General features: G+C 41.9%; 2 protein-coding genes across 2 annotated transcripts; one reads left to right on the top strand and one right to left on the bottom strand.

Moving 5' to 3' along the window:
* Window positions 1-11,013: 11,013 nt before the first annotated feature.
* On the bottom strand, window positions 11,014-76,689 carry ALS2 (alsin Rho guanine nucleotide exchange factor ALS2). The gene is made up of 34 exons (XM_087707088.1): window positions 76,586-76,689; window positions 70,902-70,976; window positions 68,943-69,097; window positions 67,300-68,219; window positions 62,503-62,863; window positions 59,702-59,870; window positions 58,657-58,753; window positions 55,356-55,433; window positions 54,011-54,190; window positions 49,045-49,216; window positions 44,067-44,247; window positions 42,223-42,288; window positions 40,516-40,675; window positions 36,969-37,100; window positions 36,583-36,711; window positions 33,474-33,544; window positions 31,103-31,169; window positions 29,828-30,030; window positions 29,482-29,547; window positions 28,344-28,442; window positions 27,766-27,930; window positions 26,893-27,004; window positions 25,742-25,819; window positions 25,516-25,649; window positions 23,798-23,965; window positions 22,437-22,554; window positions 21,345-21,502; window positions 21,074-21,196; window positions 19,215-19,391; window positions 18,532-18,577; window positions 17,622-17,683; window positions 16,303-16,452; window positions 14,443-14,539; window positions 11,014-12,141 (listed from the first exon to the last, which is right to left on the bottom strand). The coding sequence occupies exons 2-34, from the start codon at window positions 70,919-70,921 to the stop codon at window positions 12,103-12,105; spliced, it is 4,953 nt and encodes a 1,650-aa protein (XP_087563214.1). The 5' UTR covers window positions 70,922-70,976; window positions 76,586-76,689; the 3' UTR covers window positions 11,014-12,102.
* Window positions 76,690-80,748: 4,059 nt separating this feature from the next.
* On the top strand, window positions 80,749-107,164 carry CDK15 (cyclin dependent kinase 15). Its single transcript, XM_087707076.1, has 12 exons — window positions 80,749-80,859; window positions 83,738-83,835; window positions 84,480-84,559; window positions 85,833-85,927; window positions 88,128-88,190; window positions 90,779-90,902; window positions 92,088-92,208; window positions 94,355-94,448; window positions 96,472-96,535; window positions 101,140-101,188; window positions 105,279-105,418; window positions 106,872-107,164. The coding sequence occupies exons 1-12, from the start codon at window positions 80,749-80,751 to the stop codon at window positions 106,979-106,981; spliced, it is 1,149 nt and encodes a 382-aa protein (XP_087563202.1). The 3' UTR covers window positions 106,982-107,164.
* Window positions 107,165-117,247: the final 10,083 nt, after the last annotated feature.

Here is a 117,247-nt window from a genome sequence, read left to right as displayed (position 1 = left end):
AAGTCCTACATGGCCTGGGACCAGGTTATTTGTGGAACTGCCTCTTCCCGATTACAACTAAAAGAGCCGAGGTGGCGCAGTGGTTAGGGTGCAGTACTGCAGGCCACTTTAGCTGACTGCTATCTGCAGTTCAGCGGTTCAAATCTCACCGGCTCAGGGTCGACTCAGCCTTCCATCCTTCCGAGGTGGGTAAAATGAGGACCCGGACTGTGGGGGCAAGTTGCTGACTCAATTTTCTAAAAAATAATTTGTAAACCGCTTAGAGAGGGCTGAAAGCCCTATGAAGCGGTATATAAGTCTAATAAATAAATAAATAAATAAATAAATAAATAAATAAATAAATAAATAAATCAATCAATCAATCAATCAATCAATCAATCAATCAATCAATCTACCCATCCCATCAAATCTGGCAGGTGTGAAGAATGTTATGGGTCACGATTCCTAAGGGTTCCATCTGATGAGTCCCCAGAGACTTTTCTGCTGTGGCTCCTGCCCTCTGGACTATCATCCCAAACTCCCTGAGGAGAGATTAATCCCATCCCTACCACCCTTCTGGAAAGCCATTAAAACATGTTTTTCCAGCTGCAGGCCTGATATTCTTTGGAGACAGGGAGATCGCAAGATGCCCTTTAAACATTCTTCCATGGTCTTGTGACAAGCATGGTTTTTAATGTTTTTTTTTTTTTACTATACCTCACCCAGAGTCACATTCTTGAAATAGATAGCTATATGAATTTGATAGCTGGCTAGCTAGATAAATCTAAATAAGGAAAAGAATAACTGCTGTTATTCAGAAATCTGAATGATTTCTCTCTCTCTCTCTCTCTCTCTCCCTCCCTCTCTCTCTCTCTCTCTCTCTCTCTCTCTTTAAAAAGAGGCATTTTTTTTTAAGGAAATAAATGGGTGGACTGTACCTTTTTCCTTGTGCAAGACTGCAACGTTGTGCCTCTCATTCATTTTTGGAAATTCTGCTAGTTTCTCTGGATGGATCATCTGCTATGTAATTATTAGAAGCCTAATTAGAAAGGAGAGGAAAGATCACTTGGGGGACTTCAAATAATTATGAAAATAAATATTCTATGTGAATGCATATATGTATAAATGGAATGGAATGGAATGGAATGGAATAGAATGGAATAGAATAGAATAGAATAGAATAGAATAGAATAGAATAGAATAGAATGGGCTGGAGGCAATAACAGGGGTTAAAATAGAATGGAAACCTGAAGTTTTTTTTATTAGGAATTATGTCTGCGAAATACAAAAAAGAAATCCAGTATTTAATACTACATATAATTACGGCGGCAAGGATCGCCTTTGCCCAGAAATGGAAAAACAAATTAACCCCAAATGAAGATGAAATAATAAGAAAGATTATGGACTGTGCCGAAATGGATAAACTAACTAAAGAAATCCAGGGAAAGGAAGAATCAGAATTCTACCAGATATGGGATAAATGGTATAGGTGGATGGAGGAAAGAAACAAAAATCAATGAAAGACTATAGCAACACTCAAAAATAATAGTTATGAGTAAAATAAGAGGGTTAAGAATGGTGAAATCTAAATGAAATACGATAGAAGGGGAAATAATATAAGGTGAGCGATATCGATTGATGATTGCTAATATAAAAAACAGGAAGTTCCTGTTCGCACTGTATTGTACAAATGTGGTGTAGGTCTAATTTTTGTGTGTGTGTGTATTTTACATGTTTGTTAATAAAAATCTTTTTTTTAAAAAAGAATAGAATAGTTCTCTATTGGCCAAGTGTGATTCGACACACAAGCAATTTGCATCCTGTGCATAAGCTCTCAGTGTACATTCAAATAACAAAGTAATATAACCATAAGATACGAATAGCAGAAGGTAGTCGGAAAGATGAGAAGGATAATAGTAATACAGCCCTACTACATGGGTAAATATCCTTAGACTTAAAACAGTGCTGTGGGAATTAGGTGTTCAGCAGCGTGACCCGACAAAAGCGCGAACGTCATAAGCGTGCCGACAACACCGTGGCGCTAAAACCGCGATGTCAAAAGCGCACCGACAACAGCGCGCCGACAGAAGCACGATTTAATTTAAGGTAAGATTTACATTTAGGTTTAGGGTTAGGTTTAGGGTTAGGTTTAGGGCAGGGGTGGGTTTCTCGCCCCGTTCCAACCGGATCGGTTGGAACGAGGCCGGCGGTGTCCTCACGCACGCACGCGGCGCGCGCGTGCGTATTAGCGTCTGCGCGATGCTCCAGCTGCTCCTGGAGGATCGCGCAGGCGTTCTGCGCATGCGTGGAAAGCGCGAAATTCAAAAAAAACGGGTAAGGAGCGGGCGCGGGTGTGCGGGCGCGCGCGGGCGCGCGGGGGGGGGGCTTCGCCGTTCCCGGAAGTTACTTACTTCCGGGTTCGGCGACCAACCGGATCGCAGGGACCGGTGCGAACCGGTTGAAACCCAGCCCTGGTTTAGGGTTAGGTTTAGGGTTAGGTTTAGGGTTAGGTTTAGGGTTAGGTTTAGGGTTAGGTTTAGGGTTCGGTTTAGGGTTACGTTACAGCGCGCTTCTGTCGGCGCGCTTTTGTCGGCGCGCTTTAGGGCTAATTAGTCGCTCATTCGTCGCGCGGTTTTGTTACCGCACTTTAGACACCGCGGTTTAGTCAGGCACGCTTTTGTTGTGCACGCATTTGTGGTGGAACCGTTCAGCAGAATGATGGCACAAGAGAAAATTTGTCTTTGTGTCTAGTTGTTTTGGCTTGCAATGTTCTGTAGTGGAATAGAATAGAAAATAATAAATAAAATAAATAAAACAAAACGAAATAAAACAATAGAAAAAGAAGCAGAACAATAGTTCTGGAAATTAATTTAATGCATAAATGCGTACAACTTTATCCAAGGTATAACTATTCAAATGAATAATGCCTAACGGGGTTTAAATGGCAGACAATATTAATAAATAATAAGATGGCATTCTTTCCCTGAGTGAAGCCTGCTGGGAATGTGAAATGCTTTTCTTTCACATGTACCTCATTTCTTCCCCTAATCTCACTACAACGGTTTGGAACATCATTTCACAGATGACTGAGATAATCCAGCAATCCGACAGCAGCTTTAATCAGATCATTGTTTCTCAACCAATGCTATACTATTTGCACCAAGGGCAGCTCCCCTCTTCTGATTGAGAAAGAGCCAACAAGAGAAAGCAAGACAAAGGGGGGCAGTTTATAAAAGTATCCACGGAGGATCCCCAAAAGTTAAAATGACTGCCATGAGTATGTGATCCAAAGTTTTTTTACGCATACCTAGACCAGGGACGTGCAGTCAGGGGAGGCAGAGCCTTACCACTGTCATCATGAAAAGAAAAAAAATGTAAAAGGAAAAAGGCTGAGCTAGTTGCTGCCAGAGTCACAGTGGATGACTCTACTTATTGCTTAACTGTGTAAAAAAGCCTCTAAAAAGTGCCCTCTGCAGGGGGCGGCAGGAGAACGAGGTGCCACATTTAGTCTGACTTTATGATCACTCGAGCAGAGCTAAGCAGAGCTCGTCCAGAATGCAGCCACGCGAGTGATTGTGGGTGCACCTCGGTACACCCACGTTACACCTATCCTCCGCGAGCTGCACTGGCTACCGATCGGTCTCCGGATACGCTTCAAAGTGCTAGTCGCAACTTATAAAGCCCTTCATGGTATTGGACCTGGGTACTTGAGAGACCGCCTGCTGCCAATTACCTCCCACAGACCCGTTAGATCGCACAGGGTCGGCCTCCTCCGGGTTCCGTCTACCAGCCAATGCCATCTGGCTACCACCCGGGGGAGGGCCTTCTCTGTTGCAGCTCCGGCCCTTTGGAATGAACTCCCCGCGGAGATTCGGACCCTCACCCCTCTCCAGGCCTTCCGGAAAGCCGTCAAAACCTGGCTGTATGGCTGTATGACTCTTGTGTATTTTAATTACGTGTATTGTGTTTGTATCCCCTTTCCCCTTTTGAGTTGTTCGCCGCCCTGAGTCCCTCCCGGAGAAGGGCGGCATACAAATAAATTAAATCTTAAATCTTAAATATTAAGCAAGGGTTAAAAGCCGAAAAATTCCTGAGGCACATGGTCCTCCTGCCTCCTGTAGAGGGCGTTTTTAAGAGGCTTTTTAGAGGCTCTTGGATCAACTAGCTCAGTCTGACCTCAGAGCTCATGCCTTTTTCCTTTTACATTTTTTTTCTTTTCATGATGGCAGGCAAGAGCAGAGTTGAAATCCTCTCTGAAACAGCTGGAAAAGGTCCGTGTGTGGGGAGGGGGGAGGAATTCAAAAAGTTTGATTGCATGCAGAGCCACGTTGCCTTTTCAAACTCACACAAACACAGACACACACACAGCTGGATAAAAGTATATAAGCCCAGCTTCACTGATTACAAGTTTGAAAAGGCAACGTGGCTCCACCTGCAATCAAAGGCTCAGATCGGAAGGCAGCAGGGGAATTGGGGGAGGGGTGTATGGCAGAGGAGCTGTTTTCAAGCCATTGGAAAATATATCCAATCCAACTTCTGTGTTTGTGTTTGTTTGAGAGTGAGTGAGTGAGAGAGGGTCCAACTTCTCTTTGTGCGTGTGTCTGTTTGAGAGGGGGGGGAGGGAGGGAGGGAGGGAGGGAGGAAGGAGGTGGAGGGAGAAGAAAAAGAATGAAGGAAAACTTATTTTGCAAAGGAGAAAAACAAATGCTGTCACTTTTAAATCGGAACTGAGCATGCCTGGCTGTGGAATTCTGGGAGTTGAAGTCCACAAGTCTAAAAAAATTTGAAACCCCTGTGTCAGTGCCTCACCAGCCATAAACCTCACCACACGTCACTGACCTAGACATACATAAAAAGGGGAGATGCCATCTGCCTTTTTTGGCTTCTCTCTGTTGACTTTCCTGGCTGAACAATTCAGTCAAATACGCAAAGGGAACTAAGTATCTCAGCAGTATTTCCTAGATCTCAGAATCAGAGCAGCTTTTTGGGCCATTCAGCTCAAGAAAGATAAAATTAAATGCATTTTTTTTCTTGGCAAGATGAAGGCTCTTTTCGATAGGAGTTGCTAATATTTAAGCTATAAAAGAGGGAGAAATATTTTAGATTATTAGGTAGCATTTAGTTCTCTTCTGGTTATAATTAGTGAACATTTAGTTTAATGTTCACAAACGATAATCAGAAGAGAACTAAAAGCTCTCTAATAACCTAAAATAATTCTTAATATTTTATATCTTAAGTGCTTAATCATTTAATTTAAAGTTTTAACTGAAGTTCAATATAGCTAAGCAGGTGCAACTTTTCATAGATATCTCTTTATATTTAATAACCTTGATTTTAAAAGGTTGATGTTATGCCTTTCTACATTAAACAAGTTTGCATTCATGAAGCCAGTTTTTAAAAATCTTGAAGTGAGTTCAAATGAAACCTTATTATACTTGCATTAACCTTAATCCTGCGTGTCTTTGCCATAAGAAGAAAGCTTTCTCTTTTTAATTATGCCAGGAAATGGCAGATGTACCACACAAATGGACAATTGTTTCAATTTACAATAGTGAAGTTTGATGTGTTATGCAATAGAAGCCTGATTTTCAAGGTAAAATTCCAACTGATATATCAAAAATTACGACAGGTATATCAAAAGAAGGGATTGCATTTTCAAAAGGAAAAATAGCTGGTGTTTTCAACTCTGGAAAATGTAAATATGTCTTGAACACAACCACTGCCTTCTGGAGTTGCAATCATAGAAGCCAACAGCTGAGCAATTGCATTAAAAAAGAAAGCAAGAGGATTTGCTGTTGTAGCCACACAGAGCTTACATTGTCTAGATATTTAGAAAAATAATAATAATTTCTGTTCCTCTACATTTCTGAATAAAATGTATACGCACAAGTCCATGTTTGTGTGTATATTATTTGGAAATGAAGAGCAGCGAACAAAAGGCTACATCAATATTATCTCGGAAAGGTATAACACAACATTTTATGGCACAAAGAAAATCTCAGCCACGTAGTTTTTCTTTTTCTTTTCTTTTTCTTTACAAATTCCAGATATTTCGTTCAAATATCTCTGTGCTCTAATATATGTAAAATCTCCCTACTTAAATATTAAATATGGAAAGTTGTAAAAGAACATTTGAGATTTTTTTTTATACATCCTACAAATCAAAACTGATACAGAACCAAGTAAAAAAATCCTGATGGGATTCTTTCATTCATCATATGATAGTTCCAAAATTAATATTTGGGAGAGAGGGAAATCACAGTCTCTGGAGAAATGTTTAACTAATTTCTTGGTACTCAATTTGCTAAAATGGGTTTGTTTCTAGTTAGAAGCTGCAAACAATTAAATAAGCCTTTGGTCTAAAATCCTTTCATCCAATAAAACACAAAATAATTTCTGTTCCTCTACATTTCTGAATAATATGTATACGCACAAGTCCATGTTTGTGTGTATATTATTTGGAAATGAAGAGCAGCGAACAAAAGGCTACATCAATATTATCTCAAAAGGTATAACACAACATTTTATGGCACAAAGAAAATTTTAGCCATGTAGTTTTTCTTTTTCTTTTCTTTTTCTTTACAAATTCCAGATATTTCGTTCAAATATCTCTGTGCTATATATGTAAAATCTCCCTACTTAAATATTAAATATGGAAAGTTGTAAAAGAACATTTGAGATTTTCTTTTATACATCCTACAAATCAAAACTCATACAGAACCAAGTAAAAAAATCCTGATGGGATTCTTTCATTCATCATATGATAGTTCCAAAATTAATATTTGGGGGAGGGGAGTCTCTGGATAAAAGTTTAACTAATTTCTTGGTACTCAATTTGCTAAAATGGGTTTTTTTCCTAGTTAGAAACTGCCTGCAATTAAATGAGCCTTTGGTCTAAAATCCTTTCATCCAATAAAACACAAGATATCATTCTAACTAAGCAGTCAACAGTAGGGAAAGCTATCCAACTGTGTTAGAAAATTCCAGAAAACAGTACCCAAGGAGCAAAAATAATGCCAACCTGGAATAAAATATGCGGTCCCTTGTCTTCAGATTTTCCAAATCAAAGTAGCTGCCTCTTTCCCTTCAATTGTTCTGCTGATGAAAAACTTCAGGAGTAGAGCAGGATATATATGAATCTTCTTACAAGGAAGGAAGGAAGGAAGCACGATCATTTTGACTGTCCCTTTTTCGAACCTTTATTTAAAACATTCTTCCTTTCTTTTCTTTTCGAATTGGAGGGTACCATGGAAGAGGTAGCTGAGGAAAATAGAGCGGAGGAAATATGCTAGGTGTGCCTGATTAAGACTAGCTGTCCAGAGCTAATACTATAAGATGACAGATCACAACTGAAAGAAGATCAGTGAAGGGGACCATCTGACAGAGACAGAGGAGCGATTTGAGTGCCTGAAGCTGAAAGGAAGTACAAGGGATTTACGTATAGAAATTATGTAACTCAGATTACTCAGCCCCTAACCTTGCTTCTCTAAAGAATATAGGAAGGGAGAGGAGCCTTTCAAGTGGAAATATTTTTTTCCCAACAAGGGAGAAAGACATATATTTTTAGATGTACCGTATATACTCGAGTATAGGCCGACCCGAATATAAGCCGAGGCACCTAATTTTACCACAAAAAACTGGAAAAGTATAAGCCTAGGGTGGGAAATGCAGCAGCTACCGGTAAATTTCAAAAATAAAAATAGATACCAATAATGTTTTTGAATATTTATTTCAAAGAAAAACAGTAAACTAGCAGTGTATTCAATGAAATACTTCACTCACCTCATGATACTGATGTCCCGCTGTGATGATGATGTCCCGCCTCCTATGACACACGGCACAGTGATTCCTATCATTGGATCACTGTACCAGAGGAGGTGGGACATCGTTATGTGGCTGCTTGCCATAACAAGGAGGAGGTGGGACATCGTTGCAGAGCGGCAGGAGGGGGAGGAAGGGGAATCGTAAGACAGCCCTGCATTACATTAGAACGTGAGGAGGGGGGATGGTGCGGTGCGCGCTGCGCGGCAAACTGACACAGAGGGAGGGGAAACTCACAGGGGCACTGGGCCATTCACGAGTGTCACCCAGCGGCATGGCCCCACCCCTTTTTCTCCTCCATTTCGGGCAAATTTTTCACTGACTCGAGTATAAGCCGAGGCGGCTTTTTTCAGCCCAAAAAGTGGGCTGAAAAACTAGGCTTATACTCGAGTATATACAGTAACTCAGATTACTCAGCCCCTAACCTTGCTTCTCTAAAGAATACAGGAAGGGAGAGGAGCCTTTCAAGTGGAAATATTTTTTTCCCAACAAGGGAGAAAGACATATATTTTTAGGTGTATCAGTTAGATATAGTGTCAAGTTCAAACTTTAGTAGGAAAGGTGGCACTTCTGATGTTAGACAAACTCCCTTCAGTCCCTAGAAGCATGATGTCCAGAGGAGATTTGCTATTTAAGATGCTTCTTTCCTGTAAGATTATATCAGCAAAATTGGCTGGTAGCGGAATTCAGTTTAACAATATTACATGCTATACATCATAGTGAGATCAATATAGTAAACTGTTCTGCCCCCCCCCCCCTCGTCCCACACCAACACACACTCCGAGCCAAAGATAAGTTACGGCATTTAACAGACAGACAGGTCCTTGACAGCAAAGCGGCACAGACAAGCTTGGGCAGCAATCCAGCACAGATAAGCCCTGGCAGCAATCCAGCCTGCCAAGCTCACAATAATGTTCTCCGACATTAGTTCCTGCGTTGACTTCTGCAAGAGGGGCGTCTGCACAAGCAGTCCTTTTATACTCTGGAGAGGAGCCTAATGACCACCAGCTGAGTGCAATTACCTCCTGTACTTGCGCAACTGTTCCTGACGCCTATTAGCTCTTCGATGGCGTGCATCCAGGAACAACTCACTGCTGACCTCAGGCTCACACTCCCTTGTCTCCTCCCCACTGGTCCAAGGCTCAGGCGCCTCCTGGTGGCCAACCAGCCTCTCTGCGCCCTGCTCGGAGTCGGAACCCTGCCCAGGGTCCTCCACATCCTCCAGAGCCGACTCATAGGGGCCCTCGCTGTCGGAGTCTGGTGGCAGCTCCAACGGCTCCTGCTGGGCCACAACAGTCAACTATGTAATTACTAGTGTATATGTTGTTCAATGTAAACAAGGCTCAATGTAGCTAAAGTAGCTGCAACCATTAGAAGAAACACAGCCCTGAACTTGCTAGTAAAGCTCCCCTCCTTGATTCCTTCCTTGGCTCATACATTGTTATCAATTCCTAAGATTCCTTGTTTGCTTAAAATGATAAGAGTGGATAGTATTGCACGCAATAAATCTCAGATGTACTGAAATGAAACAGCTTTCCAGGATCATTTCCTTCTAGTTTCATACCTAGCTTCATCACCAAAACTACCCTGGTTCCCCTGAGAAATGATCTGTACTAGAAACGGGGATTCCTGTTAATTTCTCGGGGTTTCCATCAACCCAGTAGGGTGGTCCTTGTGCTCTAGAGAGCAGCACTAGGAACATCTGCTTTGTCCACCTGATATTTAGTGGTGGAAAATTCTAGGTTTCTCTTGGGCTCTCTGCAGCAGAGGAGATTTCAGAAATTAGAACAATGAATAACCAGGGTGCAAAAGATATCCAGTTCTCCCTTTCCATTGTGTCTGTATTTGATTAAACAGTGACGGCATTTGATCTACGTTTGGAAGCAGGACAACAATCAAAAAATGAAATTGACCAAACAGAGGTGCCATCAAAACATGCTACAAATAATAGGTAGGTTAATTACATGTGATTCTTTTTCGCAGCTTTGTAAATTTTGGTGAGTCCATGTCCTTAAATGGCTCAAATCTTTTGTGGTCAGTGGCTACATATGTTGATTCTTAAAGTTCACAGTACATCTGATAGTGCTATAATGCAACAGGCAGCTGGTAGACACCTTTTGGAGGCTTTAGGAGATCCTATCATGGGGATGAACCAAAATAGGTTGTGTTCTGACCCCGTCCCCTTCTCTGTCCAGGAACGAAAGCCACAAGCAAACGTAAATAAGAATACTTTTAATCAGTCCAGACTCTCATTGGCTGCAAGTCCAAAATAAACAAAGAGATAAGCACTCTGGCAGCAAGTCCTACAAACTTAGGCCAATGCAAAACAAGCTCTCACAGCAAACCAATTCTCCAAGTTGGCTTCTCCTAATCGTGAACGTTGACTTCTGCAAAAGGGCGTGGCACAAGCAGTCTCTTTTATAATCAGGAGAGGATCTTAATAAGCATTAGCTGAGCATAATCATCTCATATAATTACGCAGTTGTTCTTGCCGCCGAGTAGCCCTTTGACGGCGTGCATCCCGAAACAACTCACAAGTGTTTCCCGGATCACTCCCTCTGATCCAAGGCTCCGGCGCCACCTGGTGGCCAACCAGTCTCTCCTCGCCCTGCTTGGAGTCGGCACCCTGTCCAGAGTCCTCCACCTCCTCCAGGGCCGACTCATAAGACCCCTCGCTGTCGGAGTCTGGCGGCAGCACCAATGGCTCTTGCCGGGCCACAACAGGTTGTGTTCCTTTGTGGGCATCCCACTGCTCCTGAAAAAAGAAGCTTTACACCCCAAAGAGTCTCAAAACAGAAAACAATCCTTTAGGATTGATTTTATTTACTTTAATGATTGGATAGCAAACTATGCTGTTAAAGTGTTCCAATATCTCAGGGGTTGCCACAAAGAAGAGCTATTTTCCAAAGCACCTGAGGGCAGGACAATCAAAGGGAGAAGCAACTTAAAACTGAGGAGACATTTCCTGACAGTTAGAACAATTGATCAGTGGGACAACTTGCCTCCAGAAGTTGTGGATGCTCCAACATAGGAAGTTTCTAACAAGATAATTGGGTAACCATTTGTCTGAAGTTGTGTAGGGTTTCCTGCCTAAGCAGGGGGTTGAAGACCTCCAAAGTCCCTTCCAACTCTGTTATTCTTAATGCGGCAAACTAATACTGAAATGATTGTAAAACATTTCCAAAAAGGGATTTATATATTACAACAAAAGAATGACAGAATTAGTAGTATTTTTATTATGAAAATTGCTTCATTTATAATTATAGTTCAACAAAAAATCCATTTTTAATAAAAGAAGTTAACACACAAGCATGATTCTGATGTCCAGAGGTTATTTGCATTGAATCTTATTCACTGAATTTAACCAGGGGAGCATTTCTGATATAATAAAGAACAGCACCTGTTTTATCCAGAATGAGAGCTACTCATACAAGGCAAAGAAAAAAATTAACAAGAACAATGACAGAGAGTTGCTGGTAATGTGGTTTCCTTCTGTCAAATGGCATTGCAGATGTAGCAGTTCCAAATCGCATAATGATAATACTTCAATGCTGAGAGCATATCTTTAGTAAGATTGCAGTTTTATCATTCTGTAACATGAAGTCCATTCTGTAATGTTGTTAGGTAAACCATTCCAAATGTAGCTTATAAAGTGTGTTCATCAAGGCTTAGAAGAACTAAGAGTTCTGTAAACATTTTTAATATTAAATTCAGTGCTGACATTTACAATGTTCCTTGATGTTAAATAATAAATTCCCCTTAACACCTCCCCCTCCCTCCCCCCCAAAAAGTAAAGAAATATCAGCTCCCACATATTTAACACTTTGGAATTAATAAATCCAACAGCTCTCGATTTCACGCAAGCACTTGTACTTTATAACTTTATAGAGAGGATTTTTTTTTCACAAACTGTTTTTTTTTTTAGTAAGAAGGTTATTTGTGTCAACTATTTTTCTCCCCGTGACACACAAACCTAGGCAGCTTCATTTAAAAATAATACAGTAGTTCCGTAGTGCATTTCAGTCCTTCAAAATCACAACATTTTCAACTTCTTCTGTGTCAAAAGCAGCATGTGTCCTGGATGGTATTTTTCTTTCTTGAGATCTACGTAACATTTTCTTCAAAAAATAATTGCTTTCCAAATCTGATCTCTTTTTCTTTGATCTGACATCTTTGCTTTTTTTTTTCTGACTTGAAAGCTTTAGAAATTGCATCCACAGATTGACGTCTCTGTTTTCATTTTAAGTATTTCAGGGAGGATGAATAAAAATTCAGGCGAGTCTTCTACATAAGGCAAATATGTTAGGTGAGCTTTTCATGCTGAATCTGGTAATAGCATGCCTAAAAATAAAGTTTTGAAAAATAATAAGCGAATACATCTGATTCATTAAACATACTTAAGTTGCCAACAGTAAAAGGAGTATAAAATTATAAAACAATGAAAATAATACAAATAAAATAAAACACTAAACATGACTAATAGAAAACAAAACGAGAACAGATTCCCCCAAACATGGGGAATTAATTCCCTTCTAAAGACTATGCAAAGTACTCGGAAAAAGTCATCTAGCAAAATACATTTGTTCTTTTAAATTAAAAAAAAAATAGGTCCCTAAAATGCAGATATTCAAATCTTATGCTGTCCAGGACTTTAAAAATAGTATCACGTGAGAACCAACATGGTTGATAAAACACTAATATTATTTAATTGTCCTATTAATAACAACTTCCAAATAAGAGCCAAGGTGGCGCAGTGATTAAATGCAGTACTGCAGGCTACTTCAGCTGACTGCAGTTCTGCAGTTCGGCTGTTCAAATCTCACCGGCTCAGGGTTCCATCCTTCCGAGGTGGGTAAAATGAGGACCCGAATTGTTGTTGGGGGCAATATGCTGACTCTGTAAACCGCTTAGAGAGGGCTGAAAGCCCTATGAAGCGGTATATAAGTCTAACTGCTATTGCTAACTGCTATTGCTAATATATTCTATTTTGAATTAACTGACATTTCAAAGTCAGTCTTCGAAGACATCCTCATATCCAATAAACTGCAGTAATCTAACTATCACCAAGGTATCATGTGTACACGTGTGTATATGCATGTGTGTGTTTATCTGCAGAACTATTCCTGTACACTGTCTCACTACATCAGTGAGACGGACCACTGGTGACTCCAGTGACAATAATGAGTTCAGGAACACCATTCAATTATGATCTTTAACAAACTAAACCTCTCCAAAAGAGATTGAACATCATAACCTAGATAGATGACCTTTCCATGAACCAGTAGATGCCTAACCTGCACTAAATCCTTTCCTGGCCTTCATCCAATTCATTATAATGCTCAAGTACTTATTCAGGATATGTACTTCCCACAAATGAGCTAAGTAAAAAAGAGAAGGGAAGATGAGTGATAGCAGTTCAGCTCTCACCTTTGATGTGGTTTCAGATAGATATTAACAAAAGAGGATAAAACTGACACCCCTCTCCCCAAGGAATCCCTTGATAAAGGCTCTGCTTAAGGCTTAATCTACAATTTAGCCAGTCTATTGTGAGACTGCCAAATGATTTAAGTCAGTGTTTCTCAACCTTGGCCACTTGAAGATGTCCGGACTTCAACTCCCAGAATTCCCCAGCCAGCGAATGCTGGCTGGGGAATTCTGGGAGTTGAAGTCCGGACATCTTCAAGTGGCCAAGGTTGAGAAATACTGTGTCAGCCTCTGCTTTGCTGCTGCTTCGGCTGCCATTGAAACGGGGAGGGAGGGCATGGTATTTGGGAGGGGTTTACTAATTGTGCTGGAGGAAGATTCTGGAGTTCTGCTGCCTGTCGGACTGCGCATGCGGAGGAGGTTCCCGCCAAGGCCAACGGCACCGACATTCCATCTTGGTGATGCCTTTCGAAGTTATCTCACACCTGACACTTGGGAGAATTATGCAACTGGGATGCCAAGGGGTGGGGAATGGGTTATTTTATATATCACTTGCTTTCGCGCCTAAATAATCAGTCTTCGCTTTGCTACACTTCTAATCATTTATAATTAGTAAAAGTACACTTGATTTCTATCAATGGACTCTCGTGGTTTTCTTTCCTAATTATTCAATGAAGAGGTGCTGACATACTGATTTAAGTGAATAATCTGAGTGCACTTTCTGCTATATTCTTAGGCAAAGCTTATTGCTATGGCTATTTCTTTTAAAAAAAAAGAAAAGAAATAAAACTAGACCAAAGTAGATTTAGAGAATAAACTTCATCCAGATGCATCCAAGAGTTTGTCAGGAAATACTTTCAGATCCATCTTTATCAGGAAGTAAATATTACTAGCTAGTAACGTTTCTTCATCAAAGTCATTGTCCAGGTTACATTCAGATAGGATTAGCCTAAGTACTGCTGTTTCAAAGAGGCCTCTCTTTAAAAAAAAAAAGTATAACAATAATAATTATAACCAGCTATTCTTTCCTTGTTAGTAGCAATGAGCCAAGATAGGCAAAGAATAATTGGACATGCAAAAATATTATTTTCTTTACCTCTGATCCAGGTCAAATTAGGTGAATTTAATACTAACTCAATCAAGTCTACGATTCAAAAGAAAATGATTACAGAGGACATTACAAGATGACTTTGAATAATCAACAGAACGAAGGCTTGCCTTCAGGGTAGTGAACATAATGCCTTGCTCCCCGTGTTGGAGATAGGGATCCATGAGGTCCTCGATCAAGTGAACTTCAGATCCCAGATTTCTTATTCTGCCACAAAAAGGAAACATGGTTACACTAATGGGCATTTGTCAATCAGCAAGTGCATTACAGTTTATAGTTGTTAGTTTTATTGATTTGTATGCCGCCCACTCCCGAAGGACTCCGGGCGGCTTACAATAAAACAAGGGAGGGGAATAATACACAAACAACATTAAAATATACAACAGTCACAATCTCCGGGGGGGCTGGATATTCCGAGAGCCCCCCGGCCTGCTGGAGCAGCCAGGACTTAACAGCTTTGCGGAAGGCCGGGAGGGTAGTAAGGGTCCGGATCTCCACGGGGAGATCGTTCCAGAGGGCTGGCGCTGCGACAGAGAAGGCTCTCCCCCGGGGAGTCGCCAGCCGACATTGGCTGGCAGATGGAATCCGGAGGAGACCTAACCTGTGTGATCAAATCGGTCTATGGGAGGTGATCGGCAGGAGGCGGTCTCTCAGGTACCCAGGTGAGCTGAGGTGGCGCAGTGGTTAAATGCAGCACTGCAGGCTACTTCAGCTGACTGCAGTTCTGAGGTTCGGCTGTTCAAATCTCACCGGCTCAGGGTTGACTCAGCCTTCCATCCTTCCGAGGTGGGTGAAATGAGGACCCGGATTGTTGTTGGGGGCGATATGCTGAATCTGTAAACCGCTTAGAGAGGGCTGAAAGCCCTACGAAGCGGTATATAAGTCTAACTGCTATTGCTATTGCTATTGCTATACTATGAATGTGACAAAAAAATAAAAAGCCGAAAAGGGATGTTTTGAGTTTGAAATGTGTTATATTGATTTTGTAGGCAATTTTCCATTTTGCCTATTCCAGAATGTTTTTATTTTTTGAGCCTCCAGTAAATTTGCAACAATTCTCAGCTCAAAATGGGATACCTGGGATGTGAAACGGGCATTTTTGTTTTAACCCAAACATTTTAACCCATAATGTTTCAAATTCAAAATATTGCACCTTATTGCACTGCATGTTATTCCTTTTTTTAATGCAAATATATTATTGAACATTTCTTGTGGAATCAACCACAAAGCAAATTTTCAGGAATAACTCCCAAACTATGAATACCTAAACATCAATATTATAATCACATAAAGTTATTTATTTCGATGGTATTTCTTCCTAATCAATTTTACAATAATTGCATTTTGTTCTAGCCTAAGAGTCTTTTCACTGAAACTTTTTCTGCTGGAAGATTATCACAGGTGTTCAATAACAACTATGTCTTATTCTATGTGTAGGAAGAGCATCACATATCTTCTCAAAGGAAAAGATGCAGCTTTCAGTTTCATTGTATAGTTTCAGTGCCAGAGATTCCTATGACTTCTTTTTAGAAAATACAATTTCCATATTAAAATAAGAGCGATCTTTTCAAACTAGCCCATTCAGAAGAGGATGAATTAAAATGTTACGCTAGAATTCCAAAACCCAGCCTATGGGAAACCATAGCTGGTCACAAGCCCGGATAAATGGGGAGTGTTGGTTCCCGTGGCGACGGAACCGTGAAACAAGCTGAGAACCCAATGGCAGGACAACACACGGATAAACAACTCTGTAATCCGTGACGTTCTGCCCTTGGCCTTCACAATGCAACGGTCACTGCCTTGTGGACGTTGACATTTACAAAGATTAAGTCCAAGTCCAAGTCCTAGAATTCCAACAGCATCAGAGTTACTTAATAAAACACAATTGGGTCCCATGGCTTATAACAGTTAGACCAATGATGGAATAATTATAGCTATAATTAAAGGATTAAGTGCAGAATTTTACTTACCGGGCTCGTAGCACCACATACAGAAAAACGGGAAACAAATCATCCATGGACCACAGGAAATCTTCATGAAGAGACTCAAGAACGCTCTGTGAGATCTCCTCAAATGTCTGCTGGATCACCTTCAACTTGTCAGTAGGTGTAAACGTTGTGCTATTAGGATAGATTATTTTGAGTCTTGAGTGCAAAAATGAGAATTCTGTTCAATCTCTTAATATTAAATTGAACCTCTCCTCTGATTATTTCAGACACATGAGGGACTACAATATCAATGAAATTCAAGAACAGATACGAAGTTCTAGACATATTGAGAAGCGTGACCCGACAAAAGCGCGCACGACAAAAGCGCGGCGACAAAACCGCATCGCTAAAACCACGACGTCATCACCGCGCCGACAACAGCGCGGCGACAGAAGGGCGCTTTACAACAGCGCGGCGACAGAAAGTCGATTTAAGTTAAGGTAAGGGTTAGCGTTATGTTTAGGGTTAGGTTTAGGGTTAGCGTTAGGGTTAGCTTTTGAATGCTAGTAAAAGTTTATTTTGTTGCATCAAATGGAATAAATATATCAATTACAGACAGTAAAATGTAGTACTGATGTCGGCACGCTAGGGTCGCATTTTGCTTAGCGCTTCGGACGGTGCGGATTTGCCCTCCGCGGTTATGTCGGCGCGGAAAAGGGCTTCGCGGTTTTGTCGGTGAACCATTGAGAAGAGAGAGGCCTTCAGGATGAGTTTCCTTCTTCTTGAAAGAAGTTTTAAGACTGGAACGTTCTTATTTAGGAATAAATAGCAAAAGAATGGTTAGAACACAGAGTTCTGGAAAGTTATAAAAGGACTAAGGGGCCAGATGGATTTGAAGTAAGATTTTAGTTGCAAGAATCAGCCCAAGGGTTTTAAATTTTTTATAAAGACCATATATCTTTTTGATTTTAAAACGACGTCAGAAATCTTTTTTGTGGAAAAATGTTGATTAGAAAAAGAAACATGACGACAGGGAACATTGAAAGTTGGACACTACAGGGAAGCAGAAATAACTATAGTAATACAAAAGAATGCAAATGACCACTGTCTGCAATGAGTGTAAGTCCTTCCATTCCTCACCATCCAGTGAGAACTGAAGAAGCTACTTGGATGAGAAGTGAAATGTCTTCAAAGAAAAACAAGGAAGTCCAGTTGCCTCTTGTAAAAGCACCTTTGCCCTGAACATTAAAACTGTGAATGAGGCAGCTTGCGTATATGACACAAAATCATTAATCACAAGGTAAGTCAACCTATTTCCCATTGAAAGGTGGGAAGGTTAAGTATGCTAATTTTGGAATTACCTGATCTGTTGTAGGCATTCCACAGCAGAAGCAAAACAGGCATCTTTTGAATTTGGCAATACCTAGGCATAAGAATAGAAATTATAATTATGGATAGCTTTAGCCATAAGAATTAAAACTGGACTGGAATAAATTATTTAGCATATTGATTTTCTCCCAAAAGCTTTTATTAAATAAGAAAAATATTACAGGCAAAGAAAAAAAAGTTAAAAAAAGAGGATGAGGGGAGAAAAAAAAAGCAAAATTAAGAAATGCACTAAAATATAAACTGAGAGCAAGTCCCATTGCTTACTACCACTAACAATGTTACCTACTGGTAATGAAACCTCTACAAGAAGACAACCAATCTCAGAAACCACCTAGGATCCCACACCTACACTTTTAATATGTTCATTTCATAAAAAGCATATGGTTGACCTAAATATTATTTAGCTGCTGGTTTAAAATAACTGTTACAAGGCATAATGATGCAAAAGTGATGCCTCACTGTCACACCATTCATAGGATATTTTGTACTTTATAAAAAATCACAAAATGCAGTTTCTAAAAGAAAGCATCCTTCAACCAACAGAGAATCTGAACATCTTGGGAATGGTTAAGTTTTCTGCCAAAATAATGAAATATTCTAAGAAACCAAAAAATCTAAAAAGAATGATAGGAAATATGTGTGAGAAACGTTTCCTGTAAATATCACAATGTTATTGCTGCAGGAAATATGAATTGTTCCTGGAACAATTGTAGAAGAACTACTAAGTGTAAAAAAAAGATACACGATTTGATACTTTAAACATTAACTGAAAGATACTGACAGTATATTCTCCAATTCTCTTTCAATCAGGATAAAAATTCAGACAAAAAATTGATAACAAACATGAATTGTGCAAGTAAAATTCCTGTAAATAAAACATACCTTTTTATTCTCACCAAAGGCAGATGCTGTTGTTGGCCAAAACTTCCTGTAAGTAGTACCATAAAACAACTATGTCAATAGAAGATACATTCTTAAATATGAAAAGAGTCATTTAGAAAATGAGTCCAAAAAACTAGTGTGAAAGCTGCAGGCCTAGAATTTTAGAGACATCAGAGGCATCTGCAGTTATTTACAGATACAAAGATCTCCCAGATCAATAAAGCCCTAATTAGCACCGAGGTCCAATTTCTGGGTACTTAAAAGTTCTTCTCAATGCAAAGATTATCTAATGAAAGAGAATATATAGGGGATTTACCTATACAAATTTAAGCACCTTTAGACTAGACCACATTATATTATCTAGATATTTTTGGCAAGAGAAGTTCATGAGGTGATCTTTCAAAGTTTCTTTTGGTGTTCAAAGTCAGCCTATTTGAACGCCAAGAAATTCAAATAATTAATATGACATACAGGAACTTCTTAAGATCATAGTAATTATTTGTTTCCCACTACAAATCCTTTGAGGATTGAAAGTGCTTAGTCAAGGAAAACTTTATCTATATTGGAAGGTACAAAAAAGGAATTAAATCTTTTTTTCTCCTGCTTAAAGCAATAATTAAAACATACATCTCACAAGAAAATCTAGCTCTCAATATTTTTTCAACATGTGGAAGCATGCTTACGTTTGCACTCCTAAAAAGCTCAATAGTGCTTTATCTGGTTGTTTGTTCAAACGTAGAACGCATTCCCAGTAAACATCTTCCTCTCTTTCATTGTCCAAGGCATACAGCATAAACAGAGGAGGGTAAAGTCGTGGGAGCAGCACAGGAAGTAATAAGCCAGAGCTTGTCACCACATAGCTTAAACACGTAAAAAGCAGGAGACAAAACATTTGAGATGTTATTTTGAGGAACTAGTGTTCTATGAACATTGGCATAATTGATTTGATTCAGACCAACTAATCTTTTCTTAATCAAGAAAACATGTTGAAGAAGCAAAAGGGAATGAATTTCACTTTCTCCTCCCTACTGTATTTTCCCATTTATAATAGCAATAGCAGTTAGACTTATATACCGCTTCATAGGGCTTTCAGCCCTCTCTAAGCGGTTTACAGAGTCAGCCTATCGCCCCCACAGTCTGGATCCTCATTTCACCCACCTCGGAAGGATGGAAGGCTGAGTCAACCTTGAGCCGATGAGATTAGAACCGCTGAACTGCAGATAACAGTCAGCTGAAGTGGCCTCCAGTACTGCACCCTAACCAGTGTGCCACCTTGGCTCTAAGACATCCCAATGTATAGGACGCCTCCCCCCTTTTCTTACCCAAAATTTAGAAATCAGATGGGGGTGGGGGGTGGTGCAAAGTGCCAGCAGAGCATCTGAGGGTTGGGGAGGGTGCTGAAGCGAGTGGGCATCCTGCCTGCAGGTGCCCATGCTGGCTGCCCCTTCCCGGCCAGAACTGGAATGCCACTGCGTTGGCATGGGCACTGCCGTCAGGACACGATGAGAAATGTGACAGAGAAACGCGACGGAGATGGAAATCAGGTAGGCAAAGAAATGCTTGGGGGAAACAAGGGTATCTGGGCAGTGGTGGGTGGGGCAAGCTCTGTGGCGCTTTCCCTGTTCCTCCTTCCCTCGTGCCGACTGCTCCATTTCCCATTTCTCTATTGCAGAGCAGTGCCCAGGATCCACATTGATAGTGTGTGTGTGTATGTGTGTGGTGGTATTTAACAACTGGTTCGTTCAGCATGTGCGGTGGAGCTGGAGGACGGGGGTAGGCCACACCTTCCCCTTTTGGCCCTCGTGTCTAAGACGCCCCTCCATTTTTAGGGATTTTTTTTTAAAGTATCATCTTATACACGGAAAAATACGGTACTTTGGTTGAAATTCTCTTTCAACCAAAGAACAATTACTCCTTAAGTCCTTTTTCTCAGTTATTCCTGAAAAGTTTGAATATTAGCATACACTGCAAGACATTCCAGCACAGAAATTCTTTATCATTTAAACTATACAGAACAAGTCAGAAATATAATTTTTTCTATGCATAGAGGGCATGATGTGTGCTATTAACCAGTGGCGTTAGCAAAGAGCTTCTCTGGCAGAAATGAAGCTTATACTTCTGTGGTTAATACTCCTGCCTTAAAGCAGTGTAAGAAAGAGTAACAGAGGCAAATCAATCTCAGTCTATTCATTAGTTAGGTAGCTTGGCATGTCATCGGAAAGGGTAAAATATTGGAAAAAATCTACTGAATCAGAACTTTTTGAAATTGAACCCACTCAAACATAAACATTAAATAGCTGAAATTCACAACATCAAATCTATAACAATGTTTTGTCTTTATGCATTTTCATTTAGCTTTTTGTTTAATTAAATGGAGGATTAAATGGAGGATTTAAAAAAAGTATAGTATGCTAAATGACATCACCTATATTCCAATAAAAAAGAAAAGAAAATGAAGCTTGAAGCCTCTTTTGATCGGATTTAATGCTAGCTCTAGATTTATTTCCTTAAAGACCTTAGTGCTTTCTTCTGATCAAATTACCCTGGCTCTGGAGAGTCTGGTTCCGAGTCCTTTTTCCCAGTACAGAAAGACCTGGCTTCTTTCATCTCAGTCATCAGGGAGGGAATTACACTGCCTTCTCCAGGAAGATCAGGGAACAGGAATCTTGGAAACCAACATAAAGGCGTTACCGTCAAAATGCGTAGTCTAATAATTGAAAAGCATCGATACATTTTGAAACAAGATTTTCTTCATCTACTCTTTCTGCAAAAGGAATCCACAATTCCAAAGTTGCCTAATAGCAGCTTCTTACCTGATCAACTGGAAGATGCGCTTCAAATAGGATTTAATCTCCTTCACCGCCTCCTTCAAAAGCCGCCGATTGGCTCCTACTCCCACATACGTCATGCGGTATACAGCTACCAGAGTTTCCACAAGTTTTCCCAAAGGGTGCAGAGGAGTATCACATGCCTAAAAAGATGGAGATGAAAAAACCAGAAAGCTACACAAAAGAAGCAGAACTGAAGGGCTCAAATATAAGATATTGTAAACAACACATGTATAAATAAATTAAACTCTAAAAAGTATCACTTGTGTATCTCACCCAAATAGGTCCTAAGTTCAGGATTCATATTTGTGCAGTGTTACCCAAAATTCGTATGAAATGCTTGCAGACAGAGTTAAGGAAGAAACAGTTTTCTTAGAAAATTATTTAACCCAAATTCACGTTTTTACTAAGCATATGGTTCTCAAACTTGCTGTTTTGTATGTAGCCTGTCTAAGAGATGGGACATTAATACCTTTTTTTTGTGGTCAGTAGAATTCTTCTGGCTGGAATTGCTGATAAATGGTGCCCTTAACGTGGATGCTGATGATGATGTACAAACTCAAAACTCTAAAATCCCAAGAAAATTCCAAATCCCATCCACTTTATATTGTCATCTACCAAGAGCCGAGGTGGCACAGTGGTTAGGGTGCAGCACTGCGGGCCACTTCAGCTGACTGTTATCTGCAGTTCAGCGGTTCTAATCTCACCGGCTCAAGGTGGACTCAGCCTTCCATCCTTCCGAGGTGGGTGAAACGAGGACCCAGACGGTGGGGGCAATATGCTGACTCTGTAAACCGCTTAGAGAGGGCTGAAAGCCCTATGAAGCGGTATATAAGTCTAACTGCTATTGCTATTGCTACTGAATTGCCACCTACCCCATATCCGTCCCTGTGCAACCAAGCTTCTTTTCCAAGGAAGCCCAAATAATCATGGGAACTTTTTCTATGTATTTGTTCATTAGAAAAGTATATTATAAACAGCATTATAGATAGCAGCCATTATTTTACTCTGCTCAAGGAATCAGTGAACAGCAGCAAGCTGTAAATGCAGATTATATAGATACTGGCTTCCATATACCTTTATGAGGTATTTCTTAATGTTGTCATATTTTTCCAACGAGAAGGCACCGACATGTTGTGGAATGAACTCCAAGCTCTCCAGGGTTTGTGCGTGTGATCTGCTCAAGAGTTCTGGACTGCAAGAATAGATGGCTATAGTTAAAACCTATACAGAAAAGGGTTTGGGAACCAATAAACACAACAATTTTTCAACTGGTAAAATCTATTAAAAACTGTTTTTCACAACAGATGATTTTTTTCCTCTCCAGAAATTAACTATGAACTTTAAAGCTAAAAATATAGGGGGGGGGGGGGGAACGGACCAGAAACACATCAGCATAATCAACTATTAATGTTAAATATTTTCGTTCTACTATCTTGCAATTTCGCAGCATGATCGAGATTTGTCACGTTCAATCCAGTTTCACATCTTCAAATGGATGATTATTTTTAAAATTCTATAATTACTGGTTTTAAGTGCACAAATATTTCTTTATTTTATCAGTGGCAAGATTTTTTTTAAAATCCAAAACTCTTTAATAGGTAAGTAATTATGAATAGAAAACAACAAATACCGTATTTTTTGGAGTGTAAGACGCATCTTTTTCCCCTCAAAAAAGAGGCTGAAAATCTGGGTGCGTCTTATGCACCGAATACAGCATTTTTGGCCTCCCGAAACCCTGCCCTCTTCACCAAAATGGCCGTGCATAGCCTCTAGGAACCTTTTGGAGAGCTCCTAGGGGCTGGGGAAGGCAGAAATGAGCAAAAAATGGCCCGTTTTGCTCAATTTTACCCACCTGAAGCCCCCAGGAGCACTCTATAAGCTTCCTAAAGGCTATCTATGCCCTTTTTTCTTACAAAAAACAGGCCCGTTTTTGTGAAAAACAGACCATTTTTTGCTCGTTTTTGCCCCCCCCCATGCCCCCAGGAGCACTCTGCGAGCTATTTATGCCTTTTTTGAGGGGGGGGAAATGGGCCCATTTTTGCGAAAAACGGGCCGTTTTTGTGAGGTTTGCAGAGTGCAAAAACTTTTTTTTAAAGTTTTCCTCTCCAAACCCTTGCTGTGTCTTATATTCCGGTGGGTCTTATACTCCGAAAAATACGGTGTGTGAAAAATAGCTCCACTATAGAGCATCTCACTAATGTATTTACTCTGTCAATACCAAAATAATTTAGAATGAGCCAGACTGAAGAATTTTGTATTAAGGATTAAAAAAGGGATTAAGAAACACTTTTCATGTTACCTATCCATAAATACAAATTGCTTATATTCCGGGTATTTACAGATTAACTTCCCTTTTAACAAGAAAATAAATGGCAACTGAACTTTACATTAGAACTGTCCGATTGAACAAAAATGCATCTACCCCACCTACTAACCTTTCTTTGTGTTGCCTCCGATTGGTTGTCAGGGCAACAGCAATGTTATCCCACGCTTTCCACCTGTCCCCTTGACCTGGCTGGTCACAGCCGAGATGGTGCCAGCAGTCCTCGAACACCGCCCTCCACTTCTCGTCTGCTGGGACCGCAAGGTTTCCTAACTTTCGCCTACATTTGACAACATTTAACGAACAGTAACTACAGGTTCAACCAAATAAAATGAGAGCCCCCTTCTGAAAAGTTCCTCCACAAAGCAGACTTTTTTGATATCGTGAACAAAAGTAACTCTCAATCTACACTAAAAAAACCTTTAAAGAGCCGAGGCGGCGCAGTGGTTAAATGCAGCACTGCAGGCTACTTCAGCTGACTGCAGTTCTGCAGTTCGGCTGTTCAAATCTCACTGGCTCAAGGTTGACTCAGCCTTCCATCCTTCCGAGGTGGGTAAAATGAGGACCCGGATTGTTGGGGGCAATATGCTGACTCTGTAAACCGCTTAGAGAGGGCTGAAAGCTCTATGAAGCGGTATATAAGTCTAACTGCTATTGCTATTGCTATTGCTATTGCTATTAAACGCATTTGCACAGAAAGAATGAATGAATCGACATATCCTTTTTTGCACCAGTCAAAACAGTCTTCCTTGTTCCAATCCCTTCTTCCCCAATCCCAGCTTTTGAGGCCTGACTAGTTCTATGGTACTAATGAAAGTGTTTAAGCTCTTTCTATATGCAACTTGTATTAAGAACCATAATAATTTAATTCCCCATTTCAAGATGAGTATTCTTATTGCAAAAAAAATCCAAGAAGAGGTTTTCATGAATCAATTTCAACAGTTTCTATTATTACTGAAAATCTGCCAACTATAATGTAAGTGGGCTTCTTAAATATTTCAAATAATCATCTGATTCAAAAGTACCACGGATAGCTGCATATATTTTTTTAATTTAATCGAATTAACCTTCGTGCAAATTCATTTCCCCCCTGAATCCTGCACAAAGAAAAGACAGCAGCCTTGATTCTGCTGGTGTTGCAACCCAAACTGAGGCTGTAGGAGTAGAAGCCTCTGCAGAATCACTGGATAGGCAGCCTGACATCCACAAAGGGATTCTCTAAATAAAGAAAGATCCCAGGCTGGTAAATTGCAATAACTACCAAGTACCATATCAGATGCTAATCAGTGCAATTTCTCCAGCATTGGGCTCCATTTGATATCATCATGGCACAGTTACGGGAGATTTTCTATTGGAATTTAAAGCTTTCAAATGCCTTTAAGGAGACATTTCAGTTAGGGGCCTTTCAGGAAACAATCTTGGAAATTTTAAGCACATTGGAAATTTGAGTAATAGATCATATACAGCAGGGCTGTCAAACTCACAGCTTGTGGGTCGGATGGGTCACATGCTGCCGCCCCCCCCCCCCCGGTTTAGCGAAGGGGGGGAAAGTCCCGATACGTAATGTGATGCCGCCATGGCACCGCACGTTTGACACCCCTGATATAGGGCTAATAAAAGTCTCCTTCAGTCCTATTCATGACCTGTTTTCAATAGTCATATTAGATGCAGATACTTGTCCCAAATTGTCCACCTCATTCTCTGGTCCAATCATCTAAACTAGCTTGATGGGGAACACCACTTGGCTTCCTAGTTAATGCCAGTGTTACAACAGTTAATTACCTACAATGATAGAACCATCTGATGAGAAGCTAGCTCCCATCCACTCACAGTGTTTTAGGCCGATCTTTCTCATGATCATATAAAGTGGGCTTGAAGTAGGTCCCTGTAATCTTTATTCCAGATCCCCATTCACCACTGAAAGTGCCTTCAATAGTGTCTCCATTTGGCAAAGTCAGCGTTCCCTGAGAAGAAAAAGGGGAAAGAGGAAAAAATATGTAACACACTTCTTTTTAATAAGCTGTTCTGCTGAAGGAAAGCAGGTGTTTCAAATTACCTTTCCATTGAGGGTCCAATTATCTGAAAATTCTCCTTCGTATACCGTGTCATCTTCAGACAGCAAAACCCCAGTCCCCTGCGAAGAATATAGTACGGCAATCAGTGCAAGACATGTTTGGAATCATTCTCATATTATCTTTTTTTATTTTATTTTATTTTATTTTAAATAAATTTTTATTTCTCATATATACATTCACAATTATATGATCTCATAACATACAAATAATAATATGTATTTGTAACAATTTTTCTCCCCTACAATTGACAATATAATTGAAATTACTTTCTTACCATCCCATAAACCCATCTTATTTTACAACAATCCTACTTCTTCTTCCTTCTCTCCTTCCTTCCCTCCTTTCTTTTCTCCTTCTCTCCTTCCTTCCCTCCTTCCTTCCCTCCCTCCTTCCCCCTTCCCTCCCTCCTTCCTTCTCTCCTTCTCTCCTTCCCTCCTTCCTTCCCTCCTTCCTTCCCTCCTTTCTTCTCTCCTTCCTTTCCTCCTTCCTTCCCTCCTTCCTTCCCCCCTTTCTTCTCTCCTTCATTCCCTCCTTCCTTCCCTCCTTTCTTCGATTCCCATATTATCATTGTTCATTATTTAAAATTTACATCTTATTTTTTCAGATATTTTAGATAACAGCATTTTTTTTAAAAAAATGTTAAATGGACATGTTAGTACTTTATTATCACTAGATTCCATTTAATATAAATTTTTTGTCTTAATACACTTCACTTAAAATTCTCTAAATGACAAAAATGGCTATTGTTTTTACAGATGGCATTTTATAATGCTCCAAAAATAAATCAATGTATTCAATTAACTTTCTGCAGAGAAAAGAGCCTGAAAACTCCAGCAAAACCACTGGGATGGGGAAAGAATAAAATTTCTCCTATTTTTCTTTCCATCTGGTAGATCTTATAAATTCAAATAAACAGATAAAATCTTTCACCTGTACATAACCTGAGCCATTTGAAAGACAAAAGTTTCACTAGAACACTGTTGATTAGAAATACGATTCCAAACTAAAATACTACCTTTAAAAAATAAGTGCAATAATATTGTCATATATTGTCTTTTAAAGGGCAAAGCAAAATTGGGCAAAGGTAAAAATGTTTCCCCATTATACAACATTTATTTATATGAAAACTCACCATCATTTTATTGTTGTTAAAGGATCCTTCATAATATAATCCAAACTGTGTGACCACAACACCATTGCCTTGGCAAAAATCATCTTGCCACATCCCCATGTATTTTTCTCCCCTAAAGATACAGAAACACATTATTGTCTCTAAAATCTGAAAAACTGAGAAATGAGGATTAGATGACATTCTAATTTAAGTAACAGTTTATTATAGTTGAGCAACTGTTTCAACAACTACTAAGATCGTATCAAAAATCTATTACCATCCTTTCAGATTTAAAAATTTGTACTAAGAGGCGCAGACTTTTGTGTGAATTTCTCACTCTTAAATTCAAGACGGGTGATTAGGTGTCTAATGGACACTAAAAGTAATCATTAAGATTAAGATTTAGTTTATTTATATGCCGCCCTTCTCCGGGAGGGACTCAGGGCGGCGAACAACTCAAAAGGGGAAAAGGGGATACAAACACAATACACGTAATTAAAATACACAAGAGTCATACAGCCATACAAGTCGAGAGGGGAGGGGAACTCATCAACCCCAGGCCTGCCGGCACAGCCAGGTTTTGACGGCTTTCCGGAAGGCCTGGAGAGAGGTGAGGGTCCGAATCTCCGCGGGGAGTTCATTCCAAAAGGCCGGAGCTGCCACAGAGAAGGCCCTCCCCCGGGTGGTAGCCAGATGGCATTGCCTGGTAGACGGAACCCGGAGGAGGCCGACCCTGTGCGATCTAACGGGTCTATGGGAGGTAATTGGCAGCAGGCGGTCTCTCATGCCGTTCTCTGCTTAAGAATAAACATTTCCTAGCAATTCCTTTTTCTTGTTACAATAGAGTAGTACTATATTATTAATATAGTAATTCAGATGTTCGGATCTATTTACCTTGTAATATCATCAAATACTCCATATCCAGCCTTCTTATCCATCACCCATTGGCCAATGAACATGCTAGGTGAGGAAGAAGTCAGTTTCCCACTGCGTAGAAGGCCATGGCCGTGGCGCATATTATCTTGAAAGCTTCCTTCGTAGACCTCCCCAGTTGCATACCTAGAAGGAAAAATAAGTCTGCCTTACTTCAAAGAAGCTGAGGATTTTGCTCCAAGATATTTCTCCATCATGTTTTTTTTCTCTCTCTCTCTAACCAAGAGAGATGAATGATTATTATGTGGGCAATACCATAGGAATGTGGAAACTTAGATTATAAGGTTAAGGAAAATATTTCTGGCAATGGATGTTCCCACCATCGTGGCACTTATCAGAAATCTGCTCCGTTTTGTTACCGGTAGTAATTCTATATCAGAACAGTGTAAAAGTCTGGGTATTCCTTGCTCCCCTTTCTAAAACAATGTGGAACTGGTAGGTAGATTATAAAGAGGTGGTTTAAAACCGGGATCTTCCTATTCTTAGTCCAAAACATACACTACACTACACTATATATGCACTCTGTCTTTCTCTATTACCTGTAGATACCGTGTCCACACATTTTGCCTTCTTTCCAAAATCCAATATAATTGTCAGTCTTCTTCATTGTTTTATTTGGTAGTTTATATTCACCATATCTGCCAATATTAAAAAAAAAAATCACAGCATTTTACAATACTAATTTGCAAAACCATGTATGCTTCAAGAAAGGTTTGGAAGACATACTTTGGATTTTATGTAAGCATAGTATTATCTTCTATTCAACAGGCAAGGGGTCAGCCATCTGCAGCTCTGGAGCCCCATGTGGTTCTTTCCTCCCTCTGCTGTGGCTCCGTCACCGGTTGGCGCCACAATTTTGAGAGGAGCTTCCGGTGGGAGGTGGGGGGGAGAGAAGCACAGTGCACCAGGAGAAGACTCTATGGCAAGGGGAGGGTTTTCCAGTTGTCTCCACAATTGTTAGGGCTTTCAATAGCAATAGCAATAGCAGTAGACTTATATACCGCTTCATAGGGCTTTCAGCCCTAAGCGGTTTACAGAGAGTCAGCATATTGCCCCCAACAATCTGGGTCCTCATTTTACCCACCTCGGAAGGATGGAAGGCTGAGTCAACCCTGAGCCGGTGAGATTTGAACCGCTGAACTGCTGATCTAGCAGTAGCCTGCAGTGCTGCATTTAACCACTGCGCCACCTTGGCTCTTTCAGTTATGACAGGTAGAGGAAAAAGCATGCCACGCTAGGAGGAGACTCTATTGCGCGTGAACTGAACTTCCGGTCAGCCCCAGAATTGAACAGGGGGCTTCCGGTTAGGACCTTTGTGGCTCCTGGTGTTTTCTTTTCTGTAGGAAACGGGTCCAAATGGCTCTTTTGAGTGTTTAAGTTTGCTGACCCCTGCCTTAGAGGCAATTGAAGTTTCTCACGAGCTTTAATCAAGAGTCCGCTGCTTTAAGGTATTCTCCTAAAACATTTCTGGCTTTTGTAAAAGTCTGAAAAATTGAGCTTCTCTACCAAGTAGAGAAGAATTGCTATGCTTACAGAGTCCAACCCCCTGCTTCCAAATAATGTTTACGCCTGCCCAGTCCTACTAATCCTAATTTGACGGTACTTTTTAAAAAAAATATTATTTGTGAACAGCAGGTTCCCACCCCACACTCCCCCGGCTTAGTCTATTATACCTACCCATCCTCCATGCCATTTCTGAACATGCCAGAATACATCTTTCCATCTGCCCACTTCAAGACTCCTCTGAAATATATGGAATATTAGAATTCTATTGGTTCTATATTGAAATTATCACAATACAGGTTATGCAGAATTTTCATAACTTCCAAAAGAACTGGGATATGCCGGATTAACTTTTAATTCTCAAGAATTATGACAATGTAGGCTAAGGGGCTTTCAATGCATATTACTGCGTCTATTCCAGCTCTATTTTCATATAGCTTTTTACATCAACCGCTTGTGATCTGCTGTAAACATTTAGGTAAATGACTTCTCATGCAATCTGGAAAAATTTCAGTTTCACCTTCCATGTGGCTTCCCAGAAAGCCATCGACCATTGTAAGTAGCATCCTTAAGCCGAGTATCTTTGTAGAAGGTATATCTTGCATTCCTTGAAATAGGGGGCTCCTGCCTCTGAAGGCTTCCACTAGCACCATAGGGAGGGAAATCAGATGTCCCTTTTAAGGCCTGATCTATAGCTTGGCTTATAGATTTCAGCCACTTAGTCTGAAACAGAGTGAAAAATGGTCAAAGGCTTTCTGATGCTTACGTTCCTCTTACTTCTCTCATTCTACATTTCTTACAGGAATTCCTTGGAACTGGTGTGACACATCTACTGACGTCATGGAATTCATACATTAATAACAATGGTGCATTGTAGAATACAGTATAAAACATTCCAGTACTTTTACTCCTTTTTAAAAAATCAGAATTGAATTTTAACATTACAATGTAAACATAGGCCCACTATACAGTGGTATCACAGACATTTCTTCCTGAATAAATTAGTTAAAAGTATAACAATTAACAAATTGTAATGTAATTTGTGAAGCTCTTGGCCTCAGTCCAGCTATGAGTTGTGGGTTATCATTTTAAAATAAATGCTGAAAGATATGCAAGATATGGTTATTTAACGTTAGCAGTTTTGAAAGTACATAGGTTCACACCACTAAAAATGTCAATCTTCAATAATATGCTTGTTGAAAAAAATTAAAGGTTAAAATAGTTATGTTTAATATGCAACAAGCTTAACACAGTAGTTTAGTCCAGTGTTTCTCAACCTTGGCAACTTGAAGATGTCTGGACTTCAACTCCCAGAATTCCCCAGCCAGCATTCGCTGGCTGGGGAATTCTGGGAGTTGAAGTCCAGACATCTTCAAGTTGCCAAGGTTGGGAAACACTGGACTTTAGTCTTTAACCTAAAAAATGTTATGAGGACCCTCTGAAGATGTAATTTCATCTCTACCAACTATTGGATATCCCATCTAAAAAAAATGTTGAAAAAGGTGAGATCTCTGTTTGTTAAGCAGTTGCTTCTCTTGATCTTATCAACTATTTTCCAAAAATAAGATATTTAAGACTGTACACCGATTCCAGGGGAAATTTACACAATATAATGATTTTATTAGGTTGATCTGAAATCAGCAGAGATCATAGAAACATGCTTCATACCAATTTCAAAGAATAGAACAGAAAAAAATATAGAATAGGCTCTAGAAAGCAAGTCATGCTAGAAAATGGACAAGTCATAAGTGCATCTGATGAACTGAATGGAGGGAAGGGGCAAAAAAAGTCCCACCTTTTCTTGTGGACTTGATGAAATGAGAATAAACTGTTCTTCAGGCGTAGTGATTCTCAAACCATTCCTAGAGCAAAGAAAGTAAACTGTGTTGTAAATGTTAATCCAGAGAAATGACTACATTACATTCTTTTCACAAATTGGGGGGCATGTAAGGATGTATAATTATAGAAAGATAATGATGAGAATAGTGGGGAATTGTAACCAGGTCTACATCTAATGAGCCGAGGTGGCGCAGTGGTTAGGGTGCAGTACTGCAGGCCACTTCAGCTGACTGTTATCTGCAGTTTGGCGGTTCAAATCTCACCGGCTCAGGGTCGACTCAGCCTTCCATCCTTCCGAGGTGGGTGAAATGAGGACCCAGACAGTGGGGGCGATATGCTGACTTTGTAAACCGTTTAGAGAGGGCTGAAAGCCCTATGAAGCGGTATATAAGTCTAACTGCTATTGCTACTGCTATTGCTATCTTTGCCAAAATTAGGCTGGGAGGAGGGAGGTTTTTAAAAGCACATTGACTATATATGTATAGTTTTCTGTTATACATTTTTTTTTTACTAAAAAGGAGGAGGAGACAGGTTAAAATGAAATATGTATATTGAAAAGGAATTATAAATACCATTAACATAAATGGAGCTCGCTCAGAAGCTGAAATACACCAAATAAATGAGATGAAGAGTGTGAAGTAGAGGAGAGAGGTAAGGGAAGAAGGGAGTGATAGGAGAGAGGGTAAGGGGGGGGGGAGAGGAGAGAAACGAGGAGTGGTAAGGGGAGGGAGGAGAAGGAGAGAAGAAGAGGAAGTTGAGAAGGGAAGGTTGACAGAGGGAAGAAAGGAGGGTAGGGAGGGGGAGGAGAGAGGGAGAAGAAAGTGATGGATAAAGCAGTGTTTCTCAACCTTGGCCACTTGAAGATGTCCGGACTTCAACTCCCAGAATTCCCCAGCCAGCATTCGCTGGCTGGGGAATTCTGGGACTTGAAGTCCAGACATCTTCAAGTGGCCAAGGTTGAGAAACACTGGGATAAAGTACAAACATGGTGTATGGAGAGCAGACGGGCCAATAATTGGTTTTTGGGAGTTGTTGGTAAGACGAATTGATGTAAACATCTAATAATACAATACGATGTTGGTTATGTAATAGTATACATGTGATTTATATGTTATGAAAATGGAAAAAAATAAAAGCTTTATTTAAAAAAAAATGTACTGTCTGCATGATTGCTTATTTTGATTGACAGGATTTGCATCCTGAAAAAGAAGATGCAGTAAATAAATATTTTTGCTTCTTAAACAATTCCATGAGCAATTGTTAATACAGCAAATATAGGTAGTCCTTGACTTACGACATCAATATAGCCAAACATTTCTGCTTCTAAGCAAGGCAATTGTTAAGTGAATTTTGCTCCATTTTACAACATTCCTTGCCACAGTTGTTAAGTGAATCCCTGTGATTGTTAGATTAATAACACAGGCGATAAGTGAATCTGTCCTTCCCATTGATTTTGGTTGTCAGAAGGTTGAAAAAAGAGATTACACAACTCCAGGACACTGCAACGATCATAAGGATGAGAGACCGCCTACTGCCAATCACCTCCACTCGACCAATTAGATCCCACAGATTAGGCCTCCTCCGAGTTCCATCAGCCAGTCAATGTCGACTGGCAACCACGCGGAGGAGAGCCTTCTCTGTGGCTGCTCCGACCCTGTGGAACGAACTCCCCGTGGAGATTCGTACCCTCACCACCCTCCAGACCTTCCGCACAGCCCTTAAAACCTGGCTGTCCCGACAGGCCTGGGGCTAAAGACCTTAACCCTGCCCGAATAGTATGAATGTTGTGCTTTTAATGATGTATTGTCTTATATGTAACTTGGTTTGTCCTCCCCTCCCCCTGAACTGTGAGCCGCCCTGAGTCCCCCCAGGGAAAAGGGCGGCATACAAATAAAGTATCTTATCTTATCTTAGTTATTAAGCATCTGAATTTTGATCACGGAACCATGGGGATGCTGCAATGCCGTTAAGAGTGAAAAAAGTTCGTAAGTCATTTTTTTCAGTGCTCTTGTAACTTTCAACCATCACTAAATGAACTGGTTAGTCAAGGACTACCTGTAGACTGTATAAATCTAAATAGTTTTACATCTGAAATGAAAAGTTAAGACTGCTTCATAGATTCAGCATGTTTATACTTAAAAGCCCATATTAACAGTTGTCGTCAGTTGACACAAGCGTAAAGAATTTATAAGAATTTAAATTCTACTATGAGCACTGAAAGCAGGTTCAAGAGTAAGTATGGGATAGGCTGCAAAGTAAGTTTTAAAAAGAGCCAATAATTTGTTAACTAATCCAAACTTAATACAAAGCAGCTGAAAAATACTTACATATTACCAGTCTCTTCCGAAACAGGTTCTATCCACAGGGTAGACAAGGAAAAAATATGGTGAGTTGAGAACTAGCAGAGAAAAAAGGAAAAGGTCAATCTTCATATTATGATTATGCCCATAATGTAAGTTTTAGTCCGTGGTCTTTGCTTGGGCCCTGGCTTTCAAAAAGCTTCTGGTTACAATTCAAGGCGCCGGTTGTTACTACCTATAAAAACCTTTTGTGGTATGGGATCAGGATGCTTCGCTCTACCAGCCCTCCCACATGTGTAGGAGGAGAGCATGCTCTGGGTCCCTTTGATTACGAAATACCATCTTATGGGACCCAAAACGTTGTGGCACCTGATCACTGGAACATCTTCCCCCCCTAAGATTCCCCACACTACAAGCCTTTTGGAAAGCATTCAAGAACTGGTTCGTTGCTCAGGCATTGAATGATTTAGTAACTGTTTTGAGGTTTTATTCTCAGCTGCCTTTTCCTGTTTTAAGATTATTTAGGGCAGTGGTAGTCAACCTGGTCCCTACCGCCCACTTGTGGGCGTTTCAGCTTTCATGGTGGGCGGTAGGGGTTTTGTCCAATACTGAAGCTATACTTTCCTTTTTTTAATTTAATTGACTTCCCTACTTTATAAATCACCATTACTGTGGAACCGGTGGGCGGTTAGAAAATTTTACTACTAACAGAGATACAAAAGTGGGTGGTAGGTATAAAAAGGTTGACTACCTCTGATTTAGGGATTGTTTCTGAAATATTTTTTAAATTATTGGTTTAATTTTAAATTCTGTTGGTTGCCCAGAATTCCTCAGGTGAGAGGGACAGCCATATTAAACAAACAAACTTTAGTCTCACTCCAAGCCCTTCATGGTATTGGACCTGGGTACTTGAGAGACCGCCTACTGCCAATTACCTCCACTAGACCAATAAGATCCCACAGACTAGGCCTCCTCCGAATTCCATCAGCCGGCCAGTGTCGACTGGCGACTACCCGGAGGAGGGCCTTCTCTGTGGCTGCTCCGACCCTCTGGAACGAACTCCCCGTGGAGATTCGTACCCTCACCACCCTCCAGGCCTTCCGCAAAGCCCTTAAAACCTGGCTGTTCCGACAGGCCTGGGGCTAAAGACTTGCAGCCCCACTTCGAATGGTATGATTGTTGTGCTTTTTTTAACTGTGTATGGTCTTTATGTTTTGTAACTTTGTCTGTTTTTCCCCTCCCTTGAGTTGTGAGCCGCCCTGAGTCCCTTTCAGGGAAAAGGGCGGCATACAAATAAAGTAAAATGAAATGAAATGAAATGCGTTGCAATCTGTGCCGTTACCATATCTGTACAAAGAAAAACTCTGATCCATAATTCAGTGATGTCCTCTATTCTTAACATGCCTAATTAGTAGCAATTGACAAAGACTGAGGGGGGGAAAGCAATAGCAGCATTTGGTTTCTCTTTTGTGATAAATTACTCACAATTTAGAAGATCCTAATAACTAGACTGGATGATAAGAAAAAGAATCCAGAGGGAAGAGAGGGAGGGAAGAGCCAAGGTGGCGCAGTGGTTAGAGTGCAGTACTGCAGGCCACTTCAGCTGACCGCTATCTGCAGTTCGGCGGTTCTAATCTCACCGGCTCAAGGTTGACTCATCCTTCCATCCTTCCGAGGTGGGTGAAATGAGGACCCAGACTGTGGGGGCGATATGCTGACTCTGTAAACCGCTTAGAGAGGGCTGAAAGCCCTATGAAGCGGTATATAAGTCGAACTGCTATTGCTATTGCTAGGGAAGGAAAACAAAATCTATTTCTGAACTGTGTTTGGAAACCTACAAACTAAAGAAGTAGCCTATATTCATTTTATATTATTTCAAAAAATAGAAAAATCTTACCATATGCCAGTCAGAATAATTTTAGTGAATACACAGAAGACTGCCCAATTAGTTTCCTATATGTTCTTCTACAAACATTGAATATTTCTCTATTGCGGATACAGATACATTTACAGATACATTAAGTTTACCAGGAGCAGGGGTGGGTTTCAACCGGTTCGCGGCGGTCCCCACGAACCAGTTGGTTGGCGAACCCGGAAGTAAGTAACTTCCGGGAACGGCGAAGGGCCCACCCGCCTGCCCGCGCTCCTTACCGGTCTTTGAAGGCTTCTGCGCTTCCACGCAGGCGCATGGCACATACAGCGCCTGCGTGATTCTCCACGAGCAGCTGGATGGCACATACAGCGCCTGCGCGAGTCTCTGCGAGCAGCTGGAGCATCGCGCAGGCGCTAAGACGCATGCGTGAACTGCACGCGTGCACGAGGACCACGCTGGCCCCGTTCCAACCGAACCGGTTGGAACGGGATTAGCAACCCACCCCTGACCAGGAGGAGCATGTTGTGGGTCCCATTTGCTAAGGACCTTCATCTTGCAGCTAAGAGAACCTTTCCTGCTATGCCCCCATCCTTTGGAACAAGATGAAATTGGCCCTGACCTTACTGATCTCCAGGAAGGCCCTTAAAACCTGGTTGTAACATCAGGCCTGTGGATGTGAAAGTTTTGAAATGCAGACTTCTGTGTTTTTGTTTTTATTATACTCTTAATTGTTTTAATTGGTTCACCGACAAATGCGCGCTCGACAAAAGCGCGCCGATGAAACTGCGGTGAGAAAACCGCGAAGTCGAAATCGTGCCGACGAATGAGCGCAGAAGCGCGCCGACAACAGCGCACCGACAAAAGGGCGCCTTCAACGAACAAGTAATAACAACCTAATAACCCTAACCCTAACCCTGAACCTAACCCTTACCTTAACTTAAATCGCGCTTTTGTGGGCGCGGTTTTGTCGGCCCGTTGTTGTGGGCGCGTTTATGACGTCGCGGTTTTCTCACCACGGTTTTGTCGGCGCGCTTTTGTCGTGCGCGCATTTGTCGGGTCACGGTTTTAATTGTGTTTTAATAGTTTTGTTAATTTTGATTGTTGAGTTTTTGTTATTATAACTATCTGCACTGCCCAGAGTCAGATAAGCAAGATGGGTAGCTATATAGTATAGATGAAATAACTATATAAATAAACATGCTTTCAATTTGAAGGCTGCCTTGTCCTAGGAAGGGATGAATGCCCCACCCTTCAAGTACAGACCTGAGCATGGACTAAGGCATCATTGAAGAGGATGAACCAATTCACCGAAAATCTCCCAGCATGTTGCAGCGACAATCCTCGATTGCTGCTTTCACAGATCAGCCGCCGTTCAGGTTTCCTCAAGGAATCCTGCAATTGAAAAGAAACACAAGGCAATTTAACAAGAGGTAAGGCAATTCACGCTAGGAATTTGCAATGCAGTGGGGCTTGAATTTATTTGCATTTAAACATTATAATGGAATGGAATGATAAATCATAATTAACAAGATACCATTTTCTAAAACTAGAAGAATTATCTTCATGTAAGTATAAACAGAAAGTATTACAATTTGTGGCAGTAAATAATACCAGCTCCTAATACACACACACAATCCCCATACACGTACTGTCATTTTCCCAGGAAATGTTTTCCAGAAACCTAGTGTATATTCAGCATCTTTTCTTTTCCTACTGAGATGGACAGCCAGAGATTCATAAGAAGAACTGGAATCCTGAAGGCTTTGATATTCTGGAGATGTCTACCGAGAAAGAGAAAGAATAGAGACTGATTAATGTTCCACAAGACCATCCCAATATTTTGATATAAATTACTGTATTTTTTTTGCTCCATAAGATGCTTCGGACCATAAGACGTACCTAGCTTTTGGGGAAGAAAACAAGAAAACAAAAAAATCTGACTCTGCCTCCCAGCCCCAGCACATGGCTCGTCTGGGCTCAGCTCCATTGCACCCACCACCAGTCAGCTGAGCGACAGCTGGTTTCCAGCCTCCCCGAATTAACGCCAATCAGCTGTTCCAGGCGGCGGGGATTGCTGCTGCCTATTGCCGCCACTACCTGTTGCCGCCTGTGGCATCCCTGCTGCCTGGTTGGCGGTATTCCGGAGGCCGCTTCAACTGCCAATAGGTGGCGCCGGCAAGCAACAGGCGGTGGTGGTGATAGGCAATATTTGCTCCATAAGATGCACAGACATTTTCACCCCCTTTTTTTGGGGGGGGGGGGGAAAGTGTGTCTTATAGTGTAAAAAAAACAAACCCTGGTACTTTATATTGTACCAGACTGGATTATTGTAATGCGCTCTACATGGGGCTGGCCTTGAAGAGTGTTCGAAGACTCCAATTAGTCCAGAATGCAGCCGCGCGAGCGATTGTGGGTGCACCAAGGTACACCCACGTTACACCTATCCTCCGCGAGCTGCACTGGCTTCCTATTGGTCTCTGAATCCGCTTCAAGGTGCTGGTCGCTACCTATAAAGCCCTACATGGCATCAGACCTGGGTACCTGAGAGACTGCCTCCTGCCGATTACCTCTCTCAGACCAATTAGATCACACAGGTTGGGTCTCCTCCGGATTCCATCTGCCAGCCAATGTCGGCTGGCGACTCCCCGGGGGAGAGCCTTCTCTGCTGCAGCTCCGGCCCTCTGGAACGAGCTCCCTGTTGAGATCCGGATCCTTACTACCCTCCCGGCCTTCCGCAAAGCCACCAAGTCCTGGCTGCTCCAGCAGGCTGGGGGGAGCTGAGAAGCATCTACCTCCACAGAAATTGTGAATGTTGGTTTTGTTTTTAATATGTTGTCTTTGTCTCGTTCCCCCCTTTTCCCTTGTCTTTTGTGAGCCGCCCGGAGTCCTCCGGGAGTGGGCGGCATACAAGACAAATAAATAAATAAATAAATAAATAAATAAATAAATAAATAAATAAATAAATAAATAAATAAATAAATATATTGCAATGTTAGGAAAAACCACATTTAATATATCAGTGAAGTTAGAATAGCTGGATAAATAAATTTACCTTCTATAGTACTGGAGCTATAGTGACATATTAAGATAAATTAATAAAAGGCTTTCAATCTACTAAAGCCGGGATGTTAGCAGTAAGTACACTTAAAAAGTTTATATACAATTTTTGCCCCAGCAGGCGGCAGCATTTAGCAGTCTTGTCTGGAATCAGAAGAAAACAGCAGAGCAGCCAGTTAGTACTCGGAAGGGAGATTTCTAGGAATCCTAGATCATGTAAACAAGACTGCAATTTGGGGGGGGCGGAGGGGTAGGCGGTGGCAAGCCATTTGTTTTAGAGCTGCCAAGAAAACCACATGTCTGTGAATTTACCGGGACTGACCTCAGCTTTACAGAATTTTATAATTACCATTTGCAATATTCTAGAAGCAGCCTTGGGGGCTCATAAAGCCTGCTGGTTTCAGCATGATTTATAGCAAAGTAATTTTTAAACTGCCACCTAAGAAGAGCCAAGGTGGCGCAGTGGTTAAATGCAGCACTGCAGGCTACTGCTAGATCAGCAGTTCAGCGGTTCAAATCCCACCGGCTCAGGGTTGACTCATCCTTCCGAGGTGGGTAAAATGAGGACCCAGATTGTTGGGGGCAATATGCTGACTCTCTGTAAACCGCTTAGAGAGGGCTGAAAGCCCTATGAAGCGGTATATAAGTCTACTGCTATTGCTCTATTTTCTAAAGAGGCTTAAGGGTAACCTAAACATTGCAGCCCTGGTTTCAAGTTCCAGGTAGCAAATTCACGTGCGACTTGTAGAGCGCTGGTGAAACCTGCAGTTCTGCTAAATTCCCAGTTTCCCCTCCTCCAGGAAATCCACTGAAAAGAGAAGCATTTCTTTTGGGAATCAAATGCACCGAGGAAGGCAGAGCTCTCAGGGATGTTATTATCACTATTAGGATGCTGAATTGTTCGGTCAACAGGAAAAGATTTGTTGGGGGGTTAGGAGTGGAAAGGAAAGGTGGCTTACAGCACCAGTGCATATTCCATTCTCTGATCAGTCTTTGCAACATCTTCCTTTCACCTTCATCTTCCCAGTGCCTTGTTTTCCTGTTCCTTCCTTTTATGAGAAACTCAAAGATGAAGAGTGCACATATACCAATGGCCATTCAATTGTCCCACTAACATATCTTCCCCCATCCAGAATTCAACACATGTGAAGAAACGTATCCCCTTTTTAGAGGAAATACAAGCACTGTTTGGATCCCTTTCCCAAATAACAGGTGAATTCATTCAGAATTTATCCATGTAAGAATTTAGCAATAGCAATAGCAGTTAGACTTATATACCGCTTCATAGGGCTTTCAGCCCGCTCTAAGCGGTTTACAGAGTCAGCATATCGCCCCCAACAACAATCCGGGTCCTCATTTTACCCACCTCGGAAGGATGGAAGGCTGAGTCAACCTTGAGCCGGTGAGATTTGAACAGCCGAACTGCAGAACTGCAGTCAGCTGAAGTAGCCTGCAGTGCTGCATTTAACCACTGTGCCACCTCGGCTCTAATTTGTCTACTTTATCGTAAGTCCACTAACTGCTAAACTTAATTTTTACTGATTTTGAGCCTAACCCTAAGTTTAATACATCTGTGACCTTCAATTATCAAAAATCCCCAGTCAGAATGCTGTCTAAGGAATTCTGGAAGTTGAAGTCCGTGCATTTTAAAGTTGCCATGGTTGGGAAAAACTGCTCTTATACTTTTGATAAGAGTCGTTCATTTTGATGATGGAAACATTTTTATAATACCAAAGAATATACAGTACATGTGACAACAGCTTTGCCATGCAATTGTCAATTTTATTAATAGCTTCCATCTTGAAATAAGCTTGCAAATCGGTTGTTGGAATGCAATCTTCCACTCCTTTAAGGGGATTATTTCATGAAAATAGTTACTAGACAGTATTCCATGATCTCATACTGAACTCTTACCAACATAAATAAACTCCAAGAATGTTTCAATAATAAGCCTTTTTTGAGTTTATTGGCAATTCCATAGCTAGGAATATGTTTAATGAAGATTAACTGTCCTTTTTAAATTAGAAAGGGTGTATTTAAATGCATGATTTAGCTATCATGAGACAGATTATAGAATTAAAAACAAATAGTAAATGGTAACCTACCATTTAAAAAAAACGTTCACACTGAACAACTTACCACTTCAAAACAGGTAGCAAGCTTTAATAAAACTCTAGCGTAATTATGAAGTCGTCTGATTGGCAAGAAAAACAGAGCATTTAGAATCTCCATTAAAGGATAAATTTCGTTTGTCTCTGACAGATCTTGAAGTAATGCTTGGTTTTTGCCTAAGAAATCCCTACAGATAAAGGTAAATATGTATTATGTCTGAACAGTACTCAGTATGTAAAGAAAAGAAAAGAAATTGATTATTTAGGGAAATAACTTTATAGGTATGTATGTATGTATGTATATGTGTGTGTGTGTGTGTGTATATATATATGTACATACATACATATACATATACACACACACACACACACACACACACAAACATGAACACATACGCGCGCACACACACACCATTGCAAACATGATTAATAGAAAAATATGATACATAAAAGTTTAATGTCCATGTAGCATTTCATTGAAATTTTTTAAAAAGATAGAAAGAAAAACAAAAACTTGCATTTACCAACAAAGAAATGATTCCCATACAATTCAAACCAAATTTAGGAGTAGCTCAATTATACTAGAAATAAAATGCAGAGCTTAACTGTTTTTTAATTTCAAATTACATTGTCAATTAATATAAATATGCATATCTTCTACTATTTTCACAGGAATCCATATGATCAAGCCTCCACATTCCCCATAAATGGAAGAAACCTATTAAATTCTGAATGGCATTTTAAAAATGAATTAATTCAAAGGAATGGGATATGGGTTGATACAGTATTTACCAAAAATATGGGAAAGACATCACAAGAATGACTGGAGCTGTATTTCTATAGATTATTATAGAATCTTGAAAGCCTGGCATATTTTCTCTCCCTCCCTCCCTTTTATACACCCCAAGAAAGTCAAGGTGAGACAATCCAATGTTTCTGCCTCAACACTTCCTGGATTAGGCTAATGTTCTCCTAAGGCAGGACCCTTCTTGAAGGATATACTGATTTTATCTATACTGGTAAATGAAGGTTGAATATGTAGTTATTAGTTTTCTTAACTTTTTAAAATTGTATTTTTATTTCTAAGTTGCTTTAGGAATATTTTAAGCAGAAAAGTAAAATATGTGCATTTTATTTAACCATAGTTTCCTTTTAGCACAAAATATACATAAGGCATCATCTGAGTAATCAAAGAAATACCCTACAGTGTACAACAGTGGTGGGATTCAGCCAGTTCGCACCTATTCGGGAGAACCGGTTGCTAACTTTCTAAGCAGTTCGGAGAACCGGTTGTTGGAAGAAATCTCCTTTTGTTTTTTTCCACTTTACAGGGCTAATCCTGTAAGGAAGGCAGGAAGGAAACATTCTGGTGTTGTTTCTAGCCTCATCTTTATTGACCTGCTTACAGAAACTGCCTCTCTGGTTAACCCTTATGACATTGTAACAGCTAAAGTGAAGCGCCTATCGACGTGAGTGACGTTGAGTTGGCCACGCCTACCCAGTCACATGACCATCGCGCCCCACCTACCCAGCTGGTCATTAATAGCAATAGCAATAGCAGTTAGACTTATATACCGCTTCATAGGGCTTTCAGCCCTCTCTTAAGACAGAGAACCGGTTGTTAAATTATTTGAATCCCACCACTGGTGTTCAAGCTTGATCTTTACAATGATTTTAATCATTCATTAGTGCAACAATAAATCAAACGGCTCTGTGCGTGAAACTGCGCACTTACACTGCTGGCTTGGAGAGTACTGAAAATCCTCCCATTACCAAAAAGTTTGTCAAGGAAGCACAGTACCTAAAACAAGAAATTGGAAGAAAAGTAAACATTCTTGCGGATATCATCATGAATCTGTCTAGTAGAAAATGTAAGAAATCAAACTCTTTCTGCCTAATCCCCGACCCTCCAACCTTTAGCATTTCAATACATTTGAATCACTAGACTTTGATAGGGGTTCCACCACAAAACCGCGGACGACAAAATCGCGCTCGACGAAAGCGCGCATTTGACGTCATCACAGCGCGACGAAAACATCGCGCTGTGATCGATAAATGTAAAAATAAAGCGAAAACCTTACCCTAACCCCCCCAAACCTAACCCTAAACCTAACCCTTAACCTAACCCTAAATCTAATCCTAAACCTAACCCTTAACCTAACGCTAACCCTAAACCTAACCCTTAACCTAACGCTAAACCTAACGCTAACCCTTAACCTAACGCTAAACGTAACCCTAACGCTCTAAACCTAACCCTAACCCTTAACCTAACCCTAACCCTAAACCTAACCCTTACCTTTATGTGAATCGGCTTGCTTTAATTTTATTTTTATTTCAATTTTTAATTTTTTTCGTCGCGCTGTGATGACGTCAAATGTACGCTTTTGTGGACCGCGGTTTTGACGGGTCACGTTGATAGGAGAATTTCGTCTCACTTTACTTAGGTAACAAGGAACTCCATGCCCGAATTCTGATACTTCTACGTGTTGTTCTCTCCCTCGCCCCAGTACAGCCGTGCAACATTACTATTCAAACTCACTCTCTCCCATCTGGCCTGGACTATCCCACATCATAAGCGCTGTGCAGATTAGGAAGCAAAGCAGCAATGTCTCCTGCCATACAAGATTTATATGAAAATACCCCAAGTAATGAGAAAGGTAATAAAGATGTATTTTTTCCTAGTAGCCTAGGCATATATCAATAGGATAGCATAGCAGACATTTCTATGTCCTATTAAAATGAAAGATATATCACAGCATGAATCTATGAGTTGTGTTCTTAAAGGTTACTGACTAACAGATTTAATATTCCCTTGTATTTACAGCATGGCATACCTTACATTTGATCATTGAGATTGAGATTTGTTTTATTTATATGCCGCCTTATTCCCAGAGGGACTCAGGGCGGCGAACAACTCAAGGGGGAAGGGAACACAAAAGTACAACACAAGCATATTAAAATAACCAACAGCCACACAGCCACACAGGTCGAGAGGGGAAGGGAACTCATCAGCCCCAGGCCTGCCGACACAGCCAGGTTTTAACGGCTTTTCGGAAGGCCTGGAGAGAGGTGAGGGTCCGAATCTCTGCGGGGAGTTCGTTCCAAAGGGCCGGAGCTGCCACAGAGAAGGCCCTCCCACGGGTGGTAGCCAGATGGCATTGGCTGGTGGACGGAACCCGGAGGAGGCCAACCCTGTGTGATCTAATGGGTCTTTGGGAGGTAATTGGCAGCAGGCGGTCTCTCAAGTACCCAGGTCCAATACCATGAAGGGCTTTATAATTGAAAATGCCCAATGCTTGTGTTTCGGTGCTAATACAGTCATGAAAGTAGCCAATTGAGGACAGTTTCAAAAATTCTGTTTCTTGCCTGCCAATCTAAAGGCGTGGCTGGTGATTTTTCCAATCATTCTCCAACTTAATCTTACAGGGCAAGTCAGCAGTTCAGAAAACAGTAAGCATAACGTTTGCAATCTCTTTCTGCATGTCAGTTTTTCTATTGAATTCATTGTTTTCAGATGCAGCTTTACCCAGTGCAATAAAAACCCACAAATTTAAACTAAATAATAATAATAATCCTCACTCAGTATAACTTTCCAAAAACAGATTTGAATGCTTCAGAATCACCAGATTCTTTGCCTCTTTTAATCCTTGAAGAAAGCTGGTCAAAGAGGCTCCATGCTGACCAATCAGGTAACACAGTTTGCTGAATGTGCTTGCCATTTCCTGCAGCAATTGGATGGTAGATGCCGTACCTAAATTATCTGTAACCCAACAAGTGCACATATAGTTGAAATGCATGGTGGAAACATTGCCAATTCAATATATCAGAAAGAAGAATTACTGTATTTTTTGGATTATAAGACGCACCTCCCCCCCCTCGAAACAGGGTGAAAATTTGGGTGCGTCTTTTACACTGAATGTAGCCCGATCCACCCGCCGGCCCCCACCCATTGGCTTCTGCCTCCCAGCAATTTACCTCCTTGCAGCAAACGGGGAAAATGGGGCTTGCGGAGGCTTCAATAGGCTATGGAAATCCCTGCAGCCTGAAACAGCTGATGATCGGGAGGCCCCTGCTGAAATTGAAAGTGAAACCTGCTGTTTGCTGCACTGAGGCAAATTGCTGGGAGGCAGAGTCAGATATTTTTTTTCTTGTGCTAATCAGGCTGTTTGCTGCAATGAGGTAGGTCAATAACTATAAACGCCTATAGAACGTTCAAATTATTAGCCTTATTTTTTAAAGACTGCTTTATTATTGTTCTAGTCAACTTAACAAAATGAAGAAGCTTTTTAAAATAAATGCTTGATCTGAAGAGGCCCAGTGCTATTGTTATCTTCTTTTAAATAGCAGAGAATAACGTATACTTCCAGAAAGCCACATCAATTTTAACAGCTTCGGTACAAGTATAGTCTGGAATGTAACAGTGTCCTGTTGTCTGACCCTGACTTAATCATGTTTGGAGTAGATCTATTTAAATAATTGGGAATAGTTAGTGTGACTTCATTTAAGAAAACTTTCTGGCATCAATATACTGCCATAATGTATATTTCTCCAATTCTTTGCTATTTCTATAGGTCAGGCACACATGCACAGAAATACACTACAAACATTGTATATTGTCTGTACTGTTTGTTGCAAGGAGGCAAATTACTGGGAGGCAGAGGCAAATTCCCCCCCCCCCCCTGTTTTCCTCCCCAAAAGCTATGTCGGAGCGTCTTATACTCTGAAAAAATACGGTAGTCTAAGCTCTCGAAACTATACATTTAAAACAGTTTTCAAAGATTCTCATGAACTAGTCATTAGTAAATCCATCTTTATTTAATTACAGTTATGCACTCTTAATCATCATTAGCTCCTCGTGCATACAAGTCAGGACACACATAATTCGCTGGGAATGAGGATAGGAGGCAAAATTTGGAAGGAGAGTTTTGAAAGAAGGTTGGCCATGAATGCGGCCGCAAGAATCTGAGGATTGAAGCTAGCTATGGAGCGAGGGGAAAACGAAGAATGTCAGCTGGGCAACAAAGCTCAGCTGAAAGAACTGAACATTTTAAATAATTCATAGAGTAGGACTTATTTACTGCAATGGGAAATTCAGGCTGTTTTCCTTTTCTATGGAGAGGAATGTACGGGTAACTTTGATGAAGGTAGACAGGAGTTGTTAAGGAAAGAGAAATGACAACTTTGGCCTATAAAGACTAAAAATCTCCTAACCCTATACATCTTCCTATGGAAAAGGAAGCATTGGTTCAGTTGTTTCATGCCAAAGTAAGCAACTATCCGTACTACAACACTTTTTCAAGGTATCTAAAAAGACCAGCTTAGCCACAAGAACATTTAGAAAGCCTAATTCATTATAATAAGGTGAGAAAAGATTATGATAAGTGAAGAGGGCTCTGGGAAGAAAAGAAGGAATTCCCCAGAAGGAAATTATGTTTCTGTAAATGTGTTTTTATTTTTCCATTTTCATTTCGTACAGTCACATATATACTGTGCATAACCGGGGCCATATAACATTAAACAATAAACACGGCCATTCCTCTTGTCAACAATACCCCCCAAAAATAGAAACCCAATGTACCTCTTCGACCCTCCATACACCCTTTCTTTCGCCCCCCTCCAACTTTCCTTCTTCCCTCCAACATTCCCCTCTACCCTACTTCCCCTCCCCCTCTATCACTCCTCTCTCCCAGTACACTCCCTCCCTTCCTTCTCACCCTCCCTCCCTTCCTCTCTCCCACCCTCTCTACCCCTCTTTCTTCTAACCCTCTACTCCTCCCTTCGTTGTATTTCTACTATCTATTAATATATTCAGCTTGTCCTATTTTTACAGTGAAATTAAAGAGCAACAGTATACAAGTGCAATCGCGTTACTATAAAATCTAACACATACTATATATCCCCCCTCCCCCCTCTAACACCCCACCTCCAGAAGGAAATTATGTTAATGGACATTGCACCTTTGGTTATTTCAAAACCCTATTGTCTTTGTAGTCCTGCCTCATTGTCATAGATATCCTAATAGCCTTACTGAACTCACTAGGCACATAATGTGCTATAGTCAATAACATTTCTGGCTGCTACATCCAATCAATTCATATTTTAATTTGCTTAAACTGTAACCCCACCTCTCTTTAGACTTATTTTGTTGAGACACTGAGAACTGGATGGTAAATAAATTTAATACATATAATTTGTTGCTAGTACTTTCAGTGTAACATGTTTTCATCTCTAGTACCAACGAAGGAAACATTGGCATCAAATGTTGCTATAAATTGGCAAAAGAACCAAGATACTCCAGATATATAGAAGCTAGATTTGGGGTTTTGCAGCAAAGACCTAAATACCTCACATTGAGGAACTTAACTGACAAGATTGTTACCCTTTTCTTTTGAGTCTGTGCAAATATTTTGGATGCTACTCCAGAAGACCCTAGTAGCAAGAATGATTATCCAAGGACATTCCTCCCATGTGAGTGTATGCAGGAGGTCAGAGGTGGGTTCCTACCAGTTCGCACCTATTCGGTAGAACCGGTTCGTCAAATCTACTGAACCGGTTAGAAGAGGTTCCACCAGTGGACCCGGAAAGCAGGCCACACCTACAGAAGGGGTTCCAAAAATTTTTTAAACCCACCACTGGTCCTTGGATATGATTATTCCGTGACCCGTCAAAACCGCGGTCCACAAAAGCGCGGTCGACGAAAGCGCGTATGTGACGTCATCACAGTGCGACGAAAAAGATTGAAAAATTGAAATAAAAATAAAATTACAGGAAGCCGATTCACATAAAGGTAAGGGTTAGGGTTAGGGTTAGGGTTAGGTTAAGGGTTAGGATTAGGTTTAGAGCGTTAGCGTTACGTTTAGCGTTAGGTTAAGGGTTAGCGTTAGATTTTTCATTAGGTTAAGGGTTAGGTTTAGGGTTAGGTTAAGGGTTAGGTTTAGGGTTAGGTTTGCGGGGGTTAGGGTAAGATTTTCGCTTTATTTTTACATTTTTCGATCTTTTTCGTCACGCTGTGATGACGTCACATACGCGCTTTCGTCGACCGCGCTTTTGTCTACTGCGGTTTTGTGGTGGAACCGACTATTCTACACTATCATGCTCATATTTATAAAGCTCAGTGCCTCTGTGAAAGGTAAGGATGACTACTGCGTTTGTGGTGCAATCAGAACATTGCGTGTGTTGAAGTTGTTTTAACGCAAACCAAAGATGCCTTTTAAAAAAACAAGTTGACATCATATTCTTATGCATGCCAGTGCTGTGTCTGAGGTAATTTAAGGTGGTTCTGACAAGTGTCGTCGGCATCTTCATATCCGGTCACATGGGCGGCAAGCCACTCCCATCCAGTCACATGGGCAGCAAGCCACTCCCACAAAGGAGGCCACACCCACAAAGTAGGTTCGAACAATTTTTGAAACCCACCACTGCAGGAGGTGCACAGAATACCCTGCAGCTTGACTGCGAACCTGGGCGGCTGAGAGATACCTCTGGAGGAGATTACCACCTCACAGTCCTTGAGAAGATGAGCGATCTCTGCAGGAGATAGCTGCCTTTCATATTTGAGTGTATCAGTGGTGGATATGCCACTCTTGAGTCCCACAAATGCAAGATGAGGGGATCCACCCTTGACCATCAGGGTAAAACTTGTATACTTTCCATAGCTTAGTATATTAATTTTGAAAATGGAAGGTTGTGTGATGGAAAATGAGGAAGGAGAGACTGTGAAGAATTATGGTGTCAGGCCCGCAATTATACCCCTTTTAGGATCTTTGGCCTGCCACACTTTCTCTTGTTTCAATATGCTGTTTCATTAGTGTAGTTGTTAGGAGGGGGGAATAGAAAGGAGTAGGATTGTGGAATGTATTGTTTTTCATTCTTTACTAGAAGACCAAGGTCATCTTTTGTCTCCGCACCTTTACACCTGACCGGAAGCAGCTGGGTGGAGATGCCAGCGTGGAAGAAGAAGACTGGACCATGTGATGGATTTGTGGGTGTGGGGACAAGATCATGAACTTTTAACTGGGTGGAATCCCAGGAAGTTCTTTAGAATTGGGATTCTATAGCACGATGCCAACATGTCTGTCTTATTAAATCGGAACTTTAAGGATAGCTCTGCCTTGGACTCTGATTTAATTCTGCATAGAACGCTGACATATGGGACTTTAAATTCAAAAATGATGTACATGGGACTCTATCATGAACCCTCCAAATTTTCCATCAGCTGGGAAAGAGAAACACGTGAGAAGGAAACTCAAAATAATCCTGTCTCACTTCTGCGTGGGGTAAGGGGAAGCTCAGCAAGCTTTCAAGTTTCAGTCGTTACACCCTGGAACAATAATGTAACATTCATGTACTCCTTGCACTGTTGGTTTCCTGCTCAAAGGCAGACAGTCTTTCATCTAGCACAATATACGATTGAGATGTGTAGCCCAAATACAGAGCAAAACAGAAGACAAAAACACAATGGTACTCCTGTCCAAGTAAAGAAACAAAAAACAAAAATATTTCTAGCGATTTTTAGAAGTCAGAAACTGAAGACAGTGAAATAAAAAACACCTCTTACCAAATCCCAAGAGTGGTCGGAGAACTTGAGATTTTACAGAGCTCAGCTTGGAGTAGAACTGTCTCTCTGTCGAAGCCAACTCATGAAGACTCGCGATGTATCCCATAATGTTCTTGTCCACTAAAGCCAAACACTTATTTCCACCTGTTGTCACATGGCTAATATACCCTAGCTGGAAGGAAATACATTATTTTGAGAAATCTCTCAAGACAAGGCTCAAAGTTAGCCCTCCTTGATGTTCTGGTAGACATTTGCCTCTTCTGTTTTGCCACTTGACTTAGTGCAGTGTTTCTCAACCTTGGCAACTTGAAGATGTCCGGACTTCAACTCCCAGAATTCCCCAGCCAGCATTCGCTGGCTGGGGAATTCTGGGAGTTGAAGTCCGGACATCTTCAAGTTGCCAAGGTTGAGAAACACTGACTTAGTGAAACAAACTCTTTGAAGTACACACAGAAACATTAACATGACTTACAGCCTTTAAAAAAAAATCCTGGTATGTGTACCATATGTAATATTAATTCTTGATGAATTTACTTGACCAGATTCAACAATAATAGTCTTAGGTCTGGTAAACTGTAACTATATTCTTTTTCTTTGACTATATTATATTAAGACTGGATTATTGTAATGCGCTCTACATGGGGCTGGCCTTGAAGAGTGTTCGAAGACTCCAATTAGTCCAGAATGCAGCCGCGCGAGCGATTGTGGGTGCACCAAGGTACACCCACGTTACACCTATCCTCCGCGAGTTGCACTGGCTACCTATTAGTCTCCGAATCCGCTTCAAGGTGCTGGTCGCTACCTATAAAGCCCTACACGGCATCGGACCTGGGTACCTGAGAGTCCGCCTCCTGCCGATTACCTCTCTCAGATCAATTACATCTCACAGGTTAGGTCTCCTCCGGATTCCATCTGCCAGCCAATGTCGGCTGGCGACTCCCCGGGGGAGAGCCTTCTCTGTTGCAGCTCCGGCCCTCTGGAACGAGCTCCCTGTTGAGATCCGGACCCTTACTACCCTCCCGGCCTTCCGCAAAGCCACCAAGTCCTGGCTGTTCCAGCAGGCTGGGGGGGCTGAGAAGCATCTACCTCCACGGAAATTGTGAATGTTGGTTTTGTTTTTAATATGTTGTCTTTGTCTCGTTCCCCCCTTTCCCTTGTCTTTTGTGAGCCGCCCGGAGTCCTCCGGGAGTGAGCGGCATACAAGACAAATAAATAATAATAATAATAATAAATAATATATCCTTAAATACCCAGGTTTGGCATAGATAGTATGGCTTGTGAAACCAGATTCCAGTGATAAATATGACTATGAATGTTGGCAGGAATAGCCAACACCCTAGATGATAGGCTCAAGGTCCAGATGGATCTTGACAAACTTGAACAGTGGGGCCTAACTAATAAAATGAAATTCAATGCAGAGAAAAGTAAAAGTCTTACACTTAGGCAAGAAAAACCAAAACTGCACATGTAGACTGGAAGACAGCAGGCTTAATACCAGGTAGCAATAACTATAAGAGGGATCTTAGTGGGAAACCAATTAAATATAAGCCAAGAGTGTGCAGTGGCAGCAAAAAAGGCCAATGCAATCCTAAATTGTACTAACGGAAGAATTAAATCAAGATCACATTAGGTACATAACACTCTATAAAGGCTTAGTAAGGCCACACATCTGGAATACTGCATCCAGTTTTAGTCACCACATTATAAAAAAGATGCTGAGACTCTAGAAAGAGTGCAGGGAAGAGCAACAAAGATGATTAGGCGTTTGGAGGCTAAAACATATGAAGAACGGTTACAGGAACTGAACATGGCTAATCTAGTGAAGAGAAGGACCAGGGGGAACATGGTAGCAGTGTTCTAATATTTGAGGGGCCTATTTTTCAAAACACCTGAAAGCCAGACAAAGAATAATGGATGGAAACTGATCAAGGAGAGATTCAACCTGGTAATAAGGAGAAATTTTCTGACAGTGAGAACAATCAACCGATGAAACAGAAGTTGCCTTCAGAAGTTGTGGGAGCTTCATCACTGGAAGCTTTTAAGAAGAGACTGGACTGCCATTTGTCAGAAATGGTGTAGGGTCTCTTGCTTGGACAGGGGGGTGGACTAGATGACTTCCAAGGTCCCTTCCAACTCTGTTATTCTGCTCTGTTCTTATTCTGTTCTGATATTATTAAGCCCTTTCAGAAGATTCTATTCCTGCTTTCTTACCATTGCTCTTGAACCTACTTTCCATTATTACCAATAACAGAGAATATTTGTAACTAAGGGTTGAAATGAGGGGTCCTTGGTCCTTTCACGATGTTACCTAGTTTAGATAATGAAACATCTGCAAGAAAACAAACAAGCTCAGAGAGCACCAAGGACCCTCACTTAACTTTCTACAGGAGATGACCAGGCTGAGCAGCGTCAAACACATAATCAATTTGGAGTTACTCTGCTCTCACAAGAGACCTAATTCCAGTTCTCCTTGAATTCTGTTCTTATCTAGCATCAATTCCCTTTGATTATTATTAGATCGGACTCTTGTTTATAGGTAGTATGTAATAAACTTGAAGTGCTTTGAACTAAACTCCTGTTCCTGGTTACTTTCGCCTCACACTTTCTCTACATTTCATTCCAAAACCACCCTTTTCCAGGAAGTTTTTGGTTCCACATCCTATTTTATGCGCCATGCTACAACTAAGCTTGTAGTAAAGCTCTTATCTATTTCTTATATCCAATTTAGTCAGTATGCTTTACAGTATGTACTCTATAAAGCAACGATGGGCACATTTCTCCTCATTGAATGTTATATGAAACACAACTTGTGAGTTGTTTCTGTCAGCCTCTGCTTTGCTGCTGCTTCGGCTGCCATTGAAACGGGGAGGGGGGCATGGTATTTGGGAGGGGTTTACTAATTGTGCTGGAGGAAGATTCTGGAGTTCTGCTGCCTGTCGGACTGCGCATGCGGAGGAGGTTCCCGCCAAGGCCAACGGCACCGACATTCCATCTTGGTGATGCCTTTCGAAGTTATCTCGCACCTGACACTTGGGAGAATTATGATTGGACTGCAACTGGGATGCCAAGGGGTGGGGAATGGGTTATTTTATATATCACTCGCTTTCGCGCCTAAATAATCAGTCTTCGCTTTGCCACGCTTCTGATCATTTATAATTAGTAAAAGTACACTTGATTTCTATCAATGGAGTCTTGTGGTTTTCTTTCCTAATTACTCAATGAAGGAGTGCTGACACTGTATCACAAACCACAACATTTAAACCAAATTCCAGGTGTAAGACGAAAAGAAAAATGTGGAAGAGGATGTTCACTAGTGTTTGATTTACAGGTAGCCCTTGGGTTACGATGGCAATTAAAGACTGGGATGATGATTGAAACCATGTGATGCAGTTTAAAGTGCAAATGCAGGTGACTGCATTGGTTAGTGATGGCAATCATGGTTGTAGCATAATTCCAAAATGTATTGGTTGTTAGTCAGGAGGTGACAGGAGCCACAGGTAAGGAACGCAACTGTGCTGCAGAGGGACTGGGGGAGGCTGGGGGAGGCCTGGTACATGATAAGAGGACAGGGAGGGTTTTGGATGCTCAGCACAGCCAAAGCACAGATCAAGGGAGGCTGGGAGAGGGTGGGGGACTTCGCCAAAGCACCTGGATTGCGATCACATTACAGCGGGGTGGCTATAATGACCAGAAATGCAGCGCAGTGGGAGCTGGTTATACACCAGAAGTGGGTTCCTACCAGTTCACACCTATTCGGTAGAACCGGTTCGTCAAATCTACCGAACCGGTTAGAAGAGGTTCCACTAGTGGACCCGGAAAGCAGGCCACACCTACAGAAGAGGTTCCAAAAATTTTTGAAACCCACCACTGGTCCTTGGATATGATTATTCTACACTATCCTGCTCCTATTTGTAAAAGTGCCTCTGTGAAAGGTAAGGATGACTACTGCGTTTGTGGTGCAATCAGAACATGGCGTGTGTTGAAGTTGTTTTAACGCAAACCAAAGATGCCTTTTAAAGAACAAGTTTACATCCTATTCTTATGCATGCCAGTGCTGTGTGGGAGGTAATTTAAGGTGGTTCTGACAAGTGTCGTCGGCATCTTCATATCCGGTCACATGGGCGGCAAGCCACTCCCACAAAGGAGGCCACACCCACAGAGTAGGTTCGAACAATTTTCGAAACCCACCACTGTTATACACCCATGTTTTCAGCACTTCCATAACTCTGAACAGTCACTAAATGAATGGACATAATTGGAGGACAACTTGAAATAATGCCTTGAAACTATAAATTTAATTTACTGGCTTGTTCTTTATATAGTATACCAGTAAACTGAAACAAATGCCTTGTTACAAAACATGAATGTATACTGGCTTTTTGTTAGGATATATTTTATTTTTTTAAATTAGGATGACAAAATTAAAGAGCCACGGAAAACAGTGCATAGTAACAGTGACTTCACTGTTAACGTTATATGCTACTGACAGTATTTCTCAACATGAAAGCATCTCAGCTGAAAACAATAATGGAAAATGTAATGCGTCTTTTAACTCAGTGTTTTTCAACCTTTTTTGTGCAAAGGCACACTTTTTTCATAAAAAAAATCACGAGGCACATCACCATTAGAAAATGTTAAAAAAAATTAACTCTGTGCCTATACTGACTATATATAAAGTAATTCTCCCACGGCACACCTTACACTATGTCACGGCACACTAGTGTGCCGCGGCACAGTGGTTGAAAAACACTGTTTTAACTGACAAAACCTGAACATGAAGTAGAAGGATGTAGCACAGAGGATTATTTTGCAATTACAGTACAGGTTTGATTTTTCCTGGGGTTGTGTTCCACTGGAAATCATTTTCCATGGTCAATGTAATGAGAGATTACACATCGTATTCCTGAGATATCACATACCCATGTTCTAAAGCTTTTTAGGAAATCAACCAGAAGGTAATACGTACCTTACTACAGTTTAGCAGCAATGTTGGACTCTTTAGGCAGCTGTTTTCAGATGAAATACCATCTTCTTTTTCTTCTCTGCCACTATAATACAAAGAAGGCTGAAAATCTTCTCCCTCTGCTAGGAATAGGGAATAATCTGGACCTGCTGCTATATTCCAAATTCTGTTGTCATCACATATCTAGCAAGATATAAAAACGTAACTTAGGAACATAAGAACAGCTCTGCTAAATCAGGGCAAGACCACTTTTAATCTACAACAAGATCCAGACAGATGTCTCTGGCATTAAATTGTTTATCTGGTAGTTTCATCCCTAGAAGTGGCATTTGGATAAATGCCACTCTCAACCTAAAAGCAACATTTTAGTTTTCAAGTTCAATTGTACTTAATAAATGTTCCCTTTATCCGATTTTCTCTTTAAACCCATTCAAATTAATTGCCATTGCCACATACTGAGGTAATGAACACAATGTAGAATTATGCTTAGAATGAACAAGTGTCTTCCTTCCGTGTCCCGTCAAATGCGCGCCCGACAAAAGCGCGCCAACAAAACCGCCCGGAGAAAAGAGCGAATTTGAAATCGCGCCCACAGAAGCGTGTCGATAAATGTGCACTGACGAAAGCGCGCTATCAACAAACCACGTGAAAACAAGGTAAAAACCCCTAAGGGTTAGGTTTAGGGTTATTACCTTGTTTTCGCATGGTTTGTCGATAACGCGCTTTTATCGGCGTGCATTTATCGGCGCGCTTCTGTGGGCGCGATTTCAAATTCGCTCTTTTCTCGGGGCGGTTTTGTTGGCGCGCTTTTGTCGGGTGCGCATTTGACGGTGAACCTCTTCCTTTATCTATTTCAGATCTCCTCCCAATCTGTTTCACTGGATGATCCCCGTTTTAGATTTTGCATACTTCAATCATAGCCCTTCAATCATTTTTTAAGCCAATGTTGCAATCATTTTGTCTTTTTCGCCGTACAAATTGTTTGTGCTTCTGATCATTCTGGTTCTGTATGATCACTCTGGGTCATACGGACCACAAGAAAAAAAATACAAGGTAAATCATACATCACCATTCCTCAGCTACAAATAGTAAGCATAGTTTTGGACTGTTTTCACCTTGTGCCATGTTAAGAGAAACCTATGATACCAGGAAGATTCTCTTCAGTCAAGATTTCTATATTTGGGGGAGCAACAGGATCTTTGAAAACATGGAAAACCCAGCTGAAATGTCTTCATAATTGTCTTCTTTTAATCAGGGTATTGGCAACTTTTTTAAAAAGCAAATGTGGTGATGTAAGTGAAATTACAAATAATTATTCTGAAAAGAAGTTAGTGACAATCAAAATTACCTTTGCCAGGCGAGGGATTGTGGTTGGAGAATTCAAATGACTTAGCTGTCCATAAATATTACTGCCCCATGCATATACCTGCAGAAAAGTAGAGAGAAAAACCACTTTAATGTAACCTATGCCAAGGTAAAATAAAACAAGAGTGTAGTAAAATAAGAAAAAAGTCCATCTAACATAGCCTTCTACAGTGGCAACTTTCAGATTTGTATTACAATGTCTCTCTCTGGGATTCTCAATCTTGTATCTGGGATTTTGGTTGATTCCTTGTAGTTTCTGCTCTGGGGGGATTTCAACCTCCATGTCCTTGTGGTGTGGCTGGCAGTAGCCCAGCAATTCAGGGTTAGCATAGGCTTTTCTCATACCTGAGAGACCGCCTCCTGCCGCTTACCTCCCAATGACCAACAAGATCACACAGGTTGGGCCTCCTCCGGGTGCCGTCAACCGGACAATGCCGGCTGGCGGCTCCCCAGGGGAGGGCCTTCTCTGTTGCTGTGCCGGCCCTGTGGAACGATCTACCCACAGAGATCCAGATCCTTACCACTCTCTCGGCCTTCCGTAAAGCCGGCAAGACTTGGCTGTTCCGGCAGGCCTGGGGTTGTTGAGTTAAAAGAATTATTAAAACAATGGGACACAACAAGTTAAAAGGAACACAACAGACACCCAATCAGACGGGGCTGGACCACCATCAAGGGGTCAACAGCCCCAGGGCCTGCCGGAAAAGCCAGGTTTTTATGGCTTTGCGAAAGGCCATGAGAGTGGGTAGGGCCCGGATCTCCAGGGGCAGCTCATTCCATAGGGCCGGAGCGGCAACAGAGAAGGCCCTACTCCTAGGCGTCGCCAGCCGGCATTGTCCCGCCGAAGGTACCCGGAGAAGGCCCATCCTGTGCGATCTTATTGGTCTGAGGGAGGTATGTGGCAGAAGACGGTCCCGTAGATACCCAGGTCCTACGCCATGTAGACCTTGGGTGTCTGTTGTGTTCCTTATGATAAGGCCAATTAATCATCACTATCTTTCTACCAGCCTTGTCACTTTGCAATGTTGCCATGACTCTATTCAGGATGACCTGTCCCTCTGAGGAATTAAGACACAGACTAACCTGTTTTAAGGTGTTGTTCAAAACTTTACAAGTAAAGTCCCTCTCTCAGTCCAAGGCTCTCTCATATTATTGTGGCAAACAATAACAGAAGAGCCTTATGTATGCCACCTTGTGCTCATGAATAAAAGGATATAAATACAGAAATAAATACACAATTTCACTCTTATAGTCCCCATCAATGCTTAATCATCCAGACAAGAAGATACTGGGTGTACCTAGGTACACCCATGTTACACCTATCCTCCGCGAGCTGCACTGACTTCCCATCGGTCTCCGGACACGCTTCAAGGTGCTGGTTATTACCTATAAAGCCCTATATGGCCTAGGACCTGGATATCTCCGTGACCGCCTCCTGCGACATACCTCCCAGCGCCCAATAAGATCGCACAGGGCGGGACTTCCTGGGGGAGGAGCCTGTCGCCGAAGGAGCTCAACGGAGCCCCTCTCCGAGTTCTGGTCTGTATATCTAATTAAGATCAATAGATATCACCCCTTTCTGGCAGAAAGGGGCAGGCAGAAGCTCAGGTGCTAGGATTTATTCGTAGTTCACAGCCCCCTTTCTTTTTTTTTGGGCTGCGAACGGAGAAGAGATCCAGCGTAACTGAGCTCTTATCTCCAGCCAGTTCTTCGCAGCTGCCTTTTTGCAGCCCTAGACAGACATCCCCCCACTCAGGACAATGATAAATTGCTTAAAGCAACTTAAGGCTAACACGAGCGGGTCTTACTCCTGTGAAGTTTTTTTTTTTATAACTATCTAAACACCAGCCTGGTTTTTCTTTTGAAACTTCTTTGTGCAACCGGGTTTCAAAATGGCGTTTTTACTGTGTTGGTGATTGATGACGTAATTAACCGGCTTTATCTCCCCGGAGACTGCTACTCATTAACAAGCAAAATCTACAAATAATTTATTGAGAACTGACCAGGTGAAGATACTGTTTATCTGTTTATTCTCAGCTTTTATCTATAATGCCTCCCAGGTCTAAGCAGGCAAAAAAATCCCCCCCGCATGTGCTTAAAGAACTTGTCAGTAAATCGCTGCCTTTGCCTCCTACACCTCCTACTGGAGATTCCTTGACGCAGGAGCTTTTTTTTCAAATACTCAATGACTTTAAACAAGAAATCAAAGAATTTGTGCTGGATTTATGCGATAAAATACAGATTAAAATTGCCCAAATAAAGGCGGATATGTTTGAAGTTACGTCTACTTTGACAGATTATATCGAAGAAATGGAGACTAAACTGGAAACTTTGGAAGAGGCTAATTCTAATTTAACTTCCAACATCCAAGCATTACAACAAGAGATTAGAGACACTCAAACACAACTTATAATGAAGATCGCACAGGGCGGGCCTTCTCCGGGTACCGTCAGCCACACAATGCCGTCTGGCGGCTCCCCTGGGGAGAGCCTTCTCTGTTGCTGCCTCGGCCCTTTGGAACGAGCTACCCCCTGAGATCCGGACCCTCCCCACTCTCCTGGCATTCCGTAAGTCTGTTAAGACCTGGCTGTTTCGGCAGGCCTGGGGCTGTTGAGCTTGACTGAACTTCAGCCCCATTATAGCAGTTAGCAATAGCAGTTAGACTTATATACCGCTTCATAGGGCTTTCAGCCCTCTCTAAGCGGTTTACAGAGTCAGCATATCGCCCCCCACAGTCTGGGTCCTCATTTCACCCACCTCGGAAGGATGGAAGGCTGAGTCAACCTTGAGCCGGTGAGATTAGAACCGCTGAACTGCAGATAACCGTCAGCTGAAGTGGCCTGCAGTACTGCACCCTAACCACTGCGCCACCTCGGCTCCTATAACTGAGTGCATGTTGTGTTTTTCCTGTTTTAAACTGTATTGTTTTGTGTTTTTAATCTTTTTAATATTTTAATTGTCTTATGTAAGCCGCCCAGAGTCCCTCGGGATTGGGCAGCATACAAATCTATTAAAATTCTAAAATTAAACCCTAACCAGCCCCAGGCAGCTAGAAGTCTACTTCAGCTGGAAAGGACAAACTAGAATGAGAAGCACCTGTTCATTCAGATTCTGGCCATCAGTTCCGTTTCTCATGAACATTTATAAATGTATCTATACAAAGGGTATGAATACTGAAAACATAATGTTGAAAGGAAATCTGAATATGGAGTGAGAGACAGAAAACGCAGAGATCTTATGAGTGAAGCCCCAGATGTGAGATAAGCAAGCAGCGTTTATTTCCCTACCTGTGATTTAGCTGTGAGTGCCAAGGAATGATGGGCACCAGCAGACAAATGAATTACTTCCTTACCATCAAGACTTTTTACACACAACGGTTGGAGCCTGCAAACCCACAAAATGAAATCCTCAACTTACAGAAGACATTTGCACAGAGTACTTTTCATAGGAATGCAATGATCCATTTTTACAATGCCAATACGGAAGACACATTGTTTTGTTACGAGCAAGATGGCCCACATATATTGAACCAGTCATTACAGAGTGAAAACATACGGAGACAATTCCAACTAGGTTATAGTTAGCGTTGTATGAGCAAACATTAAGCACGGATAGAAAAAGATTCCCCCTGCTTTCCTCCCTGTGGCATCTCCAATAAGCCCCGCAAATCATACTCCATCACAGATGAACACAGAGGACTATAAGAAGGAATTACTGTTTCCAGGGCCGGATTTAGATGAAAAGAGGCCCTAGGCTATTCCACTTATGAGGCCCTTTCACCTCCCATTTTTAAGTTTGTAAATTACACGAGAGACAATAAAATACATCATTACTGTGATATATATCAATATATATCAATATATATAGCTGGCCTCCCGACGGAGGGCGGCTCTGCTCTGCGGCAAAGGCAGCGAGGCCAGCCGCCTCCCCTGCTGCGCTCAGCTGCCCGGCTCGGCCCCCTCGCCCTCACCTGCCTGGCCGCTGGTGGGCTCCGCGTCGACGGGGCGGCTACTGGGAGCGGCCGCGCCTCTCGCCCGACCGCCGGTGCCGGGAACGTGGGCGGGCTCCCCAACTGCCGCGGCGCTGGAACGATCTTAACCAATACATTTTTATGTTTGTTTATTAGTCATATGCGTAGAATTTCTCCTTATTTCCGGTTCAGTGTTTTAGTGTTCACTGTTTTTTAGAATAGTGTAATTTTAATTTTGCTAACAATTTGAATGTAGGCCTCTCTTGATCTTGAGGCCCTAGGCTGAAGCCTAGTTAGCCTATAGGAAAATCCGGCCCTGACGGTTTCCTAACAAAGGAAATCTTTTCTCTCTACGCTCTTACCTTGGCAAGATGTCACCATGTCCCAGTTGCCCATCTTTTCCTTTCCCCCAGCTCCACACCTCAGTTCGCAGAGACGGAAGAAGTGCATCCGCTTCACCACTGTATGTGGGTGTAAGGGCAACCGTCCTCATTTTGGCTCGTCCCACCTTCCTTAAAAGCCTTGGAGAAACTTTAGTAAGGGAAGCAAGAATAAACTGTTCGAGCATAGTGATTTATCTATATCAACTAAATATATTATTTGCTAATGCTTAAAAGGCAGATTCACATGGTTTTTTTTTAGCAGGTCTAAATGCTAAGTAATAAACTGAGAACATCACCTAGGCAATTTGTTATAAGCACGATGTATCTTTTCAATCTGTAGCGCTAGCCATATCAGTCATTCGCAAAATTCTTATCTCACAAAGAAGACATCATATTCCTTTCTAAGAAGCATTCATAAAGAGAGAATTTTGCAATCAATCTGCAACTTACACCCATTTGACCCTAAACTGGAATCCAGTTAGCTAGTCTAAAAACAATAGTAAGCCCTCGCCCCCCGCAAAAAAAAAGGGAAGGTGCCTGCAAATACGTTTAGGACTATGAGGTTTGAGCTGCAAGAATACGACTAGACAACAGCAAAAAGATACAGAAAACTCTTTCTTTGCTATCTAGAACTTTGCAGCTAAGATCTGGTAGCCGCTGAAGGACAAACTGTAGCTATATCAACAGCTTTATTTCCACACAGGCAGTATTTTGGAATGTGTGGTATAACTGGGAGGAGTTTGCCCAATTAATCCTGGGAGTGGCCAGCCACAAGACGCCTATTTACCAGATGACAAACTGATGAGTTAGTTCCTTGACATTTGTTCTAGCCCAGTGGTGGGTTTCAAAAATTGTTCGAACCTACTCTGTGGGTGTGGCCTCCTTTGTGGGAGTGGCTTGCCACCCATGTGACCGGATATGAAATTATGAATTAGTACTTAGGTCGGTCCAAGTAGCTATTGAGAAACTCTTGGCATTGAAGCACGCAAGTCTTAAAGCTGTCAAGTTACAAGATCCTTGCACCCCTAACCCTTTAGAAACAAAAACTAGGGGTCTTCAAACCTGACAGCTTTAAGACTTGTGGACTTCAACTCCCAGAATTCCTCCTCCAGTACATAAGAGGCAACTATGAAGTGGCAGGGCTATTACATTGAATGATAAAAATTCATTCATCATTCTCTTTGACTCTAAAGGACACAGCTGCGTTTTTGGAGATATGGATTGTACAACCGACGAATTACAAAAGAGAGATTTAACTCAGATCTCATTTTTACATGGGAAGTGTCCCTGCAGATTAGTAAGCATGTACATATAAGGAATAGAAACAGTATTTTGAGAAACTGACTTTTTAAAATATAAATTTAAACATTTTGAAAATATTTACTCTGCTTAAAAATTAACATTTTTGCTACGTATCTGCTTCAAAAACATTTACAAAATAAAAGGCCCAAAAAGATTTTTGTATTAACAATGCTCCTAATAATGTGCCTATCTTCAAAATCACATACAAAGAGCATCTTTTGAGAGTTTTCCAAATCTTCTAATCTTAGGGCCTGCTTCTAAAACAAGGAGTTACCCTGAAGGGCTGACATTTAATACAATCTGACATCAGAAGCCTGTGCAGTCTTTACATTTTGGTGAAATTATTTATTTTATTTAGTTTGTCACTCATGTACAAGACAACAGAAATAAGAATAAACTTGGATAAGAACACAGGAAATGGGTACAAATAAATGGGGATAGTAGGACAGGGACGTTAGGCACATTGGTGCGCTTATGGACGCCCCCTTGCAGACCTCTTAGGAACGGGGTGAGGTCAACGGTAGACAATTTAAGGTTAAACGTTATGGGGGTTTGAGGATGCAACAACAGAGTCAGGTAGAGCATTCCAGGCATTGACCACTATGTTGCTTAAGTCGTATTTTCTACAATTGAGTTTGGAGCGGTTTATCTTGAATTTGTATCTATTGTGTGCTCCTGTATTATTGTGGCTGAAGCTGAAGTAGTCATATTAAATGACTAAATATGAAATATGATATGAAGTAATCATATCAAATTGGATGATAACATCCAGGAATGAAAACGAGCTCCCCGTGGAGATTCGGACCCTCTCCACCCTTCAGGCCTTCCGGAGACCTGGCTGTCCCAGCAAGCCTGGGGTTGAGTCCCCCCCCCCCTACTCGAATTTGCTGTGTCTGTTGTGCTTTTAAACTGTTTGTATTGTATTGAATTGAATTGAATTGATTATATTTCTATGCCGCCCTTTTCCCCTAAGGGGACTCAGGGCAGCTCACAATCCAAGTCAAGGGAGGGGGTACAGATAAGGAATAAAAAAGACGAACAGAACAATACACAATTTAAAAGCACACAACAATCATACCATTCGAGGGGGGGGCTAAAGCTCTTTAGCCCCAGGCCTGTCGGAACAGCCAGGTTTTAAGGGCTTTGCGGAAGGCCTGGAGGGTGGTGAGGGTTCGAATCTCCACGGGGAGCTCGTTCCAGAGGGTCGGAGCAGCCACAGAGAAGGCTCTCCTCCGGGTGGTCGCCAGTCGGCATTGGCTGGCGGATGGAATTCGGAGGAGGCCTAATCTGTGGGATCTAATCGGTCTATTGGAGGTATTGGAGGTATTGTCTGATTGTCTTTGTCTTACTTTTTGTAATTTCCCCTCCCTTGGCTTTGTTCAGCCGCCCTGAGTCCCTTCGGGGAATAGGGCGGCCTACAAATTGAATAAGATCCAAATCCAAATCCAAAAATCCTGGAGATCAACTAAGCATCTCACCTTGGGAGAGCAAGCCAGGCAAGGAAAGTCTTCGACAGATTCCTTCAGATTCCTCTTCTCTAATATCTACCAAGCTGGAACTTTTTTTGCCTTGCATTGATTCCAGCTTGACCTGCTCTTCTCGGCTGTCTTTCATCCCATCAAGGACTGGAGAACTTCCACTAGGTGGGGACGCTGTGCAACCTGGAACCGGGCCATAGAAGTTCATTACCTTCTTCAGAGACGAGGCTCCGGCTTCATAAGTAGCAGCTACTCTTACACCAACTGCAGATGCACAAGAAACCACTAGGCTATTAAGGGCAGATGTACCTGGGAGAGGTGGACCAGGGAGACAAACGAGATGATCCTCTTCTTGAGACTGCTAGAAATACAGTAAGCAAATCCAAGAAAATCTATTACGGCATATATGGCAACTTTAGATAGTTCAATCAAGGCATCTTGTTTTATTACAAATACATACAACTGATGAATTATTTAAGTGTCTTGGCTTTGTTTAAGAAAAGTGATCTATAACCAGATTTTTTAAGAGATGGCAGAAAACTCTGTTGACTCATATTTTAAAAAATTAACCAAGGGCATTGAAATACTTGTCTTTTGTATGGAAAAACTTGCTGTTATTTCCATAGCTGCCCCTTCTAAGTTTACATGTCAGATTTGAACAAAGTACTAAGTCTGGCTAAATAGCCTAAAGTGGTCCACTCCTCCCACTTAACTGCTTTCTACTTCTGTTTATTTCAATAATAAACTGGTCACTTATGAAATAACCAGCACGTGCTGCTTTCCATCAAAAGCACTGCAATCTTTCTCTTTACCCAAATAATAAACCGTACAAGATGTAGGATAAAAGTATATGCAAATAAAGCTGCCATTTCAAATTTTAGATCTGCATCCTTTTATTTCAGTGTTTTCCTGAGCCAGTTTCAAATCATGGTTTGCCCTGCCCCCTTGCCCCTACATTGTCTAACTGTACACATGCACCTCCTGCTAGGAAAAAAAAAGGAATCAAGATTTTACAAGATAAAGCAATAAACATGGTATCTTTCATAAAGTGGTGCAGTTCTGAACACATTATCATTGGAAGAATCACTTTGATTTTTTGGATTAAGTGATGTATTTCATATTATTAACATTGGTGTACACCAGTGGTAGTCAACCTGGTCCCTACCGCCCGCTAGTGGGCGTTCCAGCTTTCATGGTGGGCTGTAGGGGTTTGCTGTAAGTCTGCTTTATAAATTTTATAAAGTTACTTCCCTACTTTATAAATCACCATTACTGTGGAACCGGTGGGCGGTTAGAAAATTTTACTACTAACAGAGATACAAAAGTGGGCGGTAGGTATAAAAAGGTTGGCTACCCCTGGGGTACACTGCTAGCCTTTTGTTAGTTTTAGTCATTCATTCCAATGTCTAAATAATTCTGATTTATCCTGACAATCAAGGGCAGTTATCAAGCAGTACCAACCTTACAAAAAGGACAATGAATTCAGATGAGCAAGCATATGATACGGACCATTTTACATTTATATAATCCACTCCATACCCCATTGCCACTAAATGCTTCTATCATAATAATGAAGCCACAGAGAATTACAAGGTTGATCAGAAATTCCGAAAAAGGCTACAAAAACTGGAAAAAATAATATCTGAAGTCCTTTATTCATTCTTCTACTGCACTGCTATGCAGTTTTGCTAATTTTAAGAGAAAAGTAAAATATCTGTAACAAGCATGTCTCCGCATAAATCATCCATCTGAAGAGAACTTGGCTAATAGCAAAAATCACACATTCAATACTGTTGGCTCCTGATATCAGTGTAGGCATTGCTTGGCATTGATTAGTGTTTAGCAGTTTTTAAAATCTGAAGCATAAAAATTATGTCCCATTATACCTTAATTCCCAAGAAAAAGCTATCACTCTAGAGTGGAGAGGGGAAAGATTTCATCTACAGTACTACTAAAACTAGGCTTTCGTTATAACTTAGAAAGCTTAAACTAAGCTAGTAACAGCCCGCTCAACTTTTTACAACAAAACTATAGTAAACTAATATAAACCCATGAAACTTTCTTGTTAATTCTACATATTTAGATTGTAATAAAAGTATCATAAAGGAAGTGTTGAGATTATTCCAATAACCTACTCAAACATGGCTAGGAATTTTCTGATAAGGTTTTACCCAACGCTGGGGAAGCACGGTGGTTATAAATGTGTTATCCACCACACCTCACTTGAAATTTATGTTTTTAGAGGCCATGTGATTTTCCATGTGAAATCCCACTCCCTATGTTACTAGATTGGGTAATGAAACGTCTGCAAGAAAACAAACTCGGAGAATACCAAGGACCTACCGTATTTTTTCAGAGTATAAGACGCACCGGAGTATAAGATGCACCAAGATTTTGAAGTGGTAAATTATTAAAAAAAGGTTTTGCCCTCCCCGGCCCTAGAAGCACTTTGCACTCTGTTTTTGGGGAGGGCAAAAACGTGTCACATGGGGGCTTGGTCTTCCTAAAGGGTAAGGCTTTTATCAATCTCAATCCTACTTATCTCTACCCCTCCCATGGCAGGGCAGGACTAAGCATCTCTCTCTGCGCTTTATTTTGTCCCCCCCTTCCCTCTGACCGGCGACACGGAGCCGCTTGGCCCAAGGAGCGGCAGTTGGCTTGCTTCTTCTCTTCAGTGAGGAAGGAAAGACACGTGGGGGCTGCTGAAATGGCACCTGGGTGGCAAAAGGCTGAAGCCCAAAGGAAACATCCCGGCAAGGCTGCCTCCTTGAACAACCAGGCTTGTTCAGAGCCCTCTTGGCAACCCCGCTTCCTCTATCTCACGGCAAAAGCAGGTCCCAGGCTGCAGGGAGACTCCTGACCTGGCACACCTGCGTTCCGAAGTTTCCTTTCCATCCATATAGAGCCAAGGTGGCGCAGTGGTTAGAGTGCAGTACTGCAGGCCACTTCAGCTGACTGCTAGCTGCAGTTCGGCGGTTCAAATCTCACTGGCTCAAGGTTGACTCAGCCTTCCATCCTTCCGAGGTGGGTAAAATGAGGACCTGGATTGTTGTTGGGGGCAATATGCTGACTCTGTAAACCGCTTAGAGAGGGCTGAAAGCCCTATGAAGCGGTATATAAGTCTAACTGCTATTGCTATTGCTATCCTGCACTTTTTCCACTAGCCAAGATCCCAACGATGCCAATAGCTTTTCCCAGAGAGAAAGTGAAGGTCTAGCATCTTGACAAAAGACTTCATGATGATGAGATTGTTTAAGAGATACGCTAGCTGGGCGCAATAGCAATAAGCAGATCCGGAGAGATTTGGGGTGGGTGGGGGTGGAGAACACTAGATTGGGAAGTTAAAAACCTAGAATGGGACACAATCAAGCTTGATTCAAAGGCTTTGGCTCCTGAGAATCAAGAGAGATTGGGGGGGGGAGGAAGGGAAGAGGAACAATCTCCTTTTTACGAAAGCTTTTCCCAGAATGCTAGATTGGGAAGTTAAAAACCTAGAATAGGAAACAATGAAGCTTGATTCAATAGCAATAGCAATAGCAGTTAGACTTATATACCGCTTCATAGGGCTTTCAGCCCTCTCTAAGCGGTTTACAGTCAGCATATCGCCCCCCACAGTCTGGGTCCTCATTTTACCCACCTCGGAAGGATGGAAGGCTGAGTCAACCTTGAGCCGGTGAGATTAGAACTGCTGAACTGCAGATAACAGTCAGCTGAAGTGGCCTGCAGTACTGCACCCTAACCACTGCACCACCTCGGCTCTCAAAAGCTTTGGCTCCTGAGATTGGTGCGCTGCCACCCGGAAATACTATTACCGCGATCTCTGCCGCCTGGAGCCGCCCGAGAAGGGGCAGGTAAAGCGGGCACTGCAGGGATCGTGGTACCAGCGTTTTGGATGGCAGCGCACCAATCTCAGGAGCCAAAGCCTTTGAATCAAGCTTGATTGTGTCCCATTCTAGGTTTTTAACTCCCCAATCTAGCATTCTGAGAAGAGCTTTCGTTAAAAGGAGATTGTTCCTCTTCCTTTCCCTTCCTTCACCCCCCCCCCCCGCCAATCTCTCAGGATTCTCAGGAGCCAAAGCCTTTGAATCAAGCTTGATTGTACCCCATCTCAGGTTTTTAACTTCCCAATCTAGCGTTCTGAGTAATCTAGCATCTTTGAGGCACCTTTCGTTTGCAGGAGGAGCAGGAGGAGGGCAACTTAAAGCAGCACCTCCTGAAACAAAAGCCTCTGAGTAACTGGGAAAGAAAGGCGTTCTTTTCGGGTGGCAGTTTTCGGCAAGTTCCAAGCGCGGCTTTCTTTCCCAGTTACTCAGAGGCTTTGGTATACTCCGCCCTCGCCCTCCTCCTCTTACAAGCAAAAGGTGCCTCAGAGATTCGGCGGGCAGCTCAGGGGAGACAATGGCCACAATGACTTCACTCCCCAGAAATGTGAGAAGCTGCCGCCGCCACCGCTACCGCCACCGCCTAAGCCCTCCCAGGAGCCCAGCTGAGCGGGAGCTCTGAAAGCGAAACCTCTCTCCTTCCCAGCCATCACGATCTCTGCAGCGCCCGCTTCGCCTGCCCCTTTTTCAGATGACCCAGGTGGCTAAATTCAGAGTATAAGACGCACCCAGATTTTCACCTCCTTTTTTGGAGTAAAAAGATGCGTCTTATACTCCGAAAAATACGCTATGTGAATTTCTTTTCTTACGGCCATTTGGACCTTGAGCTTTTATGGGAAGTTTTAAGATTTTTGCGTGCACATAACACAACATAGAAAGGAAGAAAAGTATGGCCAAATAAATGCAGATGGAATACCTGTTCAGGTGGAGAGCTGATTTGCTGCTCCCTGCTTGCATTTAACGACTTATCTGAAAGGCTCGTCACGTGTTGCTTTACTGCTGTTTTGTCAGCGATCAAAGGCTTTCCTGGACTAGAAATGCCACTGTCTTCCTGTCCATCATTGTTCAAAAATATACTTGCTACGTCGTACTCTGCCCCAGGCAACATCTGATCTTCTGAAAGGGTTTTTTGGCAGTCCTCACCTTGGCTGCTTGTTAAACTCTTTCTTTCTAAAGTTTCTAGTGATGAACAAGACATGCGATTCTCAGACTGGGACTCAGTCAATACAACGCCCAACGGACAGCAGTGGCTATCAGAGATGATGACGTGGTCTTCTTTATCGGTCATGGTAATGAGAAGTTGGCTGCAGTGATTGCATCTCTCTGGGAGAGATTTTAAGTCTTGAGTGGGGAGGCACTGTACAAGGGCCAAGCTGTGATGGGTCCCACAAGCAATCTGAAGAACCACACGCCCTGCCAGGTGTTCAACCTTTTGCGGCTTGGTCACGGGAAAACTACTGGTTATAAGGCCTAGTTGACAACCACTCCCCCATGCCCATATCTCTCTACTTTGCGAGAGGGCCAAGGTGTGCTCCTCTCCACATGTCAATTGCAAAATCCGAATTGGCAAGAAAGGTCCAGCTTCGCCATCAGAAATGCTGACGGGGGCGGGCTCTGGCACAGTAGCCTGATTGGCCACAGCACACTGACCAGCGGAATTCTCCCCCCACATATATACCACCCCTCCTTCAGTTACTGCTCCACTGTGAAAGCTGCCAGCTGCCACTGTAACAACATGTTGTCCACTCAAAGCTTTTTCCAGTGTGGGACAATTAATAAAAGACTCTTCTAGCCCAGGTCTCCAAGGAAGTTTCCCAAAACTATAGACTTTGCCATCTGAAAGAAATGAAAGTTATCAAATTAAGTTCACGTTTCATTACATACAGTCTGAGGGGGGGGGGGGGAATTAAGAGGTAACACGTCTTGAACTTTTAGGAACAAAACTGACCACAAATCAAAGTCCTATCAGTAAACATAATAAACCCAGAACCAAAGCTGTGTTTTATCACATTCCAACACTACATTATACACTTAATACCACAAGGAATCCATGAGAGCATTGCAGTATAAAAATTAAACTTTATTTTTTTTTTAAAAAAAAGAAGGTATTAATATATTTCTGATTTGCTCTTGCCAATTAAGAATAGCAATAGCAATAGCAGTTAGACTTATATACCGCTTCATAGGGCTTTCAGCCCTCTCTAAGCGGTTTACAGAGTCAGCCTATCGCCCCCAACAACAATCCGGGTCCTCATTTTACCCACCTCGGAAGGATGGAAGGCTGAGTCAACCCTGAGCCGGTGAGATTTGAACAGCCGAACTGCCGAACTAGCAGTCAGCTGAAGTAGCCTGCAGTACTGCACTCTAACCACTGCGCCACCTCGGCTCCTTAGAGATACAAGTGTGGACATTCGAACCTCGTGTAAATGAACTAACATTTTGAATACCAAATTAAAACTTTTTTCAAACATAGCTAATTGAAAATTTGTCTTGGTAGAATTTTAAAACTGGCTGTTTTCTTCTAAAAGCAAAGGTTTCTTTTAAACCCAACGTCCATACCATCAGACAAAAGTACACCATGGTTTTCTCCAAGGGCTGCCTGCAACACTCTTTTTCCAGTCCAACCGGGAAGTCTTTCGGGGGTAGGACAGCAGGAACCAGCTTGCCACACATAGACGAGGCCTCTCTCTCTTGCTCCTTCCTGGGCTGCTAAGCTAGCGTAAATATGAAACAGTGACACATTTAAAATCTGGGCACATCAGAACTGATACAAGTAATGTATCACACGTGCAATACGTATTTCGAATTTCTCTACTTAGATGCAAATCTGCCCCAAAAAGCAGCTGGGTTCTCAATTTTCTGATATTCGAAAGAAGTTTGAGAAAATCAAAGGATACATTTATAAAATCTTAGAAAAATTTAGGATATCTAGAATCCTTGTTCCTAAGGTTGTATTGCTGCTTGTATTAATACAATATGAAAACTTGTCGGGATAGTTGTCTCACAAGCAGGGGTGGGTTTCTCGCCCCGTTCCAACCGAACCGGTTGGAACGGGGCCAGCGGCGTCCTCGTGCACGTGCGCAGTGCCCGCATGCGTACTAGCGTCTGTGCGATGCTCCAGCTGCTCCTGGAGGATCGCGCAGGCGCTGTATGCGTCCTGCGCATGCGTGGAAGCGCAGAACTCGTCAAAATCGGGTAAGGAGCGTGGGCGGGCGGGTGGGCCCTTTGCCGTTCCCGGAAGTTACTTACTTCCGGGTTCGCCGACCAACCGGTTCGCGGGGACCGCCACGAACCGGTTGAAACCCACCCCTGCTCACAAGGCAGATAAATGCAGGGGATATAGGTGGGGAATTTCAGGCTCAAATCCTGACCAAGCAAGCGATTGTTTATATCCTCAACTTATTTATGAAATTGGTTTGCTACCTATCTTGTCTAGAGGTAACTTACCAATAAGCTAACAGAAGATTATTTTGAAAATAAATTTGAAGCAGAGTGTGAGTTAAAAAAAAAACAAAAAACTTTCTATTTAAAAAAATATTCTACTGTTCTCCCTCCTGTTTGGTTTGAATGTTATTTGTTCATTGATTTAAATTCTATAGCTTATATTTCTACTTTATATATAACATGTCTCCAATTCTAACAATACTCTTTGTCCTCTGATCTGAAATTCTACATAATTTTAAAAAGCACATATATTAACTAATATTAACTTACTAGTTTAATTAGGGAACAAAATTTAAATTTATTACTCGGCAAAATACTATTTCAGTACTCATTCAACCAAACACATACATATATAAACCAATAAGGAATTAGAAAAAAAAAATCTCACAGTTCTGCCCCCCAGATAGCTGGATATTTACAGAATCTAATTCCAATGGTAATTATAGCAATAAGCACTTAGACTTATATACCGCTTTCCAGTGCTTTCCAGCCACTTCTAAGTGATTTACAGAGTCACCATATTGCCCCCAGCAATCTGGGTCCTCATTTTACCAACCTCGGAAGGCTGAGTCAACCTTCAACCAGTGAGATTCGAACTGTTGGCAACCAGCAGGAGTAGCCTGCTCAGAGGTGGGTTCCTACCAGTTCACACCTATTCGGTAGAACCGGTTCGTCAAATCTACCGAACCAGTTAGAAGAGGTTCCACTAGTGGACCCGTAAAGCAGGCCACACCTACAGAAGAGGTTCCAAAAATTTTTGAAACCCACCACTGGCAAGGATCTTGTAACTTGACAGCTTTAAAACTTGCATGCTTCAATGCCAGAGTTTCTGAATAGCTACTTGGACCGACCTAAGTACTAATTCATAAGTTCATATCCGGTCACATGGGCGGCAAGCCACTCCCATCCGGTCACATGGGCGGCAAGCCACTCCCATGGAGGCCACATCCACAGAGTAGGTTCCAACAATTTTTGAAACCCACCACTGAGGCTGCTGTACTGCATTCTAACCACTGCATCACGGTGGCTCATGTTATGAGCTATGAGACTTTTATGTGTGAAGTGTGGAATTACCTTTCTTCCTTTGAGTCCATCAGTCACTGAGAATGCTCCATCACCAAGTTATTCTCCTTTGAAATAACAACAGGCCTGTATGGTAAATCATGAAAAACAAAACAAGCTCAGGTGAAATCCAGGCAGAATGGAGCTACATAACACGAAGCCTAAAGAATGATAGAGTAAGTAAACAACTACACAAAAGTGTCATGATAAAAATATCCACTCTATGATATTCTGTTAAAAAAAAAGCAATTTATAAATAAAGGTTCATTATACCAGTAATGAATTATCCCATCTACTTTTAGGGGAGAAATCAGAGGTGGGTTCCTACCAGTTCGCACCTATTCGGTAGAACCGGTTCGTCAAATCTACCAAATCGGTTAGAAGAGGTTCCACCAGTGGACCCGGAAAGCAGGCCACACCTACAGAAGAGGTTCCGAAAATTTTTTAAACCCACTACTGCCACACACACACAGACACACACACACGCACAGAGAGAAAGAGAGAGACAGACAGACTGACAGACTGACTGACACACAGAGAGAGAGAAAGAGAAAGAAAGGAAGAAATAAATAAATAAAAAAAGAAAAAAGAAAGAAAAAGAGTGAGAGATGAAAGAGAAAAAAAGGGACAGAATAATAAAAGGAATGAGAGAATGAGAGAGAGAGAGAGAGAGAGAGAGAGAGAGAGAGAGAGAGAGAGAGAGAGAGAGAGAGAGAGAGAGAGAGAGAGAGAGAACACATGGCCGGCAAGCCACTCCCACCAGGTCACATGGCCAGCAAGCCACTCCCACAAAGGAGGCCAGACCCACAGAGTAGGTTCCAAAAAATTTTGAAACCCACCACTGGGAGAAATGTTTTGAGGCCGTTGTCTTCAAAACAGCTGACGACTTCAACCAAACCCTGCTAGAACTGCCAAGAGATGTTAAAGAATATACTTGGTCTGCTGCAACAGATGATTAAACGGTAAATTTGTCAGCATTCAGAAAACTGCGTTGCTTGGCAAGAATCAATCCCTAAATACAATGGCAGCAGCGGCTTATTTATATTTCCATGGACTTAAAACATTTTCAACAGTTGAAGGAAACCCCCGGTGAATCGAATTTGCATCACGGCATTTATAAAAGTATGAAAATGTCACATTTTATTTCAATTAACATATATACCGATATTCCTCACCACATACTCATATTTATGTTTAGAAGCTCTAATTGCCTAGCCTATCAGAAGTAACACGACTTCCCTACAATCCAGGATGCTGGTCTTCTTAACTGCAGGTTTAATGCTTACAGACATTATGCAAGACGTAACAGTAATGGCTAGGTGTAAAAAAAACGTAGGTAGAGGAACCCCCTACACTGTGCAAACAATTCTTTTTAAGTGTTTACTAGCATAACTAATATGTTGTCTTTGTCTCGTTTTCCCCCTTTCCCTTGTCTTTTGTGAGCCGCCCGGAGTCCTCCGGGAGTGGGCGGCATACAAGACAAATAAATAAATAAATATCACCAACCAGTGACACATTAAAACCTATGGTATATTTTAACAATTAAAATAGACTCGCTTTTAGTACATATAAAATACCTACCGCGACATCATGTTTATGGTTTTTTTTCCTCAATTCTCCAAGGCCTATTCAAACATCGGTCTCGCTCCCCGTCCAAGTTCACTCAAGAGGATGGATCAGACTCAGTAGGCTGAGAGCTTCTGATTCCATGCAGAATTCCACCGGAGGAGCAGAAGACAATATGATATTTGTCCATTTCTCCTCTAGTTTCCAAGACAACCTCTCCCCCCCCCCCACCCAACAATCTCCTTTAAATCTGCCCAGGAACAGTGAGGGAGGTGCTACTAAGAACTGTATAAAGATCCATGCCCATTAGCATTCATTCCACTTTCCACAGGCTGCAGCGCTGAGCTTAAATGTCACAGAGGGGATTCTCCCGCTGGCAAAAAAGAAAAAGCAGCTGGATCCAACTTAGCAATTCCTTGGTGTGTAGGAAGTTGGCGCTAGGAATGTGTGCGCTGCTATGAGCCATATTGCGAGCATTCTCCCAGGGAGTCTACGGCAGAGGCCTTTTGCAAACGCATGTTGTTTCTCTGCTTGCCGTCGCTGCAGCCGAGGTCTTCCCCGTTTCATTATTTAGTTACGGTCTTACGGTCGTGAGATTTAACACTCAAACCGAGTAACTACAATGTCAGTTTTCCCTGACGCAACAAATACTTAGCTATAAGAAAGGGAGGGATGATGGCTGAAAAATTTCTTAGGAGCTTAGCTATTATCATGATATAGTCTTAGTGTGAGTGAGTCTTGATAAAAACCGTGACCCGACAAAAAGGCGAACGTCAAAACCGCGCCCGACTAAACCGCGTCGCTGATGTCATCAACGCGGCGACAACAGCCAGCGCGGAGAAAGAAGGGCGCTTTACAATAGCGCGTCGAAAGAAAGCCGATTTAACTTGAGGTAAGGGTTAGGTTTAGGTTTAGGGTTAGGGTTAGGTTAAGGGTTAGCTTTAGGGTTAGGTTAAGGGTTAGGTTTAGGGTTAGGGGTTAGGTTTAGGTTTACTTTTACAGCGCGCTTCTGTCTCCGCGCTGTTGTCGCCCTGTTGATGATGTCAGCGACACGGTTTAGTCGGGCACGATATTGTCGTTCGCCCTTTTGTCGGTGAACCTATAAAAACAGGCTGCTAGGAAAACAAGGAATTCCAAATAAGAACCCAAACATCCCTATTATCCTATGCCACAATCCCCTAAAGCCAGTATCATATTATAAAAGCAATGACAAAACCAACATCAGGTGGCTGAAAGGCTTGTATTATAGGTAGCCTTTGACTTATAACCACAATTGGACCAGAAATTTGGTCGCTAAGTGACAGTGCAGTGAGTCATCATGTGACCAGGTCTTATTTTACAACCATTTTACTTTGGTTGTTAAGTGAACCACCACAGCCATTAAACAAATTTGGCTTCCCACGCTGCTTTTACTTGTCAGAAGCTGGCTGGGAAGGTCTCGAATCATGATCACGTGGCTTAGGACTCTGCAACCATCATACATGAGAGCCTGTTGCCAAGCATCCAAACTGTGATCATGGAACTTGTCTTGTTTTTGTATGTCTCTCCCTCCCCCTTTTTTATTGTAAGCCGCCCTGAGTCTCTTTCAGAGTGGGCGGCATACAAATTAAATCAATCAATCAATCTAATTATACATGTACTAACTGCAGCGCACAAAACCTATGCACAATATTGATTTTGCATTTAATAACTGCAGCAAGACTCTTGGTGATGCAATACTGGAAGAAGGAAGATTTGCCTAGTATTCAAGAATGGACATTAAAAGTCACAAACTTAGCAGAGATGGCTAAAATATCAGCATATCTCAAGGACCATTCAAACGAGAGATATAAACTGGAGTGGAGAAGATGGATTGACTATACTCAAAATAAACATGGGACTAAGAAATTCCAGATAGTTTATGACTGAAGAAACAAGGAATGATATAATCTGTTTAGAGCTAGCCTAACAAAAGAGGAGTTAAAGCTCAAATGAAAGATGATACTAACTTTTTTTTTAAAGTTTATCTTAGAATATCTTTGTTAAAGATTTATACCCTGCATTGGTTCTGGGAAGCGGGGGAGGGGGGGGAGGAAGGTTGGGGGGGGTGTTGGGGGGGAGGGGGAGGGAGGTAAATATTTGTAAAAGTTTTTTTTCCCCCAACATTTTCAATTTTAAAAAAAAACTTATGCACAATATTGAAAAAAAAAGAAAATACACCATCAGAGCTAGATATAATCAGAAAAGTGTTGGCCTGTGCGGAAGCAGTTAGGCTCACTCTTGAATTTAAAAATAAAGGGGAATCAGAATATTTTGAAATCTGGAATAGATTTTATGACTGGAAGAAGACAAGACTGGAACAAACTGTATTATATTATGATTGGAGAGAAGGATTGATAATGTATTAAGTAGGCTAATTGCCAATGGTTGGGGCTAGCTGTATATAATTCGAATATATGGTCACTCCGAGTTCGCGGTACTGCTTTGTTTTAAATGTAAAAATAATAAAATATATATTGAGGGGGGGAAAAAACCAGGCGTAGCCGTACAACAGTGGTCTCCAACCTTGGCAACTTTAAGACTTGTGGAATGTTAAATGTGCCAGAAGAAGTATCCTCCCTGGTGGGCCCAGCAAGATTATTCAGCAGCAAAAAAATTAATTAAGATTAATAGGTCTTTCATGAAGGAAGGAAGTTAAAAGCAGGAATCCAAAGGATTATCTTTCTGAGCACATAATTGAAGTTCCAATGAATTGTTTTTTGTTCTGCTCTGGTAAAGGATCATCTTTCATACTCTAATTGGGAAGACCAAACTTTTTTGTTGTTGAATTTTAAATTGCTGTTTTTTATTTTATTTTTTGTATCCCCTTCCTTTTTTTATTGTTAGCCGCCCTGAGTCTCTCGGGAATAGGGAGGCATACAAACCTAATCAAATCAAATCAAATCAAATCTAACTCCAAGATATATATACATACATATATGAACACACACACACACACACAATGTTATTTGTGATTGAGAGTTAAGTGAAATTACTATGGGCATTATCCGTTATTTAAATTTATTGTAACCCCCCCCCCCCAAACCTAGAATAGGTTAGGCTGCATATTCAAACACAGATTTGATCAACAATGTCTTTTACAGTTCCTTTCATGTAAAAGCAGTGGTTCCCAAACTTGGCAACTTTAAGACTTGTGGACTTCAACTCCCAGAGTTCCTCAGCCAGCTAGTTGCCAAGGTTGGAGACGACCTTTGCTGGCTGAGGAATTCTGGGAGTTGAAGTCCACAGGTCTTAAAGTTGCCAAGGTTGGAGACCACTGATCTAGAGCATGAATTTTGGTGATGAATTCTTGTGGGAAAGAATGTCATGCTTTACATCAGTGGTTCCCAAACTTGGCAACTTTAAGACTTGTGGACTTCAACTCCCAGAATTCTCCAACCAGCTCTGCTGGGAGTTGAAGTCCACAGGTCTTAAAGTTGCCAAGTTTGGGAACCACTGATGTAAAGCATGACATTCTTTCCCACAAGAATTCATCACCAAAATTCATGCTCTAGATCAGTGGTCTCCAACCTTGGCAACTTTAAGACCTGTGGACTTCAACTCCCAGAATTCCTCAGCCAGCAAAGGTCGTCTCCAACCTTGGCAACTAGCTGGCTGAGGAACTCTGGGAGTTGAAGTCCACAAGTCTTAAAGTTGCCAAGGTTGGAGACCACCTTTGCTGGCTGAGGAACTCTGGGAGTTGAAGTCCACAGGTCTTAAAGTCGCCAAGGTTGGCGACCACCTTTGCTGGCTGAGGAACTCTGGGAGTTGAAGTCCACAGGTCTTAAAGTCGCCAAGGTTGGCGACCACCTTTGCTGGCTGAGGAACTCTGGGAGTTGAAGTCCACAGGTCTTAAAGTCGCCAAGGTTGGCGACCACAGCCGTACAACTGAGAAGGGTCTCCAGATGCTCCTCCCTCCCACCTTCCTAACACGTGACTGAAGTTTCTACAGTCCGGCCCCGCGCGCCCTCCCTCCCCCCGTTCCGACGGTTTCGGGAAAGGGGAGAGCGAAGGGTTTCCCGCGCGATAACGACCCCCCCCCTCGCGCTCCATCCCCCCCCCGCCTTCTCCCCCCCCTCGCAGCAACCCCCCCTCCCCCTCCTCGCTCTCACCTGAAGTCTCGCGACCGCGCTTTAATTGCCCAAACCACCGGCGGCTTCCCTAGGCACGCTGGCGCCAGCTGATTTCACGTAAAGAGGAAAAGAGGCGTGGTTTGCCGGGCCGAAGGGGCGGAGCTGACCTGGCGAATTAAGGTGGGGAGAGCAAAGCGGGAACAGGACCCGAGGACGGGATCTTGAAAGGGACAAACTAACGCAGAAGCGCAAGCTTAAACCAATGCTAAGGAAGGGGTAATAATAATAATAGCGACACGGCTGAAAGCGGGCTAGAGGTTGAAAATAAAAGAAGCGAAAACTCTAAGAACAATTCTCGTAGGGTCTGAAGAAATGACAGTTATTGGCATCTTCTTAGAATGGCTTTTTTTTGCCCTTTTCTATTTCTTTTTCTTTTCTATTTCAAGAGTTCATGAGCAAAATCGATAGTAAAGCGACCGAGCCTGGCTTGGGAAACTACGACCTCTAGTGGGCATCAAATAGAATACCAGACAATTCTACCTCGTTTCTGTTCCTCCTGGCCATAAATAATGTCGCTTTTTAGTAGGTTCTGCTCCCGCGCTGGTGCCTCTTTTGTTTAGGAAGCTTGTGTTTGTTTTCAAAATACCATCAATGCCCCGTAGGCAGGAATTAATGAATGCACCCCATTGTGCATGCTTTAGTAACTGTGATCAATGCTGAGCCATTATAATTGCAACAGAAATTGGCAGGAAGTTGGAAAGGTCCCAAGGTGCTAATTTGTGCTTAAACCCTGAACATATGTGACAAGCTGTGTGTAACACAGTCAATTGTTACCTAAAATATAGAGGGTTTTTAAAAAAAAGTAAATTCAGCTTTGTACTGTTCAGGAATGCCAGTGCATTCCAATGCATTTCTGAATGAAGCCCAGTGAATTTACAGTTTTAGTTTGCTTTGCTTTTGTAATGTTGGGAGTTGAAGCATTTTGTAGGTATTGTGAGCCTTCCTGAGAGCAGGAATTTGATATGAGTAATTACTGGTGAAGCAGGATATGTAGCTAACAGAAAAGAGATTTAGTTACAGGAAATACATTATAGGCATGAGCAAAGCTTACCGCCTTAGATGTTTGAATGTTGAATGTTTATTTTATTTATATGCTGCCCTTTTCCCCCGAAGGGGACTCAGGGCGGCTCACAACTCAAACCAGGGAAGGGGGATACAAACAGAAAATTAAAACGACACAAAACAATACATAATTTAAAACACACGACAGTCATACCATCCGAGACGGGGGCAACAATTCTTTAGCCCCAGGCCTGTCGGAACAGCCAGGTTTTAAGGGCTTTGCGGAAGGCCTGGAGGGTGGTGAGATAACTACATCTATCAGAACGAAAATCAAAAGAGTCCAAAGATGTGAAGCTGGGAAGAAAAGCAGAAGGGACCGACCTGAGATGTAATCGTCTTGCACATAAAACAAAGCAGGCGCTGTGATAGACTAAGAGGGGACACAGAATAAATCCTTAATTGTCTATCTACATTCCCTCAAGCTGGGCTACCAGCTGTGTAAATCATAAGCACACCAAATTATAACTATCGCTGTGTTAGGGGAAGTGAACAGTAAAAACGAGACCAGCATGTAGGAACCAGTCTGCAATTAATCACGCCAACTGGAAGGGATGGAATAGCTCAGGTTTTCTGGAAATAAAACACAGAAGTTCCATGCTGTAACACTTCAAAAACAAAAACATGGGAAAATTGTAATATGTATGTACAACACGTGCCTTCAAGTCAGTGTTGACTCCTGTGATTACCTGGATAAGTCCCTGGAATTTATTTGGCAGGATGTTTCAGAAGTGCCTCACCCATTGGCTGCTTCCCAAGACCAAGAAAGAATGACTGGCTCAAGGTCAACCAGTTGACTTCATGCCTAAAGCGGGACTAACACTCATAGTGTCCCAGTTTTTAGCCTGGTGTCTCAATCATTATTGTACACCAATAGGCAAAAAACTGACGCCATAGTTTCAGATCCTGATATTTTACCATAGCCTCCAAACGGTTCCACCACAAAACCGCGTTCGACTAAAGGGCGCTTGACGAAACCGCGTAGCTGACGTCATCACAGCGCGACAACAGCGCGGAGAAAAAAGCACTCTGTAAACGCTAAACCTAAAATTAACCCCTAAACCTAACCCCCCTAAACCTAACCCTTAACCTAATGCCAAACCTAACCCTAACCCTTAACCTAACCCTAAACCTAACCCTAACCCTTAACCTAACCCTAAACCTAACCCTAACCCTTAACCTAACCCTAACCCTAAACCTAACCCTAACCCTAACCCTTAACCTAACCCTAACCCTAAACCTAACCCTAAACCTAACCCTTAACCTAACCCTTACCTTAACTTGAATCGGCTTGCTTTCAAAGCGCTATTTAAAGCTCCCTTCTTTCTCCGCACTCACTGTTGTCGCCCTGCTGATGACATCAGCGACGCAGTTTAATCGGGCACGCTTTAGTCGAGCGCGGTTTTGTCGTGCCACGCCTCCAAACATTCATTTTAAACACCTCCCACCACCTCCCCTCAAGACAGTCCCCAATGCCCTGACTTTTCCTTATTGCCTTATCCCTTGTCCCACTAATCACTAGCAGGGGTGGGTTCCTGCCAGTTCTAACCTCCTCTATAGAAGAGGTTCCACAAATCTACAGTGCCGTTTAGAACCGGTTCCAGCTCCCTCCCCCCGCCCGTCCGCACATCATCAAGATGAAGAATGAGAGGAGGAATTCTGGGAGTTGAAGTCCACAAGTCTTAAAGCTGTCAAGTTTGAACACCCCTGAGTTTTTTTCCCTAAAGGATTAGGAGTGCAAGGGTTTTGTAACTTGACAGCTTTAAGACTTGCACACTTCAATGCCAGAGTTCCTGAGCCAACATGACTGGAGGAGGAATTCTGGGAGTTGAAGTCCACAAGTCTTAAAGCTGTCAAGTTTGAATATCCCTGGGGTTTTTTCCTTCTAAAGGATTAGGGGTGCAAGGGTCTTGTAACTTGACAGCTTTAAGACTTGCGTGCTTCAAATGCCTGAGTTTCTGAGCCAACATTTTGGTTGCTAAGCAAGAGCGTTGTTAAGTGAGTTCCACCACATTTTACAAGTTGGCCACGCCCACCCAGCCACATGACTGCCAAGCTACTCCCACTCGGTCACATGGCCAGCAAGCCACTCCCACAAAGCAGGCCACACCTACAGAAGAGGTTCTAAAAAATGTTGAAACCCACCACTGGTCACTAGGCAGATGATTTGTGCAACTACCATTGAAAAGTTCGAATAATGCAAAAGAAGTGTTGCCCTTGGATACAGGCTAAGTTCTGGAGCAGCAAAGTTAGTCTGTTCCATAAGTATCACAGCTGTGGAAAAGGAAGCCACACACTGCGAAACTTCAATTCTCCTATATATTCATACTTTTCCCATTGATAATTTGTGCCGGGAGTTAGCATAATATAAAGCCCTTCATGGTATTGGACCTGGGTACTTGAGAGACCGCCTGCTGCCAATTACCTCCCAAAGACCCGTTAGATCGCACAGGGTCGGCCTCCTCCGGGTTCCGTCTACCAGCCAATGCCATCTGGCTACTACCCGGGGGAGGGCCTTCTCTGTAGCAGCTCTGGCCCTTTGGAACGAACTCCCCGCGGAGATTCGGACCCTCACCTCTCTCCAGGCCTTCCGGAAAGCCGTCAAAACCTGGCTGTGCCGGCAGGCCTGGGGTTGATGAGTTCCCCTCCCCTCTCGACTGGTATGGATGTGTGATTTTTGTGTATTTTAATTATGTGTACTGTTGTTTATGTTCCCTTTCCCCTTTGAGTTGTTCGCCGCCCTGAGTCCCTCCTGGAGAAGGGCGGCATACAAATAAACCAAATACAAATACAATACAATAATATAGACTTGGGTCTATATGATTTTTTTTATTTTCTGTTCCAGTTTATGATCACGTTATACATTTGGGAACACGCACATTATCTGGAACAATATTTGGTAAACTGAAAGAGTTACACAAAGAATACATTTGAAATGTTGGCCTAAAAGTAGAAGAAAGGGAGTTCTTGTGAGTCACGAGGAACCTTGTGCCAGTCATATGAACATGCGCACATTTCCAATCTTTGGTAAACAGAAAAGAATATGAGAGACAGAAAATCAAGCCGTTCGAGGGCCGAAGAAAATGGGAGACATTTTATGTGGGAATTTTTCCAGCCCCAAGTGCCTGTGCTGCCATTATGAAGAGAGAGATTCATCACAGCAAGACAACACACAACCAAAAGAAGAACGGAAAGTAAGCAGTTTCTTATCTATGACAGGGAGAGGCATGGACTAAATCTCATGAAGTAAAGGGAATTTCTTGGTTGGGCTGCATTTTAGCTTCCCAAAATAAGAAACATTAAAGAACGTAAGGTGATAACTTATTAGATTGACTAATATATAAAGTTTAGCCGGATGCTTGTCTTTATAACACACAGGATGCATATGCACATTTGTAGAACATGGTTGTGAAGTACCCGTGGTTCGTCCATGAGGCCAATGTTGAGAAAAGACACGGACACGAGCTTTCTCGGGATGAGGCGACCCAGATTGGGGGTCTAGGAGCCCCTTTTATTGAGATAGGACAAAGGCAGGAGGAGCAATCAGCATGTGATTTAAGACAGCCTGTCAAACTACAATTGCTAATCTACTGCTCAGGGAAGTTCTGTCTATATATGGTCAAATCCTGGGCGTCATTGGGTAAGGCACATCTAGAGCGAACTATCAGGATGTTATGTTACGAACTATCAGGATGTTATGGAGTTTGTTTTTTTCCTGTGTGGTTCAGCGTGGCTGCGCATGCCCTGTTATGCACTGGGCCATGGGTGACCGCCACACCTACACAAGGAGTTATATGACAATACATGGTCTTTGCATATGCAATACAGGTAGTCCTTGACTTACAACAGTTTAGTGACCATTCAAGATTAGATTGAAAAAAGTGACATGACCATTTTTTACACTTATTATTTATTTATTTATTTATTAGACTTATATACCGCTTCATAGGACTTTCAGCCCTCTCTAAGCGGTTACAATTTTTTTTTAGCAAATTGAGTCAGCAACTTGCCCCCATAGTCCGGGTCCTCATTTCACCCACCTCGGAAGGATGGAAAGCTGAGTCGACCTTGAGCCGGTGAGATTTGAACCGCTGAACTGCAGATCACAGTCAGCTAAACTGGCCTGCAGTACTGCACCCTAACCACTGCGCCACCTCGGCGCAGCTTACAACCGCACTTTACAACCGTTGCAGCATGACTGGCAAGCCACTCCCACCCGGTCACATGGCTGGCAAGCCACTCCCACAAAGCAGGCCACGCCTACAGAAGAGGTTCTAAAAAAAAAATTTGAAACCCGCCACTGTTGGACTCAGACTTGGAAAACATGTAAAGGCGAGACTTCTTGCAATCGTCATAAAGTATATCATTCCTGGGTTAATTGATTCACACCTGGTGAACTGTTGGGTCAAAACCCATTTAAGAAATCTTAAAACTCGATGCTACATATTTTCATATATGGTGGACTTGCAAAAAGGTTAAGGCATTTTGGATAAAAATATGGTGGATTATGCAAAATGTTCTTTAAAAAAGGATAAAGTTTACCCCTCAGTTATTTTTGTTAGGTATAATTACTGATTGTACAGCTGCAGAGATTAATTTGATTTTGCACTTAATAACTGCAGCTAGACTGTTGGTGGCACAATACTGGAAGAAGGAAGACTTGGCCCACAATTCAAGAATGGACATTGAAAGTCACAAATTTAGCCAAGATGACTAAAATATCTGCATATCTTAAGCATCACTCAAACGAGAGATACAATCGAGATTGGAAAAAATGGATCGATTATATACAAAATAAATACGGGACTAAGAAATTCCAGATAGCTTATGATTAAGATCAGGAATGATATAAATTGTTTAAAGTTAGCTTAGCAAGGAGGAGCAAAGTTCAATTTAAAGATGTTATCAATTTTCTATTCTTCTTTCCAATATATTTTAGACTGTTTTTGTTAAAGATTTATACCGTGTATGGGTTCTGGGAAGTCGGGGGAGGGAAGGCTGGGGGGGGGGAGGGAGGGATGTATATTAAGCTTGAAGAGGGGTGTTAGATTTTAAAGTAATATGATTGCACATGTATACTGTCTTCTCTTATTTTTTTCTTCAAAACTAGGATATGTTAAGTATATTGATATGGAAGCGGAAATACACCAACGAAAGGAAGAGTGGGAAACAGAAGGGAGAAGAAAGATGGGAAGAGAGGGATAGGAGAGAGGGTAAGGGGGGAAGATGAGGAGGATGAGGATAAGAAGGAGTGGAATGTAGAGAGAGGAGGAGGAGAAGGAGAAAGGAAGGGGAAGTAGAGTAGGAAAGGAGGATGGAGGGAAGAAAGGAGGTAGGAGAGAGGGTAAGGGGGGAAGATGAGGAGGATGAGGATAAGGAGGAGTGGAGTGTAGAGAGAGGAGAAGGAGAAAGGAAGGGGAAGTAGAGTAGGAAAGGATGATGGAGGGAAGAAAGGAGGTAGGAGAGAGGGTAAGGGGGGAAGATGAGGAGGATGAGGATAAGAAGGAGTGGAATGTAGAGAGAGGAGAAGGAGAAAGGAAGGGGGAGTAGAGTAGGAAAGGATGATGGAGGGAAGAAAGGAGGTAGGAGAGAGGGTAAGGGGGGAAGATGAGGATGAGGATAAGAAGGAGTGGAATGTAGAGAGAGGAGAAGGAGAAAGGAAGGGGAAGTAGAGTAGGAAAGGATGATGGAGGGAAGAAAGGAGGTAGGAGAGAGGGTAAGGGGGGAAGATGAGGAGGATGAGGATAAGAAGGAGTGGAATGTAGAGAGAGGAGAAGGAGAAAGGAAGGGGAAGTAGAATAGGAAAGGACGATGGAGGGAAGAAAGGAAGTAGGAGAGAGGTAGAAGAAAGAGGTGTATGGAAAGCAGAAGAGCTAATAATGGGTTTTAATTTTGGGGGGGACAAGAGGAACTGATGTAATCATTATTTAATACTATATGATACTGGCTATGTAAAGTATACATGTGATTGTATGTTATAAAAATGGAAATAACAATATCTTTATTAAAAAAGAAGAAATCTTAAAACTGAATATGTGTGTGTTCTCTATCTCTCTCTCACTGATATTTAAGCCAAGAAAAAGCCTTCCACTTGGGAATGCCTCATCTTACTTGGCTCTTGAGACATTGAGTGAAGGGCGTCACTCTGTGGTGTGCAAAGGAATCAGCAGGTGAGTTTTTCGGCAATGAATAAAAAGCTTTATAGGAAGCACTTCTGGGATGAAAACATTTGAAAAGCTAATCACTACGATACAATAAGATCTTCTCAGCTATAAAAATTAACTTTGTCAAAATTAGAGCATTCTTTGCGCTTATTACAAATCCATAAATATTACCTGGTAAGTTATTATACTGCTAAGTGAAGAAAAATACAGTTTTATGGGTGATGCACAATATATCCCACAGCTAATTTAATTCAAATGGATTCCGTACTAATGCCTCTCGAAAGCTTGGACTCTGTATCGCATGATTGCAGAAATGAGAATTTAACCTTCAGTCAATGTAGGTTTCTAGATTATATGCCATGCCATGTTTCAACGCAGAAAGGGGAAGGAAGACTTTGTTTTTGTAGTTTGAAGAAAGTAAATATTAGCCTGTTTTATCCTTGAAGGCACCGTTTGGAGACATGCCTCCTCTCTCCACACGTTTGGTAGACTGTTTGACTGCATAAACAAAGCGATTATTATGAGCAAGCCATTCTAGTTTGCGCATTGCATGGTACTGAATTACTTCAATGGGGGTAGATTTATAGATTTGATTTGTGAATTCAATTATTAGGTATAGTGAAGGGACATATTGTGTTCCCTCCCAATAGAATATACAATCAGCTGGTCGCTTTGAAAGTCATCAGCCTAAATACCGAGGAGGGAATCCCTTTTACAGCTATAAGAGAAGGTAAGAAATATGAATACAGCATTGAGTCTGTGTGATGAATCATGACCTGAATATTGTGACCAGTTAGGTTGAGTTAAGTATTATTATTATTACAGTATTGAATCATTATTTTGATGCCTTTGACTCAGTGGTGACTCCTGGTGACCTGGATGAATCCCAAGCAATAGCAGTTAGACTTATATACCGCTTCATAGGGCTTTCAGCCCCCTCTAAGTGGTTTACAGAGTCAGCATATCGCCCCCACAGTCTGGGTCCTCATTTCACCCACCTCGGAAGGATGGAAGGATGAGTCAACCTTGAGCCGATGAGATTTGAACCGCTGAACTGCAGATAACAGTCAGCTGAAATGGCCTGCAGTACTGCACCCTAACCACTGCGCCACCTGGGCACATTCCCCAAATTGTCTTCTTATTTTACTTCTTTTAGCTGCTTTAACTTTGTAAAATACAAAGAGTTGGATAAGGTTTAAATGATTGTACTGCCCCTTTCACACACACATACACACACACACCCAATAACAGAGCAAACTATTAACCCTGAACACTTTCCTTTCCATCTGCCTCTCCACCTTCTGGTTTGATAGTACAAAAACTTGCACGTACAGTATCTTCAAAGAAGATTCTAGGAGAGAATAGTCCAGGGGTGGGATTCAAATAATTTAACAACTGGTTCTCTGCCCTAATGACCATCTGGGTAGGTGGGGCTCGGTGGTCATGTGACTGGGTGGGCATGGCCAACTCAACGCCACTCACATCGATGGGCGCTTCACCTTAGCTGTTACAATGTACTAAGGGTTAACCGGAGAGGCAGTTTCTGTAAGCAGGGCAATAAAGATGAGGCTAGAAACAACACCAGAATGTTTCCTTCCTGCCTTCCTTACAGGATTAGCCCTGTGAAGTGGAAAAAAACAAAAGGAGATTTCTTCCAACAACCGGTTCTCCGAACTGCTTAGAAAGTTACCAACCGGTTCTCCCGAATTGGTGCGAACCGGCTAAATCCCACCGCTGGAATAGTTTAATAACAGATGACTATGTATGCAAAACTGTACGACCTGTGACCTGTGAAATGCATTTCAATCAAGTGCCATTTTTTTGTTCAAACAATTTATTGGAATGCACATTTTTTTTTGAAGAATAAAATGTTTTAAAACCTAGTTGGGGGGGGGGGGGGGAAGAAATGTTCCAGCTACCCATGACTGCCTTGGTATCACCTAGATTGTTCGGCTGTTTCCTTTGTCCCTGCATCAATGTGATTGTTGTATCTGTGGTTCCAGTTTCCCTCCTCAAGAGCCTGAAACATGCCAACATTGTGCTCTTACATGACATCTTCCAGACGAAAGAGAGTTTGACTTTAGTCTTTGAGTACATGGTGAGTGGCTTTTCATCAGATTTGCTCATTTGCTTATTGAGGAAAGCAAACCCTCTCCGTTTTTTCAGTGCTTCCCAGGATTTTACAGCAATATGGAATGGATCCATCAGAGTGAGTGATGCTTTCTGGAGGCTTTTGTATTTGTATTGTATTTGTATTTATTTGTCTTGTATGCCGCCCACTCCCGAAGGACTCCGGGCGGCTCACAATAGACAAGGGAAGGGGGAAGACTAGACAAAGACAACACTTTAAAAACAAAACCGCAACATTCACAATTTCCGCAGGGCTGGATGTTTCACAGCCCCCCCCCCCCCGCGGCCTGCTGGAGCAGCCAGGACTTGGTGGCTTTGCAGAAAGCCGGGAGGGTCGTAAAGGTCTGGATCTCGACAGGGAGATCATTCCAGAGGGCTGGAGCTGCAACAGAGAAGGCTCTCCCCCGGGGGGGGGGGGGGGGTCACCAGCCGACATTGGCTGGCGGATAGAATCCGGAGGAGACCTAACCTGTGAGATCTGATCGGTCTATGGGAGGTAATCGGCAGGAGGCGGTCTCTCAGGTACCCAGGTCCGATGCCATGTAGGGCTTTATAGGTAGCGACCAGCACCTTGAAGCGGATTCGGAGACTAATGGGTAGCCAGTGCAGCTCACGGAGGATAGGTGTGACGTGGGTGTACCTGGGTGCACCCACAATCGCTCGCGCGGCTGCGTTCTGGACTAACTGAAGTCTTCGAACACTCTTCAAGAGCAGCCCCATGTAGAGCGCTAGTCCAGTGTTTCTCAACCTTGGCGACTTTTAAGTCCTGTGGACTTCAACTCCCAGAATTCCCCAGCCAGCTAAGTCGCCAAGGTTGAGAAACACTGCTCTATCCCTTGAGATTAACCTCATCCTGCTTGTATTTTAAGGTCTGCTTTATGTGACCTGAAGCAAGCAGGAACTGATTGTTTTTGCAATTACAGTCAATGCGTTCAAGGTGCTGTTTTCAAAGATTTGTTTGCTAAGTTCAGTTCACTGCCTTTCCCTCGCTTCTTAGGATTTTACCATTCATCTTTATCTTTTTATTTGCCACTATCTAGATTTTTAAAAAATATATACTTTACCAATATTTCCCAGCCTCTACCCATTACATGTAGATCATACGGTGCTGTGCTTGTAAGTGATTTGGGAGAGTATTCAGGGACGTGCAGTCACTAGAGGCAAGGGAGGCAGAGCCTCCCCAGTCTCCTGAGAGAAAGGAAAGAGTTTTAAATATTTTTTTAATGAATTAAAGCCAGGATAGTTGCTAGCAGATTTCAAGTCACAGTGGCTTGGTGTCTGCTCTCAGTGTTAACTAGGAGGAGGCCAGAGAACTCGGGGCCTCTTTTGCTTAAGGAATTTTTCGCCTTTTAAAAGTTAAGGCGGAGTTAGAAAGCAAAAGATTTAATATGCAAAAGAGGCACTGATTCTCCCGCCTCCTGATCTGGGAGCAGCGAATCATGTCTTGCACTTGAGCGACTGCGCAAGTGCAAGGGTGATTCTGGAGAGGTTTTTCTTTCACCAGCTGCCATTTCTTCTGCAGCCAGCCCACCACCGAGCGGGGAGGACGAGGAGGAGGACGAGGAGAAGAGCGGTGAGCCCTTGTGGCTGGCTGGGGAGGGACTCACCGCTCTTCTCCCAGCTAGCCACCCCCCCCCCAACCGACCTGCTCCCTGCCTGGCCGGCCAGCCGGCACAAAGACTCACCGCTCTTCTCCTCCCAGCCAGCCAGCCACCCGACCTGCTCCCAAGAATGTCAGCGGGGACGGAGGAGGCGGGGGGGCGAGGCGGCAGAGCGTGGCAGCGTCGAGAAGCAACACCCCCGCCGCTGTGTCCGACAGGCATCTCGCGTTTATGTCCATCATAAACGAGAGACGCCTGTCGGACACAGCGGTGGGGACGTTGCTTCTCGCCGCTGCCGCGCTCTTGCCTCACCAACGGTATCTCTCACCGCACATCACTGAGAGTATTATACAAAGATTTAATCCAGAAATGAACAATAAAGGAAGCAGATAGAGGTTTTCTTCACTTGGTTTCCCAGCAGAGGGTTTCATGGGGTTGACTAAGAAGGAGTCACTTTCAATTCAGTGATTTTTTTTTTCAAATATAGTTGAGTTATACTTTGATAAAGAACCTGCAGAAAATCTCTGGACTTGATAATTAACTCTTATTTCCTCTGCATCTATTTAGCACACAGACCTGGCCCAGTACATGTCTCAGCATCCTGGGGGCCTTCACCCTCATAATGTTATGGTATGTTTTTGAAGAAACATGGATATTAAAGGCATCTGTTATGAACAAACATTATTAACAGACTTAGCATAGTAGGGTTCACCTATTTATTTTAAATGTGTGTGTGTGTGTGTGTGTGTGTGTGTGTGTGTGTGTATGTATGTATGTATGTATGTATGTATGTATGTATGTATGTATGTATGTATATTCTGACACCCCCCTTCTCCGTCCAGGAACGAAAGCCAAAACAGACGTACGAAAGAATGTTTTAATCAGTCCAGACTCTTGTTGGCTGCAAGCCCACAATAAACAAGAGATAATCACTCTGGCAAAAAGTCCTATAAACCCACGCAGCACTGCAAACAAGCTTCTCACAGCAAACCACTTATCCAAGTTGGTTTTTCTCGATTTGTGAATGCGAGCGAGAACGTTGACTCCTGCAACCAGGGCGTGGCACTAACAGTCCCTTTTATAATCAGGAGAGGATCTTAATCAGCATCAGCTAAGTGCAATCATCTCCTAAAATTACGCAGTTGTTCCTTCCGTCGAGTAACCCTTCGACGGCGTGCATCCTGAAACAACTCACAAGTGTTTTCCTGAACACTCCCTCTGATTCAAGGCTCCGCCGCCACCTGGTGGCCAACCAGTCTCTCCTCGTCCTGCTCGGAGTCGGCACCCTGTCCAGGGTCCTCCACCTCCTCCAGGGCCGACTCATAAGACTCCTCGCCGTCGGAGACTGGCGGCAGCTCCAACAGCTCCTGCCGGGCCACAACGGTTCACTATCTGTTTTGAAAAGAAAACACATTTTATCCAGTTTATAAGGAACTCAAGTTATATAAAGCATCTGTAGTGTGTATGTGGATGAAACTGTGGATTTCCCCCCTTTGTGATGTTAGTTGTTGCCTCTCATGAACAAAGATCCTTTGGAGGCTCTGTCAGTGACAGCATCAGAAAAGGGGGATTTGAAGTCCTCCAGGGTCGTACAGTGGATCGCATGAAATCATTTCGTTAGACCACTAAGTAAAAACACAGCTGATTTCGGTGAACTGGCAAAATAGTGGTGAAGTTTCATGGCAGGTGGGAGAGCATCCTTTTCTTATTCTATTATTTACTATTCTTTAGCTTCAGGGATAAAATAAAAAGCAAAGAAAAAGAAAGAAAAAAAGAAAACAAACTAACAAACATTTGATATCAACAAGAAAAATAAAAAAACATGTGTACAGCCCCCCCAAGCATCAAATACATTATTGACAACTAACATTAAACTTCAAAAAATTCCAGCCCCCGCTGAATGCTTACAAATATATGGTTCCACCACAAAACCGCGGTAGACTAAAGCGCGTGTGACTAAAGGGCAGTGACAAAACCGCACCGTCAAAACCGCGCGACAACAGCGTGCCAACAACAGCGCGCCGACAGAAGCACGCTGTAACATAACCCTAACCCTAACCCTAACCCTAACCCTAAACCTAACCCTAAACCTAACCCTAAATCTAACCCTAAACCTTACCTTAAGTTAAATCGCGCTTCTGTCGGCACACTGTTGTCGGCGCGCTGTTGTCGGCGCGCTGTTGACATCGTGGTTTTAGCGCCGCGGTGTTGTCGGCGCGCTTTTGATGTTCGCGGTTATGTCGTGCCACGCAAATATATCAAAAAGGTCTACAAAAGAATAGCACTTTTCTATATCTGGCAAAAATTCTATAATACATAAAAGGTATCCCTGATGTGGAAGTCTATCTAATAATTGGATTGACCCAACTTCTCTCCCTCTCCCTCTCCCTCCCAGGGAGGGAGGTAGCCCCCCAAAGGTAAAATTAATCTTCAAATCCCTCCATTAACCATCTGTTATTGTATTTAAAGTCCACAATGATTTCCAGTCTCTTATAAACCTATCCAGTGTATTGTTTCTAATCAGTCAGGTGAAAGAGCTCCTTAAGTAGAATCTGCGTAACCTTATGTCACAACAGGAATAAAGGACAACTATGCTCACTGCTTTTTCTTTAGCATCAGGTTTCTCAGACTGCCAAGATAGTTACGTTCTCTTTAGTCAAGGCGTTGACTTCTGCAAGAAGGGCGTGTGCACAAGCAGTCTTTTTTATAGTCTGGAGAGGAGCCTAATGACCATCAGCTGAGCGCAATTACCTCCTGTAATTGCGTAATTGCTCCTGACGCCGAGTAGCTCTTCGATGGCGTGCATCCAGGAACAACTCACTGCTGGTTTCTGGAACACTCTCCCTTGTCTCCTCCCCACTGGTCCAAGACTCAGGCGCCACCTGGTGCCCAACCAGTCTCTCTGCGCCCTGCTCGGAGTCAGAACCCTGTCCAGGGTCCTCCACATCATCCAGGGCTGACTCATAGGGCCCCTCGCTGTCGGAGTCTGGTGGCAGCTCCAATGGCTCCTGCTGGGCCACAACAGGTATCTAACAGAAGAATTGCTAGGAATATATGTTGTGGGTTTTAAACACGTAGCAAATTTATAAGGAAGAGTCATTTCATTCATTCATTCATTCATTCATTCATTCATTCATTCATTCATTCCCTTTCTTTACCCTGGGAGTTTAAGACACTATCTTACACTACCATGGCTCTGTTTTCCCTTTTGTTTCCAGCTTTTCATGTTCCAGCTTCTGAGAGGATTGGTTCACATTCATAAGTGCCACATCCTTCACCGAGATCTGAAACCTCAGAATTTGCTCCTAAATTGCTATGGAGAGCTTAAATTAGCTGATTTTGGTGAGTCATCGTAACCTGGTCCCCATCAGGCAGTTATTCAGTAGATGAGTGTCTTGGGCCTATAAATTCATAACCAAAGAACAAGCTTTTCTGCCTTTAATTCAGCTCAATTCGCAATTCGCAATTTAATGAGCTTATATGCCGCCCAATCCCGGAGGACTCCGGGCGGCTTACAAATACGAAATAAAATAAAATAAAACATAGGGGAAAGAAACATACACAGTTTAAAAAACACACAACATACATTTGGCTTAATTGGGGGTTGGACCTGATTTAAAAAATCAGCAACCCCACGCATGTCGAAACAGCCAGGTTTTGGTGGCTTTTTGGAAGGCCATGAGAGTGGGAAGGCTCCGGATCTCTGCTAGTAGATCATTCCACAAAGCCGGAGCAGCTACAGAGAAGGCTCTCCCCCGAGTGGTCGCCAGCCGGCATTGTCCGGTCGACGGCACCCGGAGGAGGCCTAGCCTGTGAGTTCTTATCGGACGTTGGGAGGTGTGTAGCAGGAGGCGGTCTCTCCGATATCCAGGTCCAATGCCATGTAGGGCTTTAAAGGTAATCACCAGCACTTTGTAGCGCATCCGGAGACCAATGGGGAGCCAGTGCAGCTCGCGGAGGATAGGTGTAACATGGGTGTACCGAGGTACACCCGAAATCGCTCGCGCGGCTGCATTCTGGACCAACTGTAGTCTCCGAACACTCTTCAAGGGTAGCCCCATGTAGAGTGCATTGCAGTAATCGAGCCTTGAGGTGACGAGGGCATGAGTGACCATTTGAAGTGCCTCCCGGTCCAGATAGGGCCGCAACTGGTGCACCAGGCGAACCTGGGCAAAAGCCCCCCTGGTCACAGCCGACAAATAGTGTTCTAATGTCAGCTGCGGATCCAGGAGGACACCCAAGTTGCGGGCCCTCTCTGAGGGGTGCAAACTTTCACCCCTTTAGCTCAAGCTAAATAGATGTCAATTTAGAAATTTGGGATAATGAATGTTGGAAACTGAGAAATATGTGAAAAATCAACTGCTCTTATTTAGTTGGATTTAGATTATTCACAACAAAAAGATGCAAAATAATTGTAGTACATTACCTCTGTGGTTTGTGCCCTGCAGTTTATTGTATACACAATGGGTCAAAATGATAATTGTGACTGATTTAAAAATCCTGACGTTTTTCCCTCTGCCTTGACAGGTCTCGCTCGTGCTAAATCTCTCCCCAACCAAACGTACTCCACTGAGGTGGTGACACTTGGCTATCGCCCTCCTGATGTTCTGCTTGGAGCCACTGATTATTCATCAGATGTAGATATTTGGTGAGAACAAGTTTGGACCATTAAGAGGAAGGAAATGAAGCTCCACCCACTCATCCCTTCCCTTCTTAGGGAAAGATGGAGGACACAATAAGAGCATTTTAAAATATGGAATAATCCAATGAAGAATAGCATACTCCGATTATCAAAAATTACGTGGGCTTGAGTTGGAATTAAATTTATTTTCTCCCCCCCCTCTGAACCCTCAATTGCTTAAATATTTAACTATTTAATATCAATTGCATCCCCCAGATGAAATGACATTTTAATTTGAGTAGTCTACAATAGACTACTTGCCAAGTGGTAATTAGAGCACTTTAGGACTAAATCCAAATATTTTATTCTGGTCACCCAACCTTTTCCATAAGCAATTCTATAATTCCTATTTCATATAGTTTGATTATAATTAGCTCTTCTGATCTAATGCTTGCAGAATTCCTAGAAACTTTATTGATTTGACAGAGAACTAGATCTTTATGACGTGATAAAGTCAAGTGTCACATTTTGAAATATTTCGTCTCATTAAGATACCACTTTACTGGAAACAAGTATTTTATTTGATGGGGTAAAAAGCACTATTCTCTTTAGAATCCCCAGATTGCTAGCATCGGTTTAAAAAATCCTGGTCTGTAGCCGTTTTGATCACTATTCTATGTTTCTAGCTAAGTCGTGATCAGGACTGACATTCAGAGTCTTCAACAAGGCATTCCCAATTCAAATGTCTCACCCTGTGTGTATGTGGGTGTTCTAATGTTGATAGAAAGCAAGTGCTATCCATAGAAGCTCGGAATAAATGTGAGATTTGATCTTGCAATAATCCAGAGTTTCTCATATTGTAGTAGTAAAGAAATCTGTTGTGACAATTTTGTGCTATCTGAGCTTTTGTGTGTTATATCAAGAATGGAGCCTAGGGCCTTACCTGCAGGCTGAGCTTAAGAGCCACCTCATAATTGGAAGGAATTAAGAAAAGAATCTGATGAATTGCAGAAACTCTGCTCCATTTAACTCCTGATCTGGATATTAGCTATTTATCTTATACAAAGCCTCAAGCATTATTATTATTAACCTTATGCATTTTTGAGTCTATGAGAATACATATTTAGATTAAATGTTGCTCATTTAGTTAGGAATGTTGAATTCAATGTAAATCCAAACCAGTTTCAGAGTGGTAGTTTTTCATGGATTCTTTTTTTCTTTTAGGAGAGAAAGATGAACCTACTGGAAAGTCCATATTAAATTGTATGCAATTTACTTTAAGATGCAGAATTTTGCATCTAGTTTTCTCTATTATATGCTTTAATGCAACTGCCTTAATTTAGGTTCACCGACAAAAGGGCGAACGACAAAACCGTGCCCGACTAAACCGCGTCGCTGACGTCATCAACAGGGCGACAACAGCGCGGAGACAGAAGCACGCTGTCAACCCTAAACCTAAACTTAACCCCTAACCCTAAACCTCACCCTAAACCTCACCCTAAACCTAATCCTAAACCTAACCCTAACCCTTAACCTAACCCTAAAACTAACCCTAAACCTAACCCTTAACCTAACCCTAAACCTAACCCTAACCCTTAACCTAACCCTAAACCTAACCCTAACCCTAACCCTAAACCTAACCCTAACCCTAACCCTAACCCTAACCCTAACCCTTAACCTAACCCTAACCCTAACCCTAACCCTAACCCTTAACCTAACCCTAAACCTAACCCTAAACCTAACCCTTACCTTAAGTTGAATCGGCTTTCTTTCAAAGCGCTATTTAAAGCGCCCTTCTTTCTCCGCGCTGGCTGTTGTCACCGCGTTGATGACGTCAGCGACGCGGCTTAGTCGGGTGCGGCTTTGTCGTTCGCCCTTTTGACGGGCCACGCTAACTTACCCTTTAAAATATGTTTGATTCTAGTTTACATTGTCTCATACAAATTCCCCAACATTTTTCTTTTTGGAATCAATATTTCAAGTATCTGCTACCTCATGTAAATTTTGTCATGAAGAATGAAAGCATTTTCGAAAACGTGTTGCTAGTAGAAAGCATGATGAAAATTATACTTTCTATTCTTATGTTTTGATTTGGATTAGACATATTTGCAATATGTATAAAACAGTAACTGGATGGCTATGTGACTTAACCAGTAATATTATTTTTCTCCAGGAGTGCAGGCTGCATATTTGTGGAGATGCTTCATGGTCAACCACTGTTTCCAGATGTTAGCAATATCTTTGACCAATTAGAGAAAATCTGGATGGTGAGTACGATAGTCCAGTATATCTGAGAAATCCATAGTAAAATGAATTTTACTAGTAAACATAGTAAAATGAACTTCAAAGTGTTACCTTATCAATACAGATCTGACGTGTTAGATGCTCAGAAGTATCTTTCTGCCTCTCCCTTGTGCCTTGTGAATTTGTTATAAAATGAATTTAAGAAATTCAAAAAGAGAGGGGGGAAAAAGGAGCTTCACTTTTTTGTCTGTTTGATCTTCAAAATACAAAAAGCTAAAAGGAGATGCCTTGATACATAATAAATAAATTCATTGTATTCCGTTCTCTGAGAATATAAACCAGACATACACTGGCTGCAATTTTAAACACCACCATTATGCAGCAGAACTCAGTTTGGCTTCTTAATTCAATCCATAGCTAAAGGCTTGCTTTGAGGTATTTTATCTTAATTGGCATGGATATATTTGCTGGCGGAATGAGTCCTAAGAGTTGAGCCTTCAAATTAAGTTTCAGTGGTACTAAGGCCCACATTGTCCTCAAACAATGCTGTGAAATGAAGTTTTGAACACCCGTCAAAAGATTCGTTTACTGCCTTCTCCTTTTCACCTCAAAGCAGTGAGATCTCTCTCATCCTGAGAGTCTGTAGCTTCTGAATGCCTTCTCTTGCAGAGACGCACTCTTGATTTCTGGAAGAGCACTTTGGCTGACCATTCTGACAGCTGCAGCCAATGATAAATATGAAAGCTTTGTACAATACTTATTTCTTTCTTTCTTGGAAGGCAAAGCTTGATGGGCCTCTTATCTATCTATCTATCTATCTATCTATCTATCTATCTATCTATCTATCTATCATCTATCTGCCTGCCTGCCTGCCTGCCTGCTTACCTACCTACCTACCTACCTACCTACCTACCTACCTACCTACCTACCTACCTACCTACCTATCTATCTATCTATCTATCTATCTATCTATCTATCTATCTATCTATCTATCTATCTATCTCTTCCATCCATCATCTATGGAATGGAAACTTTAGCAGCCTAATTTATCTATCTCTATCTCTATCTCTATCTCTATCTCTATCTCTATCTCTATCTCTATCTCTATCTCTATCTCTATCTCTATCTCTATCTCTATCTCTATCTCTATCTCTATCTCTATCTCTATCTCTATCTCTATCTCTATCTCTATATCTATCTATCTATCTATCTATCTATCTATCTATCTATCTATCTATCTATCTATCTATCTATCTATCTATCTATCATCTATCTGCCTGCCTGCCTGCACATCTACCTACCTACCTACCTACCTACCTACCTACCTACCTACCTACCTACCTACCTACCTACCTACCTACCTACCTATCTATCTATCTATCTATCTATCTATCTATCTATCTATCTATCTATCTATCTATCTCTTCCATCCATCATCTATGGAATGGAAACTTTAGCAGCCTAATTTATCTATCTCTATATCTATCTATCTATCTATCTATCTATCTATCTATCTATCTATCTATCTATCTATCTATCTATCTATCTATCTATCTATCTATCTATCTATCTATCTATCTATCTAGTAGATTTATAGGCTGCCCAATCCCGGAGGACTCCGGGAGCGGCTTACAAAACAAGAAGAATAATTCATAAAAATAAAAAGAACGATTTAAAAACATCACCCATGCACCCAATCTGATTGGGGCTGGACCTCAGAAAGGAGGTCAACAGCCCCAGGCCTGCCGGAACAGCCAAGTTTTAACAGCTTTTCGGAAGGCCATGAGAGTGGGCAAGGTCCGGATCTCGGGGGGTAGTTCATTCCAGGGGGTCGGGGCAGCCACAGAGAAGGCCCTCCTCCGGGGAGCCGCCAGCCGACACTGTCTGGCTGACGGCATCTGAAGGAGGCCCACCCTGTGGGATCTCACCGGCCATTGGGAGGTATGCGGCAGTAGGCGGTCTTTTCAGATGTCTCACTGAAAACTAGGATCAAGACTACACGTACGTTTTTAGAAAATGCATTCAGTTTCGTTTCTCATTTGAAAGGTATTGGGGATCCCGACTGAAGAAACATGGCCAGGAGTTTCCAAGCTTTGCCACTATAAGCCAGGTATGATTTTATACCTCTATATAAGAATGTTGTCTATCTTCAGGCTATTTGCTGATGCATGGATGTGCTGCTGCTGTGAAAATTCATTATCATTTGACCACTTTCTCCATTTCCATGAGCAATGAACATGCTCACAATGGCTGTGTTCCTCCATGAGGAACGCAATAGTCTGCAAACAGGTTGCTGGGGGTTGTGGGGAGACGGTCTTCTTGCAGGATCCAATCTGGGTCGGTCACTGGGACCAGAGGTTTAGTCTCCCAAGTTTTTGGGTTCATTCTGGAGCCCATCCTCAGGGAACTTCACCAGAATGGGTACACCAACCCAGATTGCTCCTGCAACGTTATCCTGGGGTACGTGTATTTGCCTTCAGTCATGAGAGTCAGTGGTTAGAGTGCAGTACTGCAGGCCACTTCAGCTGGCTGCTATCTGCAGTTCGGCGGTTCAAATCTCACCGGCTCAAGGTTGACTCAGCCTTCCATCCTTCCGAGGTGGGTAAAATGAGGACCCGGATTGTTGGGGGCGATATGCTGGCTCTGTAAACCTCTTAGAGAGGGCTGAAAGCCCTATGAAGTGGTATATAAGTCGAACTGCTATTGCTATAACTGCTATTGCTTCTCCATTCCCTTCTTTTAATTCTGCCCAGAATCAGTGAGAAGAAAGGAAGCAGAGAGAGAGAGAGAGAGAGAGGCCTTTCCTTCCCATCCATCATGTGGGGAAATTTATCTCCAGAACTTCAAAGGGCCAGTTGTCTTTTAGTGGGATGTTCCTTCCTTTCCCTTCTATTTAATGTTTTCTCATGAAAGGTCTTTCAGAACAGCATAACCCAAGTGTTGTGATACAGGGAAGCAGTGATCAGTTTCAGTTTCAGTTTCAGTTTTGGTTTATTTGTATGCCGCCCTTCTCCAGGAGGGACTCAGGGCGGCGAACAACTCAAAGGGGAAAGGGAACATAAACAACAGTACACATAATTAAAATACACGAAAATCACACAGCCGTACCAGTCGAGAGGGGAGGGGAACTCATCAACCCCAGGCCTGCCGGCACAGCCAGGTTTTGACGGCTTTCCGGAAGGCCTGGAGAGAGGTGAGGGTCCGGATCTCCGCGGGGAGTTCATTCCAAAGGGCCGGAGCTGCTACAGAGAAGGCCCTCCCCCGGGTAGTAGCCAGATGGCATTGGCTGGGGGACGGAACCCGGAGGAGGCTGACCCTGTGCGATCTGACGGGTCTTTGGGAGGTAATTGGCAGCAGGCGATCAACACCAATGCAAAGAAATGTGAAATATGAAAACCCCTGAACCATGAACTCCCTCCTCTGCATCCGGGGGGGGGGGGGAAGGACAGGGTCTGTGTGAAAGCCAGGAGGGGCAAGTGAGGGATGCACTTTCAGCCTTAATGTTTTTTCAGATCTAGCGGAGCATAGCAAGGTCCCTTCAAAGAGGAGGATGTTGCTCAGATGACCTTCAGAGGCCCCGGTTTCCCTCCCCTGCTTGGAAACTAAACATCCCTCATTTTCACAGGCTGGCTGGGTTTGTAATGGTGGGGAAAACTTTCACACCGTTAGCCAAGATTCATTAATCACAGTGGCGTGAAATGGGGATGTGCTGGCTTCCTCAGCAGACCAGAGTTTGTGCCCCATACCGCCTCCCCTGGCGTAGTAATTGGGGGTTGGGGAATTAGGTTGATTGCTTTGAATGAGATTCCCTGGGGAGTGGGAGAAGGGCAGGGGGGGGGAGGATAAAGCCTCAAACCACTCATCAATCCCCTGCTGCTTTTGTAAGGAAAAACATCACAACCTCAGAGAAATCCGTGCTGTGGGAAGGACAGCAGTGAAGCAGTGACATGCTAATAGAAAGTCTCCTAAAAGTATGACTCTAGAGGAAACGCTAGTTAATTAACAAATGCTTTTTATAACTTGACAAAATATTGTAGGTTTATAATGCAATTTAGTTGCTATTTACTAATTTTTGATGTTTTAAAGTGGCACTCTGAAAACTTCCAGTTCAAGGCATTTAACCATTCTGTCCTTTCCTTCTTAATTTTGCTTCTAATTAAACAATGAAGAAAATCAAAGATAAAACTACGGTTCCACCACAAAACCGCGTTCGACTAAAGGGCGCTCGACGAAACTGCGTAGCTGACGTCATCACAGGGCGACAACAGCGCGGAGACAGAAGCACGCTGTAAACGCTAAACCTAAAATTAACCCCTAAACCTAACCCCCCTAAACCTAATCCTAAACCTAACCCTAAACCTAACCCTTAACCTAACCCTAAACCTAACCCTAACCCTAAACCTAACCCTAAACCTAATCCTAACCCTTAACGTAACCCTAAACCTAACCCTAACCCTTAACCTAACCCTAAACCTAACCCTAAACCTAACCCATAACCTAACCCTAACCCTAACCCTAACCCTAACCCTTAACCTAACCCTTACCTTAACTTGAATCGGCTTGCTTTCAAAGTGCTATTTAAAGCGCCCTTCTTTCTCCGCGCTCGCTGTTGTCGCCCTGTTGATGACGTCAGCGGCGCGGTTTAATCGGGCGCGCTTTAGTCGAGCGCGGTTTTGTCGTGCCACGAAAACTACAGTAGCATTATAAATGAAAGGCATTGGTTGAACTCCCAAAGCCCACAAACATTTTGTGAATTCTAACTGAGAAAGGGCTTCATCTGGAATGGATTATAATCAAGTGGACTAGTCAATAGATGCCCATTGTTTGAAATGTATTTTTCACGGAGTTGGGTGTCCATTTGTACTGTTAAATTGCAAGTTAGCCCTGAAGCAACAATAAAACAAGCCAATTTAAAATATTATGATGCCAGATTAAAAATATGATTTGGATCATTATGAAAAGGCAATAACACAATTCTGACGGAAGATCTCTGGATCTTACACTCCTCCGATTGGAAAAGGATTTCATGTAATAAATACTAAATTGGTTTAAGCATCCATTTGTTTGGATTCATCACAATCAGGGTTATAGGGATATAGGTTTTGAGATAAAAAAGAAGCTTAGGTTCGCTTTTATTAACTCAAAGGATTGGCTACACCAGTGTTTCCCAAACTTTTGACAAATTATCTTCTATAATTTTCGTAACGCTGAGTACCCCTCATAAAAAACATATGCTTTAATAAAAATAATTTTTTTTTCTTTTTTCTTTTTTTGGTACATACGCAAAATAAACGAAAGTTATATATTCACGCCATGTCACGCCTCACAAGACTGTCTAACCATTAGATAACACTGCAATTCTCCGGTGTTTAAACAGCTCCGCGGCTCCACGTCAACTGTTAATGTTCCCGCAGTTTAAAAATGGCCGAACCCGAGCTGCGCGAAGGATGCGCAGAAGTTCCCGCCATAATGAGTTGCGATACGATGTACGATGGCCCCAGTTCCCATGTAAAAACTGCGATACCCGCCTATTTCTTTCCTTGTCCTGTGGGCGCAGCTAAGCACGGTGCAGTGGATATTCCCACGTGATCCCCACCAAACTCCGGTGCAACGCGTACCCCCACCAAACTCTTCCCGTACCCCCGGGGGTACGCGTACCACACTTTGGGAAACACTGGGCTACACCAAACAGTTTTAGTATTTGGTCAGTACACTCAAATCTCAAACTTCCTGCCAGCCACAGGCCATCAGGGTAAAATGAACTGGAGTGGCATTATTTCTACCTTTTCAAGGATCCTTGGGAGGAGCACAGAGGGTAATTTTTTTTTGCATTTTTAAAAATGTCCCGGCCAAAATAAAAGAAAAATTCGACTAGGCCGGTTGCAGTGGGTAGAGTGCGGTACTGCAGGCCACTTCAGCTGACTGCTATCTGCATGTCCGGCGGTTCAAATCTCACCGGCTGAAGGTTGACTCAGCCTTCCATCCTTCTGAGGTGGGTGAAATGAGGACCCAGACTGTGGGGGCGATATGCTGACTCTGTAAACCGCTTAGAGAGGGCTGAAAGCCTCTAACTGCTATTGGTATTGCTATTGCAGGTATAGCAAGGAGCATCACTTTTCACATGCCCCCCCTCCCCAACCCCAGTCTCCGCCGCCTGCACCCTTTGGGGGAGTGTTCCAAGATCTGGAATGCCTGACCTTGGAAATTCTTGCCTTGAAGATCCTGGGAAGGTGGGGGGGGGGGACCCTTGGGCAAAGACTCTATTTGCCTTGTAGAATTTGGAAGTCTTTCAAACTAGACTTTTTATTTTATTTTATTAGGCAATTGCCCTGAATCCTTCATGGAAATTTATGGGGCGGGGGGGGGGGGGAGATTGGTTTCCAAACATCCTCATTCTTCACTTGTTGCCCTCTTAAGTTTTCCCACCGTTTTCTTCCTTTTTCTTTAGACAGACTCCTTTGTTAGGAAGAAACAGACTGCATAAATGTCCGGTGATTAACTGTGCTAGGAGCCTCCTTTCTAGAAGGACTCATCTATCTGATTGCAATATGTTTGCTCTGTTACAATCAGATTCAAACATTAGTGCCAGCATTCTCTACCAAGCAGGCTAACAGTTCTATAGTGCAGCCATGATAAATATAAGGACAGGAACAGGACGTATATATGACTTGAATTGGCTGTGTTTAACCCTGTGATTGCATATTAATTTCCCAGACAGATTCCTTGGCAGTTGGCCTCAGGGACTCCAGAGGATCTGTGACAGGTAAGCTTAAGCTATCTACAATCATCAAATGCTCCCTTAAAGTCAGTCTGTTCTTTATGCTTAGTTTAAGATAAATCTAAAATAATAGTAGACTGCCACTGAAATAAATACCCAAATTCCCTACAGATGCTTCTAGGATTCAGAGTGACCTTGACAAACTGGACTCAGCACTAGGTGAATAAAGATAAATATTGTGGAGTGGAATTAGATAAGGCACAGATCCCAGATGCCTGTCCTTCAAAATATCCCATATTATTTGGAGGCCTTTCTTTCATAGTTGAAGTTTAGCAATAGCAATAGCAATAGCAATAGCAATAGCTGTTAGACTTATATACCGCTTCATAGGGCTTTCAGCCCTCTCTAAGCGGTTTACAGAGTCAGCATATCGCCCCCACAGTCTGGGTCCTCATTTCACCCACCTCGGAAGGATGGAAGGCTGAGTCAACCTTGAGCCAGTGAGATTAGAACCGCTGAACTGCAGATAACAGTCAGCTGAAGTGGCCTGCAGTACTGCACCCTAACCACTGCGCCACCTCGGCTCTTTAGGCTATGTCCCAGCTTGCACCTATCTACAGCATTGAGCACATGCCCCAGCAACAGATTTCTTGCAAATGTAATCACATGGTGTTTCCTTACTTTTGCATATCAGTTTAAGTTGTCCCTGATCGTATCAAGCGTGACCCGACAAAAACACGAACGTCATAAGCGCGCCGACAAAACCGCGGCGCTAAAACCGCGGTCAAAAGCGCACCGACAACAGCGCACCGACAACAGCGCGATTTAAGTTAAGGTAAGGTTTATGGTTAGGTTTATGGTTAGGTTTAGGGTTAGGGTTAGGTTTAGGGTTACGTTACAGCACGCTTCTGTCGGCGCGCATTTGTCGGTGCGCTTTAGGGCTAATTCGTTGCTCATTCGTCGCGCGGTTTTGTCACCGCGCTTTAGTCACTGCGGTTTAGTCAGGCGCGCTTTTGTTGTGCGCGCATTTGTGGTGGAACCGTATCAAGTGTTAGAATAAATATTTTCCCCCATTATTCTGACATTACAAAATGACAATTTCAATGGCAAAAGGGCCATCAAGCTCTTCATCTATTCCTGGTGGGCAGAAAAATATACTGGCATAGGATGTGCTGTTCCTGTCCTAATTCTGTCCTGTTTATTTCTCAGTCACGACAGCTGCCTCCCTACACTTTGGGTTGAGCTAATATTAAAGTATAAAGACGTCACACATATACTCTTAACTCTTCAATTGTAATTGAGCTACAGTTCGAATTCTGCTCTCAGTTGCATATATGCTACTCCTTTGATTATTTCCTCTCGTGAAAAAAAAAAGAATCAACACCATTTAGACTTAAAACATATCCATGTTTTTGTTGGAAGGGTAATGAGAGAAGAAGGGGGAGCCAGTCCAGGCAGGGTGATGCTCTTTCAAAGTGAAATGCCTGTTGGGATGGGTTGAAGAGAAATCCGGCAGGCTGAGTTCCCATGAGCCACTGGATTCTTTGAAGAAAGAAAAAAGCCCATTAAAAGTTATAAAAGTTAAATGTTTTGTTCTTTGCTTCCTCCATTCCTTCTAGTTTGCTTCCTAGATGTCAAGATATTTGATATTAGGCTTTGCCACATATAGATACACATTACCTCTATCCATGAAATCCATTTATATCCTTGAAAATCTTGAATCTTAAAGGAAACTGGGAACTGTTTTTAAATCAATAAATAATTACCACCTTTCCTAGTGGCTACTAACAGGATAAGAAGTTCTGTGCAGGTATGCTTACAAAATGGAACATTGCAATGAATGGTTGAGTGAACTTCCGGAGAACTTTCTTCCTGATTAATTAACAATGATTGGCATAGTGACTTACCGGTAAAAGCCTTTTTATTTTAATGGTGCAATGAAGGTTCTGTGATTTGCCTTTTGTGATGAATTTGGAGGGATGTGCCAACTGTGCCATTTTTATGTACAGTTTTTATTGAAATGAGCTTTAACATAGATTAAAAAACTACAGAAACATAAAAAGAAAAGTAGAAGAAAGGAGATGTGAACGAATAAAAGGGGAAAAAAGTTGAGAAAAAGAAAAATAAAGAGAAAAAAAGAAATATATTTAAGGAAGAGATTTCCAGTCTTCTTTGTAGCAGTTACAAACATACTAATTGCAATCTGCAGCCTCCTAAATTACATATCATGGTTTCCTCCTTCTCCTAAGGATACCTTTTTAAATCAATAAATCCCCAAACCATCAATTCAGTTTTATCCAAACTATTTAACCACCTGTTTACCTTTCTGTGGATAAAACCAAGGATGGGATTCTACCGGTTTAACAATCAGTTTGCTGCGTGTGTACGCGCAGTTTAGAAAAGACTTACGGTACCTTCCAGATTACTGCTTGGGAAGAAAAACAGCTAAGGCATGGCAGTCCATTCTGCCGCGTGACTCAGCTGAGAAGATAAAGGGAGGTAAAGGGCAGCTGAAGAGCCGAGGTGGGGCAGTGGTTAGGGTGCAGCACTGCAGGCCACTTCAGCTGACTGTTATCTGCAGTTCAGCGGTTCTAATCTCACCGGCTCAAGGTTGACTCAGCCTTCCATCCTTCCGAGGTGGGTGAAATGAGGACCCAGACTGTGGGGGCGATATGCTGACTCTGTAAACCCCTTAGAGAGGGCTGAAAGCCCTATGAAGCAGTATATAAGTCTAACTGCTATTGCTATTGCTATAGGTGCGGGTGGGCCCATTTGCAAGTGGGAGCAAACCGATTCACTCCCAGCTGATCTTCAGAGCTAACGGTTTGCCCGAACCGGTAGAATCCCACTCCTGGATAAAACTCAACATTTTATTAACTCGTTAAAAAAAAAAAAAAAGCCGATATGTCAAACTAATCTCATTTCATTTTCATTTTCATTTCATTTCCCTTTATTTGTATGCCACCCTTTTCCCTGGGGGGACTCAGGGCGGCTCACAGTTCAAAAAGGGGGGGGGGAAGGACAAACAATTTTCCAACATGAAGACAATACAACATATTAAAAAGAAAACACAACAGTCACACAATTCGGGTGGGGTTAGAATCTTAACCCCAGGCCAGCCGGGACAGCCAGATCTTTAAAGCGGCGCGGAAGGACTGGAGGGTGGTGAGGGTCTGAATCTCCACGGGGAGTTCGTTCCAGAGGGTCGGAGCAGCCACCGAGAAGGCTCTCCTCCGGGTAGTTGCCAGTCTGCACTGGCTGGATGATGGAATTCGGAAAATGCTATGATATACAATATAATTACATAAAGAAAGGAGAATGATAATAAACTATATACATGGAGGATGGAATTTTTGGTATTAAATATTATGGATGCTTAGCTAAAACAGGATATGAGGATTTGATGTTAATGGAGGATTTTATAAACAAGTAAATGAAATGCCAGCATGTGGTTATGGATTAAATCTTTGGCATAGTTAAGGATGAAGGATGTTTAAACAACTGTAGTCAACTAAAAGTGGAGGTATGATGATGTCAATATGGTAAACATTTGAGTTAAGATATTTGAATTAATATGAATTAATGGAAGAGATGCACAAAAACATGTTGTAACCAGCTGATATACTTTTTTATAACATATACTTGTTGTGTTTTTGTTTTGTTTTGTTTTTCTCTGCCTTGTGTTTTGATTTTTTCCCCCACTGTTGTGGGCATGTGTTGTTTATGTAACAAAAAAATAAAATAAAAAACTATTTAAAAAAAACCATGCAAATTTTAATTGAAACAGCAATACAGATTGCATTACTTTGCTTTTGGTCTAGTTTTACAAATGATTTCTTTTCCAGACTTGATGATTTTCAAAATAGATTCCACTGAGAGAACATCCAAATATGTCTCTAATACTTAAAAATAACTACTTCAGAATGTAAAAGATTTTAGAAATGTATTGATTTATCTGTATATATTTAATTGAATACTTACACAAATGTAAGGATAAGCTTTCTTTTTCTTTCTCTCTTTCCTATCCTACCTTTTCCTTTGGATTCTTCGGATTCCGGCTTACATATTAAATTAATATTTTTCGAAAGCTGAGTTTGAATTCCTAGCATTTCGTTTTCTTCTTTTTGTCTTCTAGGCTGATCAAGGTGCCTGAGGCTGAAGACTTGGCAGGAAGAATGCTAAAAGTATATCCACAAAATAGGATTTCTGCACAACAGGCACTTCTTCATCAGTTCTTCAGTCCCCTGCCCTCTGAATTGAGCCAGCTTTCTAATGGTATGTCAGTCCCTGTTTTCTATCTATTCTCAGGCTATCAGAATGATCCTATTTATTTCAATACCTTTTGGCGGGACGTAAACTCAGTCATGCATAAATGAGGTCAACTTTATTACAGCCTGAAGTCAGCAAATAAAACAGATTTTAAAAAGAAAAAAAGGCATCAAAATAGATAAACACAAACAAGTATATACAGCTTGGGCATGCCTTGTTTACTAAGAACATACGCCAAAAAACTCCAGTGAAAGAAACCATGAAATGCTATAAGAACCACATTCTTCAGCCATTAAATCAAGAAAAGAGAATATTTTGAGGGTCTGGGTAGTTCGGGAATGTTTAGAGCATTTTGCAATCAAATATAAAGCATTCATTTCCCAGAAGGCAAATGATTAAGACCATGATCACACCTGAGAAACTATTGAGCCAATAAGATCTTGAAAAAACGATGGCGGCTTTTACTGGAGATTGTTCAAGCAACAGGCAAGGGACTTACTAAGAAATTCTTCCCCGCCAAAGGGAAGGTATTGTGGGAAGAAGAGCCAAGGTGGCGCAGTGGTTAGAGTGCTGTACTGCAGCCATTTCAGCTGACTGTTATCTGCAGTTCGGCGGTTCAAATCTCACCGGCTCAGGGTTGACTCAGCCTTCCATCCTTCCGAGGTGGGTAAAATGAGGACCCGGATTGTTGGGGGCAATATGCTGACTCTGTAAACCGCTTAGAGAGGGCTGAAAGCCCTATGAAGCGGTATATAAGTCTAACTGCTATTGCTATTGCTAAGTTATCACCCAGCCCTCTCCCAGAAAAATGAAATATCCTAGGAAATATTGAAAAGGCAGAATATTTCTCTGGATATGCAAAGAAAGAAACATGTTTTAAAAGACAGAATAGTTGCCTGTAGCTTCCTGCCCATCCCCACTGTTAATGGGCCATTAAGAAGGCCAAGCTAGTCCACTTTACATAATAAAGACTTCACCAGCTACAGGAAAGCATAATATTGGCCCCAACTGACCACATGGCATCTGAGAATTCAACCAAACCTGGATTCAAAACACAAGCCCAGAGAGTTGCCCCTGCATGGCCCTATGGGAGTCTGACAACCAATCAGAGTACATTTCTTACACAGGAACAGGAAACAGAGAGGTGGGACTGAACAGGTTATAAAAAGCCTAGCAAGCCCCTCCCTCAGCCCTTCTCTTCTTCTCCACCAACATTGAAGCATGTGATCACCTTTTCTGTTCAGGGCTCAAGCCATGTGGTCCTGTCCACCAATAAACCATCTTTCCAAGCAGCCTCCATGTCTCCAGTGTCTTCTTCCCCACTTGGAGCCGAACCCAGAAGGACATTTCTTTCATCAGTATTGTACAGGGGCACTTGTCTTCCAAGGCAGCAGATGGCTACTGTCCCATGTAATTTTGCATAAGTATATCCTTACCTTTTTTTTTCCTTTCTTCATAGCACAATCCATCTTCACAGTACCTGGAGTGATGCTCAAACCAGAAATGTGTGACCTCTTTTTTTCATCTCAGAAGGGCCATCAGGAAAATAGTTCAAGCAAGTTTTGGTGAAAGAAATGAAGGACTTTTTTTTTTTTTCAAGAGAGAAAGGAGGCAGACAAATAAAACCATATTATCACTAGCTAAGACCAGTGGTGGGTTTCAAAAATTGTTCGAACCTACTCTGTGGGTGTGGCCTCCTTTGTGGGAGTGGCTTGCCACCCATGTGACTGGATGGGAGTGGCTTGCCACCCATGTGACTGGATATGAAGATGCCGACGACACTTGTCAGAACCACCTTCAATTACCTATCACACAGCACTGGCATGCATAAGAATAGGATGTAAACTTGTTTTTTAAAAGGCATCTTTGGTTTGCGTTAAAACAACTTCAACACACGCAATGTTCTGATTGCACCACAAACGCAGCAGTCATCCTTACCTTTCACAGAGGCACTGAGTTTTATAAATAGGAGCATGATAGTGTAGAATAATCATATCCAAGGACCAGTGGTGGGTTTCAAAAAAATTTGGGAACCTCTTCTGTAGGTGTGGCCTGCTTTCCGGGTCCACTGGTGGAACCTCTTCTAACCGGTTCGGTAGATTTGATGAACCGGTTCTACCGAATAGGTGCGAACTGGTAGGAACCCACCTCTGGCTAAGACACATGGGAATAAACTATACATATTTTACGAATCCTGGATTTCAATTTATATGCTCAGTGATCGGATTAGCAATGAGTGGCAGAGGAAGGGATGTGGATATAGTACAAAAAAGAGAAGTTTTCTTTCTGCAATTCCAAGAGGAAATGCAACTCTTAATACCAAATTTTCCAAAATATATGGAGTGGGACACATTGTACCACGGCATCTGTTTTATTTTCAACAGTTTAACTCTAATTATCCAGAATTACTATCTTACGCTGACCTTCTGCCATTGTTAATGGAGTTATTCCTTTACAGTTCCACATTAATGGAAGTTTTTAAAATGCGCATTGAGAGTAACTGATTTCAGTTTCCACTTTGTCCAGGGTTAAGTTTGATGCACCACATTTTCACATTAATTTGATAACTTTACAAAATATCATAGACAAATCATACAGATTCCTCTTTAATATAACTACATAACCATATTATTTACAACTTTGTCATACATATATTTCTGCAGTACGTTTTTCACAAACAGTATGTATTTATATATATATATATATATATATATATATATATATATATATATATATATATATATATATATATATATATTTCACTAGTATAAGCAATTGTATACACCCTTCCCTGATATGTTTGTGCGTATTTAATTGGAGAAATGGAATATATTTTTTTTTAAAAATGCTTATGTCAAACGATGTTTGAGTTTTTGCTGTGATTGGTTTGAACGTGCAAAATTTAAGCAATATTAAATGCAAGTTGAACTGGTTATCCCTACTCTTTTATCATTTTAAGTCCCTTTATTTTCTTACTGAAACTAACATTCAGCACTGCCTCCCATCTGTGGATATAGACCTTACTCAGTTTGACTTAGCCTGTTTCTTTTTAAACATTTTTTTTCATTCAACTTGCAAAGTTGTACATTTGTAAAGAATTTCCCAACAAGTTACCTAATTTGTGGGATACCTTACTTCATTTCCAAAAGTACACTCTGTCTCAGATTAGCAGCCGTTAATATGTACATTTTTTTTTTACTTAAACATGTAGATATTTGTCTCCAAAGTTTGCATTCAAAGGTGACACATAGGTCTTTCACAATGCATTGCATTTACAAGTCCAGCTGTTGTGTTCCATTCTTGCTCTTCAACCAGGCTTCCATTGTTCTTCAATACTGTAATGATTTGGGACTCCTGTTTTAAGGTGTAGTCCTCTGAAGGATCTTAACATTAATAACGTTTCAATAAAGTCTCTGAGTCTGTTGCTTACTTCCCAACTGAAATATCATGTAGGTTTTTGGCTACAAAGGCAATACATTTCCCTCTCAAAGACTGTATAGCAGGAAGAGAGATGTCTCTCTCTCCCCTCTAAGTCATTCCTTCAGTAAGTAGCTCCATGTATTGCTCTCAACTATGATCTAACACCTACTCAATTATTTGCGATACTTGCTCTCTGGAGGAACAGACCCATCCAATACTAAGATAGCATTCTTCCCAATGCAGATAGGAAGACACAGCGTGCTGTTTTCTTCTCCTGGGTAGGAGTTATTCTTCTTGCCAAGGATTGCCAATTGGCAAATCTTTGGATAAGGTGTAGAATCTTTCTTTTCCTTGTTGCTCCTTTCTTCCCACGGTCCCACCTTGAAGTGCCTCTTCAACAGCATTTTTCGCAGGTTCGACAACCTACAGAAATTTGCGATGAAAAATTTTCTCTCAGATATTACATATTACATATCTACATATTATCATATATGGTGGACCTGCCAAAAGGTTAAGGCATTCTGGATAAAAATATGGTGGGTCATGCAAAATATTTTTAAAAGAAGGATAAAGTTTATTCCTCAGTTATTCTTACTAGGTATATGTACTGACTTTACAGTGGTAGAGACTGATTTGATTCTGCACCTGATAACTGCAGCAAGACTGTTGGTGGCGCAATACTGGAAGAAGGAAGACTTGCCTACAATCCAAGAATGGACATTGAAAGTGACAAACTTAGCCGAGATGGCTAAAATATCGGCATATCTTAAAGATCACTCAAATGAGAGATATAAACGAGACTGGAAAAAATGGATTGACTATATACAAAATAAATACGGGACCAAGAAATTCCAGTTAGCCTATGCTTAAGATCAGAAATGATTTAAACTGTTAAAAGTTAGTTCAGTAAGAAGAAGCTAAGGTCAATGTAGAATGTGATTAATTTCTTTATTTCTTTTTTCTCAATAGATTTTAGACTGTGTTAGTTAAAAATCCATACCGTGTACGGGTTCTGGGAAGTCGGGGGGGGGGAGGAGGAGAGGGGTTGGGGGGGTGGAGGGAGGGAGGGGCACGCAAAAAAAAATTGTACTTCAATGTCTTAATGATTGACAAATGATGAAACATTTGTGTTTTTTTTAAAGAAATAAAATAAATATTTGACCTGGAAAAAAAAAGAAATTTGCGATGAAAAGGTTAAGATTAAAATACAGTTTTCAGCCTTCTAGTTTATAAGTTGAAGACCTAATGATATTATTATGATACTTATTGTTGATATAAAACACTTTGCATCGCATAAATAATTATAATCTAAGTGAGGAAAACAGCATAAGAGGGAAAGAAAATTGCGTCCTCTATTTTAAAACTTTTTAGAACAGGATAGAATTCTTTATTGGCCAAGTGTGGACACACAAGGAGTTTGACTTGGGTACATTTGCTCTCAGTTGTACATAAGAGAGAAAAAAAATACATCAAGAATCATAAGATGCAATACTTAGTGATAGTCATTAGGCTACTAATAAGCAATCAAATCATACTAGGAAACAAACAGAACAATATAAATCGTAGAGATTCAAGCAACAAGGTTAGAATTATAAGTGGGAGGAGAGAGGTAATAGGAAGGATGAGAAGAATAATAGTAATAGGTGGCACAGTGGTTAGGGTGCAGTACTGAAGGCCACTTCAGCTGACTGTTATCTGCAGTTCAGCGGTTCTAATCTCACCGGCTCAAGGTTGACTCAGCCTTCCATCCTTCCGAGGTGGGTGAAATGAGGACCCGGATTGTTGTTGGGGGCGATATGCTGACTCTGTAAACCGCTTAGAGAGGGCTGAAAGCCCTATGAAGCGGTATATAAGTCTAACTGCTATTGCTATTGCTAATACAGTCTTAGTAAATGGTTTGACAGTGTTGTGGGGATTAGTTGTTTAGCACAGTGATGGCATTCAGGGAAAAACTGTCCTTGTGTCCAGTTGTGCTGGCGTGCAGAGCCCTTTAGCACTGTTTTGAGGGTAGAAGTTGAAAAAAAATATGTTTAACTTCTACCCTCAAATTTATAAATTTGAATATAAAATGAATTTATATTCAATTTATGTTTTGAGGGTAGAAGCTGGAAAAAAAATTATTTTGCCCCATGTCCTTCTGGTCAGACCTGGAAAAACTTCTGAACATTAAATTTCTTCCTTCTGCATGTTGAACCAGAGGATATAAAGATGTGGGTGTGTTCCATTGCTATTACAAAACCGTATCGGGAATTCCACAGATTCCTGCTGAAATATCAATTGTTAATTGAAAGCAATATTTCTGGAAGAGATAAAGATGAGTATTGTTAAATAAACGCTGAAATTGCTGAGAAGATTTACTCACATGTTTCCCTCTTTCTTTCTAAAACAAGTGTTTCAAGTGTTCAGTTGCTGGGATAGCTGTCATAATGGAAGGCATGAGGTCACAATTAGATGTTTGCGGAACATCCTTTTGAAAGCAGTCAACATTATTTTCAGTTGCAATATTTTTCCAAAAATACTTAACGTATTTTTCGGAGTATAAGACGCACCAAGATTTTGAAGAGGCAAATTAAAAAAAATTTTTTTTGCACTGCAGACCTCCCAAAAATGGCCCGTTTTTGTCAAAAAAAAGAGGGGGGGCATGCATAGCCTTTAGGAGGCTTGTAGAGTGCTCCTGGGGGCTGGGGGGGGGCAAAAATGAGCAAAAAGGAAGCCTCCTAAAGGCTATGCACAGCCATTTTTGCAAAGAGGGAGGCCAAAAATGCTGTATTCAGTGTATAAGACGCACCCAGATTTTCACTCTCTTTTTTGAGGGGAAAAGGTGCGTCTTACACTCCAAAAAATATGGTATTTGAATTTGGGATTCTGTTTCTTTTATGAAACTCCATTTTGATGGGCAGCCTTTAAAAAAATATATATTACAGTATTTGATTTCCTCATATTTTTTTTGTCTCTATGACAACAATTAAAGGCATGACAGTGATGTTGACAATAGCATCAGCTTCCATGGCTTTTCTTCCCAATCACTTCCTAGCTCAAATAAAATTGGTTGATGCATTTTCTCTTTTGGCCACAGATTTGTTGATGCGGGATTGAGAAGATTAACATCATCTACATCAAAGTCTTCTGGCAAGATATTTTTCATCCTGTTCTAAAATCTGCAACAGTTTTATTTGACAGAAACTGTACCCCACCTCACACACACCCCACCCCGGGAGCTTGCAATTTCATCCTTAAGAAATGTTTGCATTTTTTGACAGCCCACCAACAGAGGAGGTGAACATAAACAATTGTAGTCCCTCCTGGATTTTTGTGCCAATATTTTATCTTTTATATATGAATTCAAAGAGGAAAAGCACGGAAGTTACTCATAATTGTAGTTACACAATCTATTTCACGAACCATCCGCTGACATAAATTGCTGTTAAATCTTTAACATGTATTATTTATCCTTAGCGCTTTGTATGCTATAGAATGGGATACTGTTGAGAGCCGAGGTGGCGCAGTGGTTAAATGCAGCACTGCAGGCTACTTCAGCTGACTGCAGTTCTGCAGTTCGGCTGTTCAAATCTCACCGGCTCAGGGTTGACTCAGCCTTCCATCCTTCCGAGGTGGGTAAAATGAGGACCCAGATTGTTGTTGGGGGCGATATGCTGACTCTGTAAACCGCTTAGAGAGGGCTGAAAGCCCTATGAAGCGGTATATAAGTCTAACTGCTATTGCTATTGCTATTACAAGGAGGGGGGGGGTCAGAACAGAACACTATGAATTAACAACTTAATACTGTAGCAGTATCAACCCTGTATATGCTTTCATGTAATGATCCATAAGAGTATGAAGGTTTACAAGTAAACAGAATTTGGTAAAGATCTCTTGTTCTCTGAAAGTCTCAAAGGTGCTTTTTCGAAAGGCAACTCGACTTGTGTTTTCTTTGAGGATGGTGTTTCACTTGTCAAAGAAAAATATAGTCCAGTTGCCATTTGAAAAAGCACCTTTGAGACTGATGAAAGAAATTGCCCTTTGGCTCCAAGTGGGGGAAAAGACACTGGAGACATGGAGGCTGCTTGGAAAGATGGTTTATTGGTGGACAGGGCCACATGGCTTGAGCCCTGAACAGAAAAGGTGGTCAGATGCTTCAATGTTGGTGGAGAAGAAGAGAAGGGTTGAGGGAGGGGCTTGCTAGGCTTTTTATAACCTCTTCAGTCCCACCTCTCTGTTTCCTGTTCCTGTGTAAGAAATGTACTCTGATTGGTTGTCAGACTCCCATGGGGCCATGCACGGGCAACTCTCTAGGCTGCGTTTTGAATCCAGGTTTGGTTGAGTTCTCAGATGCCATATGGTGAGTTGGGGCCAATATTATCCTGCTTTAATCCCATCCCCCTGCAGCTGAAGTGGAGAAGTCTTTATTATGTAAAGGGACTAGCTTGGCCTTCTTAATGGCCCATTGACAAAGTGAGGAAGCTATTCTGTCTTTTAAAATGTGTTTCTTTCTTTTCACATCCAGAGAAATATTCTGCCTTTTCAATATTTCCTAGGATATTTCATTTTTCTGGGAGAGGGCTGGCTGATAACTTCCTACAAGACAATCATGATCTGGATGAATGAAAATCTCCACAGACATTCTCTGAAACCAATAAACATACGTTTTGATGGCAACGGACCGTGTTTGAGACGCTTCAAGTCAGCCAGTTTTCAAATTTTTGTAATATCTTTGAATTTTTGGAGCGGCTTTGGGTGATGAGTATAAAGCTTCATCTGAGAAAATATGTAGAAATATAATTAGCTTTGCATGTCTCTTTCTCTCACTCTCTCCTGAGTGCAGCGAAATGGACCATTTCTGTTTAAAAGAAATACTTTTAACATTGAATTTCAGTGTGTTAAATTTAAAATTATACTCAGCACATTAATATATATCTAATAATTATCCCACAAATGCTAAAGTAAAATCATCAGGAATTCCCTCTGATGCTTGGCTTGTTTCATCAAAACTTTTAAGCCAATTAAGCTGATAGCAGGTAGAAAGAAGTCCACAAAAGTGATTTTAAAAAAATATACCTTTGATTTTACAGTACTATCTGGTTCAATTCTTTCTCTTTAATTAAGTTTCAGTCGAGTGAACTATCAAAAGAGCACAAAGAAATCAATTATTTCATTCTAATGAATGCAATTCTAAAGATTGAGCGCTGCATTCTCCACGACTAAATGCTCCTCACCTTCCTAAGTGGGTAGAAAAACTGAAACTTATCCTGCCCTAGACCTCCAGAGGCCAGATAGACTAGTCCCACCATCATTTGCTGGAGGGCAGTCAGCTACATCAAGTCCTCAGGAGATCAGAAATAGTTCCTGCTTCCATTGCTTTCTTGCCCATCCTTGATCATTCTGTTTCTCTGTTTGGGTAAGGAAATGTCTCTGAAACATTGACCCAAAAGGTCACTTGTCCAGCTCACTTAATAAAAACTAAGGACAATTTACAATACAATACAATACAATACAATACAATACAATACAATACAATACAATACAATACAATACAATACAATACAATACAATACAATACAATACAATACAATACAATACAATACAATAGAGTTGGAAGGGACCTTGGAGTTGGGGAGCCCGCCCACGTTCCCGGCACCAGCAGTCGGGCGAGAGGCACGGCCGCTCCCAGTAGCCGCCCCGTCGACGCGGAGCCCACCAGCGGCCAGGCAGGTGAGGGCGAGGGGGCCAAGCCGGGCAGCTGAGTGCAGCAGGGGAGGCGGCTGGCCTCGCTGCCTTTGCCGCAGAGCAGAGCCGCCCTCCATCGGGAGGCCAGCTATATATATTGATATATATTGATATATATCACAGTAATGATGTATTTTATTGTCTCTCATGCAATTTACAAACTTAAAAATGGGAGGTGAAAGGGCCTCATAAGTGGAATAGCCTAGGGCCTCTTTTCATCTAAATCCGGCACTGGCCCCATCCAACTTGTTCTGAGGTAGAAACTGATGGTCATCCAGGCTTCTGCAGCCCATACCAGATAGACCTGGAATATTCCAATATTTGATCTTTACATTCAATTTCTGCTTTATTCAACCTATTAGTGTTGACCTATGCATAGTTCTTGTCTCAAATCCTTCTCAGGAGGCATGAATAGGCATAGTTTCATCTACCAAGATGAAGCCAAGGTGGCGCAGTGGTTAAATGCAGCACTGCAGGCTGACTGCTAGATCAGCAGTTCAGCGGTTCAAATCCCACCAGGCTCAGGGTTGACTCAGCCTTCCATCCTTCTGAGGTGGGTAAAATGAGGACCCGGATTGTTGTTGGGGGCGATATGCTGACTCTGTAAACCGCTTAGAGAGGGCTGAAAGGCCTATGAAGCGGTATATAAGTCTACTGTTATTATTGCTACCAATTTAATGATATATTTATCAAGATGTTTTCCCAATCAAGCTTTCAGGAAAACATTCCATTTTACTTTTGGATAACACAGCAGATCCATTTACTGATGTTTCCTGTAACAGTCTGAATTATTGGTATTTTATACAAGCATCCTTACATTTTTGGTCATGACAACATCTGGAATTTCTAGGCACCGTAATGACCACGGAGGAGAACTTGCAGATTCCCAAAATGTCATGGTAACAAAACAGGAAACAACAGAGGAGAAACGGAGTCCCCAGGGCCACAGCGGGATGTCTTTTTATCATGATATTTAATTCTATATGTGATTTCCTGCTTTTCTATCTTAATTTTCTTGAAATATCTGGATAAGCATAATACAAAAGACAAGGCTTTTCAGTCATTAGCCTTTTATTATCTGGGATTCATCTGGTCAGCTTCTGCTGTTCAAAAATTAATTAAAGGCTTTCGTTAACATATAATTTACTATGATACTAATAGTGAAATGATAACCTTAGTTAGGATAAATAACCGGGCCATAGAAACGCTAATGTATACTTTTGGTGATTGTTAAGGAGAAATGTTAATATCTCTTAGATTGTCTTAGATGTCTAATGTTTATTTTCTTAGGACGTAATTAACTAATTTGGGATTGAGGGAAAAGTCCTATAAATAAATCTTATTAATAAATCATTGTTTAAAGACGGCTATAAAGGTATAACATTGTGTGGGCCTGTGGAGAGGAGAGGTGAGATAAACAGTAAATAACTTTTAGTCAACTACAATAATAACAAGGAAATGTTAATGGATAATATTTAATGATACATACAGGTGTGTTATGGAGGGGGGGGAAAATGCTTAGATATCTTACTTAACTGAATTTGTTTCAGAATATGTCATAAAGGTGTAGTGTTATTGGAGATCTATTGAAACTGCAAATGAATCCCAGTAGCTGGTTGTGTCTTTAAATATAAATGATTCCAGATAAAAACATGTTTAAACAATGGTAACCAAATGAGAATTGTGGTACAGGGATAGTAAAATACATAATTTTTCTTTCTTGACTTAAAATGTACAACTCGATTTGAATGAAGCACATGTCAGGATTGTGGAAGAAACGTACGGAATACATTTGTAACCAATTGATACGCTTTCTACAAGATGTGACGAAAGATGATTCTTTTTTTGTGTGTGTGTTTTTGTTTAACTAAAACAATAAAAAAATTTCTCAAAAAACAAATTAATTTAAGGCTAATCTGAATGTCTTGTTTGTACCAATGCATGGATGGGCTAGATATTTAAAGCTGATTCGTTTTCAGTCAATTTACCCACAGACAGCAAGCATCCGAATGTTTAAGACTATTTGACTATTTCTGATCTAAAAAAATGCAGTAAATATGTTTTATATACAGCTCTGGAGGGGATTTCATCATCTCACTGCTACTAGCACATAACAAGAAACAAGGGATAATAACTGACAGAGAGTAAGGCTGGGCATATTGCGTGGCAATCAAGAATACAGCGTCTGTGAGTGTCTGTGTTGTGTGTGCATGGCAAATCACAACTTGCACTACAGCACACACCTGGCTCCTTTTGAACTTGTGTTGAAAGAAATGCCCTTTTGGGTTCAGCTCCAAGTGGGGATAAAGACACTGGAGACATGGAGGCTGCTTGGAAAGATGGTTTATTGTTGGACGGGGCCACATGGCTTGAGCCCTGAACAGAAAAGGTGATCACATGCTTCGATGTTGGTGGAGAAGAAGAGAAAGGGCTGAGGGAGGGGCTTGCTTTTTATACCTGTTTAGTCCCACCTCTCTGTTTCCTGTTCCTGTGTAAGAAATATATTCTGACTGGTTGTCAGACTCCCATGGTGCCATGCAGGGGGCTACTCTCTAGGCTGTGATGAGTTCTCAGTTGCCTTGTGGTCAGTTGAGTAATATCCCTTCCCCCTACAGCTGCAGTGAGGAGAAGTCTTTATTATGTAAAGTGGGCTAGCCTGGCCATTAAATGGCCCATTAGCTGGGGATGGAC

The sequence above is a fragment of the Thamnophis sirtalis genome, unplaced genomic scaffold, assembly GCF_051295495.1.
Source record: "Thamnophis sirtalis isolate CommonGarterSnake01/CBP01778 unplaced genomic scaffold, rThaSir2_p1.2 scaffold_1, whole genome shotgun sequence".
Classification (NCBI taxonomy): Eukaryota; Metazoa; Chordata; class Lepidosauria; order Squamata; family Natricidae; genus Thamnophis; species Thamnophis sirtalis.
The sequence above is the reverse complement of the archived record's forward strand: the minus strand, read 5'-3'. Positions and strand labels throughout refer to the sequence as shown.

Bases quoted from the DNA above. Each gene is read 5' to 3' on its own strand.
- ALS2 (XM_087707088.1), bottom strand. From the start codon at position 70,921: ATGGACTCAAAGGAAGAAAG. The intron at 25,820-26,892 runs GTGAGTTTTCAT...TATTCTTCGCAG, and splicing joins TTAACAACAATAAAATGATG to GGGACTGGGGTTTTGCTGTC. The intron at 22,555-23,797 runs GTTAGTAGGTGG...CTATTCTTGCAG, and splicing joins CGGAGGCAACACAAAGAAAG to TCCAGAACTCTTGAGCAGAT.
- CDK15 (XM_087707076.1), top strand. From the start codon at position 80,749: ATGGGAGACATTTTATGTGGGAATTTTTCCAGCCCCAAGTGCCTGTGC. The intron at 92,209-94,354 runs GTGAGAACAAGT...ATTTTTCTCCAG, and splicing joins TCATCAGATGTAGATATTTG to GAGTGCAGGCTGCATATTTG. The intron at 101,189-105,278 runs GTAAGCTTAAGC...TTTGTCTTCTAG, and splicing joins CTCCAGAGGATCTGTGACAG to GCTGATCAAGGTGCCTGAGG.